This window comes from Salvia splendens, chromosome 5, assembly GCF_004379255.2.
Source record: "Salvia splendens isolate huo1 chromosome 5, SspV2, whole genome shotgun sequence".
In the NCBI taxonomy this organism is placed as follows: domain Eukaryota; kingdom Viridiplantae; phylum Streptophyta; class Magnoliopsida; order Lamiales; family Lamiaceae; genus Salvia; species Salvia splendens.
The window spans coordinates 39,642,461-39,786,639 of record NC_056036.1 but is presented as its reverse complement, the minus strand read 5'-3'; the positions used below and the strand labels follow the sequence as shown (position 1 = coordinate 39,786,639).

General features: G+C 37.4%; 10 protein-coding genes and 4 pseudogenes across 20 annotated transcripts; 7 read left to right on the top strand and 7 right to left on the bottom strand.

Annotated features, from left to right (window-relative positions):
* The window catches only part of LOC121805945, a 13,272-nt pseudogene extending 9,921 nt beyond the window's left edge, over positions 1-3,351 (top strand).
* Positions 3,352-10,296: 6,945 nt separating this feature from the next.
* On the bottom strand, positions 10,297-12,863 carry LOC121804674 (DEAD-box ATP-dependent RNA helicase 35-like). Its single transcript, XM_042204304.1, has 3 exons — positions 12,722-12,863; positions 11,461-12,380; positions 10,297-11,285 (listed from the first exon to the last, which is right to left on the bottom strand). The coding sequence occupies exons 1-3, from the start codon at positions 12,722-12,724 to the stop codon at positions 10,421-10,423; spliced, it is 1,788 nt and encodes a 595-aa protein (XP_042060238.1). The 5' UTR covers positions 12,725-12,863; the 3' UTR covers positions 10,297-10,420.
* A 440-nt stretch (positions 12,864-13,303) lies between these two features.
* Positions 13,304-20,704, bottom strand: LOC121803445 (COBW domain-containing protein 1-like). The gene is made up of 10 exons (XM_042203110.1): positions 20,292-20,704; positions 17,106-17,171; positions 15,937-16,117; positions 15,611-15,807; positions 15,335-15,385; positions 15,156-15,247; positions 14,409-14,542; positions 14,011-14,099; positions 13,826-13,930; positions 13,304-13,641 (listed from the first exon to the last, which is right to left on the bottom strand). Exons 1-10 carry the CDS (start codon positions 20,625-20,627, stop codon positions 13,504-13,506), a joined length of 1,389 nt encoding a protein of 462 aa, XP_042059044.1. The 5' UTR covers positions 20,628-20,704; the 3' UTR covers positions 13,304-13,503.
* A 1,865-nt stretch (positions 20,705-22,569) lies between these two features.
* On the bottom strand, positions 22,570-31,105 carry LOC121805941 (annotated as a pseudogene).
* An 11,114-nt stretch (positions 31,106-42,219) lies between these two features.
* Positions 42,220-43,437, top strand: LOC121802916. Its single transcript, XM_042202607.1, has one exon. It carries the CDS (start codon positions 42,504-42,506, stop codon positions 43,122-43,124), a length of 621 nt encoding a protein of 206 aa, XP_042058541.1. The 5' UTR covers positions 42,220-42,503; the 3' UTR covers positions 43,125-43,437.
* A 6,743-nt stretch (positions 43,438-50,180) lies between these two features.
* LOC121803231 lies at positions 50,181-51,017 on the bottom strand. Its single transcript, XM_042202920.1, has one exon. The coding sequence runs from the start codon at positions 50,790-50,792 to the stop codon at positions 50,181-50,183; it is 612 nt and encodes a 203-aa protein (XP_042058854.1). The 5' UTR covers positions 50,793-51,017.
* Positions 51,018-53,561: 2,544 nt separating this feature from the next.
* On the top strand, positions 53,562-53,696 carry LOC121806041 (annotated as a pseudogene).
* A 9,968-nt stretch (positions 53,697-63,664) lies between these two features.
* Positions 63,665-64,729, top strand: LOC121804275 (cyclin-dependent kinase G1-like). The gene has a single exon (XM_042203779.1). The coding sequence runs from the start codon at positions 63,665-63,667 to the stop codon at positions 64,727-64,729; it is 1,065 nt and encodes a 354-aa protein (XP_042059713.1).
* Positions 64,730-66,271: 1,542 nt separating this feature from the next.
* LOC121802173 lies at positions 66,272-69,424 on the bottom strand. Its single transcript, XM_042201761.1, has 9 exons — positions 69,138-69,424; positions 68,900-69,060; positions 68,102-68,283; positions 67,726-68,010; positions 67,576-67,634; positions 67,437-67,473; positions 67,272-67,343; positions 66,846-67,173; positions 66,272-66,773 (listed from the first exon to the last, which is right to left on the bottom strand). The coding sequence occupies exons 1-9, from the start codon at positions 69,220-69,222 to the stop codon at positions 66,411-66,413; spliced, it is 1,572 nt and encodes a 523-aa protein (XP_042057695.1). The 5' UTR covers positions 69,223-69,424; the 3' UTR covers positions 66,272-66,410.
* Positions 69,425-76,718: 7,294 nt separating this feature from the next.
* Positions 76,719-80,147, bottom strand: LOC121804274 (annotated as a pseudogene).
* An 8,780-nt stretch (positions 80,148-88,927) lies between these two features.
* On the top strand, positions 88,928-91,176 carry LOC121805932 (F-box/LRR-repeat protein 14-like). 5 transcript variants are annotated; one of them, XM_042205984.1, is made up of 4 exons: positions 88,928-89,094; positions 89,204-89,261; positions 89,372-89,442; positions 89,553-91,176. In XM_042205984.1, the coding sequence occupies exon 4, from the start codon at positions 89,590-89,592 to the stop codon at positions 90,994-90,996; it is 1,407 nt and encodes a 468-aa protein (XP_042061918.1). In that variant the 5' UTR covers positions 88,928-89,094; positions 89,204-89,261; positions 89,372-89,442; positions 89,553-89,589; the 3' UTR covers positions 90,997-91,176. The 5 variants fall into 5 exon arrangements, with proteins under 5 accessions (XP_042061918.1, XP_042061917.1, XP_042061919.1 ...); XM_042205983.1 differs by having other exon boundaries at positions 89,372-89,471; XM_042205985.1 differs by lacking the exon at positions 89,204-89,261.
* A 1,607-nt stretch (positions 91,177-92,783) lies between these two features.
* On the top strand, positions 92,784-106,656 carry LOC121805929 (phospholipid-transporting ATPase 2-like). Of its 7 annotated transcripts, none has more exons than XM_042205977.1 (26): positions 92,784-92,961; positions 93,153-93,166; positions 93,516-93,753; positions 94,112-94,325; positions 94,952-95,068; positions 95,892-95,984; positions 96,059-96,233; positions 97,089-97,255; positions 97,589-97,693; positions 97,923-98,020; positions 98,110-98,252; positions 98,787-98,883; positions 98,980-99,089; positions 99,596-99,760; positions 100,237-100,391; positions 100,519-100,599; positions 100,742-100,862; positions 101,844-101,950; positions 102,731-102,862; positions 103,915-104,068; positions 104,199-104,316; positions 104,412-104,585; positions 104,731-104,782; positions 105,314-105,441; positions 105,730-105,880; positions 106,162-106,656. In XM_042205977.1, the coding sequence occupies exons 3-26, from the start codon at positions 93,629-93,631 to the stop codon at positions 106,492-106,494; spliced, it is 3,315 nt and encodes a 1,104-aa protein (XP_042061911.1). In that variant the 5' UTR covers positions 92,784-92,961; positions 93,153-93,166; positions 93,516-93,628; the 3' UTR covers positions 106,495-106,656. The 7 variants fall into 7 exon arrangements, 6 of the variants coding, with proteins under 6 accessions (XP_042061911.1, XP_042061907.1, XP_042061908.1 ...); XM_042205973.1 differs by having other exon boundaries at positions 93,153-93,248; XM_042205974.1 differs by having other exon boundaries at positions 93,153-93,248; positions 93,505-93,753.
* Positions 106,657-108,569: 1,913 nt separating this feature from the next.
* LOC121802453 lies at positions 108,570-111,220 on the bottom strand. Its single transcript, XM_042202130.1, has 5 exons — positions 110,864-111,220; positions 109,683-109,733; positions 109,370-109,432; positions 109,222-109,290; positions 108,570-109,138 (listed from the first exon to the last, which is right to left on the bottom strand). The coding sequence occupies exons 1-5, from the start codon at positions 111,116-111,118 to the stop codon at positions 108,896-108,898; spliced, it is 681 nt and encodes a 226-aa protein (XP_042058064.1). The 5' UTR covers positions 111,119-111,220; the 3' UTR covers positions 108,570-108,895.
* Positions 111,221-136,931: 25,711 nt separating this feature from the next.
* LOC121805841 (probable receptor-like protein kinase At1g80640) lies at positions 136,932-140,514 on the top strand. Its single transcript, XM_042205856.1, has 10 exons — positions 136,932-137,411; positions 137,774-137,938; positions 138,026-138,276; positions 138,374-138,506; positions 138,591-138,651; positions 138,740-138,836; positions 138,911-139,013; positions 139,655-139,773; positions 139,853-139,942; positions 140,041-140,514. The coding sequence occupies exons 1-10, from the start codon at positions 137,243-137,245 to the stop codon at positions 140,185-140,187; spliced, it is 1,335 nt and encodes a 444-aa protein (XP_042061790.1). The 5' UTR covers positions 136,932-137,242; the 3' UTR covers positions 140,188-140,514.
* Positions 140,515-144,179: the final 3,665 nt, after the last annotated feature.

Genomic DNA, 144,179 nt, shown 5'->3' with positions numbered 1-144,179 from the left:
TAGCTATGATGGAAGAAGGCATGGGAAACGTTCATGTTGCTCTCAGATATCTACATGAAGCCCTTAAATGCAACCAAAGACTATTAGGAGCGGACCACATACAGGTCTATTACGCCCTTTTTATTCTTGGTCGCAATATGCATATTACTACACTTGCACAACATTAATAGACAGGTTCTTTACATGCATGTGATATTACAACCATGTTCCTGAAAACTCATGGACCTTCAAATTAAAAACTTACTTGCTAAATCTTGCAGACTGCTGCTAGTTATCATGCCATAGCCATAGCACTTTCATTGATGGAAGCATATACACTCAGTGTGCAGCACGAGCAAACTACTTTACAAATTCTTAAGGCCAAACTGGGAGCAGAGGATCTTCGTACTCAGGTTTCTAAAATCTCTTCATGTTTTCTTATTCCGTAGATTGCTACTGCTGTGAGAATACACATTTAGTGGATGTATGTTGCTTAATAACTGAAAGACGGTACATTTGTTAAGTTCTTTTGGGTGTATTCACTCTATTGTAGTACTCCCTGTTGTCTGTCAGTTGAATAAGCAGTTTAAAAAACTTTTCCATCATAATCTTCATTACAATAATTAGGTATTCCAAATTACATGTACGGTTAAAGACTCTTCCAGTGATGTTTATTATCATAACAAATTCGTACTAGTCACTTTTATGTTAAACACAAGTAAAACAATGATGACGTTTACTGCAGCTTATTTATAGATGCCTATGATGTGGCAATTTATCATATTTTTTTTGCAAAATATGTATTGAATTTCTGGGTACCCTGCAGGATGCTGCTGCATGGCTCGAGTATTTTGAGTCAAAAGCATTGGAACAGCAAGAAGCAGCACGCAACGGAACCCCAAAACCAGATGCATCTATTGCCAGCAAAGGTCATTTGAGGTATTGATCCGATATTTCCATAAACTTGGCTGCACCTTCTTTTGACAGACTGGAGAACCAAATCCTTTAAACATTGTTCTACAGTGTGTCAGATCTCCTTGATTATATAAGTCCTGATCAGGAGTCGAAAGCCATGGATGCTCAGAGGAAACGACGCTCAAAGGTATCAATGTGCTGCAATATTTTGAAACAGGAATTTTCTGATTTTTATTTCATTTTGAGATCTTCTACAAAGACTATATATTAGTTGTATCTTGGTTCCTCTAGTTTGTCCTTGTTTCGCATTTGTTTGTTTAGAATAACTCTATACCAATTCAAAACTTTAGATTCAAATTGTTCTTTCCTAGTTAGATAGGAGAGATTAACTTATGCATCTGTAGCTAATTACTTCCTTCTCATGATTTAATTTCGTAGGTTACTCAAGTCGGTGATAAATCTCCTAGAGAGCAGCGAGAGGAAAAGAATGAAGACCCAATTATCAGTGGAAATGTCAAAATAAGTGTTGTAGAAGAGGAAAGTAGCGTTAAACCGAACAAGGTAGATAAAAAATCCTCTGAAGAACCTGTCAAGGTTGTTGAAACGAGATATGATCATCCACCTTCAGACCAACTCATCCTAGAAGGAACGTCGGAAGAAGGGTGGCAGGAAGCTACTTCGAAAGGACGGCTAGGAAATGGTGTTACAAGAAAGTTCAACAGAAAGAATCCAAATCTTGCCAAGTTAAAGATTAATTCGGCACACTCCCACTATAAGGACGCCGGTTACAGAAAAGAGGCTGTTTCTCAGGGTCATAAGGTCACACTTAAGACTGTTTTGGCTGAAGGTTCTCTAACAAAACAACCTGGCACTGTAAGCGTAAATAATATTGATGGTTCAAGTAAAGTGACTTCAAAGATTTTGGGAACCAAAAGTTCTCCCAGTTCAGCATCCAAACTATCTCCGCTTGCTGCAACTCTCACACCATTAGCTTCAAAGTCGTTGTCGTACAAAGAAGTAGCAGTGGCTGCGCCAGGTACGGTTCTAAAGCCCTTATTGGAGAAAGTTGAAGAATTAAGTGAGGAAAAAACTGACCACCAGATATGCATTAGTCCAAAAGAGACAACCCAGCATGACGGGAGAGAAGGAGTTCCTCTAGATGACTCCTTACCAGATTGTGAAGATGCAAAAGGAGACAATGAAGGTGATACTCAAGAAACTGGATCTGAGTTGACGCATTCCCCTGCAGGTATCCAAGATCAGGAGAAAACTGTAGAAACAAATGGCAGCAAGCTCTCAGCTGCTGCTCAGCCATTCAGTCCAAGTGCCTTTGCTTTGCCTCATACACTAAATTCAACTGCTGCCACTAGTGTTTATGACATCCTAGCCAGCCAAGGCACTCTTAGCGAACCAGTGGGTTTCCCTTCACTTGCTGGGCCAGTTCCTTGTGGTCCCAGATCACTGATGTATTATAGAGCGAGCCAGAGTTTCCCGAATCTTAGACCTGGGATTTTGAATTACCAAATCCCTGTTATTGAAAGAAATGGTGTTGTCTCTCCAAACACAATGAACCCACATGCACCTGAATATGTTCCCAGAAGAGCATGGCAAACTAATGCTGCTTCAGAAGATTCAAATCCTACTATTGATACTGAAAATCCTGTGGTGGGTGCTGGTTCCGGGAGTGAGAAGCACGATGAAAATGTTACAACCAGTGCTAGAGGGGAGAGACCGAGGAGAAACAGTTCTGACGCAGAAAAAGCAGAGCTGGCAAGGCAGATACTATTGAGTTTCATTGTGAAATCTGTGCAGAATGCTTCAGATCCTCCAGCTGCAGCTGTAGCTACTGACAAGAAGCATGAATACTTGAGTAATTCTGCTGAAGCAGTTGAAAATGACAATGCAATCATAAAGATAATTCATGGAAGTGATGAAAAGACAAACAGTGAGAGCCAGAAGATGGCAGATGTAAATAAAAATAAGACAAGAGATGGGGAGGACTTTGTGCTTGTCACGAAGCGTAGGAGGAACCGGCAACACTTCACAAATGGTGTGAATGGCCTGTACAGTCAACAATCAATCTGTGCTTCAGTTCGTTGAAGAGAGGATACTGGGAAGACGGATCTCAGTCATGAGTATATTCTGCTGGAAGGGGTGATAAGTTGAAGATATGTCCAAAAATTACAACCTCAAAAGGTACCTCGTACTTAGATGATATCAGATAGCACTCCAGTGTGTTTAATGGAGAGAGAGAGAGAGGGAGAGATGAGGTGAGAGAGAATTGAGGTCTCTCATCTCGAAGTTTTGGTTGAATTATGTAAAAGTTATTTCTTTTATTTTCTTCATCAATCATGCCTTTTAAGTTTAACTTTAGTTCTCTTTGGAGGAGCTACCAGTGTTACCCTGACTTGAACAAATACATTCTTCCACTGTGAAATAAAGTTTCTCATTTATGTCCGATTTTGTGAATTAAGAATAAAGGCCAAAACTCGATTACATTGAATGCATATTACACTCTTCTTTCATCCGTTTTCACTCATTTTTTATCTTTTCACGTATTCTCCATATTAGAAAGCATGATGGTGATGATAATTTTATTTTACTAAAATCTATATATAGTGTTAAACATATAGTTATTTTATAATTTTGATCTTGAACATTGCGTTTGATAGCGCGATGTACTATCATTGTGAAGCCAATAATAGTTGTAAATTGGTCCATTTTTGTCCTTATAATAGTTGTAAATTGGTCCATTTTTGTCCTAAAAGTGACGTCGTTAAATTTAACAGTACGACACGATTTTGACACAATTAGTAACTTGCAAACTTTTAATTGAACATTTAGAACTAAAAAATGACTTTTAGTCTAGTTTTTTTCTATCTTTTTCTTATTCTTCACTTTCTTACGATAAAGTTGCATGAAAGTAGAAAATATTCATAATTTAAATTGGCGAGTTCAATGCTTGTGAATCGTGAATGAACATACTTTTTATGTTAATACTCGAATTATTAATTGACTCTTTCGGTTTATGTTGATCTGATTAATTTGCTTAGACACTAGTATTAGTTTCAATCGTTACTAGCAGTAGGCATTGTAATGATTGTAGATGCATTTTTTTCATAAAAATAATAATCAAACTGCAGTTAAAGCTTATGGATAGTAGTAATTAAAAGCGCCGGTGAGTTTATTAGATTTATACTCTTAAATCTGACCATCAAACAGCGTTGCGAACTTATCGAAATGAAAGAAAACAAATTTTAAGCCCACACCTAAATTCTCCAAAATTCAATTATGTAAATAATACTAGTAGTAGTAGTAGAAGGAGTAATAAAACTTTATCACTCCGGAAACACAAAAGGATAAAGAGGTTGGCTGTTGAGATGCCATGCAGTATGCACACAAAAATTCACCATTAGGGATGGAATTTCATAAATAAAATTTTTATTCATGAAATTCCATTCCTAGATGAGTTAGTTAACCACCCTATCAAACATGCACTTAAAGAGTTGTATAGACTGATGAAACATTATGTGATCTTCATAAAGTTTAATGCCATTAAGAAACAATAATTTTTGATGGAACACTAAAAGCCTGATTAATCACTATATAAGCTAAATTAAGAGCTCATCATTGGGGCGAAATTAACATTTCATCAAGGACATCCACAAATCAACCAGTAATATAACACATACACACATTTATAATTATAATACACTAAACCAATAGTTAAAAAATAATAGTACCACATTTATAATACATTTTCTTCTTTCAATTTCTTGTTTAACAAAATACGAATTTTCTTAAAATCATTTTTTTTAAAAATATATAGAAAATAATTGAGCTCATAAATATTTAATGCAGCACCTTTTGTATATTGTACATAAAGGATGTACTGGAAATAGTACTTTTGATGACAAAATTCAGGAGAATAAATATGGCACATATGAAGATGCAATTGTTAAAGAAAATAAGAACATAAAGTTCTAATTAAATATGTTAATAAATAAAATAATAGTAAAATTATGATATTGAAAACTAATTTAATACAAATGTTAGAATGTTGAGGACCAATTTAATATACTAATTGTGTAAAAATTGAGTGGACTGATAGTATAATAAATAACGTTTTCATTATTTTCCAGAGTTAAATGGATCAATTTATATAACACAGTATGAACTAAAATAATGACCATATTATTTTAAAAATTAACTTTATTGAATATATATCTATAAGTAGATTGATTTTGAGATGTTGGATTGGAGTAGGAAAGGAAAAATGGCAGAGATTATTATCTTTTGGAGTTACAAAATCTATCCTTTTCCAGTTTTGCTTTTGTATTTCTGAAATTCACGGGAGCTTTCATTTTTACTTTCCTGCAAATTTCTCTGATCTCTTCAGCAATAATTTATGCGCCACCTTTTTTCCATACTATCCATTGAAATAATTGAACTCAAGTGAGTATTACTTTCACATGTTATTATAATCTAGATATAAAATTTTATACAATGTTATCTAGTTTATTAAATTAAATGAAAAACATAAGATATTATAATATTTCAAAATTTAGAAATGTGTCATTTTAAATAAATTTATTAAATGAAATGAAAAAACATAAGATATAATATTTCTACATTTAGAAATGTGTCACTTTCAATATTAGTAGTAACATCTAAAAAATGTACTGCATCAATTTAAATTGAGTAAATTGATATTCTTAATTTATGTTGAGAAATAAATTACTCCTGTCTCATTGCGGAAGATATTTGATCGAAGAATCAAGTACTAATAATTTAATTTAGTTAAAAGTAACTAGTTGAAAATAAAATAAAATAATTTAATTTAATATCATGACGTTATTAAGAGGTGGAGATTGTAGTACTATATGATTTGACAATAAACTAAAAGAAGAAGCCATATTTATCTAAACGTGTTTCATATATGGATGACAACTTCTCATACTTCAAAGCGTCCACCATAGGGCAGCCGCGGCCTATAGTGAGAGCCACCAAATTCGGGGGGAGGGGGTTGCCCAGGAGGGAGCCACGCCGGCTGTGCTTGGGCAGGCGCCGCGGCTCCCCTATTGCAGCGGCCGAGAGCCGCGGCTCCTCTCTTTTTCATTTATTTATTTATTTTTTATTTATTTTTATTTTCTTAATTCTATAAATCTATACATTTTCCCCCATTTTTTTACCTCATTCCACTCTCCACTCTTTTCAATTTATCTCAATTCTACTTTGGAAAAATGAGTTCCGACGATGAGTTTCAACAATTGGTCGATAGGGAGTTCGATGAACTGGTTGAAGAGGTGCAACGTGAAGCTGACGAGGAGGAGGAGACGGCGGAGACGGCGGTGGTCCTTCGGCCGTTCCATCATCGGCGGACAATCTGCCGTGACCATGTCGGGGCCGACCAGCGGTTGATGGAAGAAGACTACTTTGGCGATAACCCCCGTTATCCGCTAGAGATTTTCCATCGCCTATTCAGAATGTCGCAACGGCTCTTCATCCATATAGCGACGACATTGGCGCAGCGGTAGAGGTGCTTCACACTGCGATGTGATGCTAGCGGTCGACCCGGATTGTCGACATATCAGAAGTGTACCGCTGCAATTAGGCAGCTTGCCTATGTCGGTCCCACTGACATGTTCGACGAATACCTACAGATGGGTGAAACAACTTCCCTAACGACGCTGAAACAGTTTTGTAATGGCATCCAGGATATCTTCGGTCGGGAGTATCTACGGAAGCCAAATGCCGATGAATGCCAGAGATGATAGATATGCACGGGACGGTGCACCATATTCCGGGGATGTTGGGTAGTATCGATTGCATGCACTGGGAGTGGAGGAACTACCCGGTGGCTTGGAAGGGGCAGTTCATATCTGGATTCAAAGGGAGACACCTCACGATGATACTGGAAGCCGTTGCTGACTACCGTTTGCGAATCTGGCATGCGTATTTTGGTGTCGCAGGGTCGAACAATGACATCAACGTTCTACAGTCATATCATCTCTTCAATGACAAGTGCCAGGGTGAGGGTCCGACGGTCAGATTCGTGGCCAACAGCACGCACTACAATATGTCATACTATTTGGCCGATGGGATATACCCTCGTTGGCCAGCGTTTGTCAAGACAATCCGACAACCGGTTGGGCCGAAGCAATCCTATTTCGCGGCAAAACAAGAGGATGCTAGGAAGGATGTTGAGCGAGCTTTTGGTGTCCTCCAATCGCGATGGGTCATTCTACGGTGCCCAGTACAAGTTTGGCACGAAAATGATGTCGCCTCCATCATGTATGCATGTATCATATTGCACAATATGATAATAGATGAAGAAGGATTTGTTGTAGAGCGTTGGGCACCGGAAGAGTTGTTAGTACCAGTCACTGTATCGCCACCGCTCCACTGCAGATGGGTGTACCGCGTAGTGATGCATACTTGATCCAACGGTTCACCGATATGCAGAGGGAAACATCACATACGACACTGCAGCCTGATTTGGTTGAAGAGGTCTGGAATCGTAGGAGATGGGGCAGAGCGTGATATGCGTTCGCGGTGTAGTTTGTGTGACGTCGACAATTTTCGTTGTATAATTTTACCCCTTTCTATAATACAACGAAGATTTGGTTTTAATTTTTGTTTTTATTAAATTATGTATTTTTTAATAATTATTATAGTCCGATAATTTTTATTGTAGTTAAATTAAAATATCTCAAAAAATGAAAAAAATTAATATTTGGTGGCTAGGGCTTGTCCACTATAGTGTGAACAAGTATTTTTGGTGGCCCGGCCAAGTTTTGTGGCTTGGCCCAGGGCCACGAGCTTAACTATTGTGGACACTCTTATAACTGATATATTGCAGCCGCAAGTGGCGCTCTTCCCAATAAAATACTAATACTAAGGTCATCCACATCCATGTCTCAATACTGTCTCATCACTTCACTATTCATGGGCCCCACTGCACTTTTTACCCCATCTCGTAACTAAGAGACAACACCTGCATCCCTCAATCTCTTAACCATCTCATCCCTTAACTATTCATTCAATTTCCTTTTTTTTATTTCCAACAAATTCGATTAATAAAAACACACTTAATTAAATAAAAGAAAATTACAATTTAAAATCCTAAAAAAAAAAAAAAAAACACATAATTAAAATCTTTAAAAAAAGACATAATTTAAAATACTAGAGATTAAAAATTGCACACTTAAATTATAAAAACTACTCCGCCTGCGAATCATCCCCCGAAGGTGGTGGCAGTGCACCCAAGCTAGATGGAGGCGGAATACCAAGTTGACTTGCCAGATACTCAATGCCGGTAAGATGGGCTTGATATTGGGCAGGTGTCATGCGAGAAGTGTCAGCCATCGTGGCGGTGAAGTATATGGACATTAGAGAGGACGGCGGCCCTTGGGAGCCCGCCTGGCTTGATTCGCCTCGGCCCCTCCCCCTCCCTCTAGCCGCCTTCGCCGCCTTGTTCCCTTGAGGCCGACGTCGTGTACCGGAGGAGCCCCCTGCATCGGATGTCGGAAACTCAATCTCTTGTGAGGCGTTGCCTTCCTGCCATCACTAGACGAGTATTGGCCACCCGCCTGTGCTTCGTGCATTTCGAGCTCGAGCCCGTGCTGGAATCGACACTGCCAACCCCCCTATCAAGATGTTTGACCGCCTCCCAAACATCGGGAAATTTGAAATCTTTTTTTTGGTGTCGGATTTAATGACTTGCAAAGCCGCTCTCAGAATGTCGGCTCCACTGGCTCCGCTTTGAGATTGCTCCGCTTCCCTCTTGTAGATCCCACAAAATCTTTTGACATCTCTGTCGGCTCGCTCAAAATGAGCGTGAAGCATCTTCAGGTTGCGGCTGAAGGCCCTATTCAGCTTTTTGCGTTGTATACTTGGGTGACCTTATCCCAAAAACACTTGCGGGTTTGTTGATTCCCGAGGATGAGATCGTTCAACGTGCTGATCCAAGCGTCGAAGAGAACCATAGTCTCCGCTAGTGTGTATGGATGACGGTCGTCGTCCTCACGGTCCTCCACCGCCTCCGGAGTGTGTTCCTCCGGAATATCTTTCCTAATTTGGGATAATCCCTGTGTTTGCGTGCTCCTCGAACTTGGGGGACGATAGTATGCATCAACTGGAAAAGATGGTGTTTGGTACGCCGGCCTCGACGAGCCTTGGGTGGACGGCGACGAACCGGAAGCACCAAAACATTGTACATGCCCCCCAGTCGACAAACACGTTCAAGTCGTAGCCACCACCCTCGCCGCCGGAGTTTCTATCACCGGACATTTTTTGCAGAAATTGGAGAAGAAAGAGAGATGATATGATAGTGTTTGTGAGAGTGTGGTGTTTGTGTGTGGAAAAAATGATGGGGGAATTGAGTTATTAATAAATGAATGTGGGAAAAAAGGAAAAAAAAAATCTGCAAAAAAAAAGGGTAAAATAAAACGGCCGAAAAAAACGGTCAAAATTTTTTTAAAAATTTTTTTAGATTTTTTTAAAAAATAATAATTAAAAATAGCCTAAAATCGACGCCCACTCGCAAAGCTGGTGAGTAGGCGTCACGCCCCAACCGCTGCTCGCCACGTGGCCAACGTGCGTGGCGAGACAGCCAGCCAACCACCCCTCCCCCGGGCTACGAGACGCGACGGAACACCCGCATCGGTGTCTCGATGCGGTCTCGTCTCGCCGGGACGAGACCGAGCTCGCATCGAGACACCGATGCGGGTTCTCTAATACGAAGTATTTTACTATTTTTTTTATTTTTTTTATTTGAGCCAATAAAATACGAAATACATAGCTTATACAGTTATACGTAAACTAAGTGCATATTTAATTTATTTATCTCTGGTCATAGACTTTTAAACATAGAAGAGTTATCTTTCGTGCTAAACATATTTTGTTAAATTATCTACTCCATCTATCAGATTAAAAATGAAACGTTTTTCTTTTTAATTTGTTCTATTAAAATTGAAATATTTCCTAAAATATAAATAATATAATCTCTACCTTTTCATCTCTCTTAGTACTTTATTCTCTCCTCATTAACCCACAAGACAACATTATATAAAATCTTGTGACGATAAACAATTACTACTTCATTTCTAATGGGACGAAGGAAGTAGTTGCTAGAGACCATTTTATGTTTTAGTTTTATATATTTCTTTGTGTTTTCTCTTTTTTCTTAGCCATGCTCCTCACTTGTGTAGTAAATAGAGTAAATAGGAGACTGTATAAGCAAAATTTTCATTTGCATTCTATACTATTTCATGACAGTTTAATGATATGATGATGGTTATAGTAGCATCTTGTTTCTGCATATGATTAACAACTATAGTATAAGAGAAATGTTAACTATGTTATCTTCCACATTTGCTCGACCACTCGGTAGATATGATATCAGGACAACAGTTTGCAAATTGCTCGACCACAATCGACCATTCGATTCATCATCAAAATACAACACAAAACGTTTCGACACTATATATCTACTTGGAGTGAAGAGAAGAGCATAACTTGGTAATCACATTTCCCCACGATAGCCCCCAGAACCAAAATAATCTCTTCTTGAACTTGCAATTTGCTGGCTCTTTTGATGTTCTAACTTGGGACAATCTCGAATACGATGACCAAGCCCACCACAATAGGCGCAACCTTTCACTCCACTCGCATTAGCAATTGCCTCCGCATCTTCCATCGGGTCATCCAGCTCTGCCAGAACCGGAGGTATCCTCTGCTTCGCCTCTTGCAGCAGGTGTTTCAGATCAAGCAGAGTCGTCTCGCTCTGGTTCTTGTTGATAAAGGTCGTTGCAATTCCTGTTTTCCCACATCGCCCTGTCCTTCCGATCCGATGGACATAGTTTTCTATTTCTGCTGGCATATCATAGTTGATGACATGTTGGATATCAGGAAAATCGAGACCTTTTGAAGCCACGTCAGTAGCCACTAAAACATCCTTCTTCCCTGCCTTGAACGAAGATATGGCGTATTCTCTGTCTTCTTGGTCTTTTCCTCCATGTATTGCAACAGCTTCGACTCCCTTTAACAGAAGATACTCATGAATGTCGTCCACATCTGCTTTGTTCTCACAAAATACCAGAACAGGGGGTGACGTCTTCTGCAAACATTCGAGAAGGTAAACGATCTTCGCCTCCTGTTTCACATATTCGACTTCTTGAATCACATCCAAATTTGCTGCTCCAGCCCTTCCCACGTTTACCGTGACAGGCTTTACAAGGGCACTTCTTGCAAAATTCTGAATCTTCGTGGGCATGGTGGCAGAAAACAGAAGAGTCTGTCTTTGGCCCTTGAAGTGATCAAAAACTTCCCTAATATCATCTTCGAATCCTAGATCCACCAAACGATCCGCCTCATCTAATGTCAGATATCTGCATAAAAGCTCACTTCAGACTTTGAATTGAATACTGTAATACACATTAACTAACAAGATGCATAATTCTAATCTTACATGGAAGTATCACATAAATATCGGCTATCGAATGCAGCAATCAACAACTAACAGCCTAAGTAAATAGAAGTTGCAAAGGGGGGAAGAAGCATTACCTGCAGTTGTTTAAATTCATTTTCTTCTTTGCTAGCATATCCTTCAGTCGCCCCGGAGTAGCAACCACAATGTGAACTCCTTTTTTCACTATATCAAGTTGCAACTTCATATCAATTCCTCCAATGCAAAGCAAAGGCCGGAGCTCTGGATAGCCAGCCTCTTTCAAAGATTCAAGAAATAGCTCTACAACTTCAAAAGTTTGCCTAGCCAGCTCCCTGGAAGGACAAACAACCAATCCAAAAGGTCCTTCCCCTGGATTAATTGGCATCATCATCTCCTCCTGCAATGCAATCATAACGAGTGGCAACACAAAAACAAGGGTCTTTCCAGACCCCGTGAAAGCAATCCCAATCATATCTCTCCCAGACAAAATAACCGGGAGGCCCTGCACTTGGATGGGTGTTGGCTGCACAATCCCTTTAGCTTTTAAACTCTTCAAAATGGGCTGTGGAAACCTCATGTCCTTAAAGTTCTTGATTGGTGGCAGGACATCATCTCCATCAACGATGATGTGCCACTGCCTTCTTATGGCATCACAAGCCTTGTTCGACATTCTTCTTATTGGCAAGGGCGGCTTCCACCCAGTGGGTAAAGGATCAGTGTAAGTGATGCCCTTAGCCAGCTCCCGAACGGACATCAAAGTTTTCTTATCTGAAAGGTGCTCGATCATCTCCTTCTCCTGTAGTATCATCTGCTCGGTTTGGGTGATCTCTGGCTGATCTTTCTTCAGTTGAGAAGCTTTCACCAGTAGACTTGGTTTGGCCTCAACGAGATTCTGTTTCTCCATCTCTTCGTCGACTGCAGAAGACGTTCCCCTGCGCTGCAAAATCTTCTGCGCCTCAAGCGCGCGCCTCTTCGCCACAGGAACATACTCAACGTAATCATCTTCCTCTTCCATCATATCCTCCCCATGTGAGCCCTGAAATTGTTCAGATAAATGCATAAATCCAACACCTCCCCGATATTTCAAATCAAGTGCAAAACAAGTATGTAGCTCAGAAACCCTAGCCTAGCCTATATCTCTCGGATAATCCCAAAATCAAAACACTAATCCCAATTAAATCGCATAAATTAGGGCTACATCACGAAGATAACAGCTAATTCATGTAAAATTTTAGATTTGTGTAACTATGTTAATGAGCATAAGCGAACTGAACCATTCTTGCCAAAGAAATTTGAAAAAAAAAAACGGAAATCACGAAAAAAATTCGAACTTTTAAGAACCCAAATCGAAGAAACATTAAAATCAAAAGTACATACCATGCTTAAGAAGCTTGAGAGAGGTGGAACGGAGTAGAGGTCGGCAAGTAAGGGGGAAGGTTCTTGCTTAAATAGCTGACAGTGTTTCCGTGAGGAGAAGGCGGTTTTTCAAGCTTCTTTTTTTTTGTTATGCTTTTCTTTATTCTTGAGAGGTTTGATATTTTTATTGAGTTTGTCATTTATATACTTATAGGAGTCGTATTAACAATTGCACTCAATTTAGTAATGTAATTAATCTTTTTTGGGGGATATTTAATTGCTCATATTTAGTAATGTAATTAATCTTTTTTTGGGGATATTTAATTGCTCATACTATTTGAATTTAGTAAATGTATAATATACTTGTAAATAAACTCTTTTGAAAATGACGACTCATCTTTAAAAACCTTGTATACCTGTTCGAATTCGAAAAACAAACAAACAAGTATACAACCCCATTACTAAGCTCTAATTAAATTAATTGTAAATTGATTAAAATTTTATTGATGAATAAATTAATTAGGATAATTAAAGTGGCCGAGCCACGGTGATGTGTGGACGGATGGTTGTACAAGTTGAATAAAAGTTAAAAAGAAGAAAAAATGTCTCCATAAGAAAAAAACTTTAAATAATAATTCTCCCTGAGAAAATCTAAAAATATTAAACACAAATAAATAGCCATGAAAAGTTGAGGTATGTTAACGTTACTACTTTATTAATAGTCGATGACAAAAACAACTGCTTAATATTGAAATAGATTCCTCAAAATTATGGGTTGTATTGTATGTATCCTTAGTTCCTTACTACAATAGACAGGTCTTAAAGCCTTGCTCCAGTTCCTCCCTGTCCAGGTTCTTCCCTATAAATACGAGCTTATTTACCCTCGCTTCGTCTGCGCCCCATAACCTATCCGGTGAGCCTTGGAATATATCGTGAACACCCTACAACGACACACAATTAGTCAAATTAAACAATAGTAGTAGCAACTTTCAAGCAAAACATGATACATCTCATAACCAGCAGCAGAAAAGAACCCAAGAACTGAGTATTTCAAAGATTGAACAAGCATATGGATGTTCAAATAGTTACGAACTGAGGCAAAGGAGAGGTGTTTAGATAGTGTACCTGAAACACAAATCGCTCGTCCATGCCATCCACAGACAGAAGACCCTTCATTCGATATATGTCCTCGCTTCTGTCTAACAATAGGTTACCTAGCCACATGTTGGCCTGTAATATGGTCAACAGACCAAATCAGCATTGCGTATAGACATTAGAAGAAAGGAAGAAAGACTTTTTTTGCCACCCACCTTTTCAAGATCCAACGTCCCTTCACAAACTATGCTAACAGAACAAACACCAGGGTCGTGGGTATGATCATGGTGATGGTTATGATGTTCTGCAATGGAATTCAATAAATTAACATGGCAAACTCAACTGGTGTGATTGTTTTATCATCAGCAGCATCATTTATGCAGAGCATACAAAGCAAAAAATGTCACTTTGTTTTTGGATAGGGAATAAATGAACTGCATAACTTGATTATTCCAATAGACCCAACTCCCAAGGAAAAGGGAAAGCTGGAGTTAAAGAGAAAAAACCAGGCATCTGATAACCATATTTCCAGTTAGCAGTTCTAATTCGTATAGCACAACTCGTGCCAATTATTCAAGGTACTTCTCAAGACGATAATGAAACAAAAAGTTACCATGGTCATGATTATGGCCATGTTCGTGACCATGATGATGGTGATCATGATCGTGATCATGCTCGTGCCCATCCTCATGGCTCTGACCATCATCAGCTTCCTTTGAGTGGTCCACATCAACAGCACTATCGATTCTGCACGTATTACTTGGGTTGAGCAAAGCTATATATCGAATCATACTTCATGCAAAAAAAGAATAAATTTATTTTCGAGCCAAAGCATCATGCAATTTCCATACAGAACAAAAAAAAATGGAAAACCAAACTTATTATATTGAAAACCAGAGTATACGATCATAGAAAGAGACTAAAGGAAAAAAGAAAGGGCACATTGCAGCTAAAGAAGGAAATTAGTTCCACATATTCATATAGGAAATCAGAAAAATAAAATACTGTGATGAATACATGATGCAGCTACCCAAGACGATTGCCACAAATATAGACCCCCCTACCAAAAAAGAAGCATAAGCACTTTTTCTCAGGTAACTTTCCTAAAAGCTGATTCATCAATCATTTTTCAGTTAAAGCCCATAAGTGTTCCAAGAGTTGATTCATCACTCTTTGTTTCTGCATGTTCAAGGTTCAAGAGTTCCCATAACCACTATAACTTCAGAAAAATCAGTTCTCGTAATCAGCAAGCAAATTAAGGTCAGGGAGCACTCTCAGTGTGGACACTGAAGTAGACCTTTCCAAATGTCAGTGTATAAAACAAACTATAAGAATGGTCAAGATTTAAATTGACGTAGACCTTTCCAAATCGAAACCTCCGATTCCAAGAACATAATCCAAATCAACTTGTCCATATTGTGTTTTCTTGAGTTGAGCCATACGATTTATGCCCTGGATTACAAGAAAAAACTAATCAGAGAGAATCCAGGACAAAAAAATTAGGGGAAAGTAGTCAAACAGAATTTGCGAGAAACCCACCCTTATCCTTTCAAACAGAGAAGCAACTGCAGCTTTGCCAACAAGGTCAGTCTGTAATCAAAACATCATGAATCAGTCTTATAGCAAAATGTCAAACCCAAAGCTTAACTAGCGAACAACAAACTCTAGAGTAGACATTCTAAGAACCGCAGGTTGAGTTAGGAAAATAAGAATCTGAAAAGAAGGCATAGATTCGTTAATGCTTACAAAAAAACTTTACCTTTACATATGAGTTTTTCAAGAATAGAACATGTAATAACTATCACCTCATTGTACCTTGTTTACTATGATGCGATCAGCATATGCGATTTGCTCTATTGCCTCATTGACAACACCTTCCGGCTTAACTTCATCAAGATGAACACCAGCATGCTTAGCATCAACAAGTGTGACCACTCCATCAAGTTTAACATCATTAAATAGTTGATCCTCAGCATAAAACGTCTGAATAATTGGTGCTGGATTTGCTAATCCTGAAAAGATGTGACACAGTGCAGAACATTGATCTATACATCAATTTCCATGCCATGAAAATGGAAAGACAAAAATAAAGAATGTTTAATCCTCAAAGCAAACTAAATCATTTATACAATCAGCCCTACCTGTTGTCTCAATAACAATGTGATCAAATTTTCCTTTCTTCTTACTAACAAGTTCTGAAATCATCCTTACAAGATCCCCCCTCACTGTGCAACATAGACATCCATTATTGAGCATCATAATGTCCTCTGCTCCAGCAGCTTTGGCAGCAACTAGGGAGCCATCAATATCAACTTCACCAAACTGATATACCAATAAGTCAACCAGAATTAGACTCGATCCACCTAGCAGTGGCGAAGCCACATGGGAACAAGGGGGTACCACTGTACCCCCAAAACTTATCATCATAATGAATTTAGGTATACCTAATAACAATTCGCATCCTTGGTCCAGCGGTAATCCGCTCTTATTTAGCATAGTAGTCCCGAGTTCGATTCCTAACAAATGCCCCTTGTGTATCTTTTTTCCTACTGCACCTTCATCTCCTAATTTTGTTTATTCAAATCTTTTTATCTTTTTTATATGGACTCTAAAATAGAAACCCATTTAATGCACACATCTTTTGTTTATTAAATCTCATGCATTTCTATATTTTTCATTCTTTTTTTTTATATTCTAATTCATTTGAAATCTACACTATTCACAAATATATTTATATTTTCTATTTTTTCAAATCTTTAAAAGCATTTTTTACACCTGCATCATTTAAGCTTTTTAAAAATATTTTAATGCATTTGAAACCTATACAATTCACACATATATTGATTCTTTCTGTTTTCAAATCTTTAAAAGATATTTTTCATTATCTTGATTATTTTAGCTTTTAAAAAATATTATAATGTATTTTAGTTGCATATCGTTTAGTCACAACATATAGTAATAATTTTTTTATCTTTCCAATCTCTTCTTATGCACATATCTATAATGTTTTTAATAACTAAAATAAAATAATCAATTATGATTGAGAAAACAAATTAAAGAAAATAAAAGGTATCGATTAGATTTTGAAGCTTCGAAGTGTCATAATTATTTATCGTACCCCCAAACCCCCAAACAGAACATTCAAATCTTGTGTAGAGCATTTTACCATGCTCTTGAGGGAAAAGAAAGCACCACAATTCCAATTCAAAATGAAGTTCTCTAATATAGAACTGATTATGCAGATAATCTCGGATCCCATTTAAGCATTAGTATTATCCACTTCATCACTAATACTAACAACATTGCATACCTCATTTTCGATGACTGCAATGCGTTTTCCATGCTCAGCAGTCAATATGTGGTTTAACAAGGTTGTCTGCCAAACAATTGAGAATCAATTAGAAGGATAAATCAGCTAAAATCAAGGTAAACATCATTCACTTAGCAATGTACTGATGTACGTATAAGAATCTACAAGCCCTGTGTCAAGAATGCAAAGATAGGGGTAGACTTAATCTAATTCTAAGCATGAGATACTGAGAAGAAATACTGAGAATAGCATCTTCCCAGTCCAATGGTTTAGTGGCCAATCAAACATTCTAGTGTTGCCTACTGACTCCATATAAAAAAAATTCAAAATACCATGCAACAAGATTAAAACTTTATCACCAAAGTAGCATGATTATGCAATATATCATTCAGATAAGGAGAAGTCCAACTGTCATTGACATAGCAGAATTCAACTTCACCAAGATGGAGAAAAAACAATCAAAAGATGAAATCTTTGACTGTTTGAAACTCTTTAATCACACTGTTAGGAGTTTTGTGATGATAACAAGCACCAAGCTCGGCAAGTTTGTCAAGTTCGGCAAGTTCATCAAGCTCGGCAAGTTTGTCAAGTTCGGCAAGTTCATCAAGCTCGGCAAGTTCATCAAGCTCGGCAAGTTCGTCAAGTTCGGCAAGTTCGGCAGCTCGGCAGCTCGGCAGCTCGGCTGTTATGACAACTCGTTTCCGGCAGCCGTTAGATCTGTTTTGTTAGTCAAGTTTTAATCCTAGCCGTAGGATTGAGGGTGCATCGGAACCGAGCGTGGAGTGTGCGACACGTGATCAAGAAGTTTGAGTTCAAAATTCTGTTATGCAACGGCCATTAGAGAAGAGCAGTTTGAGTTCACTTGCACGGCAGTTTCAACTGCATAGTTGATTCCTATAAGAGCAGTTGCAGCTCCATATCAGAGATTTGAGAAGAACCGAGAGAGAAAACTCAGCTGAGAGATCATAACAACAATCAATAGCTAGAGTGAGAGATACACACTATCTTTGTGAGGAACTAGCTTGTATAGTCTTCGGTGTGATATGAGTTCATATGCGAAGAGGGAGTAGCTTGTTCTTGAGTGTGTGATCTTGTTGTATGATTGTAGTTCTTGATCGTGATTGAAGTAAATCGATTCGTTATTCTCCCGTGGACGTAGGCTTACGCCGAACCACGTATATCCTCGTGTTCTTGTTGTTCCATTTCGTTTTTGCTCCGATCTCGATTTCCAACAAGTGGCGCCGTCTGTGGGAACGAGGAGAATCGTTGGAAGAAGTCGGAGATCAGTTCGAAAAGGGATGCGCAGCGGTCTTGGAGAAGCCCGATCCCGAGAGCAAAGGGAAGGCACCTGTTCTGAATGAGAAGGCACAGGCGAAGCTGGCTGAGATGCAGCTCAAGGCCTATCGTGCGGTGATCTTGAACCTTGGTGATAAGGTTTTGAGACAAATTCAGGAACAGAAGACTGCTGCTGAGATTCTTGAAAGGATCATCGCGGTGGAGGCAAAGGCGGAGGATCCCGTGAACCTCGCTGCGATGGAGGCGGTGGTTACGGACGTTGTGAAAGCACTGATGGATGAGATGTCGGAGATTGTGAAGATGATGCGGCAGAGAGTGCCAATCCAGGATCGCATAAAGAAGATAAAATTCGTCAAGAATTGCTTCTCCGACGCGGAGCTCGTGGAGGAGCTCATCCACCGATTGGATTGCGGCCGGAAGTATCATTCTTGCTTTTACAAACTATCATTCTTGGTTCTACAAACTATCATTCTTGGAGCTACGTGCTGAGCTGGGTTCAAAGGTTGAAATGCATGTTCAACATGCAGAGGCGGAGAAAAAGCGTTTGAGTTTACTAGAAGCCGAGAAGGGAGTTCGGTCTTGAGCCGAGAAGGAAGAAGCAACACACCCATTTGGGAGGTGAGGATTTCTATCAGAGGTTTCGTGACGAAAGCCGTAGGAGCTGTGTGTAACCAGGAGATATTTGAGGGATGCGAAGAAGCATGAGAGCAGTGTCGACGACGCGTGCTCGTTAGCGGTCCAGGCATCGATCCTAAGCGATGAAAATGGCATAATCTTGACAGAAATTCGGTTATCACTTATGAGAGATGTGTGATATCTCTAGGGATCAGCAACTCCAATTCTGAACAGGGAAGATTCAGATTAGGTGGAGGTTTTATCATCCGGTGGAGGCGATCGTCCAGTGGGGGCGTTGTGGCTGATCAAGGAAGTGATAAAGGAGGATCTGGGGATGATTCTCGGAGTCAGGATACTGACAAGAAAAGTCAAGATTGGCGCTACTCGGACATGAGATTGACAAAGAACAAGGTGATCGAAAGAAGTGTTGTATCATCTCAAAAGGTGGAGGATTGTTAGGAGTTTTGTGATGATAACAAGCACCAAGCTCGGCAAGTTTGTCACGTTCGGCAAGTTCATCAAGCTCGGCAAGTTCGTCAAGTTCGGCAAGTTCGGCAGCTCGGCAGCTCGGCAGCTCGGCTGTTATGACAACTCGTTTCCGGCAGCCGTTAGATCTGTTTTGTTAGTCAAGTTTTAATCCTAGCCGTAGGATTGAGGGTGCATCGGAACCGAGCGTGGAGTGTGCGACACGTGATCAAGAAGTTTGAGTTCAAAATTCTGTTATGCAACGGCCATTAGAGAAGAGCAGTTTGAGTTCACTTGCACGGCAGTTTCAACTGCATAGTTGATTCCTATAAGAGCAGTTGCAGCTCCATATCAGAGATTTGAGAAGAACCGAGAGAGAAAACTCAGCTGAGAGATCATAACAACAATCAATAGCTAGAGTGAGAGATACACACTATCTTTGTGAGGAACTAGCTTGTATAGTCTTCGGTGTGATATGAGTTCATATGCGAAGAGGGAGTAGCTTGTTCTTGAGTGTGTGATCTTGTTGTATGATTGTAGTTCTTGATCGTGATTGAAGTAAATCGATTCGTTATTCTCCCGTGGACGTAGGCTTACGCCGAACCACGTATATCCTCGTGTTCTTGTTGTTCCATTTCGTTTTTGCTCCGATCTCGATTTCCAACACACACGTATACTTACATACACGAGCTCTCATCAAAACTCAATTCACATAAGAAAGAGAAAGATAAAGTCGAACACTTAACATACAAAACTAGACAAATAACATCCAAAACTGTGAAAATCAAAACCCAATAACTAAAATAACACCTTCCCAGAACCCAAGAAGCCAGTAATAATGGTAGCAGGGATTCTATTATCAGGAGGGATTTTGCTCACAACACCAGATTCATCAGTTTCTGCGGCTGAGGTGGCGGCGTAGAGTCTGCGGCAAAAGCGCCTATTCAGCTGCTTCGGTGAACATACGATTCTTGATTTGTCAGAACTGGTGCAAGCCAAGAACTTGTGGTTCAAACCAATGAAACACTGCTTGTTTCTGCTGAAAAAATGCGTGGTTTTCACAGATGAAATTGGATACGAGCGGCTTTTGGCTAATCCCACAAAAGTCGAGGCGATTTCCATGGAAACTGATGCTACTGATGCCATAATGGTTGCAAGAAGCGGCTTTGTGGAGAAACAGAAGGTTTTAAATCGTTTAAGAAGGTTTGCAGATTTTTTATTGAGATTTGGTAAGGGTTATCGTATTTTTCATTTTTTGGTTAAATACTTATATTTACTTTTTGATTTATAATAAAAAATAAATTTTTAAAAAAGTATTTTCATTTCATGTAGACTATTTCTTGATTTATGTGTGTCACGCTAATCTTCTCACTATAGTTTCAATAGCATCTCTGTATCGATGTAGAAACAATTAAAACAATGCATTCACCCGTTCATTTAATATGGATACAATCGACCACGATTACATGTCACAAAAAGTACTTAAAAACATGCATATTTTGTGCCAGAGCAAGAAAGTCATACTTGAACTCGCCATTACCAGTCGTCTCGATATCATACAACATCATCAGGTTTCATTCTATTAACATAAGAGCAAGAAATCATACTTGAAAGCGCCAATATGAGTCGTCTCGATTTCATACACCATCATCCAGTTTCACTCTCTTAATAAATACTACTACTACAAATATGACATGAACATCTAATATAACAAGTCGAAATCGATGTAGTATGTCATATTTTTCATGAATTTTCTTCCTTTGATAGCCAATGTGTGCGTATCTCAGCATATATCTTATGTTGCTTTAGTATTACCCTGATTAATCTATGTGAAAAATATTTTCCAAGTCCTAATCTATAACCAATCTTCCAATAATATGATTAATTGCAAATGGCAAGTATGGAAACTGAACTTATGGTTACTTTCTTGATCGTTTGCAGCATAAACGAGCAATCATCTTCATGTTTGTAGACGAAGCCCTCAAACGTCCCGCCTCGATGGAATGTGTTAGCAACCCAACTTTGTAGATGCTCTAATACATGGACGGAGCCAGCATATAAGTAGAAGGGAAATGATTATTGAGGTGGAGATGTATGATTTATGATCATGTGTGCGTAAGAGTTAATTTGTGATTTTGTTTTATGGAAAATCCCTCCTTTTGTGTGTGTTCCTTTTTTCATCTCTTTGGAGGATTAGTTACCACAGATTGACAGTCTTAGCTACGATGGTTTTATGCAGAGAAAAATTGATCACTTGTCACAGTAAATATTTTCTCCCTCGTGTATTTTTTCTTTGTACTGAGGAACTAAGGCTTCCGTGACAAGACTTACTCCATTACTCAATTGGTTTCCTTGAACATGTCGAACTCTCGAGTGCAAAGTGTTGGTTTAAGTCACTCAAATACTTGAAGTCCCTTACGTTGGAGTCATGCAAGGTAACAACGAACGACATTAAGAAGCTTCGGTTGACTGATCTCCCTCAACTAGTGCAGTTACTAAAAATAGAACGTGTTATTTTCATGGTACAGTCCAAAATGGAAAAAAGTCCACATTTTTATGGGGTCAAAGAAAGTACTATATGCATAAATATAGTTTATGTTCTTAAATAGGTGTAATTTGTAACCAAATTATAGTAAAAAAATCATATCCCTTCTAAAATTTAGTAGTCTAATTCTTCTCTTTAATTATTTCCTATATAAATTTATAGTCTTACCCTTCCCTTAATTATTTCCTATAGAAGAGAAGTCTCTCATTATTCCTTAGATGTTATTCCCAAGTTTTGTGAGATTAACCTTAAATTTTAAAAATATAATGCTCTTTTAATTGTGAATAGAGAAAAATTTTCACTTTAAATATATTGTTATAAAATGATTGTGCATGGTATTGTAACAATTTGCCGTAGAATAATGTCCTAAAAAGGGAAACAAAATCATGTTTTTATGAAACAGACATGAAAACACAAGTGTTTCTTCGATTCACTGCACAAATTAGCTAAAAAATTTACTGTTCACATATGCTTACAATAAAAATCATACATATGACTACATATGAATAAACAGACGAATGTATTTCATCACTGGGTGAAGCATAAAGAAAAGCTAAACCAAGCAGAAATTTATCTTGAACAAGAGAGATGGCTAACAACAAAATGAATTTGTCTACTAGTCTAGAATACCAATAATACATCAAAAAACCTTTCATCTTACATCATACTTATGTTTTACCCAAAATGTGGCAAATTAGATTGGCATGTATGAGCCAAAGGTGTGAGTTACTTACATAACCAGCTCCCAAGAAGAAGAAGAAGAAGAATGTGTTATGGAGTGCCAGAATACTAATGTACAGTTATGTTAACCGCAATCGGTTAATTATCATGGGAAACACTTGCCTGACACTTGAGGGAAGATAAGAGGAAGGATTAATGCGGCATCTCAAATGAAGGTGCGCAGCAGTGAATATGCACACCGTTCCATCAAGAAAACTTGCATATACCAGCTGGCTATCACAGGAAAATGTCGCATGTGATATCGAGGCAGCAGATTCTCGTGGAGTCCACTGACCACGGAAAAGACGCAAAGTGTTAGAGATCAACACTAAGAAACTCTTGATTTTTAACAAGACAAATTGTGCAGTTAACTACCAGTTTCATGCATGTTAATTTCGTTGTTTCATATATGGCGAGCTGTGTCTCATGTACAACCAGAAAATGAATCTGGTCCTGATGAAACTGTACACGTGTTTCTGACTGTGCTGCCAGTGACCTCTCAGGAGGTAGTTGCAAAAATCTTGATTTCTGCTTTTCCCATCCATCAGAACTCCACACACATATCTAGAGAGGAACAGCCAAATATATATGACAATCAGAAATGGCTCATCATAAAGTAAGCAAATCAACATTAGTACAACACACATTCTCAGGTTTAAGAACTTCACAATAGTAAGCTACCAAAAGATTCTTCAATTCACTTCGTCTCAATAGAAGAAAAGAGAAAATGAGATATAGGAGTATAAGAAAGATACTTATCAACTTCAATTTTCAAACTGTTACAAAAATACTTAATAGGATTAAAGTGCTGTTTCAGCAGTTGGAGAAACTTTCCATCATCGTATGCAGCAATATTCTTGGACACTCAGCAGCAAACAAACAGAAAAGTTCTTTACCTGAGCATCGGCTCCTGATGAAACTAGGACATTTAAAACATTTGAGAAGGCAAGTCCTGTAATTCTTTTAGAGTGACCTTTAAGCTTGCTTTTGACCTGCACAAGAAATCAAATCAATAACATACATACATTCCTAGCCTCTGGCGAAATAATTGTTTTTAATAAAGAAACCCCAACTTCTTAAATACCTCATCTACTCGGACATTATATATCTGAATCGTAGAATCATCCATCCCGATCGCAATTATATTGTTATCCTGAGGATGAAATGCTAAAAATGTTGCTGCGGGTGGTGGAGGCATGAAGGTTGTCATTGTCTGCAATATTCATGATTTAGAGAAATGAATATAAGCTCATAAAAAACACAAGGATACAAATTCATTATGTCATTACATCATTACCTTGAAAGTCATCATATTGAACAAAGATATCTTTCCTCCAGATGCTGACATTACATAAGAATCATTCTTTGATAAAGCAAGGCAAGAAACGGCTTCATCAGGGTTTGTGTCAGCCGCATCATTGGTCATCAAAATGCCACTTGATGGTTGCCATAATTGTGGTGAAATAGTGGCAGTTGCCTACATCATTAACATTTTAATCTCAGGTGACAGATACTTGAAATTTTAGGGTGAAGAAGATAATAGTCCTTTTTTACTTTTCCACTCGAATTCAGTGATGTTAGGGTCGCGGGGCGCACCGGGTCGATGAGGTGAAAATTCGGGTCGCGGGTCGATGAGTCGACGCGGTCGAGAGACCCACGAATCTAGGCTTATTTTTTTGCCTTTTAATATTAAATCAAATAATATATTGCTCTAATGTTTATAATATATCAAATAATATAAATGTAGATGTAATTCATGTGAATAGAGATAAAGTGGAAAATAGAAATTATCAAAAATATCAAAACAATTCATAAGTCATAACACAAAATAAATAATTGAAACCATTGTTTGAAAATATCAAAAGAAAGGAATATATGAAGGGTGGCAGCAAAAGATCTTTGAACCGAATTCTAAAGTGTAGAAAGTAGGTTTGAAAAGTTTGATGTGGTGCATGCATATATATAGAGAATTGAGATTGAGAAAGTCAAAAGACGTGTGATATATTTGAGAAAATAAGAGAGAGCAGATTTTTAGGTAAGTTTTACTTTTATATTATGTTTATTTTAGTAAAAACAAATCAGCATCGAAGGGAACGATTTACATAAAAAGATTTAGGGATTTATCTTAAAACATGACTGCGCAGCATGTGTTTGGGCGACCCAGCCGACACACTCGACCCGGGCGACCCAGGCGACCCAACGGCGACCCTGTATCTCGATCAACCCACCCATGTTGGGGCGGTGATGGTCTCGACCCAGGCGACCCGGGCGACCCGAGCGACCCGAACGACATTTTGACAACACTGCTCGAATTACGGTCACTCCGCTGCCATTTCCAGAGTAAATGGATTGCATTTGAAGCCAATGCCAGTATGGCACCACCAGAACTTGTATATATTAACCTAGATATCTGTTAGAGCAATACAAAGAAGAACCTTGTTAGTCACCAAGTGCCAACATGTCTGCGCAATCAACATGAAAATGATATGATTTTAGTAGTCATAAATAGATGGGATAAGTTCTAAACAAGAGGAGATCGTTCTGGTTAACAGTTTGGCACTGGTAGAATAAATCAGACAGGCTAAAGCTAAACAATACTCAAACAACTTGAGAATGCAAGAACAATCGTTATATCTTCATACATCAATATAACTAATAATCAGTGATAAAGACTACTGGTTGACCAAGTATACCAAGATACAAGGAAAATAAAATTAAATGGTAAGGACTGTATTAGAAAAGAAAGTTCATGGATTGCAAGTGTGCTGTGGGAAAGGAATTATGGGGGAAAATAAATGATTGTGTTATACCATGCTTTTTATACAGCCAGGAACTTCTATATGAAGATATTCTTATGCTTAATGCAAAACACTGTTTTACATTCGAAAGAAACATAAAATCTCCTGGCAACTTCTGATCATAAAAATGATATCTAACAAGTATATGCCCGGTAAGATGTAGAACAAAAAGAGGATACACCTTTGTTGCTCTTAAGTTCTCTGGGAGCTTCAGGGCTCGGCACTGAGATGGTTCATTAATTTCACTGAGCTTCCAAATCTTTGATTTGTCATTCGTCTCTTCTGTTATTCTAGGCTTCACATCTCCAAGGTTTCTTGTATCCCCATTCTACAATATCAAACAGTGTTGTAAGCATAGAAAGACTAAAAAATGTACTAAATTTAGTACTCCATCTGTCCCATTAAAAATGAAACATTTTCCTTTTTAGTTTGTACCATCAAAAATGAAATGTTTCTATAAATAGAAACAATACTCTTTCTACACTCTCTTCTCTCTTACTTTACTCTCTCTTTATTAACTCACAAAATAACACTACATAAAATCTCGTGCCGAAAAGCAAATGTTGCATATTTAATGGGACTGAGGGAGTACATAACAGAAAACAGGTAAAACTGTGGGTTCATGTGACGTTTCCAGTAAAACAAAGATTTATTGTTCAAAGCAGTAGAGAGTAAGTAGCAGCAGAAATTTAGAAAAGGATACCAACCATAGTGGAGAGGCCAGCAACTGAGCCCACCCTGTCCGTTAGTCTAGTAGCCGCCGCAGAAGATATTGGATTGATAGTGGGCTATTAACAACATGAAACCATTAATATAATATGGATTCAGAAAGATATTGCAAGCAAATGTTATTACCTTTCCAGCTTCAGAAGCCCTTGAGGCATCAAAAGCAAGGCTTTCATAATTACGTAGTAATCGAAGACCATCTAGATTTGCTAAAATTTTGATTCCATTTTTGTTGGCAGAAACAGCCAACAAGGTCCCATCTGTATTGAACCGGATGCGTGGACTTGCCTTTTAATTTGTTGAAAGCAAAATAATATCTCAGTGAACAGTCATACTTCTAAGCTGTCGACTCAAAAAACAAAATTACTTATAAGCTATCCATAATGTTAATAAGATACTCACAAGAAGACCTCCATCAGCATCACTACTAGTCAAAAGTTGAGTATTGTCCATATCCCAGAATTTGACAGAAAAGTCATCACCAGCTGCCAAAAATATATTTTTAGTAGTATAAAACTGCACGACCCCCAATGATCGTTTTCGGAAACCTTGATATGTTCTTTTTACAGCTCCTTCACTTTCATCCCATTCAACAATGTGCGACTCTCCATCTTTACTGGTCCCACAAGAGAAAAGCCTGAACAAGAAAATTTCCAACTTAATATACCTGGTAATGAGCAGCCAATACATAAATCGGTATTGCACTTTGAACCAGAATACTTTACCTTGATCCATCAGCACTGTAGGCCATGGTTGTACACCAACGACCAGGAGCATCGTAGTCAACTCGAGATCCCAAATTGTCATATAACCACGCCTTAATCTTTCCATCTAATGCTGTAGAAAAGATAAACTGCAAAATAATGGCAGTTATATTATAAGCAACTTTATAAAAAGAAACATATACATTGAATTATTTTAACATCTTATTGTCCATAGCTGTTGATTACATGATTAGATTACAAAAGAGAGAAAGTATTCTGAATTCTGAATAATCATGAACTCAGGTTATTAACAAATGATGTAATTGCTATGATAGCTTATTCACCTGAATATTCTCCTTGTGGTGAGGACATACTGAATATACAGGGGCCTAGTGACCTTCAAAAGTGTATTGTTTGGCACAGTTTTGGCATCCCAAACCTAATAATCACGATCCAGAAAAACAATTTACCACATGAATATACAAGCTTAGCAGCAAAACTAAAGGTTACCATGTTTAATTACCTTGATTAGCTTGTCATCTCCACAGGTTATCACGGAAAGCTGCTTATTGGGATGTGAGAATGCGAGATTATTTACTCCGCCAACATGAGCATCAATCTAAAATACCAGTAGTCAGAGTAATTCAAAATAATCTTAGCACTGATCAATGAGGTGTGATGACTAAGTCACCTCCAACTGCTGGCGCACATCATCATTCCCATGATATGAATAAATCTGTACCAAGTGTCTTGAATATGCAACTCCTGTTGGAAGAAAGATGAAGAGAGATAAATATCAAATCACACAATCAATGATATCGCATTAAACTATTTGAGGCTTAAGCAACATTACCAAACAAAGACCCATCTGCGCTCCAAATCACGCGATTCACTGAGACGGCAGGATCTTTCACCAGACCAGCCTGGATTCAGTAGAAACTTATGTTCCGGGCTAATGATACTCAAGATGATTGATAGTTAACTAACTTCATTAAAGAAAAAAGTGGTACCTGTAAAGGCATTGTACAAGCAGTCAGATCCCACACTTTGAAGTTTCTTTGAACTAGCCTCTCTCTCGAACCAACCTCCCACAGCCCAATATCTCCCACATTGGTTCCAACTGAGTTTCCAGATAAAATAACAATGTAGCACATCAAATTGGCAAAATCTTTACATGAAGATTACATAGAGAAAACAAAGAAAATATCAAGTTGCAAAACCAACCTAGAAGTAGAGTCTTTTGAATAGGATGAAAATCCATGCTCATAGGAGATGATCCTTGGTTCAAAGTCCGTGCAACTGTCTTGGGAAGGTCATCTGGTGCATTGAAAGTCTGGCTATGTGCATGCCCGGGGAATGACACAGGACGATTCACCTGCATACCATAAAACACAGATCTGATGATGAACACAATAACCCAAAAGTAGGCGTCTCAATATCAAGATTGTTATCCTTTACATATCCAACCACCTCATCATTTCCCAGAGGTCTGGTTCTTTTACTAGGATGTTCAGAATCACCAGCGAGAAAATCAACAGAGGAATTTGTTGGCGGAGTCCTAGGATGTTTAAGGGAAGCTGCACAAGGCAACAAAAAAAACAGAACCACTTTAGAAATAAACTCAACCTGGTTGAGTATTAAAGCGAAACAGTAATGTTTAGAATACAATTCAAGTAAGAGAATTAATGCTTTCAGAACTAGGACATTCCAACGTGCATGTGCATGTGCATATACATCAAGTAACACTGAAGTGATGAATAGACTATGGCATTCACATATAAGGGAAAAGTATCAACATTCAAACTGCACAAACATAAACTATACAGCATTTGTGGATAACTCAACAGAAACAATCCAATTTCATCGCAAGCTTGTTTCATCATTGTAGAAGAAATCAAATTGCTAATAGAAGTTCTTTTCCATAAGGAATGAGCTAACTACTGCAGAAGAATGGTCCAATGTCATAAATATCAAGGAAAAATTAGAGTACCAAATGAAAATCCAATGAGGGGAGAGTAAACAATCTCTCATTCAGTTTTAGAACTTACATGATGCTACAGTGTGATTTTGAAAATGCTCGTGTATAAAGAAATTAAAACCTGGAATAGGTGGGCCACCAAGACCTATAGGTCCACCAGAGACAGCCGGATGAGCTGCAGTAGGTGGATTAGACATCCAACCTGTGAGGGGCGTTGGAACTGGGGCTGGAGTAGTTTGGAAGGGCTGGCCAGACCAATAACAGGATAGTAAGCGAAAAAAGACGATGCCAGGAAAATGCCAAAACTAGATATCAACATTTATAAACCAACCACATGTGAACCCAATGGAGGAAAGCCACCCGGTTTTGGAACTGCTCCTCCGAGGAGTGGATTGTTTACTGGAGAGGGTGCGCGTGCACCATTTGGTTGTCCACATGAGTGATCAACAAAAAGTGTTTTAATATCTGGATTCGGCCTTGAAGTTTTACAAAGTTGGTGCTGCCAATTTAAGCTGCAGAAACATATGCCATTAATTTTTGTCTCTGCAATTGCTGTAATGAGCTGGTATGAGAATAGAATAGAATGGGGAAAAAAGCATTGGTATCTTATTTATACCTAATAACTAGTACATTTCACAAGGAATATTAATACCTAATAAACCCCTGTGAGCTGATCACTATAGAAGTCTTGCTGTAATCATTTTAAACACAATAGTTCTCTTGAACTTCAGCCAATACTATCCTCAAAGTGGAGTATACCTTTGATTGATTAATGTTCGCAGTCTTGAGTTCTTAAGGTTCGGAAACTGTAATTTATCACGAAACAAGGGATTTGCCTCAATAAGCTTCTTCAGCTCAACAAGCATAATGGCTCGTGCAGATTTTGTATCTCCATACTTTGATAGCTGTTCTTTCTCCCTAAGCAACAATAAGCTCAGTGGGATAAGGTATCAATATCCAACCTAAGAAGGTGATCAATAAATAACAATTGCTTGAATACCCGAAATTCTCTAATGTCAACAGCTGAGTTATCTCTTTGAAAAGCTCTTCGTTAAATGATGCAAATACTTTTAGATCTTTTACGAGGATCTCAACAGCCTTGGACCGATTATGCCTATATATATAACAATAAAACCCAATTTAAATTAGTAAAAATCAAACTATTCTTCAACAAGCAAAAATAGAGTCTTACGTATCCAATGCTTCAAGGTACTTCTGCTTCCTAATCTCAAAAAAGATCTTCATTGAATAGCGATTGTCGTCAACTTTAGTGAAACCAGAGAGGTATTTTTCAACGTCCTCCCAGTTCCTATTGTGAACTTCATCTTCAAAATATTTCATGTTAAAGAACCACATTAACAATTAGAAAGGCCACATTAACAAAAACAGATAATTATAACCCAATCACAAGAAAAGCACCAAAATATCAATTCACACACACAGAGAGCACTTGCAATAGTAATGAATTAACCTACTTGTGAACGGTCTCTTTGAACTTTTCTTCATCTAGGAACTGTAAGATCAAGAACACCAGTTCTCTACTGAGAGAAGACATTCAACCAACTCCCCTTCAAATCCAGGGGGATAATTCGAGAGTAAACTATAGTAGCAGATCTGTAAAACCCACAATAAATGATTAATCTTTAAAAAAAACAAGAGAAAAACAATAAATTGAAGGGACTACCACTAGCCATGTTTAATTGTCAAACCATGTTTCCATTTAATACTCCACTAAGATAACACTGCTGTTAAAGTAAAGTGCTTAAACACAAGGAAAAAACGTGGAGAAATGAAATTCAACACATACCCAATCCTTAAACTGATCTCAACAAAACAGAGATGGAGAATTTTATGAGAAGGGGCAAAGCGAGCACCGACAATTGAAGGGTTTTGATAAAACTTGAGGCGAAAAAATTAGGAATTCGAAACTAATTTAAGATATCAGAGAAATGAAAGCAGCTTGAAATGGAAGAAAGGGGGAAGCAGAAGAGAAAAGTCATGCGTTAATACTTGGTGAGCAAAAGCAGAGCTTAGGAAAAAACATCAAAAAGCGGGAGAAAAATAAGAGTTCTATTCAAAGCGATATTCCAGAATAAATATGCATACGATGCCCGCGTGTGCGTGTATTTGACTAGTAATTATATGCTGAGAGAGAGAGAGGGGAAGGATTTACTTCTGAGATCGATCGATGGAGAGAGAGACGAGGAGCTTGACGACAAAATGAGGCTTGATTTTAGATATGGAGGTGAGAGATTGTGTATAAAGCTATATATACACGCAGAGACACATGGGGGGTTCCATTCTCTCTCTGCTTTCTCTCTCTAGAGCAAAAAAGATAAACCACTACTTGAAGAAAATAAGTCATTTTATAGGAAGAATGGGGGACTCAGTGGAGATGATAAGCTCTGTTGATTATCATTTCGGAAACAGCGATAGGTGTGATAGATTATCATCACGGGAATATATTGTTTATCATATATGTACAGGCAAGATGGGCCCCAGTGAGCCGGCTACGTTCTTGTCCTTGTTAAACGGCTTGGAATCTTTTAGCCGACAGCTAGTCCTCGGCTCCTGTTCTGCTTTAGTTACCCCTATAAAATTATTCATACAGCTGCATTATTAAAAGACAAAATACGTACACCCTAATTTTACTACTTGCATAGATTTAAAGTTTTTTCATTTTGTAATAAAATTATCAATCAAGTGCAATTATCACCGATACTTAAATTGGAACATATTTAAGGGATTTGTTAAGTTTCAATAAAACACAACCGATTTTAAGTGATTCAAAGTATTCTGTTTGATATTGTTTGGAATAGTAATTTGATTTGGTATAAAATTGTAAATTTGAACAAGTTTCAGCCTTTTTAATTCCTTTGTTCTATGGCTTTGCTGAAATAATACTTTTCCTGTCTGTTGCCAATAATATTTGAAGGTGAGGTTTGATTTACTAGATAAAATAGTACTCACTTCGTCTCATAATAAATGTCATACTTTTCTTTTTAAATTGTCTCATAAAAAATGTCATATTTCTTTTTTTTAAGAAAAAGTTCTCTTTGACACTAATATAAATATACTATTTTCTCTCTACACCTAACACCAAAATCAATATTTACTAAAATCTCGTGTCATTCCTCAAGTATGTCATCTGTTATGGGACAGGGGGAGTATCAAAATATAATCTAGGATTAAGTTGTGAGATTATTTAGTAGGAGAGGGTTGGCTATGATTAATTATCTCATGAACTATTTACTATGAGGGGGTTTGGCTATGACTATTTAGTAGGAGGGGGTTGGTTATGACTTAATCCTAGAAGAAGGAGGTTGGTTATGACTTAATCCAAGATGGATTAAGTCATGGATTTCAATCCCATGAACCAAACATAAGTACAAATTTAATAATGAGATATAATCCTGCAAACTGAATAATCCTGAAATATACTATAAAGTATAATACGAAATTGGTAAAGTGAGATAAATGTTGAGAAAATACAATATTGTTAATAAAAATTGGATTATTTTATTATAGAAAGAAATTACCAAAATTAGAATGTAGCTAATATTTATGGATGACTTAAATCAAAATATAATGACTTAAAATAAACAAAAAATTGTAAAAGGATCTAATGAAATAAAATGTACTAATACTTTAAAGATTTAATTAATTAAAATTTTGTAAAAATACTTTATGAAATAACATGCATTAGTATAAGAACCTTTAGATGTGTGTTGCTTAAAACTATCCATTATGAATTTACAAAATAAATCTTATGATACCACTTGAATTTCTATTATTTTCATGAGTTTTGAATAAATTTTTTGATATACTATAAAGCTTTGAGCTACGAATGGATGAGATACATGAAAAATAAATCTCAATTATTATGAAATGTTGTCCCAAAACTTTATATGTAAACTCATGGGAAACAAACCTCATTTATTGCAACAAAAAATACACTCTCTGTCACAATTAAAGTTATTTTTTTTTGGAATGTCATAATAAAATTGAGTTATTTTTTTAAAAAAATATTTAATTACTCTTTTTTTTCTTAGTCTATTTTCTTTTTTTATTTTAATTTAATCTAATTTATTAATTTCTATATCTAAAAAGTAGTACACCCTCCTTGCCAATTAAGTTGAGTCAAAACTTTTATACACGAAGATTAAGAAATTGTAATGAAAAGTATGAATGATAAATAGAGAGTAAAATAATAAATGATAGAATAAAAGAAGAGTGATTGAATGTTTTATTTTTTTAATAAAAAAAATTGATTAAAATATTTTTAAAAAATACTACTCCCTCCGTCCCACATAATTTGGGACACTTGGATTGGGCACGGGTTTTAAGAAATGTAATGAAAAGTGAGTTGAAAAAGTTAGTGGAATGTAGGTCTCACTTTTATATATTAGTTTTATAATTAAATGTGAGTAAGAATGAGTTAATGGAATGTGGGGTCCACTACCAAAAATGGTAAAAGTGAAATGGATCAAATTATATGGGACGACCTAAAATGGAAAACTGAGTCAAATTATGTGGGACGGAGGGAGTACTATTTAGTTGACTTAATCGGAACCGAGGAAGTAATGCCTCAACTTTAGTTAGCCAGCACAAATATTTCATAATTCTGTCTCGACTAAATGAGTTGGTGATTCGCTCTTATCAGCAATCATATAATCTAATTCTGACATTAGAGTGTTGTCAGCCGTCGGATTTATTAGGGTTTGGCAGTGGGGTCCGCATGGGATTGAGCTAATAATCGGACGGCTTAATTATCCTTTGAAAGAGAGTTTAAACGTGTTCGACGTGAGAAAATGAGATCCCTTAAGATTAGGGCCAGATTTTCGCAAAAAATACCATGCACTGCCACTGCCAATTTATCGGGTAAACGATAAATGAGAAATTGAGTTAAATAGAGAATTAATTGGTGTTGAGTTGGATACACTTTTGCCAAACCTGATTCAAAGGCTATTATCAATTGATTTTATTATTCTAACTAAGTGGGAGAGGTCGTTGGTGTTTTGGGTTATGGCAGTCACTTTCTTTTCTTTAATAATTTATGTCTCCAATTATAAACAATATTTATTTATATTGTTTTTGGATCCTGTCTTTAAAAAATCACATTCTTCGTCCCTCTTTCAAGTAATTTGATTTGTATTATTGTGTAAGTTAGGAGAGATGTATGAGGCAGGGGCGGATCCAGGAGGTAAGAGGAGGAGATTTGCTACCATGGATCCAGACGTGAATTTTCCATTGCCACCCTCTTCGATAGCTTTCGGCGTCTCCCCTCCCCCCTCATTTAGATTCTGATAAATTTTATTCAGTTCCCTCCGTTTAGGATCTTGGATCCGATAAGGCAAGGAATATGACTATATGTGGTATATAAGCGTATGGAACCGTTATCTATACTAAAGATCCGTTTTATAGAGAAGAGAGGAGTTTGATATTGAAGAATTATCTAGGTTACATAGTTACTCCTATTTGGTAGCATATTTAAATTTGTTAATTTAACAAAGTACACAAGTTGGTGAAGATGGAGTTGTTAATTTCAAACCCTAATTATGCCTCTCATCCTTTAATTCTACGAATCCTAACAAAGTACCCTTGAATAACACATTTGACTTAGACAATTCTCTTTCTTCTTTCTGTAGGGGAACACTACCTATCCTATATTAAAGTCTAGCTTATAAAGCAGTTAATAAAAAGCAAGAGAATTTGCTTCTACTTTAATTCAAACTTTTAAAATTTGTGTACATATTGTATAATGTATAGTACTAAACTTGAACAATGGTTTTATGAATTCAATATAAGCTTATAGTGTGACACATGGAGGCCAAGCTTTTCCATGTAGGTGGGCATCTGATTCCTAAATGTTACAAGCTACGTATGGACACGAACATAATATATTTAATACATATATCATCAAAAAATAATTTGTATTTGATACATTCAACTTTTATTAAGTGAAAGAGGTGAAACCTTTTTCAACATGAAGCTCAATATACTAATATATTCGTAACGCAATTGACGATGATGTTTGACCTATATATCTTTCCAGCCCAATAAAGAGGGGCTGGACAAAGTAATTATGTTAAATCACGTTGACTTTTACAAACTGCCAAAATTTCACCTGCTACCACATATGATGAAGTTTAATGGGAAAATAGCCACTCTAGTAAAAGTATATCGTCCATCAAAATTTTCAATCCCACTATTTAATTTTTCTCTCTTGAAAAACTAGACAGGGTATCACATCAGTCTCTAACTCCTATTACTTATTGGGTCATTGGTTTGATCAATTGTCCCAATTTTTAGGTAATTGAGATTATAAGTACTATATAGGGTCTATTTCCATTATTTATAAATATTTTTTGATTTGTCAAGATTTTAAAAAATTATTGAACTTTAGTAAAAAATTATCAAAACTTTTTGTGCATCGTTCATAAAAATATGTACTCCATAATTTTCTTTTGTTGGATAATACCCCACATTTTAGCCCTGACGTAACGACTCATACATGCAAGATTGAAGGGGGAATATACACCATTTAAAAAAACTCATTGTTTTTTGCCTAAAGATAAACTTGGTCAGCTAAGTTTACATGAACTGAGTAGAAATGACTGCTATCAAGTCTATCAACAAACTAAGAGTTACTATGCATTATTTCTTTTCTAGTTCGTACCATAAAAATATGCACTTTTTAATTTTGGAAAGTCTTCTCTCTCTGATGAGGTGTGACTCGTTCTCCACTAACAATACTTTAATTACTTTATCTCTCTACATCTCTTACTTTATCAATTTTACATTAAAATACGTGTCAAACTCAAAGTGCATATTCTTTGGGAACGGGGGAAGTACTATTTACTGCTAAGTGCTAACTAATCCTACTGGAGTAGCTAGGGATAACAAAATATTGTTATGATGTGATAATATGTCAAATTTTTAATTACGGAGTACAATCCACCAGTTTGAATACAAAATTTAATTGATAAGAAAATAGGGAAAAATATAATATGCGAAATTTATGACCAGAAAAATACATATGTCCTTCTTATTACTCCCTCCGTCCCACGATACTTGAGGTATTTCTTTTCGGCACGAGATTTAAGAAAATTATGTTTAATGAGTTAAATAAAGTAGATAAGAGAATAAAGTAAAAGAAAGAAGATATGGTAAAGTAAAAGAAAGAATAAAATATGTGAGATTATATGTTTTGTTTTTAATCAAAAAAAGAAATGACTCAAGTAACTTGAGACAACACAAAAAGAAATATGACTCAAGTAAGTTGGGACGGAGGGAGTATTAAGATATCTTTAAGATTTCAAGCTTAAAGAGATGGAGTGAATCTCAATCATCGTATGAATAACAGAAATAATATTAAAGGAAAAAGTTCGTATTAGTAAATTCAAAGGCTTAGAGCCTTAGCTGCTATTAGTATATATATTTTTCTTATTTTATAGTTATCATATTATTATGTTACCAAAACCATAATATTATAAAAAAAGATAATAAAAAAGAAACAAATACCAGTAGTTATAAATGGCAGTCGTGACATGATTATTAATTATTTAGTGGACATAATAAGTCGGAATCAAATTATATGATTGTTATAAAATTTTGGTCAATTTTGCCTGCTTAACAGATGCAGTTGCGCCCGCACATTTTTCTCAACACATATGGATGCGAGAGAGAAAGATGAGATCGTGGGGCGAGTTATCGTTTAAAAGATGAGATAGTGGAACGAGTTATCGTTTAAAGAGAGATTGCGTGTGAGGATTTAATGAGTAAAAGTTGTCAGTGTCAGAGTTAGCGCTTTCAATTATTAAAACTAAAGAAATGAAAAGAGAGGGATTTGGTTAAAATGGTCATTTTTACCATAAATGATAAATAAGTCTTATATTTCACTAACTTATTCCACTTCCATTTTGTTATAATACTAATATATATGATTGGGACAACCTCTATTCCAGTAACTTATTCAACTCACTTTATTTTACATTTCTTAAAACCTGTGCCATAACTAAATAGTACTCCTATTTTGGGACGGAGATAATATTATTTTGGGTTATTTATCATTAAAAATACTTTTTTATTTTTAATAAATAGATATCACACACTCTAATCTCATCATTAACTCATTACACTCATATTCAACTATTAAATTAGTATATGAACACGAGAGTTGCATTCCAATTAACTTTTTCTTTCATTTCTTTTGTAAAATCAAACAATTTCGTAAAACTCCTAGCAAGTTAAAATGAGTCTTTAAAAGGCGGACAGAAGAAATATTCTTTAATTAAACTAATTAGTCAAATTGCCAACTAATAGATTCCTTCTTAAATACTTGCGTAAACATACCACCTTAATAAGTACTCTATTCATTCCGAGATGGATGTACACTTTGGATAATGACACAAGTTTTAAGATTTGTTGTTTTGTGTTTAGAATTAAGTAGTAAGATAATACTTCCTCATTTCTAAAGAAGATGATCACTTCATTGGACAACACAAGATTTTATGCAACTCTATTTTGTGTGTTAAGTGAAGGGAATAAAGTAGCGATAAAGATGTTTTTATTTTTAGTAATGAGTCATATTAGTTGGGACAAATAAAAAAAGAAAATGAGTCATCTTTGGTAGAACGGATGGAGTATATATTATTGTGTTGTTTTGTGTGTTAATCGGACCAAAGAACGGATCAGCCACTATTTATTTTTGAGGAAACGAAGTATATTGCTGATTTGATATTTTAGGGCCCAAAAGCCCAATACAACAACGTTACATGGAAGTGGTAATCGAGAAGGACAAAATCAAGAAAGGAAATAAATTTGAATATAGTGACGTGAGAATATCCCATTTTAACTAAAACTTTAAAGTTTACATTTTCTTTATACACGTTCACTAAATAGAGACCAACAAATTTGACTTGGACATGTAAATTTTAATTTTGCTAGTGTCACAAATTAAGTATTTTGTTGAATTTATATCAATATTTTAAAAATCAGACAGATAAGTAAAATCGACAAAGATAATGAGTCATGGTTCAATAAGTCAGAGGCCAAACAAAATATTAGATTTATCATTGGTTTTGAAGATCTAATAATATATAGACACTTTAAAAGCAAAAGGATAACAATGTAATATTCCATGTTAAGCTAAAATTTCTTACAGCTTTATATGGTTACCATAACTTTCCATAATAAATATGATTCTTTCTTTATCGTATTTTCTTTTTGTAATTCAAACAATTTGTTTATAATCAACTTATCTTTATTTAACTTGTGTTTGTCGTTCCCATTGAGCATCTAAGGATTGCTTCTTTAATTTTTTTGCTCTTTATATTCATCAATTATCATTATATTGAAGATTGAAGAGAAACAGTAGTCCCACCATGTTAGACGTTTGATGAGAAATAAGCGCGGGGCTTTGGACTGCTTAAAGCAACTACCATCCACTGCGAGGGGATTCGGTTTGCAAGATTGTATCTCGGGATTAAATATGTAGTGTGTTTGGTTCATGAAATTCAATCCCACAACTCAATCCTAAATGGATTATCATGGAATAATTAGTCATAGTTAACTCCCTCCTATTAAAATAATCTCACAACTCAATCCTACATTATATCTTGATATTATTTTATCTAAGAAACCGAACACCACCTATGTGCATACTACCATGTTTTATCTGACGTGTTCGCTTTTCACTAATTGAATTGGAAAGAAATAAATCTAGATAGAAATAAATGCTGTGGGGTCCACCAATTCTTAATTGTATCTGAACGTTCAGTGAGCCTTATTTGACCAACTTGTTTCTCTAAATTTATATGTTTAGACCAAAAGACCCTTCCAAGTTTTTCAATTTTTCTAATTCTTTTTGGAAGGGTGGGGCAAATGAGTCATTCAAACTCCAATTCTCGGAGGAGTCATTCCAATTCTTACCTACATCGGAAGAATTGAAATCTGCCCCAATTCTTGGCTACAGTGCGGGCCGACCTCCATTTGGCAGACCCCCCATATGTTAATTCTTGTACTCTAAACACTAGGAATACCACTAATTGGACCAAGAATTGAGCAATTCTATTATAGTGAACACGTCCTTAAAGTAAAAAAAGCTAATCTTGGATTAGACACAATTAACTACCAAAACCGCTTAAAAAGTACTCTTAGTAATGTTTTATTTATAAAGAAAGTACTATGAGTAGATGTAATACAGTGAAATGTTAAATGATAAACTAACTATTGATGAAGTCTCTATCTCATCTTGTGATTCACAAATCAGAATTAATTTTTTATTTTGTAGTATCATTTGTCACAGACAACTTTATTAAACTAATTTCAGGTTAGTTGTACAAGTTTACACACAACTATATCGTACGTGATTATATATCTGCATCTGCATGCGCATAAGCATGCAATAAACTAATATAATTATCAGATAATAGATTGGATTGCATAAGTTCCTTTTAATTACCAACTATATCGTACGTGATTATATATCTGCATCTGCATGCGCATAAGCATGCAATAAACTAATATAATTATCAGCTAATAGATTGGATTGCATAAGTTCCTTTTAATTACCATTATATTCTTTAGTACTCCCTCCGTCCCGAAAATTGGCCAGATTCCATTTTTTGCACTTGTTTTGAAAAAATGATAATAAATAGTTAAAGTGGAGAGAAAGTAAAGTAAGAGAAAGAATAATACAGAGAAAACTCTTATCTACATTATTCTCTCTCTTATTTTACCCTCTCCTCACTTTAACTATTTATTATCATTTTTCCAAAATGAGTGCAGAAAATGAAATGGGACAAATTTTCAAGGACGAAGGGAGTACTATTTTTCACGATTTCTTAACAGAACATATAATTAATTACCCATATTATTTGTTTGTTAGATATTGTTTTACTCATATTCAAATATATTGGAGTAATAAAATAAATATTTTAAGCTTTTTTACTTATTATGATTTATAATTTTATACTATAACAATTAATAAATTTACATATATTACCATTCGGAATATCGAAGAGAAAAATATATATTTCAAGAGAGGGTTATCATTTCAAAGGTTGTTACAATGTCTCAATCTTTCGATTTCTTACAAATTCGATCATCATTTTATTTGCATGAGTTTGAAATTGAGATTTAGACATATATGAACGTCAAAACCAAATTAATTGAGGATTTCTTATGTCTTCTAGTTTTGAGTGGGTTGTACTTGTCTATCTTAATTCTCTATAATTCCGTATATAATTGAGATTGCGAATCAATATGAACCATGGTTCAATAACTTCAATCTTTGTATGATTTACTATTGTCATTAAAAATTAATATCATTGCATGGTATAAAAAGCAATCTCGAATATATAAAAAAAAAAGTCTCATAAAAATAGAACTAAAAATGATACTCCTTACTATCTCAATCATATACGTATAGTTTTGAACAAATTGCAGAAGGGAATGGGCACACATGCATATTTGTGAAGAATTTGTATGACAAGTCAAGCTAGAAAACAAACCATTTTTTTTGTTTATGAACAAGATATCCATCAACGGTCACCAATGACTAGTTTCTTTGATACTAGTTTTTAGGCTTGCAGAAGTGGGACAATTGACCCATAGATTTAATATTGCTCTATACTCTAAAGTAAAATATCGACCCCCTAATCTTTGATTAAGAATGTATGAGTTGGATTAGAAAGCACATCATTTTGTTTGTTGGATAAACTCCAAATTATACGGCTATTCATAAGAATTACTATAACCGTGGCCTTTCACATGGGAGACAATACGACTCTATTCGTTGTCGTTTTGGAGCTCGTGAACTCAGCCTCCTTATTTCAATGATGGCTTTTGCTAGTTTGGCATGCCACATAAAAATTGTGTTAGTTGAGGATTTGAAATCATGATTTTTGGAAATAAATCAACAATGATGTTTGGAGAGAATATTAGAGACATCCTATAATAACATTATCTATGATCCAACCAGGGGCGGACGCAGAAAAAAATATGATTAAGAGCTGTGATTTCTAAAATTTGTTCTAAAGTTATATTTTTGGTTATTTTGATAATTTATAAGGGCTTTTATATAATAATTTACATCAAATTTGAATAAATTTTAAAATTTTATAAAAGAAAATAATTTAAAAAATATTTTTATTAAGGGCTTTAGCCCTACCCTATTTGTACATGGGTCCGCCCATGGATCCAACCAATTAACAACATATGTAAGATACTGATAAGCATGAACTAATCTTTAAACACACAAACACCATTGCATAACATACTTATTATTACGACTAACATCAATTCATTGTTAATTCCAATCTCGTTCTACATAATTTTACTGAAATTGAAATGTGTAGTTGCTTTCTTATCGTGATACATGCATATTAATCTTATCTGATGCTGATTGTTACACATAATGAACTAATTAATAGGGTATTAGTTACGGATGATATCAGGAAAAAACCTACTTCAAATTAAAATAGAAAGTCAAGGCATGATTTATAAATAATACTATGAACTTATAATAGTAAAATTAAAAATTTGTATTGCTTCCCCACTTTGTATTGCTCATAGAAAAGCCGATTCTTGGTCAATAGTTAGGATTTGCTTTTCCAGTCAAATCCCTAATTGTGTTGTGTAAAGCAACTATATAAATATTTACTTTGAAAGTTGACAACAAATAAATGCTTTTATTTAGTGCTTCTTCCTTTTTCACAATAGCAATAATTCAACATTAACCACTTATTATACATTTTGGTACACACAGACATGTCACATGAACAAATTACTTTTTTTATTCATTACTTTTTGTCTTGTTATTTAATTTACTTACTTTACTTACCTAATTACTTCACTACGTGACATTAATGACAATAATTCGTTTGCTATCAGTTGAAGTAAATGCCGTTAATTTGTTGAGATTTGTGAGCGAATTCAATGAATTAAACTATAGTTCCTTTCATATATCAGATCCAAAGGGTTTAATTATCTTGTAATTTATCACAGACTCAATTAGAATATAAATTGAAAAAGCAAAAAAGGAAGCACTGCCGCTTAAGACCGCCTTTACTCAGGCCGTGATTGATGGCAAATACATTTCTCATACATTAACTGTATTTTCTGGAAATAATATCCCATATTAATAAAAGTATTGATTAACATTTTTATTTATTTATTTTTCGGGAGAGGGAACAATAAATAGCATTGAAGCCCACACTTTTCGTCCCATACTCCTACCTCAAGCAAGCCTCACAAGATATCTCTTTCTTTATTATTTACATTTTTTTATTATATTACTAGTATCCTATTATATAGGTAAAGTAAAAATAATTGTATACAAATTTCCAATTCGACTCACTCAACACGCCCAACCCCAACTTCACTTTTCTTTAACATTCATCTACCAACCCAAAAAAACAAACATTATTTCAAGAATCAACTTGAGCAAAGTTCACTATAGTCTTTTCATAAATAGGCTGCCTTTAACCATTTCCACACTACCAAAGTTTGAAACACACTCATTTTTCTCCACACACACTTACTCCAATGGATTGGTTCTCATGGCTCTCAAAAACAGGGCTCGAGCCCACCCTCGTCTACGAGTACGGCCTCTCGTTCGCTCGAAACGAGCTCGAGGAAGGCGACATCTCCTATCTCAACCACGAGTTCCTCCAGAGCATGGGGATCTCGATAGCCAAACACCGCCTCGAGATCCTCAAGCTCGCAAGGAAGGAAAGCAGGAGGCCGGTATCCCGGATCCTCATCGCCATCAAGAGGACCAAGAGGTGCTTCTCCAAGTACCTCCGTCCACCGTGGGCCCAGGCCCGCGATGACTCTGCCCTGGCACTTGTTCCCCTGCGCAGCAGCTACAGCGCCCGATGGAAGGGCGGTGCGCTGCTGAGGAGGAACAAGAGGATGGCACTGGCCAGCTGGAGCGGGAACCTGGTTGGTGGCAGGGCGCCGCTCCTGCTGACCAATGGGAGCCCCATGTTGTTCCACAGCTCGAGAATCGATAGCTTCTTGAGCCCGTGGACGAGCGATCGCCCCCTCGAGGCCGAGGAGGGTGATCGGAAGGAGGAGGAGGGAGAGGATTGTGATGAGTATTGGTCCCCTGCAGTTGAAGATATCAAGTGGGATGCCATGTTTCAGAACTTGAAACCTACTTGAAATTAACGGTTGGTAGCAATTTCGTAATATATGTTAATCTCTTGTTAATTTTGAGTTCAATTGAGTGGTGAGAAATTGGTTTTTGGGGCTCTTTCCACCATTAGAGCTTGATTGGTTTAGGTATCTTGGTTATTTTCCCATCCACTAACTGAAATTCGGTAAAGTGGTTATGGGTCTACTTAGTATCTTTACTAATTTCAATTGTCTCTTTAATTTACTCGAACATGACATGTTCTCATAAAGATGTTTTGCATATGATGTGTTTGTTTTACTTTATTGTGTCATGTTTACTAAATTGAGAGTTATTTTGTTATCGATTTTACATGTATTATTACGAGTGCGATGTGTAGTATAACTTTGTTACCGAGTTTCCTTCAATTTAACAAATTTTAGATTAAAGAATATCATGACACGTCGTCTATTTTATAGATGGTCCTAGAACATGGATAAAAAAACATTGCATGTTCACTTTCTATTATACAGGCAAAACAAAGTACTACCTATTTGAAAACATTTACTATAACTCTAGAGTAGCATATAATACATTTTGATTTTTGAAATCTCATAGGCAATATCAAATATTGCTCTCAATTAATAATTCAAAAGCAATTGTTGTTAGGTTGTTATGAATAAAAGCCACAACATGTAATAATAAAAACTGATAGTACTTGATATTCCATTACCAAAAAAAAGTGATGCGTGTAATAAAAAGTTACTGAAAAAATGATAATTATTCGTAATAAAAATTAGTACTAGTAGTGTTTAAAAAAACATAAACCGGCTTTAACAAAGTTCCGCATGTACATTGTGGATAGAGTGTGTTACTAACTATAGCAACAAAAGAGTTACAAACTTTAACACTGCATATTTTGCCGAATGCTGCATCAAATTCGTTAGAAATTAGGCCAACTATGTTTATGCCCAAAAAAGTCAAAGGTAACACTTGTATGATTGAATCCACATATAGAAATGGGAGTGGGTGGAAATTATGAATGACCCACACTACAACTTATTTACAAGCCAAGAGTGTGCAAAGAATTCATCAACACAATTCCTTTGGTTTCACTCCTATGGAAAAAGTTCGAATATGTTGGCCAATTTTTATAGGAACATCACCTAAAACAAGCCAAGAGTATGCCCACTTTTTCCCTTTAGTGTCTCTCTCCACCACCAATTTTCAATCACTCTTTGGTCATTCCTTCTCTTCTACTTTTGTGCCCACAATTTGAAAGTATAAAAGTTTGAAACGTCTAGACTTCCCACATTTTTCAAATCAAAATTTCGAAAAAGAACCATAAGAGGAAATTAAGAATAAACCATTTTGCAAATTAAAAAAAAAAGAAAAAAAAAGACAACAATCCATGGACACTAAAACTAAAAAAAATAGTTAGAGAGAAATCCAGATTTGTTCATACTGAATTCGAAGGATTCTTTTAACCTAAGAAGAATTTATCGATTAGGTCAGCCGATACATTTGGTCCACCACATAATTCAGTGATGTTCCAAATCAACAACTTAAAAAAATAATGATTCATTCGGAGACTCAATTAATAGTAATAGCAGATAATCTTTCTTGAAATTATTCCCAAAGCTAAATACTTAATTATGTCTCCCAATTGTTTACTTCAACTTTGGAAACAAGTGTCACCTTTTTCCTCTCATATGTGTTATGGAATTTAGTTGTGTTCTCGAACCATCCTCACCGGCAACCAAGCGATCCATCCACATATTGTGCCCCTCCCAAATTCAACAGAGATGAGAATGACTCCAGATTTTGTGGCCTGACGTTGTCAACACCGGCTCTTAGCAACGTGGACCAAATTCTCCCGCTCATAAGGCACGATGTTCGTGGTCGTGGGGCTTACCACCAGCAAAGATATGTGGAGTCAAGTGGGTGTGTAAAGTTAAGAAGAATGATGCATTGAGATAGAATTGTTGGCCTAAGAGATCGATCAAAGCCCTAGAGAATAATGATATGGAAGCTCGTGATACTACTGAAAGGGAACAAGTGGTGTCTACACTTAAGAAGAATTTGAACGATGAGGTTGAAAGATATAAAGTACTGGCTCGCTATGAAACGATATTAAAAGAGTCGAAATCAACTATGATGCGGTATTTGCACAACCATTGTCTATTAGACTAATACTCCCTCTTGTAACCTATAATTGGTGGAAGATATATTAGATGGATGTGAAGTTAACCTTCTTGAATGAATTTTTTGATAAAGAAGTTTACACCAAGTAGTCTGGCAGCTACGTGTTGAACGCGCAAGAAGATAAAGTTTTAAAGTTGAAGAAAGCTTTATACAGGCTAAAGTAAGCATCAAGGGATTGTCAAATACGTAGAAGATAATTGCTTCAACAAATGCCCACGTGAACATGCGCCATAAGTTAAAAGTAAAAGAGAAGATATTTTGATAGCGTAGACAATCTCATATTCACGGGAAACAATTCAAGTATCTTCAGAAATTCAAGAAAGTCATGACATAAGAATTCGAGAGGACAAGCATCGCACGGATGGCATAGTATCTCAGTGTGGTAGTAAAAGAAGAACTTGAAGATAAAAAATTTATCACACATGAAAACTATGCAAAAAAGATTACAAAGTAGTTTAAAATTTGCATTATACTATTTTATAGAGTCAACTGAATAGTATTTTAAAGGTTGCATCATAATGTATTCGAATCCGAAACCTTTAGCCTTTAATACTAACCATTCCACTACTAATCTTGTAGATGAACAAATTGGTATTCTTGAGCAAATATAACTATGTAAAATAAATTCAGCATTTGTCAGAATCAGTGGCGGACACAGGATAGGGTGTGATGTGTTTTAAAGAACAGCAGAGGATTTGTTCCCGACAGAATATTAGTCTCTGAAGGCGACTCGCTCTATTACTCGAATTGACAAACATGAATTTCACTTTTAAGATGCATCTGATATCGACTTTAGTCGACAAATGCATGTTTGAAACCAGAACCGCTGGTTCAACCGAAATTTTAAAAAAATATATTTTTTTTATTTATAAAAATTGATTTTTATATTTAAAAACAATTTTTACAAATAAATGAATACAAAAAATTCATAATAGCCCATATATATTTGATGGGCTTGCAAATATATGAAACCATTCTAGGTTGTTTCTTTTTTATAGAGACATCCTTAAATATTTTTTGTTTCACTTTCAATGTGGGACAAAATATGTTGAAGTTTTTTTATAACTATATGTTTAGATCATTCATTCATCTTTTTCCAATGTGGGATACAAAACTTTATTTTGTTTTCTACTTTTCTTTATTTTTTACTACATTTTATTATTCACTAACTTTATCTTTATTTTTGTTATGATTCTTTTTCTAAGACAAATTTATAGATAATAATAGCATCAACTAGAATAGTTTAATTAAATTTGAATGTTGCATGTTGCTAATAATTTGTATATTTATAGAATGTGGACGTGTTCAAATAATTAGATTTAAATGTAAGTATGTTGCTAATTTTTCTCAATATATTGATTAAAATGTGAAAAAAGCAACAATTAAATATAATTGGTATAATAATGATAAAAATAGATAACTAAAGAATGATTTGTTTAGTGGTATAATATAGTTTATATATTTATATATTAGTAGTAGACTAATAGTATGATTTTGTATAATAGTTGTTATTCTAATAGATGTAGTATAATTTATATAAATAAAATTATTATTTGTGAATATATTCTTGATAGTTAAGAATAAACACTCATTGAGTAATATGATTTGTATATAGATAAATAATTATTCATATTATAGTTATCGCTAGATTAATACAATTTATATAATAATTATTCTCTTAATGTGTATAATTGTATTTATTAACATACACATAAACTTATACACAAACAAATCGATAATGATAAAGAATTAAAGAATAATACTTTATGTAATTATATATGTTGTTAAGTTATAATAATAGAAGATAGTCAAGATATAAACTAATATAAACAAAGATGATGGAGATGTATCATGAAGATAAATAAGGAGTTTTATTCCACATTGAATGAAAGAGCAATACATCCAAGAACATGTAGCTATAAAAGGGAATCATCTAATAAACTCTCTTTTCAACTCAAAGGCTCAAGTCCAACATTAAGTGTAAATTGTAACTTATAAGTTGTGACTTGTGACTTGTAGTCTCGTTGAAATAAACACTAAAACGAGAAGAAGAAAAAAAAAATTTACGAACCATTGAACCGGTGGTTTTGAACCGCCGCCGGAACTGGAACCGCTGGGAACCTTGGCGGGCCGGTTCAGGTTCAAGGAAATCTTAAACGGTGGGAATCGGCGGTTTTCGAACCGTGTGCATGCCTAGTACCACCTAATGGTGGAGTCATCAGGCCTCGAATTCAAAGTTATCATAATGCGAGCTTTAAAAGTCTATTAATTTATATATAAAAAAAGAACTGATTGTTTTAATTAACACTTAATTACCTCAACTAAAATTTCAATATCTTGATTAATATCCTAATTCACGAGGTATAAAATTACTATTTCGAGTACATGACACAAGAATAAATCTAACATTTGACTTGAAATTTTGAAAATTTTGAGTGCGCACTCGTTCACATATGAATGATACTACTATTATTCATCCAAGAAAAGTCACATACCTATATATAGTTGATTAATGATTTAATTCATTTAATCAACAATAACAACATCTCGTGTTTCTCTACTTTGTCAACAAAAGCAATAAGGAAAAAAAATGTTCGAACCAACCTTTCAACAAATTTAGAATTTTAACAAACAAAAAAAAGTATAGTGAAGCTGCAATCAATTTTAAAATTTGTTAGAATAATACTAGTATATGTCAATTCAATTTGTTTTATGTACTCGATTAAATTAGTTTGTCATTTATCGCAGTCACAACCATGTACCGTCGATTCGCGACGCAAAATATTGATTCGGGGGCGTTTGCTTTCAAATATTGAATAAGGAGCAAAATTCCAATTTTTCAAAATAAATAAGGAATTAGTCATTAATCATTAATGCTCAAAAGTAAAACTAAATGCATAATTTCAAAAAAGCTGTAGTTTGACCTTAACTTAGATCGCAAAATTAATTTTTCCATTAAAATAAATCTAATTTATACCTTTAGAGCATCCACTACGCGTCCTGCGCGCGGCTCGCGTTCCGAGAATACCTCCACATCGCGAATACTTTGGCGGCCCGGGAAGAGTTCTTCCGAGAAGGGTTCGACGCGGTCGGGCGTCCCAGCCACACGACGCTGCAGAAATGTACTGCAGCAATCCGTCAGCTTGCGACTGGACAAACGGCCGACATGTTCGATGAATACCTCCACATCGGAGACACCACTGGGCGCATGTGCTTGCTCAAATTCTGCAAAGGCGTCCGAGCAGCCTTTACCGACGAATTTCTCCGGAGGGCAAGCACGACCGATTGTCAGTTCCTCCTCGACCTGCAAGAACAAGTGCACAGATTCCCCGGGATGCTTGGCAGTGTCGATTGCATGCACTGGCAATGGAAGAATTGTCCGGTGGCTTGGAGGGGGTCCTACACGAGCGGCCACAAAGGCACCCACCCAACTGTTGTACAATCTAGCCGACGGCATCTACCCGAATTGGCCGACCTTCGTGAAGATGTGCAACAGGCCTGCGAACCCAAAGCAGACTCTTTTTGCGCAGAAGCAGGATGCTGCTCGCAAGGATGTGGAGAGGGCGTTCGGGGTTCTCCAAGCGCGCTTCAACATCATCAAAGCCCCGACTCGTTCGTGGTTCATGGAGAGCATGGTCGACATCATGTATACGTGCATAATCTTGCACAACATGATTGTCCAAGACGAAGGACCCGAGGCGGGAAATTGGTTCGACCCCGAATCCCCCGGAAGCTCAACCGCAAGTAGCTCGCCGCGAAGTGGAGCGCATCCGTCAATACAAGAACGGTTGTCTATTCGGGCAAGGACACGCGACTCTAGCGCCCACGCCCAACTCCAAGAGGATCTAATTGAGCACATTTGAGAAAACTTTGGCGGAGAAAATTAAATTATGTCATTTTTATTTTTTTAGGATTTTAATTATGTCCATTTTCTATTTTTTTGAATTTTAATCTTGTTTTAATTTTAATAAAGTGTGTTTGTTTTAATTGAATTGGGTTGGAAAAAAAAATAAAAATGAAATTTAATTAATACTCCCTCCGTCCCCTAATAGGAGTCGTTGTTTGACCGGGTACGAGTTTTAAGAAATGTAAAGAAAAGTTGGTTGAAAAAGTTAGTGGAATGTGGGACCCACTTTTTTATATTGATTTTATAATAAAATGTGAGTAGAGTGAGTTAGTGGAATGTGGGACCTACTACCATTTATGGTAAAAATCAAGAGTGACTCTTAATGGGGGACGGCCCAAAAAGGAAATTAGCGACTCTTATTCGGGGATGGAGGGAGTAGTAATTTAAGGGACGAAGCGTTGCAGGTTTCGTCCCTTAATTAAGGGATGGAGGAATGCTGTTGGGTTTGAATATAGTTTTTCCTTTCATATAATTGTTTTATTCAATTTTTCGTTAGTAAATCTGGATCACATATTTCTGCCAATTCTAAATCTCAATTCATTACTCCACCCTTCAGAATTCAGCGTATACTACTTGACTACTGAAGAAAAATCAAAACTTCCTAATTTACGAAAAATAAAAAACCATAAATTCACAAAACCATTACCATAATAAAAATAATCCTTTTTAAGCGGAACATGAAAAAGTAACTTAAAATTCAATATATTTCTCTATTAATAAGTTTTCCAAAAATCGCTGCAAATCTTCTCCAACTACGTGATTGCTACTTCAATAAAGTTTTAAATTTTTTTAAAAAAATCGAAAACCGCTCCGAGTTCTTTTCAAATTCAAAATTTTCACAGCCACGAAAAACCGGCTAAACCGACCGAGTTCACCCAGCGCGTCGCTCACCCAGTCTGTCCTGTACACAAAAAAACCGCCATATATATATATATATATATATATATATATATATATATATATATATATATATATATATATATATTTTCCCCTATTATAAGCCATCGGCTTTCGACATGACGGAGAGCCGGCTCGGCCGCGGCTGGAAGTCGTGCCGGCAGCGCAAGCTGTGCGACGACGGCCGAATCAGCGCCGCCAATGCTCTCCTCACCAAATCCCCCTCCACCGTGCCAATTCGAACCAGCGAATTCGTCATCGCGGATCGGCGCATATTCAATTGATGGCTGGACCGATAGGACGAGGACGGCGACACCTGGTTCCCGCCGTAGCCGGGGACAATGCTATTTTTGTGCAGGCTGCACCGGAAGGAGCCAGGGTGCGCCGTAGGGGAGCACATACACGTCTTCTTCGGCAGAGAGCGTTGGCTCTGCTTCTGGTGATGAGAAGCGATCGGATGCCTCTGAGATGCGGAGAATCGGACCGATGATGACGGCGAAACGGATCTGCCGAGGCTGACGCGGGTAGGGCTGGTGGATCGGGCAATGACCGTATCGGATCGTAGCCGGGGATCAGAGCGGGCGGAGAATGTCGCGGCCGACGATGAGATGGAGGAGGCGCAGAAGCGGCCGGACGGCGAGAGCGAGCGCGGGAAGTGGCTGTGGAAGGTTGTACCGTGCGAGGATCTGTTTCTCGAAGACGCTTCCATTGGTTGTACTTTGGTGTGCAAATAGTGTTTTTTTAAATTCTGGAAAAAAGTAGAAAAGATGGGGAAAGGGCGTCTAGAATGGCCGATTTGCTATCTAATTCGGCAAACCTAATGACATGTGATGCTATGTTTATATAGGAAATCAACTGGTGGCAGTTCAGTAATTAAATCAAAGTGCAGGGATACTTTGGGAAATTTAGAACCGACTGTTGGTTACGATTTGGATGTCGAATATGATTTTCTGTGTGCACGATACATGATTTATGGTTAGTATTTGTAATATTTTTGGAAATTTATTGGAGATTTATATTGGTTTTATGGTATTATAATTATAACTATAATAAATACAATTATGAATATTCTATTTATGTTTATGTAGACATGGAAGGAAACCGATTGGAGTTATACATATGTTTCCTTGGTATTATAAGTATTCTATTACTCTCTAAATTATAATTTATGTCAATTATTAGTTGTATAAAACAGTTGATCAAAGTCAATGAAATCATGATCATATGCACCTACAAAAAACGCTGTCTTGTATACTAGTAATGAATAAATAAACAAAGAATATACCTAAAAGTCTTATTGTTATACTGCAGTTATAAAGTTGGTTTGGGTTTGTGGATTTAAACGCAATGAAGTTTTCTTTTCATGAGATTCAGTAAAAGTTAATTTTAAGGATGATCAAATTAACGATAGATATGGTCAAGATAATCACAAATAAGAAATATGTATAATCATGTTGTATCACGATTAGAGTGATTATAAATGATTGCTAGGCATTATCCCAAAAACTAAAAATAAAACTCGAAGCGTTCAATACATTAATAATCGAAGTGCTTAAAAGATTTTGAATATTGGGTTGGAAGTTTAACAATAATGCCTAATAATTTATTGCATTTGTTGATTATGATTTATTCCACGGAATACATTAGGAGATACGGTAATATCTTGACAATTGATTCTCAAATTTATCCTATCTATAGGACTTAATCAGTGGACTACAGAATTTGATAATTAAAATATTATTGATTTGAGCAAAACCAACTTTGACATACACTCAATGTTGGATCTCATAAAAGAAGCCATAAAATAATTTTTGAATTATGAGATTGGTCCACAACTCTAAAAATTAAATGCAAGGTATAGCAATTATTATGAATTAAAAGAGTAAGAAGATTAGGCGTGAGTGTTACGCAGATGAATGAAGTCGCCAGTATTCAAATCAACAATTACTACTACTACTACAGTAATTAGTAATCTCTCATCTATTTAAATTATGATGTTTAGTTAAATTCTGGTTTATCTCATGAACTTTAAAATTGAAATATTGAATTATGAAGTTTTATTTTTTTTTCAATTGCCTCATTCATGCACAAATCGACGTTTTTTTGATGTTAAAAACAATAATATTTCAATAAAATAAGAGAGAAATAAGAAAATAAAAGAATATAACAAAAATACTTATATTAATGAATCACGTATTTGAATATTCGTTAAACAATAATATTTTGTGCATGAATAAGATAATTAAAAAAATTGCAACTTCATAATTTAATATTCTAATTTTAAAAGTTTATAAGACAAACCAATATTTCACCAAACTTCAATAAATAGCTATTAACCTTAACTAATATCATGCTTCCATAACCGCACTCTTGATTCGCGGTAAAAGACACTTTTGTGGTGACAAAACACAACCAAATTTATACTCCCACATGTTAACATGGTGATCCAAACTGAAGTTGCTAAAGAGAAGCCAGCTAAGGGAAGTTGTGATGCTACATATCCAATGCCAAAGATAATATCTAGTTGTGCCACGTTGGAGCCGAGGCTAGCTGCTCCTACATGTAAGGAAGTGCTGTTTGGTGGCATCGGCTGATTGGTCCAGGTACAAGCTTTATCGCAGCACCTGGAAAAGGATGGACCACACCTTATTCTCTTAATGAACATTGTCATGTAGTTCAGATTTTACAGCTTGTTTTGTCAGGGACTTAGGGTTTGAACCAATGTTCTAGGTTGTTCTCTAGCATAGTATATATAGAGACAAAAGTGTAACAGCCGTTTTTTTTTAATGAAAGCTTAATGCAAAAACTCTCTTCTTCCTCAAGTTACAATGTCTTCTTTTACATCTTGCTGCACATTATGTTCTTTGGCCATTCTTATCATGGTATCAGAGCCTAGGCTCTGATCCTAGGCCACCCCTTTCCTATCTTTTCTTTTGCTTCTTCATATCAATGGCAGAATCCCATAGCTCAAGTGAGCATGATAATGAATACTCTGCCTCACCAAACTATAGCCTATTTGCAAATCAAACTTTCCCACAAAATACATCAGTCTCTATCAAGCTCACTGAGGATAACTATCTCATATGGAAACAACATGTATTATCAGCTGTGAGAGGGTATGGCCTTGAAGGGTTTCTGACCGGAGAGCAGATCCCTCCACCACGAGTCATTACCTCAACAAACTCCACTCAAGAAAGAGTGAATCCAGATTATTTAAACTGGAATATGCAGGACCAGAGGATAGCTTACTGGATCCAATCTTCACTTTCAGAAAGCATCATGATTTTGGTTGTGGGACTAAGCACCAGCCAGGAGATATGGGAGGCCATAGAAACGAGTTTTGCCCATCAATCAAAGGCAAAAGTGATGCAGTATCGGCTGCAGCTTCAATCCATAAGAAAGGAATCACTCTCAATGAGAGCATACTTGAACAAAGTAAAAAGTTGTTGTGATTTGTTGGGAGCAGCAGGCTGCAAAGTTTCTGAAGGAGATCAAATCTTGCACATTCTTGCTGGATTGGGAGCTGATTACAACCCAGCTGTAGTCACAATCACTTCAAAGTCAGAAGAAATGACTGTGCGAGAAGTTTCTGCACTTTTGACGAGCTTTGAGACAAGGCTAGATTCAACTGTGAAGAATAGCTCAATTAACACAGAAGGCTCCATCCCAACTGCAAATTTTGTACAAGCTGAAAATCAAAGGATCAACTCAAACAGCAACTTCAGAAATGACAGCAGCAACAACTATAGAGGAGATGGAGGCAGATCCTTCAACTTCAGGGGAAGAGGTGGCAGATCAGGTGGCAGAGGAGGAAGATCTGGTGGCAAAATCATCTGCCAACTTTGCCAAAAGCCAGGCCATGGTGCTGATAAATGTTGGCATCGTTTTGAGCAAAACTTTGTGCCAACTCCTCCTCAAGTGAGAAATCCAAATTTGCAAGGCCAAGGAGGGTTCAATCGGATGAATCATATTGCTAATGTTGTCCAAGCCAGGAACCATAATGTTATTCAACACACTGCTTCACCTCAGTATACTCCATCAGAATATAATGTTGATGCCTCCTCATCCACATCTTGGTACCCGGATTCTGGGGCAACTAATCATATCTCTAATGATTTTGGAAATCTCAACTCAGCCTCTGAGTACAATGGAGGTAAACTTCTTCATCTTGGTGATGGTAAAGGCATTAAGATTAAACATGTTGGTAATTCTGTTTTCAAGCCAAACTCTAACCCTTTATCCAAATCTCTTTTTATTAATAATCTGCTTCATGTTCCCCAAATATCTAGAAATCTTCTTAGTGTCTCCCAATTTGCTAAAGACAATGGAGTGTTTTTTGAATTTCATCCTACATTTTGTTTTGTGAGGGAGCAGGGCACCAAGGAAATCATTCTCAAGGGAACTCTTGACCATGGACTTTACCATTTCTTCCTGCATAAATCTACTTCCAGCACCAAGACATCCAGACCAGATGATCTTTTCTCCTTTCATAAGAGCAAGTGCAGTGTCCCTGCTACCAGCTCAAAGTCTTTAGATGTTTCTGTTTGTTCAGCTTCTACTTTACCTTCCTCTAATTCAGTCGTAGTTAGCCTAGATTTGTGGCACAAGCGCCTAGGCCATTGTGCATTTGAAACTGTCAAGAAGGCTTTACTGCACTGTAATATTCCCTATAATTCAATAAAATCAAATTCTCTATGCATATCTTGTTGTGTTGCTAAGTCTCACAGATTACCTTATGAAGCTTCTGTTACAGTTTGCAATAATCCATTAGAACTAGTGCATAGTGATTTGTGGGGTCCATCACCTGTACTTTCAAGAAATGGTTTCAAGTACTATGTAACCTTTATTGATCACTATAGCCGTTTTACTTGGCTTTTTCTCCTAAAATCCAAAAGTGATGTCTACTCTGCCTTCAAGCAATTCAAATCTCTTGCTGAAAATCAGCTCAATGTTAAAATCAAAACCTTGCAAAGTGATTGGGGAGGTGAGTTTCAAGGTCTCTCCACTCTCTTGCAAGAATTTGGTATTGCACATAGAGTCTCATGTCCCCATACCCCTCAACAAAATGGATTGGCCGAGAGAAAGCATAGACACATTATAGAAATGGCTTTAGCTATGCTTTCTCAATCTGGTTTAACCTACAAATTTTGGGATGATGCTGTAGTCACTGCATCCTACATCATCAATAGAATTCCTACCTCACTTCTGCAGAATATCTCTCCTCTTGAAAAGCTGTTGAAAACAAAACCAAATTATCTAGAGTTCAAGCCTTTTGGCTGCCTATGTTACCCACTTTTGAGGCCTTATAATAAACATAAGCTTGAACCTAGATCCTTTCCATCCACCTTTCTTGGATACAGTAACACTCATAAAGGATACAAAGCCTTGCTGCCATCTGGAAAGCTCATCATAACTCGAGATATTGTTTTTGATGAACTATCATTCTCTCATCTTCCTAAGTCAGTGACTACTAATGCTCAAGCTACTTCATCTCATGCATTCTCCCCTCCTCTTTCCCCAGTCCCACCTCAAGTTTTCCCTTCACATCCCTCTCAACCTGCTTCTCCATGCTCTCGACATGCTCATGTCAATTCTCCTACTTCTCAGTCACCTTCACCAGCTGAATTTATTGATGCTGATTTTTCTTCTCCTCAAAATTCTCCTACTGCTCCAGTCCTTCCTGCTGATGGTAACTCATCTTCTCCCCATAATTCTCCTCCAGCAATATCTGCTCCATCTGGTCATCATCACTCTCACAACTCATCTTCTTCCACTCAACCAATCAATACATCTACTCATTCATCTTCTCAGTTACCAGCTGTTGATGTTTCTGCCAAACCATCTCACCAAATGACAACTCGGGGTAAAGCTGGCATTTTTAAGCCTAAAGTGTTCACTATTTCTCTTGATTGTATACCTAGATCCGCTCTTGAGGCCTTGTTGATTCCTATTTGGAAAGCAGCCATGTTAGAGGAATTTTTGGCTCTGTTGCGAAACAATACTTGGATTCTGACCAAGCTGCCTCCAGGCAAGAATTTAATTGGTAACACTTGGGTTTTTAGACTGAAGAAACATGCTGATGGCAGTATTGCTAGACACAAAGCGAGATTAGTGGCACAAGGCTTCTCACAGGAACCTGGTTTTGACTTTGGTGAAACATTTAGTCCGGTGGTCAAGCCTACTACTATCAGGTTAATTCTTTCTATTGCTATCTCTCTTGGCTGGAGCATTTCACATCTTGATGTGAATAATGCTTTTCTACATGGTGATTTGGAAGAGGACATTTACATGAGACAACCTATAGGTTTTGAGCAAGGTGACCCCTCTCTTGTCTGCAAACTTAACAAGGCATTATATGGCTTAAAACAGGCTTCCAGATCTTGGTTCCTAACTATTCAGTCTGTACTTTTATCTCTTGGTTTCTCCCAATCCAAAGCAGATACTTCCCTATTTTTCATGATTTCTGGCAAGGAGACGGTCTATCTACTTATCTATGTTGATGACATGCTCATCACTGGTTCCTCCAATATTGTTGTCAAAGATGTCATTTCAAAGCTCAGCCATCATTTTTCTTTAAAGGATCTAGGGGAAGTGAGGCATTTCCTTGGAGTTGAAGTCACTCACACAGCACAAGGCATTCATCTTTGCCAAGCAGCCTACATCAAGGAGCTCTTGAACAAGGTACAAATGCAAGACTGCAAGCCCTATCCTACTCCTATGTTGAGTAATCTCAAGTTGTCCAAAGATGATGGAGATCCTTTTATGGATGGCAAGCTTTACAGAAGCACTGTTGGAGCACTTCAATATGCTACAATTACCAGACCAGAAATCAGTTTTTGTGTTAATAAGGTGAGTCAGTTTATGGCTGCACCTCTTGATTCACATTGGAAAGCAGTAAAAAGGATTTTGAGATATTTAGCAGGTTCTGTGGATTATGGCCTACATATGCAAAAGTCAGATTTCACTCTAACTGCCTTTTCAGACTCCGATTGGGCAGCTGATCTTGATGATAGAAGGTCAGTCACTGGCTACTGTGTATACTTTGGGAAGAATTTAATATCTTGGTCTTCTAAAAAGCAGGCTATTGTTTCGAGATCAAGCACAGAGGCTGAATATAGGAGTCTTGCTCAAGCTGTTTGTGAAGTTGGTTGGGTAACATCTTTACTTAATGAGTTGAAAGTGGATTGTGGAAAGACTCCGGTTGTTTGGGTTGATAACATGAGCACAATCGCCTTAGCAAGCAATCCTGTGCTGCACGCACGCACCAAACATATAGAGATTGATGCACACTTCATAAGAGACAAGGTAAAAGAAAAGAAAATTGAGTTGAGGTATGTCCCTTCTACTGATCAGATTGCAGACCTCTTGACCAAGCCTTTAGGCTACCAATTCTTCTCCCGACTTCGAAACAAGCTTGGCATTTGTTCTATGTCTGGGATCGAATTGAGGGGAAGTGTTAACATGGTGATCCAAACTGAAGTTGCTAAAGAGAAGCCAGCTAAGGGAAGTTGTGATGCTACATATCCAATGCCAAAGATAATATCTAGTTGTGCCACGTTGGAGCCGAGGCTAGCTGCTCCTACATGTAAGGAAGTGCTGTTTGGTGGCATCGGCTGATTGGTCCAGGTACAAGCTTTATCGCAGCACCTGGAAAAGGATGGACCACACCTTATTCTCTTAATGAACATTGTCATGTAGTTCAGATTTTACAGCTTGTTTTGTCAGGGACTTAGGGTTTGAACCAATGTTCTAGGTTGTTCTCTAGCATAGTATATATAGAGACAAAAGTGTAACAGCCGTTTTTTTTTAATGAAAGCTTAATGCAAAAACTCTCTTCTTCCTCAAGTTACAATGTCTTCTTTTACATCTTGCTGCACATTATGTTCTTTGGCCATTCTTATCACCACAGTCTCATATTACTTACATTGACTCATCACAAACTACTTACAATGTTTATAGTTTAAGTTAGAATTAATGTATTTAATTAATATGTTAGATTAAGTTAGAAGCTCATTTATTAAATGATATCTCATTACACTTAAAATTTTAATTTAATTACACTAAAAAATCAATCTCAAATTTACGGTCTAAAATGAAAAGTGCTAACAAGGGATGGGGGAGTACTGTTTAGCTATTATTTTCTCAAAATTTTATTATGAGTGTGTTTCTCAATAATTTTCTAGTAAAATTTTTGTTATGAGTGGGTTTCTCAAAATCTACGTAGAGAGTGGAGAAGTAGAAGAAGATCAACGGACAAATAATTCATAACTTTAGTTAGTACACCAAATCTTTAAGAAGACCAATCGAATATGATTAAAGCCAATATAGTAACATGCAAAGAATATTAGGGCATCCGCAACCCGTCTTGTTGCGGACTCTATCTCATCTCGGAGAGATGAGACCGCATCAAGATAGCGTTGCGGGATCCGTCTCGTCCCCAGTCCGTCCCCATTCCGTCCCTTATCTCGCCGCGGAGGGAAGTCTCGCGAGACAGCTCGCCACGCGCATTGGCGACGTGGCGAGCTCCGGTTCGTCCGTGACGCCCACTCGCTGGCCCGCGAGTGGGCGTCGTTTTTATCCGAAAAAATGTTTTTTAAAAAAAATCAGGAAAAATTTAAAAATTAAAAAAAATCCCAAACAATCTACTAGCCGTTTATAGCCGTTTTTTTGCAAAATTTTAATTTTTTTTTTATTTTTTTAAGCCCCCAATCACTTCTATAAATATCAAATCATTCTCACAAATTAATCCACCATAAAAAAACTCTCTATTCTCACTCAAACACTCTACCTTCTTCATCTCAAAACATTATTCTTCTCCCAAATTTAATCCACTCATGGATCCATTTGAGCAAATGCGTCAAATAATGAAAGAATCGCTAGAAGAAGATCGACGTAGGGAGGAGGAGGAAGCCGCGCCACCTCAAAGGCGATCCCGGAGTTACATCCATCGTAACCAGGAGGAAGTCGCCGCAAGGTTGGTACGCAATTACTTCTGTGAGAACCCGGTATGAGGAGAGACCTACTTCCGTCGCCGTTTCCTCATGTGGAAACGGCTATTTCTGCATATCGCAAATACATTGGCAGCCCGGGAAGAGTACTTCCAAGAAGGGTTCGACGCCGTTGGCCGTCCCAGTCACACAACGCTCTAGAAATGTACTGCAGCAATCTGTCAGCTTGCTATTGGACAAACGGCGGATGTGTTCGACAAATACCTGCACATTGGGGAAAGCACTGGGAGACTGTGTTTGATGAACTTCTGCAAAGGAGTCCGGGCAGCCTTCACCGACGAATATCTCCGGAAGCCAAGCACCACATATTGTCAGTTTCTGCTCCGACTTCACGAAGAAGTGCACGGATTCCCCGGGATGCTCGGCAGCGTCGATTGCATGCATTGGCAATGGAAGAATTGCCCTGTGGCGTGGAGGGGGTCATACACGAGCGGCCACAAAGGCACCCACCCCACCGTTATACTCGAGGCCGTTGCCGACTACCGGCTATGGATTTGACATGCGTATTTCGAGGTCCCCGGATCGAACAACGACGTCAACGTGCTCAACCAATCCGACCTCTTCAGCGAAGTTTTGAATGGTAAAGCGCCGGCCATCAACTTCATCGCTAACAACCGCCAGTATAAAATGGGGTACTATCTTGCCGACGACATCTATCCGAAGTGGCAAACCTTCGTGAAGACGTTCAACAGGCCGATGAACGAAAAACAGACTCTTTTTGCGCAGAAGCAAGAGGTTGCTCGCAAGGATGTGGTAGAGCGTTTGGGGTTCTCCAAGCTCAATTCAACATTATCAAAGCCTCGGCTCGTACGTGGTTTATGGAGAATATGGTCGACATCATGTATACGTGCATAATCTTGCACAACATGATTGTCACCGACGAAGGACCTGAGGCGGGAAATTGGTTCGACCCTGAAACCCCGGGAAGCTCTACTACAAGTAGTCTGTCTCGTAGTGGAGTGCATCCGTCTTTGCAAGAGCGGTTGTCTGTTCGGGCAAGGACACGTGATTCTACCGCCCACGCCCAACTCCAGGAGGATCTAATGGAGCACATTTGAGCAAAATTTGGCAACCAGTAGACGCACATGATCGTCATTAGACAACTCTTTATTCTGCTTCTTTGAGTTTTAAATTATGTATTTTTAAAATTATGTATTTTTTATTTTTAGGATTTTATTAATGTGATTTTTTATTTTTTTAGAATTTGAAGTTGTAATTTTATTTTATTTAATGAAGTGTGATTTATTAATTGAATTTGTTGGAAATGAAAATAAAAAATGAAATTGAATGAATAGTTAAGGGATGAGATGGTTAAGAGACGGTTAAGAGATGGAGGGATGCGGGTGCTGTCTCTTAGTTAAGAAATGGGGTGAAAAGTATAGTGGGGCACATGAATAGTGAAGAGATGAGACGATTAAGAGACAGATAAGAGACATGGATGCGGATGGCCTTAGCAATACTAAGCTATAACCATACAATTTTTTTATTAGTGTATTCTTAATTAAATAAGCAGGATTTTATTATTTTAAGCTTCAGGGTATCATTGTTAATGTAATCATATTCTTAGTAAAGATAGTTGTTAGATTGGACCACCGACGAGAAATATTAATTAATGACAAAAAAATTCAAGAGGTCAAAGAATCAAAGAAATGGAATGGAGAAGGACTATATAAGTTGTTTTAAGAAATACTTACACTACTTTTGTTCCGTTTTAAAACCTTTATCTTTTTATTCTTCACTTAACTCCATTCTAAAGTATTGTTTCTATTTCAACAAATATATATAACTTCATTCAGTTTCTAGAAACCCATTGCTAATTGACCTCCAAAAACAATATTTTCTAACTGTGCTTATTAAAAAAATCACTATGTAATGCTCAATACTCAATAGTATAAAATTAAGCAAATAAAAAAATATATATGAATTGAAATTAATTTAGGATCTCTAAAATCTATTGATAGTTTTAATTGAACTATCTTGTTTGGTTCATATCACAGTGAACTGGCTACATATTGGAGACATCTTAGTATTAATGATAAAAAAATATTTTCCATGATTGAATATTTTTGTATCTTCGTTATTAGAATTTCTCCAATCCTACTACTTTCAATAGAATATAAACTAAAACTATTAGCTCAAATTATAGAATTCATCGATATCTACATCGATATTTCTGAGGACGTTGTAATCACCAACACCAAGAAGTTCTAGTTGTTCTGGGACGGGTTGCCTAGAAGTACAACGTGCAATGGCCGAAGGGCATGAGTATGAAATGCTCACTTGGCGTGAGTGTAGAAGAATGTCTTGAAGTGGAGCAGCATCTTTGCCAACACCCAGAAGATGTGGCTGATCAAGCTTAAGACAATTGAAGTCTTCTTCATGGATGATGAGAAGAAGCGGTTTAAATTCTTCCACTTCTGAGAACTTCTCCAAAGTAACCCCAAATTCAGTGGTGGGTCCAAGGCTGTAAGTGTTGCTCCCAAGAGAGCAAAAGTCTTGGATTGGAGCTATGTCCATCGACATTAACATGATGGAGTAGGATCCCGACAACTTCATATCATCTCCCAATACTCAACACTCAGGGTCTGATGGGGAATGAAAAGGCTACTGCGATTGTGAGGGATGTGCCGCCCCTACACAACCCGTCTCTAGATAGAGTTGCTGAGGCTATTGGCGGCATCAACATTAATGTGAGTCATGTGACCGTCCAACAGTACGCTGACAAGCTAGCTAAGGATAAGTAAGTACTCTTCACATCGGTTTCACACGAAAGTATGGAATAACATATAAGAGGGAGTCAATCCTTTTACCTTGGACCATGGTTTTGGGTTAAGTTGGAGTTTCCTATCTTATATGCTTATCAATTTGGACTCGAAAGGAAAAAGGAAAACAAAAGGGATGGTGGGCCGGCCCATGGCTTTGGGTTGCCACTCGAAGTGTGTCGTCCACGAACGTCCGATTCAAAAGGATGGATTGAAACAATCCCACATCGCTTTCACACGAAAGTGTGGAATAACATATAAAAGGGAATCAATCATTTACCTTTGACTATGGTTTTGGGTTAAGTTAGGACTTCTATCTAATATGCTTATGTATGTTGAACAAAAATGTTCTATTCATTTGACCAATTTCTTGAGGGGACGGGGCCACACTAATTCAACTGATGCCTCGTCGCTAGCATTTATCCTTTGTTGCCTTCACTCCAATGGGGTGGCGACGCAGATCTCTGTCTCATCACCCCTCCACTCGCAGGAAAGGATTAGTCATCACTATTTGTTGAATATTAGCATACTTGGGTGTGCTTTGTGTGTTTTGAAATGCGACTTTTGATTGGCTAGCCGAGGGGTAGAGGGACAGCCCCCCACCGTCGCTTGCCTTCGTGACCCTCGGGGGATGGGACAATAGCAACGTGTAATGTCGTCATCTCGTCCCCCTGAAATGGGACAACCTAAAGTCCCATCTCAAAAGGAATACGAAGGGTTATCGCTGACAATATGCTATCTACTAGAGAGATACACATTCATCATCATCAACTAAATTACATTACATCTACCTGCGTTAGGTATATACTCTCTCCGTCCTATAAGAATATGCACTCTTTACTTTTTTGTCTGTACACAAGAATATGCACTTTCTAAATTTAGAAACTATTCTCTCTATTGGGGTGTGACCCATTTTCCACTAATAATACTTTAATTACTTTTTTCTTTCTACTTATCTCTTATTTTACTAATTGTGCATTAAAACCTGTGCCCACTAAAAATGCATATTCTTACATAACAGAGGGAGTAATATGTCAGGTCCATAAAAATATTTTAGTTTAAACACGGGTTTTGATCAATTATTTTACTAGTATATTGTGAGTATGAGTGATAATAGAATATATATCCCATCCTTTTATTAGTTAATTTTTGTTAATGGAGTGTGTTTTTCATCTTTTACCTAAAAATAGAATTGATAGATGTAGAAAAAAAATGGCCGAAATGTGATGAAAACATTAGTTGCATTACATTATTTAATCTCATTTCATATTAAGTAGTTCAATTGATTTTATGAAGAACTCAAGACTTTATAATTAATATTGATTTATAGAGAGTAGTAATTTTTTCGTACACGAGTTCAATTTGGGCTCAAGCATAAGTAATGGAAGGAGACAGATGGCATAGTACTCAAGACTTCTATAAAAAAAATTTACGAATCTTTTAACAAGAGTGGTGATTTTCTAAAGGAATCGGTTCAAATCGAAAAACAATCGAAGACAGATGGCATAGTACTAAATCTAATTCAATTAATACTGAGGTAAGTAAAAAATTATCAAAATCTTGATAGTTTGTAATTTGGAAACTCTTTCCAAAAATAGAAATACAATCTTAGTTTACGTTGTAAAGTTCAAAAATATAACCCTGACTTTCCTTTATATTTCATCCAAGATTCAGACTTGAAACTCAAGCAACTTTAAAATCTCCCTCCCTCCCTCTCAATTCTCATCCTTCAATCTCACCGACCGCGAGATCAAGATTTCTGATTTCTCCTTCTCGTATTTGTTTATCGAACAGAGCTTCTTGAAAAATCAATGGCTGCTCATGTCCGAAACAACACCAACACCGATGATGGGTTCGCCCTTTTCCGCGGAAGAAAGACTGCTTGCAAATCCAAGGCCCCAAAAGGCATTGTTATCAAGAAAACAATTAGCGTTTGGCCTGAAACCATGTGCTCGCACAATGGGAAGAAGCGGAAGTTGCAATGCAGTTCAGAGGAAGAATTCAGCAACAAAAGGGGACGGCTTCCTGATTATCCAATTGTTAATGGCTATGAATGTTTGGGGAAGATCAGTTCGGGCTCGTTTGGTGTAGTCTACAAAGTTCAACACAAGCATACCTCCCAAATATGGGCTATGAAGAAGCAGTTTAGTGGTAGTGGTAGTTTTCTGTCTGAGATCAACATCCTTCAATCTCTCGGCGGCAAACATCCCTCCATCATTGGATTCAAGGAAGTCTCAGTGGATGCTTGCAGCGGCCTTTACTTGGTGATGGAGCATATGGACTTTGATCTGAGAGGATACATGGTGAAAGAGGTCCTCCCAATTCCTCAAGTCAAGATGTTGATGAAGCAATTGATCCAAGGCGTCAACTTTCTCCACCAAAACCGAGTTCTGCATAGGGATCTCAAGCCCTCCAACATCCTTGTCAACAAAGGAGGAGAGTTAAAGATATGTGACTTCGGGCTGTCGATGAGGTTTGGGGAGGAATCTGAGTCTACTGTGGGGACATTGTGGTACATGGCGCCTGAGCTGCTTCTTGGAGAGAAGAGCTATTCGTTTGCGGTGGATATGTGGGCGGTGGGATGTGTAATGGCGGAGATGTTGTTGAGGAAAGTGCTCTTTAGAGGGAAATCCAAGGAAGATCAGTTGCACGAGATATATTGTATTCTTGGTCATCCAGATAACAACAATGTTGATGCTACAATTTCATCTGCAAAGTACATGCTTTCTGATGATGGATTTGATCTCCTAAAGGGGCTGTTGACTTGTGATCCAACCAAGAGAATCACATCACAATCTGCTTTGAATCATGCTTGGTTGGCTGATGGATTGACTCCTACTCAATACATGGAGAAACCGAGATTTTATATCTCTTAGTTGGGGAGTATATAAATAGTGGTGGTAGTGTAGTTGCTGCTTAGCTAGCTACTGACATTCCATGTATTTAGTATTCTTTTGGTGAATATAGCCATAATTTGTAAATTTGTTTAAATATGAATTCAAGAATCCCATTTGTTTCTATTATAATATTTGTGTTTCTTCCTTTATTCCTCACTGAGCAGAATCATGGTCCACCTTATCTTTATCATCGCTCTCTGAACTTTCCTCCTCTGTTCAGTTCATAAAAATTGAATCTTGACAATTTGTCTATGCCTAAAAGCTGTGAGGAAATCAAAAGTGGAAAGTAATTGAGGCACAGATTCAATCCCAGAAAAGGGGCTTCTGTGTTTGCTACGAAACCCCAAAACAAGAGGTTTCATCTCACAACCCTCATGTGATTTGAGGCACAGATTCAATCCCAAAAAAGGGGCTTCTGTGTTTATAATTGATAAAGCTGTTAGATTTGTTTAAAAAATGTTTGGTTCTTATTTACTTAATGATCAGTGTTATGTGGATTCTGACACTGCCTAGTGTAGTTGAGGCCCAAAGAGGAAACTGAGGAGGATGAGTTCTATATGATGCCAGATTGGCTTAGGGATGGTGATAGAGCTGGTGAATTGGTGTTACCTTGTCTCCCAATGACCCAACGTCAGTTGATGAACTAAGTGATCAAATGGGGTTGACTGGTAGTGGAGGATGTGAGGATGATTTGCTCCCAATCAAAAGGGCTTCTTGCTTTGCCATCAAACCCAAAACCAGAGCTTTCATCTCACAACCCTCATGTGATTTGAGGCACAGATTCAATCCCAAAAAGGGCTCCTGAGTTGATAAAGCTGTTAGTTTTGATAAAGAAAGGCTATGGAGTTGCTGTTTGTTCTATGTTATGGCTGCTGAGCATTATGGAAGTGTGGTTGTCTCAGTTCTGTTTTGAGGGTTTGCTAATCAGGTAATTGTGTTGGTTTAGTACTGCATATATTACTGTTAGAAAATCTGTGCTTGTATAGTGGTGCTGCTTATTAATGTGATGCTCTTAAAGATTTTGCTTGTAGTATCTTCCACGAGTTGTTGAATATTGTTCTTTTCATATGATACAGTTTAATTGATTAGCAAATATTTCATTGATCAGAGAGTGAAAAGGGATTGCATAAATGATAGTAATTGATTTGAGGTACAGATTCAATCCCAAATACAGTCTTACTATTTCAATTGTGTTAAAATAAGAATAAAAAGGTGATAATTGATTAAACAGTGAGTAGTTTATGAGAAATTCAGGCAACTCTTCTGTCAACATTCTTCTCCACAGAAAAAAGGTGAATGTGTGTAACTGTATGTGTGGAAACGTGTTCTTCTGTGTTTGTAGTTGATAAAGCTGTTACTTTAAAAAAAAAAGAATTTCAGAATAGGAAATTGAGATTTGCAAACATAGGTGTCGTTCTTGTAACTCAATTGAGTTTTTATTGATTATTCACCATATATAATCACTGCAAATATTTTTAACAAAACCTCATTAAAATAAAAAATAATCACAAGTATTCATTCTTAACCAATAGTAAATCTTCTCTTTTAATTAATTAAAACAATAAAACTCACTAAAAAATTTATACTTAAATACAGGCCAAAAACAATGTACATTGACAAATGTAAATCTGCTATCATGCCAATCTTGATCATCTCAGGGCTATTTGGTAGCTTGAGCTGATGCAGCAGCGTCTGCGAGCCTCATATACTTGCGATGACGCCTCTCTCGTGCATAGACCATCCAAAATACGAGAGATAACATGACTGCAGCAGAGACCTTCACCAAACCAATGTACACCAACTTGCTGTAGAGTCTCAAATCTGGGCAGTGATCCTTGTGTATTGTGGCAAAGGTGTCTCGTACAAACGTGCAGTCCACTAGGTCGGTCAGGAACGGCCCATAATGGTACAGCCCATAGCTCACATTCACAGCTCCACTCATCTGATCATACATACTTGGCATTAGCCGCCCCACTGTCGTGCATTTGTTGTTTGCAACTTGACATTCGAAATTCTTCCAAACCTGTATCATACCCAATTCGTAAACCTGACTCAACCTTACTAGTTGATCTTAGGAAAAGGATGAGCAGTTTACCTGTGTTGCATTTGTGAAGCCAACTTCACCCGGAATGCATGCTTTGCGGTCTGTCTTGTCAGGATTATACGGATTGCACAGAAGAGGCACCAACGGACCAGATTGGTTGTACGACAAACGTCCAGCGATAGGAGGTAGGTTGACATTGGATACATTAGCGATGAACCCATTCACAAGGTGAACCACTTGGAAGGTCACTTCTTTGCTTTGGGAGCGTGCTTCTTCAGCGGTAGCTGTGTCCACACATGGGATAATTTTGTCCAATGCAGTGTGAGCCGTTGGGTTAACGACCCATTCGTTCATGGCCACACACGTATCACCCATCACACTAAAATATAAGGAATATGCCTAGTTAGCATTTCAAACAGGAAAGAAGGAAAAATTCTTTTCTATTGAAGATAAAAAGATCGAGAAGATGGCACTTACTTGTGAAGAACAAGGAATACGCCACACAAGATGAAAGTGAGTGCAACGAGGATCCAACCGATGATGACCAATCTACAAAAAATAGCATAGGGCTTTAAAATTGTACTGTATAACTGAAGTTAACAACAGGTTTATGTATGTGACATATGCTTGAGTTTCACTCACATGTAGACGAGAAACTGTAGGCCTGAAACGGATAACACTGCACCAGATAACACAAATCAGCTAATATCAGCAAACTTCATTTGTTTGGAAAAGCACCATTAATTTCAAGAATCACAAATTGAAGGAATCAGATACTTACAGAAACCAAGAAAAGCAAGGGTAAGCATTACAGCAGCTACTATAATGAGTATCAACCCCCTGCAAGTCGTAAAACAGACCCAAGGTAAAAGATATATACGACATTGAGAAAAATATGAACGAACAAAGCAATTAGGTGCAAGATACTCACACAGTATCCAAATAGTTGAATATGTCATCCTTATTATTCTTTGTTGCACTTTCAAGAGTGTCGGCAGCAGAGGTAACCAACGCGTTGACATTGTCAATGTTGCTCTGCACATCTTTAGGAAGAAAAACTTGACCTACTCCAACCGTCTTAGCATTAGTGAGATAATTCGAAAAACTTTTCAGATTTCCGACAGTGGAATCTGCTTGTCCCAGCACATATTCTAATGTATCTTTTGTACTATTGTGAAACTTCGCTTGGCCAGTGTATAGAACAATAGCACCAATTCTGATGCACGGGTAAAAAAGCAATAGGAATGAGATTCAACATGAAGAGTTCGAGCATAGATGGCGTAAAATTTTAAAAGGAGAAGGCTTACATTGCAGCAATTGTGAACAGTGTCAAAAGAATGAGTGAGAGAGCATAGGCAGCGCGTGAATAGCCATAACTGCGACGTCTGCAGCAGCAGACATACATACAAGCCAGCAGCAAGAAGACCCCGAATAGCACAAACCAGAAAGCAGCAACAAGAAACAGAGGAGTGCCAGTATAAAGCACAGACTGCATCAACAGAGAGAAGAGAAAACAAAAAATTCCAAAATAGAGAATTAGGGTCCATTCGAAATGTTCTTATTTATTTTACTAATGTTTATAGACGCAAACTAACAAATTTCAGACCTTGCAGAAGCTAATTAATCTTTAATCAAAGACTGAGAATTGATCTCTTTGAACAAATTTTATCTATTAAAACCTTTTAGATCTCCAATGAAGCAGCAGTAAACATTATTTTCTTAGACATTGAGTCCCAATTTGAGTACATAAGTCCAGAAAACAGAAGGACCACTATCTCCAGCCCCAAAAAAATCACAAAAATGAGGGTAAAGAAATCAAAATCCATGGTAGCTAGTCAACTCTAGTAATGCTATGCATGAATAACATGACTACATGATGTTGCTGGTCAGCAAGGGACCACTCCTCCACCATTTGACATAAACTTAATTCCAACAACAAAACCTAATGAAACAGTCATATACAAGAAAATAATATTATATCCAAAGCTCTGTTTCAAACACAGCACAAAAAAAAAGCGTTTGCTTATAACTAGATTGCCTCAAAATTCGGAAAAAAAAAACAAATTTAAGCAACATAAAACACCAAAAAAAATAGAATTTCTTACAGCAAAGTAATGTTTATTGGTGATATTCCAGCCTCCTGTATAGTATCTACGGTCATCAAGCGGATCCTTTCTACGCGTTCTCTCCTTAGCCAGCACTAAAACCGTTTCATTTTCCAAAACAGAGCGCCGCGCAACGACGCCGCCGCCGATTGCCGCATCCGCTGCAAGTCATATCAAAAGGGTTGTCAGATTAATAAAAAAAATGAATTTTGACAAAATCCCAGTTGATGAAAAGTACCAGGCGATGAGAAGAATGTGAGGAAGAAGAGGATTAACGCTGCTAGAGCGAGAAAAGAAGAAGCTTTGGTGTTGAAACTGAGCATCTTGGCGTTGGGGCGGAATGTGGGTGTAAAATTGTGCGTAAATAAAAATGGGTTGTGTGTGTATATTGATTCGGAGTGTTGGAAGGAAGCTCTCTGTCTGGTTGGTGAAGGACGCGGTGGACTGGTTTGGTTGATTATTTTCCAGAATGTTTTACTACTAACGTATGTTTGAAGAGAAAGGAAATAAGAAAATCTGTGTAAATGGAATGTAGCGAGTGAGTGGCCAAAACGTGTATATTACTAAGAAACTTTTCCTTTGTTTATTCACATATCAAAACTTAGGATAACTAATATTTTAATGAATTTTACTACACATACGAAACAAAGGTCAACTATGTCTGATGGAATAAAATAGTTTGAAAAACATCTAAGAAAATGGAAAAAAACATTCAAATAATGTCAATATCTGCTGAAATTTTATTTGAACTACCAGTATTACTTAGGAGTAAAACTGATTTAATTTTTATACTCCCTCCGTCCCGGGCTACTCGCCCCTTTCCTTTTCGGCACGAAGATTAAGGAATGAGTATATAGGAAAGTAAAAAATGACGGCTGTAGGTGAAAATTTTTACTAAAAATGGAAAGAGTGCAAGTAACTTGGGACGCCCAAAAAGGAAATAAGTGCGAGTAGTGCGGGACGGAGGGAGTATGATTTTAATTTACTTTGTTGTACATTTTGCATTCTTAATAATGAAAAGAAGGTATTGTTTGTTAAGAGAGAGTGTAGTAGGGAAATAAACATTTTCTCTTGTTATCATTACTTGAAACTCGGCATGTAGTTAGAGCATCTCCAAGGGAAATGGTAAATAAAAAAGTAAAGGAAAATAATTACCATATTTACTTTTTCTTCATAAAAATTCATGCTCTAATGGAAAGGGTATATGAGGAGGTATTATACCTTCTTTCATTTTGAGAAGATATCTTTACCTCTTTTTGGTATAAATAATAAAATGTTAGTTATTTATATTTGCCTTTTTAATTTACCTTATTTCCTTGGAGTACATTACTTTTTAAGATGGTATAATTATCTTTTTGAGAAGGTAAATGAGAAATATATCTTCTCAATTTACCTTTCTCCCTTGGAGTCTGGAGATGCTCTTACATTGATTGTTTTTTTTCACTAGGTATGTAGTTAAATATTCCGAATTTATCATTTTAAAATATTTATCACTGTTAAATTTTTTTTTAAGTGGATTTCCATTTTACTATTTTCATTCTATCTTGTACTATAGGAGTATTTTATTATGAATCTAAACAATTATTTTTTTTCTATCCACTTTTATACATTTATTAAAACTTATGTTAATCAAAATATGACAATTCAAAACGAACGGTTACAATATTATTTTAGTAAAATAACAATTTCACTGTAACCAAATAACGAAATTTAGTATGATTCGGAAAAGAATAAAGGATTAATTTTATAGGACAAAAAGAGTGCCCAAAAAACGTGGGTAAATATTTATAAAATTAAGAAAAATAATAATCTCCCAAAAGATGCTCCACAGATGTATTAAACTCAATATTAAATATCTCACGAGTTTAGTAAGATTTCAATTCACGAAAGTTTTCCATCTATCTAGTGTGTAATACTAGTATTAAATATCCCATTAGTTTAGTACAATGTGAGGTAGATATTTTATTAATAAAAAAAGGTGTCACATTAATAACAAAACAATTAGTTGATACGATAGATTACGTGGAACAAATAAGGAATACTATGAAGATAAATATTTAATAATTAAAGTTAATTTCCAGGTGTTTCTTTCATTAATTACTAACGCGTTTTTACTTAATTCATCATTGCAAACAATTCCGCTACCTGTCTTCTACCATCTGTAGTCTTTCTATTTCAATGTACCACGCATTCGTGCCATCATAATTTTTGTTGAACTTCTTCACCTTATATAACATTTCTGTATCTATTTAATTGTGTGTTGACGATTATGTTGTTCCTATGTGTATACGCCCCTGCTAATAATCGTCTTTCCATTTCAAAATAACACAATTTAATCATATATTCTTGAAAGTAATTAATTAATTTTAATATTTTAATTATAATATACTATTCATTAAATTTGAATTAGTTTCAATCTATTTTTAATTGTATTTGATTATGCTTATGACCCACTTATATTTTAACATCGGCTAAGTTTTATATATAATTAATTAATATTGCGATATATTATTATTAATTATATTTTTACCATTCCCTAAGTTATTAGTAGTATTAATTAGCAACAAGAAAAATAAATGGGCCAACTACACCAACCGCAATACTAGACAATTAAACGTCATTTCATCAAATAATATACTCCATATAAACGTAAGGTATATCGTAAAAGTAAGCAAATTAATAACGTAAATCTTGCATAATGTTTCGAGAAGTCATCTTAATTAAGATGGTATAGGGAGCTAATTAAGCAAGCTATTAAAAGAGGGATAAAACGACGTTGCTTCAATAATGTGATGTACTCCTATTGGGTCATTTGCATTCATTTTATTATTTCGATTACTTTATTTATAAATATACAAAATTATTTGTCCATACTTTCAATCTTGATTCTTGTTGAAATTAGTTGCAGTTTGATTTAAACAAATTTGAATTAAAACATTAATTTGACGTTGTAGGTAACGAGTAATTGTCATTGTACTCTAAATAATTCGTAACAACTAAATGGCTGGTGTAGTTAATAATGGCAAATGGCTCTTAATCATGTTTATTTAATTATTTATATCTCCCATTCCTTAGCCTTTTCCGGTTATAATATTGATGGTAGATAATGATCAATAAAAACAAGTGCAGAAAGAAATATTTATTCTTTTGTCTAACCATTTTATACCTTTTATCGAACTAATTTTTATAGCACCACCAAGTTCTATCAACTCGACCACTCAAAGTCCAAAGGATAGAAGTTCGTAGTACTATTTTATTGAATTCTGAAACTCAAGTTGCATTATACGATTAGCATAGCTTTAGAAATTTATATTTTCCCCCAATTTAAGATAAAATATAGTACTCCAGCATATATATATATATATAGGGTTGCGTTAAAGATAGAACCATTCTTAAGTGTAGAACCTAGAACTCTACATATTTTATTCATTGGATGAGGAAAAAATGACGGTCAAGATTAAAAATCATACATATTAGACTATGTTTTCACGACATTCCGGACTGAACATGTGAAAAAACTCACATGTTGATGGAAGAATGAATGAAACGAAGAAGAGTCCATGCATGCTTTATTTTTTCACTTCTCTGCATTCACCCATTAATAATAGTTTTGGTTGTAATGGGAAGTTGTTGTGCAAATCAACACCATTGGATTAAAAGATCTAACGACCTCCGTTTGGCATTTGTTCTACGTTTAAGAATGGTTCTACGTTTAAGAATGGTTCTATCTTGATCACAATCCTATATATATATATATATATATATATATATGGGAATTAGAGTTGTAAATGAATCGTAGAATTCCGCTTAATTCAAAATTTTGATACTCGTATTTGGAAATTCTGGATTCAAAATCGATTACAAAGTAATCAAATATGCAAATAAAATTGTGATATTCAATTTTATATTTTTAAAGAATGGGAGAATAAAAAGGTATTCATGTAAAAGTGAAATACGTGAGTGACCCAAACGAGATTTGGATTCAACCAATGGACAGTTAAAAAGAGCCTTAAAGATTTGTTTTCCATATTATTCATTCATGTTCTCTATTCATTAAATGAATGCAAGCTTCTTTAGCCCAATCAATAAATTATGTGCTAAGCCCATTGAGTTAATATTTTTTGAAGCCCAAATGTTAAAAATCAATATCCAATCAATGTACTCGAGAGTTCTTTTTTTTCAAGGGATGTGTACCTCAGAGTTGATTTGGCATTCTTACTGCTACTCCCTCAATCTGTTAATATATATCTCATTTTAATTAGGCATAAATTTTTAAAAATATATAAAAAAAATTGGATTGAAAAAATTAATGTTATACTCCCTCCGTATTCAAAAAATAGAAACATTTGAAATGTCATGAGTTTTAATGCACAATTGGTAAAGTAAGTGAGGAGAATTGGTAAAGTAAGAGAGATGAAAAGAAAAATGAGTAAAGTAAGAGAGAGGAAGAGAAAAAGTAGTGGAAGTAGAGTTAGTGGATTGATAGGTCCATGTCTTAAAATAGAAAGAATCTAAAGTTTATATTCTTAAGGAACGATCCAAAATGGAAATAATTGTTATTTTTAAAAAATGGGGAGTATAAATCATACTTTATATTAGTATTATAATAACAGGCGAATAAAATGATTAAATGGAATGAGAATTCTACTAAAAAAATAGAACAATTAACAACGTACATATTAAATTAAAATAGAAAACTGAGACACGTAATAGAGGATGGATATAATATTATTTTTGTGTAGTCATATTATTAATCATTTAAAATAAACATCACTTCCGATTTTAAAGTTCAGCTACATCAAATTTTGTGAGATATATGTAGCACCTAAGAGCATCCACAACCGTGCTCTTGCCAGCGGCACGGTTGTGAGCCCGACCCCACTTTTTCTGCCTGCTCTCTGGCAAGAGCACAACACCCACAACTGTGCTCTTCCGTAAGGACGAGCACAATTAATTTAAAATTCAATTACACAAAAACATTTTCATAATACTAAAATTCATTAAAAAACCACAATAAATATTACAAATTACAAATAAAATAAAAAGGACATAATTAAAATCCTAAAAATTAAAAATTACATAATTAAAATCCTAAAAATTAAAAATTACATAATTAAAATACTAAAAATTAAAAATTACATAATTAAAATCCTAAAAATTAAAAATTACACAATTATTAGCTAATATTACCCGAGGAAGACTACGCATCCGGCGGCACCAACCCCAATTGTTTTTGGAGACCCAATATCATGGTCTCGTGCGTTTGAAGTTGTGTGGGGGTCATAGATGACCTATCGGCCATATTGAGTTGGGCCAAAAGGGCCCACAACGAGTTGTTCGGGGGTGAAGGTGGAACATAGGGTGCGGGTTCGGGAGCGGGGGCAGATGGAGTCGGGGCGCGACGGCGTTCGGCCGCCGCCTTCTTCCTTCCTTGCGGTCGGCGTCGGGAACCGCTTGGTCCGGCGTCGGGGCTACCCAAGTTAGCTTCGGCGAGTTGGCTAGCCACTTCTTCGTCGGCGTCGGATAGGGATGCCGACCGTGACCGTTTGGAGGAGCCGCTAGAGGAGGATGTTACGCCTCCCAGATACTTCGGGTGCGTCCTCGTTTCCTGCCAAACATTTAGGTACTTGAACGACTTACCGTTCATGGATTGGTAGGTGCTCAGCGCCGCAGTGATGATGTCGACCTCGCTCCGGCCGCTCCCGGCATTCTGCGACTCCTGGAGGAAATAGCCATTGAACTTGCCAATTTCGTCGTTGGCTCGGCCGATGCAGTTGCGCACCATACTCTCGTTGCGCTCGATCGTTCCCGGCGGCCGGTTTGCATTGTACCGCCGAGAGACGCGCCACCAAAAGTGATCGCCGGATTGGTTCGTGCCAACCACCGCATCTTCAGATATTTCCAAGTACGCCTTGAACAATCTATCCATCTCCGCCGGTGAGTACAGTGTGCGGACACCGGCGTGAGATGGAGGAGTCGGAGTTTGGGAAGGGACGGGAGGCCTAGGCTCCGGTGTCCACCCGTATCGCCCATCGGAGCCACCTTGGTCGTCGACCGGGTATGGCCGGTAGCCACCCGGAACGCCCGAATCTTGGGTGAGAGGAGGGGCCGAAACGGACTAGGAAACGGTTGTGAACCGAACCATTCGGGGTTTCAACCGTGGGAGCCGCTTGGGTTATCGTCGTGACCGGACATAGTGGTGTTGTAGGGTGTGAGAGAATGAAGATGAAAATGGATATGATAGATTGAAGATGAGAATGGAGATGAGAGAATGATGATGAGAATTGTGTAGTTTGATGTGAATTTTTGGGAGTGAAATTAGGGGTATTTATAGATGAAAGTGTGTATTTTTGGGGTAAAAAAAATTAAAAAGTGGGAAAAAACGGTTATAAACGGATATAATTTTTTTGGGAAGTGATTTTTTTTTATCGGTTTTTTTAATTTAAAACCGATTTAAAAAAAATTTAAACACAACGGCTATGCCGTTGAAGAATGAGGGCGCGCCACGTCAGCTGCTCGCTGGCACGGCGCTGCTCGATGAATCGAGCAGCCCCTTGCCAGCGGCGCGAGCGCAGCGGCGGCGGTTGGCGTCCGTGCCAGCGGCGCGGACCGCCGTGGCGACGGACGCCACCGTTGTGGATGCTCTAATACATATTGGATAGCGCGGACCGCCGTGGCGACGGACGCCACCGTTGTGGATGCTCTAATACATATTGGATATTGTAAAGAATCAATTGGACATATATAATTAATGATCCAAGATCTTTGCTATAAGAGTTGCAAATTGTCTCCCTAGATTGAAAATCCAATCTAATCATCCAAAAGCATAGGAACCTTGAATCACTGGCTACATATTTAGGCAAAGAATCTCTATGTTCAATCAAGAACCTCAATATATTTAAACAATTTAAAACCTTTTTCAACTGTCTTGATAACTAAAACAAGTAAAAACTCAACATAGAAAATTCAACCTACAAAGTACAAAGGCAATGTATATTTTGATTTTACTATGTGTTGTGTCAAATATACATGATTACCAGATTTTTGTAAGTGGTGTTGTGTAGCTGTGCCAACAATTAGCTCTCTCCTCTTATTCAGCAGTTTATACTTAAATGCAACAATGTCCTAGTCTCCTACCTAGTAGTAGTAGTATTATATTTTTAAATTCAGAATCATAGGTTGGGCAACTATATGGACAAACTGGTAAATGATCAATTAAATGGAATTTTTCAATTTCAATCAGTTTTAGCAACACCATATAATGATGATTTCATAAAATTGACACTCCTATCACAGTATCAATCTATACAGAAAATTTAAAAATTTAGATACCCCACACTACTCAACATAAATAATAGTACTCCTACTCCTATACTACATGATAGGATGGATTACTATACAGCGAATTCAGAGAACCTCTCTTTAGTTATCTTTAAATTTATTTTCTCATAGTTTATTATGGCAACATGGAATTAAGTTAGATTACTTTGCAACAAATAAGAAGATTCCTTAATTAATTAGTCCCACCAAAGTTAATTCAGTCCGAAACCTGACATGCTTTTGTGGTGATTAAATAATAGACGTGCAAATAATACTTAACTAAGTTGTATTATTGCGCATTATCTATCTCCAATTTTCCATGCCTAGTCAAATATAATAGTAACTCTTGCTCTCACTTTTAAACGACAACCTTAAATAAGACGAGGTTTTCACACACACCAACTCAAACAACAACCTCACACAAACACCCCAATTCCAAACACAAAAGTCTACCTACATATCTATAATGAAAAAATATATAAAAACCCTACCAATTTTCCTAGGTATTACCATTTGGCTGGAGGGGCTCAACCGCTTCAATGGGAAGAATCCGACTGCATGAATAAACCTGGCAAAACGCCTGCAAAATCATGAGAATGAGCATCGCTGTCGCCGTCACAAACGTCAGAATCTTCCACGACCCAAACACATACTCCCTCATCAACTTCCCCATCCTAACCTTCCACCTCTTGCTGTAAACCCTATTCGCATCCGCTATCATCGCATCCAGCGAGGCCACTTTGGTCAATCTCACCGACTTGCTCATCCCATTCCACAGATCCGCCACCTCCTTTTCGCTCTTCAGATGGTTCACGATGATCCCCCTCTCGCAGAGGAACTTCGCGTCCGCCTCCGTGTTGATGATCCCGTTCATCAGCTCCACGTACCGCGCCAGGACCAATCCTGATGCGCTACACGCCTCGTACGCCACCAGATTCCTCAGCACCACCTCCGAGTTCACGTCCAGGCTGATCACCGGGACGTGGAACGTTAGGGTTTTGCTGTCGAATCTGACGCCCGAGATCCCCTCGTTCGTCGCTGCGAACTGGACCCCGGCCTCTGCCAGCTGCGTGACAGAGGGGATCGCGATTTCTTCCTGCAACGGAGGCTTATCCTCTCCCATTGATGATTCTTCGTCTTTCCTTTTCTCGATTTTCGCGGCCTGGAGTACTTTTTCCACGGGTTCTTTGATTGTTTTGAGAATCGGTATTTTGGTGAGAATCGTCCATGGAAGCTTCACCACCAATTTCAAGAGTTTGGTGAATTTAAACGTCGACAGCATCGCCCATCCCATGTCAACCAGCCTACGGAGGTGAGTCGGCTTCGCGAACGCCTCCGCCGGGGAGAAATTCAATCTCGTGACACGTCGGAAGCGATATAACGGCTCTTGGCACGATAAAGTGGTACAGAAAATCAAGCAAGTGCTCGTGCTCGCTCACCGCCACCGTCTCCGTCTTCTCCGCCGCCTTGAACGGCGACAGATCGTTGCTCACCGACGTCAAAACCGCCAGCAGCTTCTGATCGGCAATTTCAATTTCCTCGGAAGAGAAATGGAGCTCAAACAGCATGCTCATGACGAACAACGGAATCTGATTCTCGAGCATTAGAAGATCTCTGAGAATGGAGTTATGCGAGGTCCATTGGTTTTAGATTAACTATGATACAAAGATACACTAACCATGCGTAATACAACCCAATGAAGAATGGAGAAATTAAACGAAAATAAACTAAATTGAAATTACAAAGAAGAATTCAAAACTATAAACCGTAAAGATGTAAGCCGAGTCGAGGAGTCCTCTTTCCGCAAGACGAGATACGCCCTGGTAGTGCTTACGGTTTGGCGTGTCGTCCCCAAAGATAAAACGGCTTCGTCTCTAAAGTAGCAGCTTCGCTACCAGCAGAGCTCCGGCGAACGGGAGTAAGGCGGGGACAGAGCTTCGACGGGAAGATTATGCAGAGAGGGAGAGAGCTATGCAAATGATATGAGTTTGTTGTGTATTCAATCGTTTGCAATGCATGGAGCGACTGCCTATTTATAGGTCAAGTCCACCTATTGGGCATTGATGGAGTCAACAGTCATTATGTGTGTCATGATGGCTTGACTATAACCGTCGGAGGTTACTGACTGGTGCACTAGCCATTGGGAGTTGAAGAGACACGACGCATCTGGACACACTACACGACGGGATACACCATGGACCGTCGGGGTCCATCGGGGTTGTCTCCCGTTATGCGTCGTGGTCCAGCGGGTAACTTTTGTCTCCCGTTATGCGTCGGGGTCCAGCAGGGACATGACGTGGACCAGGACCACCATGAGTCGGAGTCCGTCGGGGATAGTCCAGCGGGGACCTTTTGTCTCCCGTTATGCGTTGGGGTCCAGCGGGGACATGACGTGGACCAGGACCACCATGAGTCGGAGTCCGTCGGGGATAGTCCAACGGGGACCTTTTGTCTCCCGTTATGCGTTGGGGTCTAGCGGGGACATGACGTGGACTAGGACCACCATGAGTCGGAGTCCGTCGGGGATAGCGTGGAGTTTGAGGTAGTCTAAAAAGAACAAGCAGGACCGTCGGGGTCCATCGGGGACCTTTTGTCTCCCGTTATGCTTCGGGGTCCAGCGGGGACATGACGTGGACCAGGACCACCATGAGTCGGAGTCTGTCGGGGATAGTCCAGCAGGGATCTTTTGTCTACCGTTATGCGTCGGGGTCCAGCGGGGACATGACGTGGACCAGGACCACCATGAGTTGGAGTCCGTCGGGGATAGTGTGGAGTTTGAGGTGGTCTAAAAAGAACAAGCGGGACTTGAACCACGCTCAACGAGCGGCTCTAAAGAGCAGCCCAAAGACCAATTGCCAAGATCTAAGATCACCAGGACCACCATGAGTCGGAGTCCGTCGGGGATAGCGTGGAGTTTGAGGTGGTCTAAAAAGAACAAGCGGGGCTTGAACCACCCTCAACGAGCGCGGGGCTTGAACCACCCTCAACGAGCGGCTCTAAAGAGCAGCCCAAAGACCAATTGCCAAGATCCAAGATCAAAGGCACACGGCGCCTGGTGCACAGGTCATAGTGCGCAGCTCGCGGGCGGGCGGCGCGCGCGCGTATGGGCTCTGTCACCCATCTTATTCCATGATAATTATTACACATAATAATTCATCTTATTAAATACTTCATCAACGAAATTTATCATCCCCGATTTGGGATAATTAACACTCAGTTAATTAATCCCTTAGTTTTTCTCATAGCTCATTTCTAGCTTTATTTCGACTAACTTTAATATATTATTTCTCACTCACCGGGAATCGGATTTGAGAAAATGAATATACTACGGTCATCTAATCGGAACGTAGATCGACGCTATTGCATTTAATTTCACAAAATTAAATATCTTGTAATATTTATTATTAGTTAAAGTCGTTTAACCAAGCACGATTCCAACAAGGTCTTCTTCCCCGACGAGTCGATGAGGTGGCAGAGGCCGGAGGGGATCTTGGAGAGGATCTTCTTCTGGTTCTTACAGCGGAGGAACTCGGAGATGAAGCAGATGTCGAGGGCCTCGGGACCGAATGGAATGGGGCGGTGGTAGGAGGCGCGGATGCGGAGGTCGTGGTTGATGAGGAGGTCGACGAGGGATTGGTGCTTGACGCTGTGGAGCTCTCGCTGGATGCGCTTGGTGGCGGCGACCTTGTAGCGCTCCATGTAGTAGAGCTCGAGGCGGAGGTGGTGGTACGGCCCGATGGCCACAAGGTGAGGAGTGTAGGAATCGGGATCGGAAGCCATGAGGGCTTTTGGAACTCCGAAGATTGTAACTGGGATTTCGTTTTCTTCGTCTTCGTCTAGGGTTTTTTGGATTTTGGCGACCCACCCATTGCCTTTCGTCGAATTTGGACCCTGGGCTTGTTAGTATGCTCTGTTGGAAGAAGGACATGCTTGATGCTTGCCTTTTTTTTTGGTTTCAAGTGGAGTTTGGAGTATAATGTATATGTTATATATATAGGATAATAAAGTTACAATTTGTTGTGACCTATAATTGCTAAAATGAGGGGATTATATGGTGAGTGAGTGAGATTTCCTGTTCAGTTTTTAAAAATATTTTGGTAAACTAAAACCCATAATTAATAGTGTTAATCATTAATATTGACATATGCAATTTTGTAAACATATAGCATACCACATTCATATTTTTTTATTGAGAGCAAACTATACATTATAATAATTGTTACTTGTAATCACCAAAAATGTTTTTTTTATATTAAACATTGTAGGGATCAGACAATTCCGGGTTCACTAATTACCGAGACCTCTTTGGTCTTGTTACAAGATGGCTCAGTCAAACCATCAACCACGCGACTGATTTTAATACAAGAAACCAGCTATTACAGATAAAATCACAATAGCTATTACAGAAGTAAGTCTTGGACTAAGTAACACCAAGATTAGCTTTAATATACCTGCACACTTGATAAACTCGTTAGAACCACAAGTAAACTGATCCAAACGGATCAAGTGCAAAACACAGAGGGAAAAAAGAGAGACAGAAAGTAAGAAACAATAGATCGAAGAAATTGGCTCAGACACCCGCCAATAACAGAGATCTATTCACAGGAACACAGATCCAAGGGAGCACCGAAGGTTTCAACCGTGAACAACCTCACGAACCAGAAACCAGCCTCTGATCTCTCCCACGCACCAGATCTGCCCTTCCAACCGAAGAAATCTCACAGAAACTCTCACACAAAGAAACCCTAGATTTCAGAACTCAGGAAACCGAACTGGTTACCTTCCACACTTTTCTCACCAAAGATCAAACACTACTACAACATGAAAGATCTTAGAGAAGAACACTGAAAAAATCACAAGGATGAAGGGATCACTCAGAGAAGCTAAAATCGCCAGAGAGTGTAGAGAGAGAGAGTAGTTAGAATGAAATGGCGCAAGGGAGAGAGGGAGAGAAAAAGGGTTTCACAGTAATTGGGCTAAGGCAAGCATAAGCCCAAAAAATATCACCTGGGCCTAATTAACTAAAGCCAAAATGATGTCCACCAAATAACAGCCCATAATAACCAACATGCTCCACCTTGGACATCATTCAAGGAAACCAATCTCACTATTGGCTAAGGCTTAAATTCATCACAGCCTACAAGGTGGTTCCCACAGCACCAAAGAACAAAGTTCACAAGCATAGGGAAAACCACCAGGTCTGCCTAATAGACTCCAGAGGGGCTGACACCCATTAGCCTATAGGACGTAGTGCCTACAATCACTAGTCACCCTTACCACATAGACTAAGTGATTGGGGTCTTTTTACCCCGGGACATGCACTTAACCAACATCAAAATGCAAAAACTTAATGCAGAAAATTAGTTTTTCAAGAGGTAAGCATTTAGTACCCATGTCAGCTGGGTTCTTATCTGTGTGAACTTTAGAAAGAAAAACTTCACCTTTTTCTACAATATCCCTAATGTAATGAAATCTTACATCAATATGTTTAGTTCTATCATGGAAAACAGGATTCTTGCACAGTTGAATAGCAGATTGGGAGTCAGAGAATACCACAGGAGGAGTTTTCACAAAGTTAAGTTCAGAAAGTACTCCCTTTAACCACACAGCTTCTTTCATAGCTTCAGTGATAGCAATGTACTCAGACTCAGTGGTAGACAAGGCAACAATGTGTTGCAATTGTGACTTCCAACTAATGCAGGACCTACACACAGTAAAAAATAGGAAGTGGTGGACTTCCTCTTATCCCTGTCATTAGCATAGTTAGAATCAACATATCCAGTAAGTTTAACACCTTCTTCACACTTAGAATAGCATAAACCATACTTTGCAGTATGCTTCAGGTATCTCAACAACCATTTCAAAGCTTCCCAATGCACATGACCAGGATTAGACATATATCTACTCAAGCATGAAATATCATAAGCAATATCAGGTCTAGTACTGACCATTAAGTACATAACAGATCCAATAGCATTAGCATAGGGAACTTTCTTCATGGAATTGATTTCAAGATCAGTTCGAGGACAAAGGTCTTTACTTAACACAAAATGAGCAGCTAAGGGCACTGAAGCAGGCTTAGCATCATACATGTTAAATTTTTTCAGAATTTTGTACACATAGGATTCTTGATGCAAAACAAGAGTATAATTCTTTCTATCCCTGAAAATATTAATTCCCAGAATTTTCTGAGCATCCCCTAAGTCTTTCATGTCAAAATTCTTGCTCAAAGCAGCTTGCACAACACTTATGATTTTCAAACAAGGACCCATTATTAGCATGTCATCTACATACAACAACAGAAAAACAGGAACAGTACTAAGGTTCTTCACATACAAGCAAGCATCAAAAGTACTCCTCACAAAGCCCAAATTATGCATACAAGTATTAAACTTAATGTTCCACTGTCTAGGAGACTGTTTTAAACCATATAGGGCCTTTTTCAGCAAACAAACATGATTAGGAAACTTTGGATCTACAAAACCTTCAGGCTGTCTCATGAATATGGGTTTGTCAAGATCATCATGCAAGAAGGCAGTTTTAACATCCATTTGCTTTAATTCCCAATCAAAGTGAGCACACAATGAAAGCATTAACCTCACAGTGGTAAATTTAACAACAGGAGCAAATATTTCAGTGTAATCTACCCCCTCTTGTTGAGTAAAACCTTTAGCCACCAATCTGGCCTTATACCTCAGCCCCTCCACCTCATTTTTTAGCTTATACAACCATCTACAGTCAACAACAGAGGCACCAAGAGGCAGAGGTACAAGGATCCAGGTCATATTAAATTTCAGAGAATTCATTTCTTCAATCATTGCATGATGCCACTTATCCCAAAACTTAGACTTTGTAGCCTGCTTATAAGTTTGAGGCTCATCCCCATCAGATTCATGTACATTGAAAGCCAAGTTTATTAGAGCAATCAATCCTATATACCTAACAGGTTTATTCACATTCTGGATCTATCCCTAGCTAGCACATAATTGTTCAAAGTAGAGGCATCAATAGCATTTTGGACTCCAGAATGACTGTTCAACAAGTTCTGAGCAGGCACAGCAGCATCCCCCCTATTAGGACTAGCATGCATATCATCATGAGGTAAAGCCACATTATTAACATCATTATCAGGTAAATTTCCCTCAAGGGGTGTATCACTAGGAGTAGAAACTGGTATAGAGTTCCAAAATGGTAGCTCCACCTCACTTGAAGCATCCATTAGATGCTCCACAACAGTGGGTATAGTTGTGGACTTCACCTCACTAGGAGGGTCACTGTCCACTTTCTCTAGAGCTGAGCTATCAGTCATTCTCAGACATGGGAATTCATTTTCATTAAAGATTACATCCCTGCTGATTATGACTTTAAAACCAGGCTCATCTCTAAGCCAGATCCTATATCCTTTAACACCCTCAGGATAACCCAAGAAAACACACTTCTTAGACCTAGGTTCAAGCTTGTCAGTTTTAGTATGCACAAAAGCAGAGCAGCCAAACACCCTTAGGTGAGAAAGATTCAAGGATTTTCCAGTAAAAACACATTCAGGGCACTGCCCCAATAAAGGAACAGAGGGAGATCTATTTATCAGATAAGTAGCAGTCAATAAAGCTTCACCCCAAAACTTCTTTGATAAACCAGATTTTGAAAGCATGCATCTAACTTTTTCAAGTAAAGTCCTATTCATTCTCTCAGCAACTTCATTTTGTTGAGGAGAATATGGGACAGTTTTATGCCTTTTAATACCATGCTCAGCACATAAGTAATCCATTTGTTGATTGCAAAATTCAAGACCATTGTCAGTTTTGATTCCTTTAATTTTCTTTCCAGTTTGGTTTTCAATCAAGGTTTTCCAAGTACTAAACTTTTGAAACACATCATACTTATGTTTTATCAGAAAACACTACACTTTTCTTGAGAAATCATCAATAACAGAAAGGAAATAGACAGAACCAGAGTGAGATGACACAGGAGCAGGTCCCCAAACATCCATATGCAGATATTCAAGCACATTCTTACTCACATTAGTAGGAACAGGTGTAGGAAAGGTCACTCTATGTTGTTTACCAAGCACACAAGTATCACAGAAAGGTAATTCACCACATGCATCAGAATCAGATAGAATGTCATGTTTTTTCAGAATATTCATACCCTTCTCACTCATGTGTCCTAGCCTATTATGCCAAAGCAAAATTTTGTCAGACTTTACAACATTAGCAGATGCTTTATCACAAGTAAGAGGCACAGCATTGCAGACATACAAACCACACCTTTTTTGAGCTTTAAATAAACACATAGAACCTTTACAGATTTTCATACAGCCTTCCCCCCACTTCCCACTCAGACCAGAACTTTCAAGAGCATTACATGACATCAAGTTATAACACAGATCTGGAACATATCTAACACCCTTCAAATTAAGCACATAGCCATTACTAAATTTTAAACACACTGTGCCAATACCAAGAATTTCACATTTCTTGTCATTAGCCATTGACACATAAGTGCTAGAGACAGGCTTCATGTCAGAAAACACCTCCTTGAAGGGACTTACATGAAAAGTACAACCAGAATCACATAACCAGTCATTTGAAGTGTAAGGACACATAGGGGAAACATTGATATTCAACAAATCATGCACCATAAACACAGATTCATTGTCAGTTGTTTCATACTTAACCATACTGGCAATGTTTTCAATCTGAGAACTGTTATTATTATGGTGAGGAGGCTTATTCTTCTTAGGCTTGGTACATTCCTTTTTATAATGTCCAGTTTCTCCACAATTATAACATTTCCTGAAAGATTTAGGGTCCCTACTGTTAGACCTAGACCTGTTATACTTCTTTTTAGAATTAGATCTAGTATTTGAACCCCCATTAGACTCAGAACCCCCTCTAGAATTAGGTCTGCCCCTGACAGTGAAAACTTTGTTAGGAGCAGTTTTTTCCCCAGCCCTTTCCCTTAACTCAAGTTCCTTAGATTTAAGAGAGCTTATAATCAAATCTAGAGGAGCTGTGTCTCTACCATACTTAATAGCAGCCTTTACATCACTATAAGTATCAGGAATGGCATTCATTAGAGCAATACTAGTGTATTCATCAATGGTCTTATCCCCAGACCTTTTAATATCTTGAACTAGCTTATGAAACCTATCCACATTATCATCTATATCCTTAGTCAAATCCAGCTTAAATTTAAATAACTTTTCAAGCAAGTACATTCTGGAAGACATAGAAGTTTCTGTGTAAAGAGTGTCAAGTAATTTCCACATTTCAGAGGCAGATTCAACTTGGTCAACTTTTCTTATCACAGAATCAGACAGATTGAGAATAATAGTAGCTCTAGCCAACTCATTCATTTCAGATTGTTTTTCAGGAGAAACCTCAGTAGGTAAAGTACCATCAACAGCTTTGAAAACCTTTTGTTGAATCAAAATACACTTCAATTTTTGTTTCCAAATCATAAAATCATTTTTCCCATTAAAGGGAACCAATCCAACAGGTTGTGACATTTTTGAGACAAGTTCAGCAAGAACACAGTGAGCAAGGTAAGAACACACAACTTTGCACACAATAAAGGACAGAGACATGCAGGCAAGGACCTAACACAAATTTTCACAAAAAAGAGCACAGAAGAACACAGACAAGTACCCAAAGGGCAGTAACAGCTATCTGAACAGAAAATTTTCTCAAGAACACAAAGAAACACACTAAACACACAGGTCAAGCCCCAATCCCTGACTGTCACGAGCAGCACTGGCTGAGGCTATCCCAGATCGCAAGCACTCACTCTTGGAGGGCGCAGGGGGTCACTTAGGCAGTATATGTGCTTGGTGGCCAGGTGATAAGGGGTCAGAGAGACAGAAAAAACAACAAACAAACACGGAAGCAGGTAAACACAGAGAAAGCAACACAGATAAGCCTAAAACCTTGCCAAGGTTTACTACCAGCAGCAAAAGCCCAATCCTAGGGTGGCTCTAAAAAAAAGTAAATCAACAAACAAAGAGAGTTACAACCAATTTACCAGAGCAAACCCCCACTCGAGGGAGGGTTCAACTTGCCCACCTCCTTATAGCGACTCGGCGTGCCGGAATCGTCCCCCCGTGGCTCTGATACCACTGTAGGGATCAGACAATTCCGGGTTCACTAATTACCGAGACCTCTTTGGTCTTGTTACAAGATGGCTCAGTCAAACCATCAACCACGCGACTGATTTTAATACAAGAAACCAGCTATTACAGATAAAATCACAATAGCTATTACAGAAGTAAGTCTTGGACTAAGTAACACCAAGATTAGCTTCAATATACCTGCACACTTGATAAACTCGTTAGAACCACAAGTAAACTGATCCAAACGGATCAAGTGCAAAACACAGAGGGAAAAAAGAGAGACAGAAAGTAATGAACAATAGATCGAAGAAATTGGCTCAGACACCCGCCAATAACAGAGATCTATTCACAGGAACACAGATCCAAGGGAGCACCAAAGGTTTCAACCGTGAACAACCTCACGAACCAGAAACCGGCCTCTGATCTCTCCCACGCACCAGATCTGCCCTTCCAACCGAAGAAATCTCACAGAAACTCTCACACAAAGAAACCCTAGATTTCAGAACTCAGGAAACCGAACTGGTTACCTTCCACACTTTTCTCACCAAAGATCAAACACTACTACAACATGAAAGATCTTAGAGAAGAACACTGAAAAACATCACAAGGATGAAGGGATCACTCAGAGAAGCTAAAATCGCCAGAGAGTGTAGAGAGAGAGAGAGTAGTTAGAATGAAACGGCGCAAGGGAGAGAGGGAGAGATAAAAGGGTTTCACAGTAATTGGGCTAGGGCAAGCATAAGCCCCAAAAATATCACCTGGGCCTAATTAACTAAAGCCCAAATAATGTCCACCAAATAACAGCCCATAATAACCAACAAACATCATAACATAATTAGTTTTATTCGAAACAACAGTTATTTTTAAAATAAATATTTTCATTATAAGAACAATTATTTTTAACACAATATGTTTAATGTTAAAATCCGACACGAAGAACTCAGTAAATTTTTTTTCTTAGGTATTGTTTAACTTTAATATATTCTACAGGTCAAAAGGATATCTTAATTAACTCACGATCGGTTTCAATCGATTCGTCGAAACCAAAAGCACCAAACTAATGTAATCTCCACATTGTCTTTTTGTTTGTATTTATTATATAAAATTATGTGATTTCCATCTTTATTTATTTTAATTATCTGAAAGACTGAAAGCATATCATTTGCAATTTAGTGATTTGTATAATGAGTCAATGATCCTGGTTAAGGGACAAATTACTTTTTTTTAACAGAACGGATAAAGTAACACTAGAATTATGGGGCCGCTTTCCTTTCGTATTCTACACACATAATTACCAGTATATTTAATAAACAAAAGATTTAATTTAATTTAATTTAATATAAGTGTGCTTTAATTATGAGCAAACTTTACTTGCAATTGTGGTAATATCAATACGAATCCAATAATTGCATTAATTTATTGATTGTATATAACTACACTTGTAAAGAACAAATTAAGCTATATTTACTTTGGAGTAGGGTGAGACTACACTTTCAATATACTAAATAGAACACAAATCCCATCTATTGAATTTAAAAATGGATGACTGATATTTTTATTATGGCTTCATCAGAATATAGATAGAACTATAGAAGGCAAAACTTGCATGCGGGTGCACTCACTATCAGTGCGACCTATTGTGGCGCATACAAATGTAAATGTCACAATAGATGAGGCATGCTGAGACAAGAATGTGATCAAATGCAAACTCTAGATATAGTACAAAGTCCAAAGCGAGACAAGAATGTGATCAAATGCAAACTCTAGATATAGTACAAATTCCAAACTTTGATCTGGACCGTTAGAAAATATCAACAGATGATAAAATAATAGCAACAAAAAATGTGTTGTGTTGAAATTGTGTTGACATCAAAATTTTGAAATTTTACACTGTGTTGATACTGTGTTAAAAAGTTTGGAGTTTGTACAATATATGAGTTTGCATTTTATCACTACCTTGTTGTGACATTTATATCCTAATAACTAGTCATTCCGTTCCCTCATAGTTGAGGCGAAACTTTTCGGCACTGAGTTTAAGAAAGGAATGTTGAGTGTGTTAAATAAATAGATAAAAAATTAAGAAAGAGAAAAATGTAGAGAGAATAAAGTAAAAAAGTGAATAAAGTAGAGATAATAAAGTAAGAGAGAGTAAAGTAAGAAAGAGAAAAAAGTTACTCCCTCCGTCCCAGATAATTTGTCCCATTTCACTTTTACCATTTTTGGTAGTAGACCTCATATTCCACTAACTCATTTTTACTCACATTTTATTACAAAACTAATATATAAAAGTAGGACTCATATTCTACTAACCTTTTAAATTCACTTTTTATTACATTTTAAAAAATTCGTGACCGGTCAAAGTGAGATAAATTATTCGATACAAGGAAGTACTATATATGGAAATGATTCAAAGGGAACTTTCAAAAATAAAAAAATGACTCAATTATGAAATCGAGGGAACAGAGGGGTGCACTATTCCGTCCTTTTTCCGGGCACCAAAATATCTAGCACCATTTTCACCCAAACAGATACTGTACAACACTCCATAATCTATTTATTGAGTGGACCCACTTAAATTTATCCAATTTAGTTAATTTTGCGTTGCCTCTGTTTCTCGCCCTATTCTCTCTTTCTTTTGCGATCCTTATCTGGCGCTAAATTCTACTCTGCATTTACTCCTGTCATTTCTTCTTTCTTCTTCTCGTTTTTGATTTATTGCGGCGGAGCATTTTGATTTCCAATTGATTGTTATCGCTACTATTTGGTAGGTCGGCAACCCTGATTTATTCGTTTAATTTGATCTGTTGATGATAGTCATTTACACAGATGAATGCTTGATTTCATCCTTATTGTTTCTAATATGTGTTTCGAAGGAGATGTTGCAATCCGTTTCAGTTCCAGTTTCCCAGAATCTTCCTCTCTCATATATTGGTCATCGCCATCATCTTCCATATGCATTTTCACAGGATGCGAGTTTTCTGTCTGATTCATGAATTTCTATTTGCTTTAGCTTTCTAATTTGAGGAATCTTCTGTTTGCAGCATGTGATTTATGCACAAAGGAAGAATTCTGCTTGATCTATTATTCTAGTTCTATCAACAAATTTATAAAGGTCGATTTAGTGAATGGTTGCTTAAAATCGTAAGAATCAATATCAGTTTTGTGTTTCTCCTCCGAGAATTTATTCCTTTTTATTTATTTATTTTCGCTATGTATTGTTAGCTTGCTGGTGTGATGATACCCTAGAAATCCAGTATCCATGGATGATTTGCCAGACCTAGTAGCTTGGGACATATTGGAGAGGCTAAACACAACGGTGGATAAAAGTGCTATATCTCTAACATGTAAGCGCCTCCACAAATTAGACAATGTGCAACGGAAGTCTATACGCGTTGGCTGTGGCCTGCGTCCTGCCAATGAGGCATTGGTTTCTCTCTGCAACCGGTTTCAGAATTTGGAAAAGGTCGAAATCTCTTACTCAGGTTGGATGTCCAAGTTGGGGAAACAGTTGGATGATCGAGGTCTTTATAATCTCTCCATTAGCTGTCCTCGTCTCACTGATCTTACCTTAAGTTATTGCACTTTTATCACTGATGCTGGTTTGACTCACTTGGCTGCCTGCTCTAATCTCTCTGCCTTGAAGTTGATCTTCACTCCGAGAATCAGTGGATGTGGGATATTATCAGTGGTAGTGGGATGTAAGAAGCTCGCATTGCTGCACCTCATTCGTTGTCTCAATATCACCAGAATGGAATGGCTGGAGTATCTTGGCAAGCTTGAGACGCTTGAAGATCTTTGCATCAAGAATTGCAGGGCAATTGGAGAAGGCGATCTCATTAGATTAGGGCAAACTTGGCAAAGATTGAAACGGTTGCAATTTGAGGTGGATGCGAATTATCGTTACATGAAAGTTTATGACAGGCTAGCAGTGGATCAGTGGCAGAAGCAGTCGGTTCCATGTGATAAGATGACCGAACTTACATTGGTGAACGGCATCATCAGCCCTGGGAGAGGTCTTGCCTGCGTCTTGGGGAAATGCCGGAACTTGGAAAAGATTCACTTAGACATGTGTGTCGGGGTAAGAGATTCCGACATTATAGGTTTGGCTCGCAACTCAGGGAGCAGCCTCCGGTCCATCTCACTCCGAGTGCCATCGGATTTCTCACTCCCTCTCCTGATGACCAATTCCATAAGGCTAACAGACAAATGCCTGGAAGCATTGGCTCAGAACTGCTCGCGCCTTGAGTCCGTGAGACTATCTTTCTCCGATGGCGACTTCCCCTCCATTTCCTCGTTCTCTCTGCAGGGGATCCTCACGGTGGTGCTCACGTGTCCCATGAGGGAGCTTGCTCTGGATCACGTGTACTCGTTTGATGATGTGGGGATGCAAGCTCTTTGTAGTGCAGAGCATCTTGAAATGGTGGAGTTGACAAGGTGCCAAGAGATTACAGATGAGGGGCTGGAGCTTGCAGCACAGTTTCCTCAGCTGCGAGTCTTGAAGCTCAGCAAATGCCTCGGGGTAAGCGACGACGGGTTGAAGCCGCTCGTGGGGTCGGGTAAGTTGAAGGTTTTGGCAGTGGATGATTGTCCCCAGATATCTCATAGGGGCGTTGAAGGAGCTGCTGATTCGGTTTCTTTTAAGCGGGATCTCTCGTGGATGTATTAGTTCTAGTTTAGAACGTAATTTTCTCTTTTCATCTTCTTCAATTCTGCTTTAGATATGTTGTACTACTATCTATTAATTTTTCCCATCTGCATAGATATGTTTTTTCGTGCAAGCTGTTGAAAATGTATGGGAGAACTCCAAATTTGGATGATTGTTAAAGTGGAAAATTCCAGTGTGGAATCGAACATGTGTCCTTTTTTACAACTCTCACACCAAATTCTCCTTTTTAAATATTTTCATCGATCTATTTTGAGTTTTGAAGCATGCAGTACTAGTTATTAAAACTGAAACTTAACCCAATAAATTTCATACTTTTTGAGTTCTTTTAGTTGGACAACTCCATTTATTAGTGATTCAAATTATTTTCTGGAACTAACAGGTCTAATAATTAAATCCTTTTAAATTGTTTGGCAATCTCGAAATAGCGATTTTGAGTGAAAGATAAAGTCACAATTTATCATAATAAAATAAGTATGCCGGTGATTAATACAGTAAGATAAATAAAATGCAAGACCAACTCCAATCATACACCAAAACCCATTTTTGGTGTAAAAATCATGGCCAATCATACACTAAATTCAAACTCATTTTTGATGTTTTCTATGAATTTACATCAAATATGGTGTTACTGCATAAATTTATGATATATTGCAAATCAGTCCATTATTACTTAATTATGTGAATTAAAACACGGAAAAAAAAATACAATAACAAATGAAGATGCTCGATTTCAAAAGTATTTGACTTGATATGACGCAAAAAGAAATAAAATGCTCCTCTGGACTTGCACTAGTTGATCAGTTGTGGGAACAAACACAAATTTTGAGTCTTGAATTTTTTCAATTTTATATCCGTATATTGGTATGGTTTTTTTGTAATTATGATGTTTTTAAATATGTTTTGATTTATATTGTTTATATTTTATGAAGTGTATATTCATTTTTAAATTAATGTATTTTTTTAATATAAAGTATATTTAATATATAATAAAAAAATTATTTTATTATTCAATTTAATTTTATTTTTTGATATAATGTTGTGGATAAATGTGTAATTCAAATAAGTACGTGGGTGCAACTGAAAAGATATAAAAAGTAGATGGGTATGAAATATTCTTTTGGGTTTGAGTTTGGTGTAAATGATTGGAGTAAAATTACGTTTGGTGTTAGCATATACCAAAAAATGAATTTGAGTTTGGCGTAAATGGTTAGAGATCCTAATAATAATATAATAGGAGTAATACTTAATACTTTTGACATGCTTATAAAATAAAATAAAGATTGTCAAAAAAAATAAATAAGATTGCTATGAAAAGGTCAAATCCATTGGAAAATCCATGGAAGTTGATCAGATTCTTGTCAACTCCGTAACTTTTAAATATGGTTATTTTGTGCATATTTATACATACCTAAAAAAACTACTATGAATTTTAGTTTAAAAAGTAGTAGTACTTAATAAATATAAAATTAACACAATACTAGATAGGATAAATATATTTTGAATTTCGCATCATACGTAACTTTTTATTAAATCTAATATAATGAAATAATTGAAAAAAATACTATTCAAATTATAATATAACTAGATATAATTAAAAAGTTTGAGATTAACAAAACTTAACCAAACTTCATAATTTTTGGTTTCAATTGGCATAACATCAAGAGATTCAAGACTTATTTTTTTTTTCACGTAGTTAATCTTTTTTTTTGGAACCGAACTTACTTGACTCTTTTGTTCACATATATTATTCCACTATTTTCAATTTTCATACATTTTCCTAATGAAGACCATATTTTCGTAATTTAAAATATTCAACATCTGGGTCATCATCGTCTTCTTCCTCTTCTTTGAGACGAATGAACCTCTTCTTCATTTGCTGCAATTGATTTCTCCAACAGCAGAATAGAGGAGAGCAATTAGAGCTTGAGATAGCTTTTTGCTTTTCTTAATACAGTTGCCGAAAAGGTAAGAACCCTATATCAGTCAATTGCTTGATCTTACATGTATATGGCCACCGATGATCCCCTTTCATCGGTACACCCTCTTCCCCGCCGCTTTTAATGAGTAGAAACAACGAATGCTGCCTAATTTTCCTACTCACTATTCCTGTTGCTAATCCCCTTTCATTCACTCCCCTCAAATCTTCATAATTGCAGGGCACCAGCACCCGGTGATCTCAGATTTCATCCTCCTGATTTTATCGAGTATCTTTTTTTGTATTGGTTAAACGATCGGGTCCTGCTCAAGCATTTGTATATTTAGTCTTTCATTTCTTCTTTTATTTTAGTGAATGCGATTGTTTGAATTCGTTTAATTTGAGTCTAGCTCAGCAAATTGCAAGTATTAAGAATTTTCCAAGTTGCGTGCATGTAACTGCTCTAGCTCTGACTTGGCTCGATTATAGCTCTATAATGATGATTTAATGAGCTTTAGGAAGACTTATCTGCATCCTTTCAACTTTTTATTTAGCACTATTCCGCTGTTCTTTTAACACTAATAAGAGTTTAGGCATATTGCAGGGTGTACAAGTTTCTGAAATTCATAGGGAAATTGCTGCACACTGAGTGTCCTTGCGATTCATGTTTGCATTGATGTGAGCTGGTGGTACTTTAACACATACAATTGAGTTACCATGAAGCGATATGTATACATAAATGATGAAAATCTAGCAAAAGATATCTACTGCGACAATCGTATATCAAATAGAAAGTATACCATCTGGAATTTTCTCCCCAAAAATCTATGGGAACAATTCAGGTTAGCATTTACATCGCCTCTATAAAATCATGTGTACCACTTAGTTAAGTTTGATCTGATATTGCTCTTTAGTGTGGAGAAGTCAAACCCTCCTCTTTATACATGAACACATATAATTCTTAGCTAGTTTTGTAGCATTTCTGTCACTGCTGCAAACTATACTTCTTTTTTTTTCACTGCATCATTTGTTTCACTGGATCATGGGGATATAATTTAACATTGTTCACCTGCGATTTATGGTTTTGACTAACGAATCACTTTCAATTTTCAATCAACTCTATCGACAGCATGTGCATTAAATGTTATATCCTTCCATCCCCCTTCTTTATTAAATGTGAGCTCTATCTTTTATTTGCAGCCGTTTTATGAATCAATACTTTTTGTTGATTGCCTGCCTTCAACTTTGGTCCCTCATCACTCCTGTCAATCCTGCAAGTACTTGGGGTCCCCTTATATTCATATTTGCAGTCTCAGCAAGTAAAGAAGCATGGGATGATTACAATAGATATCTCTTAGATAAGAAAGCAAATGAAAAAGAAGTTTGGATTGTGAGGCAGGGTATCAGAAAGCTTGTACGTAAACTACATCTGATTTGCTTTTGTGTTCTTCTATTTTATTTTACAGTTGCATCCAGCATCTGTTATGAGTTAAGCAGATCACCGAAATATGGTTTCAGCTGTAAAAGTCTTTTTCACTCCATAATTATCAAAAAAGGGAAATTAATGGGCCGGACTTTTTTTGGTGGTGGGGGTTCACACTCTCAATATTGCAGTGTTTTTTGTTGGCTATCGTGTACTTATCTCTCACTAGAAGTGTCAGTAATGTATTTCCGTATAGGGATATTACCAGTTCAACATTATGCATATACATAAAAGGGCGCTAATGAACATTTTGGGGGGTGGGGGGGGGGGGGGTGGTGGTGGTGGTGGTGGTGGTCTTGCATTATACTCCATTTACTAGTCACTTGGACATGTTGGCATAAAAATGTTATTATGTAATTACTTATAGAAACTGCTTGCAACCAATTCATGTCATGTGTCCAAGAGGTCTTCACGAACATAAATTACATGTTTTTTTAGAAGTCACTGCTGCAGTAAATTGTCTTTTTATAGAAATGCTTCTTGATTTCTCAACCTATATGATTGTCTTATCCCTTCGGCCTTCTCATATTTGGGCCAATTTTATTTTTGTTCCTTAGATTCAAGCCCAAGATATTTGTATCGGGAACATAGTATGGCTCCGTGAAAATGATGAAGTTCCTTGTGATCTTGTGTTACTTGGCACAGCTGATCCACAAGGGTTTTGCTATGTGGAGGTAAATTTTCTACCCCCCTCTCTATTTAGGTTCATTTGTTTAGAGACGTTTGGCTTTATTGTCCTATTTATAATAAATGCTGATGTTCATCACTCCGGGGACAGAAAAACACACACTCTAAGGCTCATACTAACTATTTGGTTAGCTCTGTATATTTTAGTATTCCAATACAAACATTTCACTGAACATATGATCTTTTCCAGAATTTAATCTGTCCCATAGGGTTGTTGTTGAACTCGCACAAAACGCAATCATATCTATCTGATGCAGTTATACTGGAACCATATGGTTCTGGGTATTGCAACACTATGGTATACTGGAACCATCTGATGCAGTGACTACTAACAGCGATGATTAACTTTATAAAGAAATTAAACTATTCACTGTGGTAGGTATTTATATGAGCAAAAGTGTGGAAGTGGGGTCTGCGACTAATCTATATAAGTAATGTTAAGTCGAGTGGTCTTTTGCCTCGGATTTTCAATATCACAAATATACAAGTCAAAAATAGATGCCATATTGTTAGCCATGTTCGAATGAGATCTATTTGAAAGAATCTCTATATTGATTAGTTTATCAAATGGTTTTTCTGCAGCTAAAAACTGAATCTAAAAGGATAGATGCCTTGGGGTGTTTTAGCTCTGAATCTAAAAACTGAATCTATCTTGGTTTTCCCCCAAAATTACATGTGTGTGTGGCGTCCTTGTTAATTGACCATGGCAATCAAATTAGCACTATCTGCTTCTATGCTTTGGGGGGAGAATCTACCCGAAAGTGTATGTTCACCTGACGTGTTGATAATAATGATGTGTTTGTCTTCTAGACAGCAGCACTAGATGGAGAAACTGACCTAAAGACACGGTCAATACCTTCTGCTTGCATGGGAATAGATGTTGATTTGTTGCACAAAATCAAGGCAAGATGTTTGTATATTTTGAATTATTAATTTACTGTATTATACACATCGTTTAATTCTTGTTCACGTTCCAGGGTGTGATTGAGTGTCCCAGTCCAGATAAGGATATTAGGAGGTTTGATGCCAACATGCGACTGTTTCCTCCATTTCTTGATAATGATGTTTTCCCCTTGACAATTAAAAACACACTTCTTCAATCATGCTACTTAAGGAACACAGAATGGGCATGTGGAGTTGCTGTATACACGGGTAAGTTTATATACCTTCAGGCATCTAAACCTAAACCCAAGATTGTTATACTTGTTTCATTTTCTTGAATGACATACCCTCTCTCTATTGATGACAAATAGTAGAAAAGGTCTTCTTTCTGGTGGCATCATTGGAACTGATAAAGCATAGTTAAAGTAGCTACTGGTTAGTGCTTTAATGAAAGTAGAGGATTTCTACCATGTATGTGTGGAGATGATCAGGGGCATATGCGGTATAGGTAAAGATTCGTTAGTGTAGCCATTGCGAGGTTTTCATCCATCTTTTAGAGTCTTCCTCTTTATTATGAGACAAACATGTTTATAAGGACATACTGCAAAATTGTTTTATGATTCGGGAAGCAATTTTATGCAATTTTTTGTTACTTGAGTTATATTTTGGGTCTAACTTGTCTTTCTTTGTTTTTAAATCTTATCAAGTATATCAAATGTTAAAGATAAACAATTATAAATCTAGAATATACATGCAAATATAGTTGGTTCCTTGGGTTTAGTGGCATTGGCTGGCCCCATAGTTTAAAAGGCGACTGTGACATGCTATTGGTCCACTGTACATAAGATTTCGACATCTCTGTCAATGGGAAGAAAGCGGCTTCTGCATACTTCTAAGTTCTAACTAAAGAAACATTTGTTAGATGTACAATTCACCTCTGCTTGGTTTTCATTGTTCTTATCTGGTCACATACCTAAACTTTCTCTAGTATTATATGTTCCAATGTCAAAGTTCTTAAGTTTTTGGCTGTACATTTTATTTCTTCAAGCTGTATTACTTACCTTCTTTGTTAGTCAGAGATCAAAGTAATTTCTGGCGTAAGTCTCCATCTATTTCTAATTTCAGGCAATCAAACCAAGCTGGGCATGTGTAGGGGTATACCTGAACCAAAGCTTACAGCTGTAGATGCCATGATTGACAAATTGACTGGAGCAATATTCGTTTTCCAGATAGTTGTCGTCATTGTTCTAGGCATAGCTGGGAATGTTTGGAAGGACACAGAAGGGAGGAAGGTATATCTCTTTAAATAGCTTGTTAAATTTCGCTCTTGCTCCTGCTCTTAAGTTATTAGATCAACACGCAAGAGAATGTGAACTTTAATGGGAATCCTAGAAGAATGTCTTTGTAGAAAGCTGGAAGCAAATAATTATAGAACTTATATTTGTAGGTGACTTTTTGTTCAAGGACTTGTTTAGATGAAAGATAATGATCATATTTGTTAATCTATGTAACTAATATGTTTAGGGTGCTTAAATCTGTTATATACATTGCTAACATGCCGCACCTTTGATATGCCTTGGTTCTTTTTAGCATCTGATGTAAACATCTTGATGCATCTTTTGTAGCTATGGTATGTTCGATATCCAAAAGAAGGTCCTTGGTATGAGCTTCTGGTCATCCCCCTTCGATTTGAACTACTTTGCTCCATCATGATTCCTATATCCATAAAGGTAAGCTTTTGAGTTTTTTAGTTATCTTATTTTCATGTCTTTCGATTGGGGTTCTGATGTCGTGCAGTTGCACTTCTTCGTTATTGATGCTTATGTGTAAAGCTATGCTTGTATATTTATGCTTAAAAGAAACTTGAAAGAATAAATGTATTTTATTATGCGAATTCCAACATGTGTTGTTGCATGTCTATATAACAATATGAGGACTGTCAAATGGTCTTTGTTGCAGGTGTCCTTAGATCTAGTTAAAAGCTTGTATGCCAAATTTATAGATTGGGATGACCAGATGGTTGATCCAGAAACAGGGATTCGGTCGAATGCAACTAAGTAAGAAACTGAGAATGCACTTGTAATTACTGTTGCCTAAATATATGTGCAATTAGGATGTACTTACTGTTTTTTTTAATTGTTGACAGCACAGCAATCAGTGAGGACTTGGGACAAGTTGAATATATATTGACAGATAAGACAGGAACTCTTACTGAAAATAAAATGATCTTTAAAAGATGCTGCATAAGTGGGAGATTCTATGGGAATGAGAGTGGGGATGCCTTGACAGGTAAGTCTTTTAATTCTCCTCATGCATTAATCATAGCTCTGACTGAGAGTGTGGTGATCTATGAGGTTATACTTGCATGCTTTGGAGTACATTGACTTAAAAAACCAGTTTGCTTAAGAAAGGACTTCCTATTGCATTGAAGTTTAGATTCTTCATCTAGTCTTGCAACTGAAACCTTGTCACCCACATTTATAGCTGCGGCAGACAGAATATTTTTTAGTTTGAGGCTTTTCTTGATTAGTTAGTGGACCTAGGTTTCTGTCTGCTACTGCTTCATCTGGAAAACAGTATCTTGGATTAGGAAATGCGAATACGATACTAAAATAGATGGATGAGTCTTGAGATGTCATCATAAAGTGCATTCAGATTTAGTACCTGACAATAGGATTAGTTTCCATAACAAAAAAGTGTAGGAAAGATTCGTGATGGCATAGTGTCAGCTAAAGCAAAAATATTAATTGGCTGATGCCTGGTGTATATCTAGTATTATTCATAATGTAGCTTACATTTATACCTAGATTCTGGCATATACAGATGCCCAGCTGCTTAATGATGTATCCACTGGGTCTGCTGATGTCATTAAATTTCTCAAAGTTATGGCCATATGCAATACTGTAATTCCTGTACGAAGGTAACCATATCAACTTATATGTTAAATCTGGCCGTGAATAATTATTTTCTCCTCTAGTGATCTCTGACCGAATTTTGTTTCTGTGACTCTGTACAGCAAAAGTGGAACAATTTCATACAAGGCACTATCCCAAGATGAAGAAGCCCTTGTATGTGCTGCTTCCCGTTTGCGCATGATTTTTGAGAATAAAAATGGGAATATTCTTGGTAAGTGTAGATGTTATCAGGGTATGGATGGGTGATGGGCTTGGAGCCCTCCTGCCTAGCCTCCAAGATTATCTGCAGCAAACATGTAGACACACATGTGCACATATATATTAAGTTTATGTATCATGTACTCCCTCCGTCCCCAAAGAGTATGGACATTTGGTTCGGCTCGAGTTTTAATGCACAATTGGTAAAGTAAGAGAGAGATAGAAAGAAAAAGTTTTAAAAGTATTGTTAGTAGAGAATGGGTCCCACCTCATTAAAGAGAAAGGAGTTTCCAAAATTAGAAAGTTCATACTTATCAGGGACGGACTAAAAATGAAAGAGTTCATACTCTTTGGGGACGGAGGGAGTATTAGTTTAGTCGTTGTGAACTAGATAAGTTTGAGGTCAGGAAAGAGGCCTCATTTCCCTTCCAATGTACAATTTGTAAAGGATTATTGGGACAGTTAAAGATTGATAACTTAATTTGTGCATGAGATTCTTATAAACTTTCCTGACTGCAGATATCAAATTCAATGCATCTCCATTGCGATATGAAGTGCTAGACACTCTGGAGTTCACATCTGACAGGAAAAGAATGTCAGTGGTGGTTAGGGACTGCCAAAGTGGAGAAATCTTTCTCTTGTCAAAAGGAGCGGATGAAACTATTCTTCCTCTTACCTATACTGGTAATCTCATTTTTATTTCCATGGGTACTATTGTTGTTCGATTGGCTATAGTAATTTTGTAGGAAACTTTGTGTCAATTGATCTATAAATTTCAGCCCTTTCTAGTTCTGAAATTATGGTTAGAATATAGTTCAGCTAGGAAAGCCAGTTTGGCTTGTGAAATAGGTTGCGTGCGTCATATAATTTTGTTCCTTGCTCTCTATGATTGATTCACGCTAAATTAAAAAGCAAAATGCATAAATTATCTCTTCTAAACTGTTATCCTTCATGTGAGTCTCAAAGTCATTTGATTTGATTTTTGTTTCTCTCTTATATTGGTCTATAAGCTTCTTGGCATGTATGCATTTGATCTGTATCCTCCAGCTTCTTGTTTTTATCCTGAGAAAATATTAGCTGTGGGTGTTGTCCATATTTAAATTATCTTTGTTTCAGTAGGATGGAATTTTTTGTAATATCTAACAGATAGATTGTGTCAGGGCAACAGGTTAGAACTTTTGCTGAAGCTGTAGAACAGTATGCTCAAATGGGTCTGAGAACATTGTGCCTTGCTTGGCGCAAATTAGATGAGGGAGAATATCAGGAATGGGCCTCTATGTTTAAAGAGGCTAATAGTACTCTAGTTGATAGAGAGGTAAATCTAGATACTGCTTTAGTTTTCTTACTTCTATTTGCTCTTGATTTCCAACAATCTGCATTGGGTCAATTTTCTGTTTGAATTCCATAGAATTTATATTTACACTACTTACTCTATTTTTCAGTGGAGAGTAGCTGAAGTCTGCCAAAGATTAGAGCATGATCTTGAGATCCTTGGTGTAGCTGCCATAGAGGATCGTCTACAGGTGACAATGTCTGCTCATGAAACACCTTGCAGTTTGATGATAATATAATATATTCATATACATATATTTCCATTGGTCACAAACATATGTAATCTGTTGAACAAAATGTTTTACCTGTACTTCTACTTTGGTAACAATGCAGGAGGGTGTTCCAGAGACAATTGAAACTCTTAGGAAAGCTGGAATAAATTTTTGGATGTTGACTGGGGACAAGATGAACACAGCTATACAAATTGCTCTTTCCTGCAATTTTGTGTCCCCAGGTTATCCTTTTTCATATCTTCACATATTTCTGCTGTGGTAATGGTTTATCACGAAACATTCAACAGATATATTTTGCACTTATGCAAAGACAATTCAATGAAGTTCGGATAAAATAGAAGGGGTATTCTTAAAGATTATTGCGGAAATTGTTAAAATTGGGTTCTATAAGCATTAATGTTACTTGAGATCTATCAGCTATCTAAAATTTCTATTTCTCCAATTTGCCATTGTTTCATTCTAGCTATTGTTCATATATGCAATGATAACTCAAGCAAACTCATAAATATTATCTTGATTTTCAAACTGACACAAAATTCATTTTGCATAAATAGTACTATCAGTAACTCTTTTTTTTAGTATTTACAGAGTGGCCATAACAAACACATTTCTTTCTTCACTATTTTTACCACATACTTATTTACTCTAGATTTCGAGACAAAAGATTTCAGCTAGGTTATAAAAAATTAGTTTTTCTCCTGAAATGCACACCATGTTTTTGTGATGGTGTGAATTTAGCAAATCATGCTGGGAATCTTTCTTCTTTTTCATACTATTATTTTTTTCTTTTGGGTAGTGTGCATAAAAAACACTTTGTGATTGTATTAAGAAAAATTAACCTTGCCTGATAGGTCATATATGTTTGCTATTAGACTTGAAGGAATCAGTTATATGACAGGAAGATAAGAAAAAACAACTCTGCAGTGGACTAAACTGCATTTGCTTGTTATTAACTAGCACCAAATGGCTCTTCAACTTTAGTCTCTTAACTAGCATCTGTTGTTCCACAGACCTTCTGACTCTTATACTTCATATCCAAGCTTGTGTATAAGTAGTACTATCTTGACTCTTAATGATTCTTTTTTTTTGTCTCAGCATGAGGCTGGACCTTCTCCACCTGACATTTCTCTAACTATATAGCTTTTTTTTTGTTTCTGCTACTAAATTTTCATATTTCAAATTACTGTGTGCATCATTAACAGAGCCTAAAGGCCAGCTTCTGATTATTGATGGGAAAACTGAGGATGAAGTATGTAGGAGCTTGGAGCGAGTTTTGCTAACTACGAGAATCACAGAGTCTGAACCCAAGGTATGATTTTTCCATTTTTTCTGAAACTAGATTAACTGTAACTATTGCCAACTTAGTTTTGTGCTTCTAATTTTGAGTGAGTTAATCATATTGCATGTACAAATATTTTTTTATGTGCAAATTGTATTGCATTTGTCTTTTCTAGAACATGTACCAGTAGGTTTTTTAGCTTAACATTATTTAATGCCTTATATTAGTTTATATGATTGTGTTCTTTCTTCTCTCATCTATCATATGTTTTTGTTAAGAGCCTGCGACTGTTTTAGTGCTAGCAAATCTGATCCTGGAATCCTGGCATGATAAAAAGGACTGGTGGCAACTGTTATTATAAGCTTTTCTATGGCCCTGGCTGAAAATCTTATAATTTCTGGAAAAGCATCCTAAAGATTTCCTTCTTATTTGCACTTCTGGTCCCTTTTTGAGTTTATTTTCTATGAGCCATAAGGAGGGAATTTGAGAGATGTCGCACCTTAGAAACTTAGTTTGTCCTGGTACCAAATGAAATATAATTGGTTTATTCCACTATATCATCAAAGTGGTAAAATTAAAACTTAGAGTACGCCTAATTCTATCATCTCCAGTAAGTACTGATAGCTGTGATTCTGTAAAAGATATGTGTGACTGATTACTGGGTACAATTGTTACCAAAATTGTACCCAGTAATGATTCCTTGGAGTTCTCTTAACAAAAGACATGTGGGGAGCAAAGGGCCCCTATCTGCACTTTTGTTACATTTGTGTCTGGAATAGAGATGTTATGAGAGATATTTTGTTGAAGCAGGATGTAGCTTTTGTTGTTGATGGCTGGGCTCTTGAAATTGCCCTCAAGCATTACCGCAAAGCATTCACAGAACTTGCGATTTTGTCACGAACAGCTATTTGCTGTCGTGTTACTCCATCCCAGAAGGCTCAGGTATGTGACTTCTCTTCTAGCTACTTTCTGGTGGATAATATTACAATCAACTATATGCATACACCAAGTATATTTAGTGATATTTAAAAAAGATTGTCACATTTTTCAAGCTTTAATGATTTTGTAGATTTTTTATGACATGGAATTTTTTAATTACCATGGAAAAGTATATATCTCCAATCCAAGCTGCAACTAATATTCTGGAATTGCCATACTTACCCAAATTTATGTTTAGGGCATGAAAAATCTGTCCAACAATGTAGTTTGAAAAATTTATAGAAAGGACTATATGCTTTTGCTACATATTGCAAACATTGACGTCTGTCATCTCGTCATGCCACTTATCCTTCGTGACTATACAAAAAATGTGATGTTTTTGCGTCCATTTGTGAACCCCAAAAGAGAAAATAGAATATTATGTCTACAGGGGGTGGTAATAATAACACTTTCCCCAATAGAACTTATTAACCATGCTTCTTTGTGTATACATTTACATATATTAATGAATTTCTTTTTTATTAGTGCTTTTTATATATTATTACTATACTTATTTCATGTAAATGGTTTTTATATACTACATTACTACTCCCTCCGTTCCGCGGTAGTGGAGGCGTTTCTTTTCGGCACGCGATTTAAGAAAAATTGTATTAAGTGAGTTAAGTAAAGGAAGAATAGTAGAAAATGAAAAAGGTAGAGAGATGAAGAGAGAATAAAGTAAGAGAAAGAGTGAGAAGAAATGTGTTGGTTTTTATTAAAAAAGGAAATGACTCCACTACTATGGAACGTACCAAAATGGCAAAATGACTCCACTACTATGGAACGGAGGGAGTACTTTTTATGACAATTGCAGATCATACAAAAATCAATTTTACAGATTGGTATTCAGTTCACACGGGGAGAAATTTCCCTGTATATGTTCCGAAAAGCTGTACAAACATTTTCTTTGAAATTAGTTTTCTTTCTAACTGGAATAACCCTTTCACCATTATTACTCTTGTTTACTGTCGTTTTTTAGCAAGATATGACTGAAACTTTCATTTTATTTTTTTCAGCTGGTAGAACTTCTGAAGTTATGTGATTACAGAACTCTGGCCATTGGGGATGGTGGAAACGATGTGAGGATGATCCAACAAGCTGACATAGGGGTTGGCATTAGTGGAAGAGAAGGACTGCAGGCAGCCAGGGCAGCTGATTATAGCATCGGAAGTAAGCTATTTGTTAACGTTTTAGGTTTCCATACTTGCGTTCAAGTAATACTTCAGAAATTTGTTTTAGTGGACTCACGGTAATATATTCTTACTAAAATTTGTTACGTCACTATATTCTTCACTTGCAGAATTCAGATTTTTGAAAAGACTGATACTTGTGCATGGACGCTATTCATACAACCGCACAGCATTTCTTTCCCAATATTCCTTCTATAAGTCGTTGTTGATATGTTTTATCCAGATCTTGTATGTTCTTTAACTTGCTAACTTGCTCACATACATTCACTTGAGGAGCAATGGAGTATATGATTTCCTTGTGTGCTAACAGTACAATCTTCCAGTTCCTCTTTCATTTCAGGTGTCTCTGGAACCAGTCTATTCAACTCGGTCAGCTTGATGGCTTATAATGTGTTTTACACGAGTGTTCCGGTTCTGGTCAGTGTTCTCGACAAAGATCTTAGTGAAAGAACTGTAATGCAACATCCCCAGATACTATTTTATTGCCAAGCAGGAAGGTTCAATTCCGTACTCTCTTAAAACTTAAAAGCTATTTCACTTGTTTCCAAGAGATTGCACTTGCAGTAAATAACCATTCATGAATTTCTGTTCTTTTGTTACTTGTTTCTTCTACTTTGACTGACTTAACTAAAATTGAATCAGACTTCTTAACCCAAGCACATTTGCTGGATGGTTCGGGCGGTCTCTTTTCCATGTGAGTGTCTTTGAATTTGATGCCTTTTTCCTCTTCTCTTTCTCGTATACAACATACTTTGACAAGTTTGCAAGTGAATGGAGGACTTATCTTCTGATATACAGAGTGTTTATTTCAAACAAAAAGAACACATTCGTACACACATATACATAGAGGAGATAAAAAAAGTGGATAAAATGGTTACTCAATCATGCTCTGCAAAATAAATTAATTTGTGTATACAATTTGGGGATTAAATACTCCAAGACAGAGTTCCCTAGGGGACGTTCAAGCGGTGATGACTATAATGTTTCAAAAAGAACTAGGGCTTTTTTTGCATGAAGCTTAGATAGAAATGTGAGACCTATAGTTTTGGCTGTACCATGCATAACACTTGCAACTATAAGTGACACCTTATTCTAGCTATATGCCTCAGAGCAAATGTTGAGTATTTTTAGTCCACAACCCATATCTGTTTTCTGACCTATATATTAGTATGTGGAAGTTTCATTTTTCCTTAATAAGGTACTTGATACTACTCTGATTCTCTAGGCAATTGTTGTTTTCGTCATCACCATTCATTCCTATGCTTTTGAGAAAAGTGAGATGGAGGAGGTAGCAATGGTTGCACTGTCTGGATGCATTTGGTTGCAGGCATTTGTCGTTGCATTGGAGACCAAGTGAGTAGCTTAATACCAAAACTTTGCTGATAGTAAGCATGTGAAAAAAAAATCTACATTCTTGGCTGACCTCACTATTACCCCCACCCCTTACCCCCTCTTTAAAGGTTTTGGAAAATGCACTTCAAGTTTGTTGAATTTATTATTTCCAACGTTAAGTTGGTTAAGCAAATAGTAGTTGAATCGGCCGTTGATTACTATAGGTGTATAGTTTGTATACTACCATCATGCTTACTGACACTGCTTTATTTGAGTTTGATTGACACAACTTTCCTTTGGTGTTTACAGTTCTTTTACGATTTTGCAACACCTGGCAATATGGGGCAATCTTCTTGGTTTTTATGTCATCAACTGGATTGTTAGCGCCATCCCAGCATCAGGAATGTACACAATAATGTTTCGTTTGTGCAAGCAGCCGTCTTACTGGGTTACAATGATTGTGAGTCATTTTTTCCTTTTTTTTGTCCCTTTAAAGTTCTTTACTATATATATATATATAGACCACAATGACATACTTGTCTGAACACTATTTCACATACGAAACATTATGGCATGCTTATATGATAATCAATTATATCATTTTGTCCGATTGCCCCAACATTCTGTCTCTCGCTCAACGCTACTTTCAGTATGCATGCAACCTCAGAAGATGAACTTGATTTGCACTACTATTAGTTTACTTGGCGTATGTGCTAACCAAAAGCCGAATTGCTATGTCAGCTTATTGTAGCAACAGGAATGGGGCCTGTTCTGGCACTGAAGTACTTGAGATACACATATAGGTCGAGCAAAATCAACATACTCCAGCAGGCAGAGCGTTTGGGAGGGCCGATCCTTTCGTTGGGAATCATAGAGCCTCAGTCAAGATCCCCCTTGGACAAAGATCTTGCTCCTCTCTCTATAACACAACCAAAGAACCGCACTTCTGTATATGAACCTCTCTTGTCAGAATCTCCTAGCGCCACAAGACGCTCTATCGGACCCGCACAGAGATTCGATTATTTCCAGTCACAGTCCCCACTCGCCTCTACTTATACAAGAAAGGATAACTGAGGCTGAGACATATACCATGTTAGTTAGACTTAGGAGGCGCATTACTCAATTATTTTAGTCCATATTTTTTTGAAATTTCATGGCTCACCTTTTTGGATACAGCTTAGAGATCATTATGAATTGTATATTTAGTTATTTAAATATATTTCTCTAAATTTAAAACTAGAGCATATATGGATGTAATATGGTAGATGAGATTCCACTAATGTCTACTATAGAGGACATTATTCTCGATAATGTCTATCTACATTTTTTCTTGGAAAACCTCTATCTTTAAACTAACAACAAAGTTTCAAATTCATTGCCAAATTTCTTGTTTAAAACTTAAAATTGTTATTTTTAAAGTCTATTGCTAGACCCAAGATATAGTTCGTTGGTAAGTTCATTGTACTCCAACTAATAGATTGAAAATATGAGCGTAGGTATAAAAAGAAGTAATTGTCGTTTTCCATGTTTGGGATTTTCTGTTTTTCTCGAAGCCCGAAAATTTGGCAACCCGTCTTAAAAAAACAAACATAAATCTGGCAATCCAATCACTGTTTCTATTGGGGAAAGCAAGTTTCAAATTTTCGTCATCAAATCATTTTGTTTTTTGCGATTTCTAAAATAGTAAATATATGTGACAAAATATTGTACAACCAAAATCTGATTTACTTGAGAAAAAATCAGTTTATTTATGTATTTAATTAAAGCATATGAGGGCATATATAGTACATGGAATCCATGTGCATAATATTATGGTCATATATTAATGATTTGTATATAATTTTTTTTTATTTTTTTAACTATAAAATGTAATTAATGTATACTTTAATTCAAATTTGAAAATTAATAGAGAGACAATTCAAATATAAATTTTTTTTGTAAATGATGCTGAAGGCTAATAATCTTTTTAACTTGTTCACTAGCTATATTTATTATTTTAATATATAATTAATACATCAAATAACTATTAGTATAACTTTATTTGATTATACGAAATTTGGTTGTTCATCACTCTTTCTAAAACCGTAGTAATAATGAATAATAGTAATAATTTCATTTACGAAGACATTCCTTTGTCTTTGTGAGTTTGTCGGTGGTACATTCAAAATATGGATCAATCCATTTTCGTTGCTTCATAGGGAATGTGCCAAAAAAAACAAAAAAATATATTTGCATTTCCATTGGAAAGATTGCGATTTTGTGTTTGTAATTTTGCAACGAGTAACTTGTAGTTGATGATGACACACATCTTAATCGGTAAAACGTTTCTTCTTCATTGATTTCATAATTTTTATGATTCGAATCAATGGCAGATTTACGATACAATTTTGGAAGAGGCATATTGAATAGAAGTGAAAAAATTATTGCAGATTGGGTTGGCGACCGTAGCGTTTCCTGCAGAGACGGCCCCAAATTAAAGTTTACTCAATAACATAAACGCATGATTTACGTGTCATCATAATAAATACTGAATCTAACAAGTCCTAGATGATTATTGCTATAATGTATTGTCACGAATATAATTAGTACATTATGCAGTAAATAGACTATGGTCATTACTATTTTGATTGAGTACTAGTATAATAATATAATTTCAGTCCTATATATTATCATTCCAATATCTCATTAAATCAATTTATTAAGGTATCATTAAAATATATATACATTTATTATCACACAAATATATTTATTAATATAAAAATTAAAGTATTTCAGAATAAATAAAATATCAAAAAATGAATTTATTTAAAAATAAAAATGCAAAAGCAATAGAAGTAGTAATGTACCAGTAAAAGTTTAGATCCCATCAAATATTTTAAGAGTTATTCTGGTATATATGAAATAAAAAAATAAAGCAAATGAAAATGACTTCACTGAGACTAAGCCCTTAAAGACTAGTCATCCTCTATAGAGTGTCATTCATATACTTGAACAGCAATATACTTGTACAAACATAAGAGCAACTACAGTATTTTCCGGCTCAATAAGGGACGATTAAACCATCCGAAGAAGGGACAATTAAACTCTCCGGGCGTTCTGAGGGGTCGGCTGCCCCTCCCACCTAAAAATATAGCTTCATACATACCAAATTAGTTGATCCTACAAATATTTCCTTTAAAAGACATAACACATACTATATCTCGTACACAAACAGTTATACATTTAACCTATAAAAATCTCCAGAAAAATACAAGAGAGAAAGAATTTGACATAATCTATCACCGTAGTATTTCCCATTGGTAATAACTAACAAAAAGAATAGATCTTAACCACTGGCAGTTGGTCGGTAACTGCTTCTACCGTATAACTACAGTACTCTGTCCTAAAAGAGGTTAGTCTTTATCAAGTATAGATATCATTCGTTGCACTTCTTGTTCGGTCTTAGTCGAGAACAGGTGCACCGTTGATGGTCTAGCTAGCTGGGCTCATCAAACGGAATGTTTAGATCAGGGAGGATAAACTTAGAACCAGAGGCTGCATCAGCATTCCCATTGCAACGAGCATTTGAAACAGACGATTGTAGAGGGACATCACTCCCTGAGACAATAGGCGTTGTGAGAGTAGTAGGATCACAAGCCGTTGATTCCATTTGAAGTTGTTGGCCAGAGACTGATTCCTCAGCTACGGATGTTGATTCTTGAGATGGCTGCAGATCAATCTGAACAGAAGAGAATATCATTGTGTAACATAATTGAAAGAAACATCAAAATTTTCAAAGTAAGAAAAGAAGAGTGTAATTACCTTCCTCCGCTTTAGTCTCTCGTGTGTAGCCCTTTGTCTCTCCAGATTCATTCGTAAGGCTGCCATTTCCTGACAAGGAAACGACATCGGTTATTGAATCAAAATTCATTAGTAGTGTACTACATTGTAGATGAAGCACGGAATATACCCTTTTTAGCTCTCTTCTTTCCTTGAGCAGTGAGCTCTCTTCGTCTTTGAGCTCTGCCAAAGTCTGTATGTACACAAGAGTGGAAGGAACACATTAGTATGGCTCATGCTCATGCTCATGCTCATGCTCATCTTCAAGGCTACATGTTGATTAACATGAATGATTTTTACAAATAAATAAAACTTCATACATTTGATGAAAAAAGTATCCAATGTGCATTTGAAACATCAAAATGCTCATAACTATATTATTTAGACAAGTTATTTGCATCTTCTTCCAAATCCAAGTTATTAGTAGTACTATATAAACTCACCTTCTTTTTTCTTGACCTCTTGGAGTTGGTCTTTTCACCATCTACATTACTCTGCAACAAAATTTAGAACATCTCAGATTCAGGCATATCTACATTGAATCGAATTTAAAGTATTATATCTGTTGTGTACTAACATAGCTTAGAAAGAGGGAAAATGAGTATGAAAAAGCATAATCAGTTGAAGGAGAAGATGATTTGGCGATAAATTATGGGCCGGCCGAAAACAACAGTTTGATGACAAGAAAAGAAAAAGGGGCACCCTTTACCTTCAACCACTCAATCCATTTCCTACAAATGGTATTCGCCTATTTCACGCCACCGAAAATTACACACATGTTACTACTATTTTCAAACCCAATCAATCATCATCCCCATCCAACTTTATCCCTCTGAAAAAATTCAACCTTTCTTGAAGTAACAAATCGGATGATTATTTAATTAATTACAATTGCAGCAACACCCCCACGTTAACCCACTGCCATTCAATAAATCAAACCCTTTTACAAAATCCAATTTGTCACATTCTTTATTTCATCTTAACTAATTTTGTCCTAAACGCAACCTATATGCAAACCCCACCCGAGCAGGAGCAGCGTGTCCGTGTTTGCATGTCGGTTTAATTAGATATGACGCTTAACAGGTGGCATTCAATTCTCTCGGTCCGAGAAATTCGGTAAAAAATCAGATAATTGGTCACGTCTATGACTGAACGGACGAACGTGCCCCTATAATCGAGGGATATTTCAGTCTTATCAGATGTGGCCGATGACAGATTAGAAAAGTGGTGAGGAAAAAAACGTGATAAGACTCGTTCAATGCTCCTTCTGACGTTGAAACAAAGTCAAGACTATTTTATTTTTATTATTTTCACAAAATCTAGAAACAAAATTTGTCAATTCAAAATTAGGAAGATGGAAGCGTGGCACCGGCGCCGGTCTCAGATTCCGGCCATGCAGGAGGGGAGGGTATTTTTGTCAGTTTCAAACCGGTTTGAAAAATAAAATAGAAAAATAAAGTGAAGAGAAGAAGAAGCAGAGGGGACGGCCTCCAATGGCTGAATCTGATTCTTCGAATTCGCAAAGGATATTCTCGTAAATTCATCAGGACTGGCAACTGCCACGTCACCTAACGGAAAACTTCCGACTCGCCGCAGCCGGCATCCTCAATATTAGTAGTCATACCTTAGATCTGGTTGAGGTGGAGAGTTTGAAGGGAAGCGGGCGGGTAGAGTACTGGGAGGCGGAGGTGGCGTCGCTCCACGACAGGGGAGTGGTGGGGCTGCTGCGACCAGGTTTCCTAACCGTCGCCGGCTTTGACCTCCGCTGACGCACGCTCCACTCCAGCGGGGCGCGGTGTAGACGCACCAGGAGGTCGACCACCATAGCGTCGTCGGTCATGGCGGCGTTGACCCATTCCTCGACGGCGCCACCACCCATGGCTGTTGAGAGAGAGAGAGAGAGAGAGGGTTTTTGTAATTGTATGAAAAGGGAAACTGGAATGATGGTGTGTTGGCGAACAAGTTTTGATATTTATTTATAGTAATAATAATAAATGGGAGCGGTATTCACATCTTGTATGTATACTCTATGTGTGTGTGGCGTGAAGCTAAAATGCTTTCACAGACAAGTCCTTGTGTTGTGCGCGCGTGTGTTAAATGCAAGAATGCTTCATCATTTTCTTTTTCCTTTTTTTCTTTTTCTTTTAAATTGTTAAGTTATCATTATCTGTAGTATTTTATTTATTTGAATTAGAAATTCACATACATTAATTTGAATCCATAATCCAATTAACATCCATATCTCTCATTTTAATTTTTTTAAAAAAATTAAAGGCTGAAAGAGTGAAAAACTGAATCTATTTTCCATACCCATCACTACCAAACCTCATACTACCTCACATTGTCACATTATAATTTCCTCCAATTTATGTACCAACCCACAATTCTTACAATCACATCCTTCTGCTAATACATGTGAGTATAAATTTTAAATTATTTTATTTTTGGTCATCATCCAATTTAAAAGTGAAATGGCTCCAACGGATTTGATTAGCGTAGCTGTATTTGAATGGCGAGTGTTGGGTGGTTTTGATTTGGGGTGATTAGAGTTAATGTTAAGAATCATTACTCTCATTTGATAGTACTCCACCATGTCCGTTTAAATAATGTTGCACAATTTTTTGTCTTTAATTTCGTGTTTATTTTATGAGTATTTGTTTTTGTTTGTTCAATGTCCTTGAGATTTTAAGTGTTACCGAGTTTTAAAAAAGTAAATATGTTACTAATAAAAATTAACCTATTTCCAAGTGTGCATGCTTAATGCAGTTGATTTAAGTTATTATATGGATTAGGAATGTTCAAAATTACAAACATTTTAATATATGTTCATTGACTATATATATAGGTAGTAGTATTTGTTTAGTTTTGACTACACAATATTTTGTGTGGTATAATCTCAAAGGTCAACCTCGTGGGGTCAGATTATTACATCTTCCTTGAAATTATAGTATTATTTCTCTGCGAAAATTTAATTAGCCTTTTTTTCTTACAAAATTACTACTCTTTTTTCCTACTTTTACTTAAGTATCTAACTTTTTACTTGGACGAAATGTAATATTTTATTTTAGAAAAGTAAATATATATATCTCGGAAGCATTCAGTGAGTTATTAGCTTTTCATTATTATTACAAATATTTCCTTTTTTACGAGCCCACGTAATACGGATTGGAGATATAAAAGAGTACATAAAACAATTAATTTAGAATCATTCTTTTATTAGGAACACCCAATTTTAGGGTGGAGAAGAAATGAGTCCACAAATCACAAGCTATAAATTCAAATACGTTAATTAATTTAGAATCATTCTTTTATTAGGAACACCCAATTTTTTAATTGCGATTTCATAGCTTTCTCTTGTGTAAGAATTGTATCTGAAATTGTTCATGTATCACACTAACATACACGTGGATATCGAAAGTAGTGGATTCATGACCAACATAATTTGATCTTGTGCTGGAAACATGTATAGTACGAGTAAAATTTTTTTTGCTATGTTGAGGCATGACCATAGGATTATGGTCAGTTTATATTTGTTTATTATAAATATTATTGAATGTAAACTCCTATTGTAAATAGGTCATAAATACAACTCTCTCTAAACATAAATAGTGCAGTAGTAGTAGTACCATATCTAGTTGTGTCCTAGTAATATTAATAATTTTGTGATCATGGATTGATTCTAAAATATTGATGACATCTCATGATAAGTGTAACTGAGAATTAACTAAAGTATTATATTTGAATTATAGAACCTCCAATGCTTACTTTTTAGATATTGTAAGGTGAATAACATAGTTGGTCTGTTAATAACTTAATCCTATGCGAATAAACATTAGACAAAATTATCATGCAGTTGTTATTGTTTCTGCGAAAAAAACTGACTTCTTTGTGTTGTTGACCACACTATAATTATATTCAATTGGTAGCTATTGGTCAATGTTAGGTTCTATCAAATCCTATTTACGGTTTATTAATTCCCAACTAGAATTTAGTAGTCACAACTCACAATTAAGATAAACGTGTGATTTTGATAAATCGACCTTTAACGTGATCTAAACCTTGTTCCTAGTAATAAAAATGGAACTTTGAAGCATCATATTAGGGCCTAGTTTTAGTCTACCAAAAGAAATTGAATTTATTATTTTGGGCCAAATCAAGAAAAATAAAATTTAGACTGTTAAAATTTGGGCTAGTAAATTTCGGCCTTAGGAAAATGGAGTGCGCTGAGAGAACTTTTTTCTAAAGATGCATTAATTAGTTTACTAATGCCATGTTACTGTTTTTTTGGTTATTAATGATATCTACCTCGAGTTCAGTGACTATTTCCCGTGCTGATTTGTAGGCATCTTAAAAAACGAGATAATTGGCCCAATGATTTAAAGTTGATGCATACCCAAAGATAGGGATTATCCCCTTATTATTTGGTCAAAGATGGACGAATCTATGACAAACTAAATTATACTAGTAGTATTTAACTAAGTTGAAATCTATTTTTACAACTGTGAAGAGTTTTCTCTACTACTTCTAAAGCACAGTGGTTATGCCATAAATCTACAGTACTAGAATTGGAAATAGAACTAGAAGAAGGGAAAATTTGAACTAAAAGAAACTCTCATTTGTTGAAGAGAGAACTTAACCTAAATGGGGTGATTATTTTTGGCAAATGAATCCAAGATAACTATAACAATATCTCATATCAGAACTTAAAACCACGATATAAATTTCGTAGACCACTCTTATTATTACCAAAACCTTATGAATTTCTATCAATTATGAGGCAACATAGGAATATAAGTGAAGATTGAGTGACAGATGTAACTTGGGATGTGGAATTTTAATCCCTTAAATGCACAGCAGATAAAAGGATGTACTATCTTATAAACAAGAAAAGCTCATTGTTGTATTCATTTTCATTGCCTTAGTATGTAGAAATAGAATGATATACATACAAGCTTTTGCCTTAGTCAACTACAAGATAAATTGGTTGTTGGCAAATGAAACATAACAAATACCATCTCACATCGATAAAAAAAAAGGAAAATTTAAATTAGTACATAAGTTTATAGATTACTTCTATCACTAATTGGTTCTAACTTCTAAGATGAAATCTCGTATATTTCTATCACTAGTTACATTACAAAACTAATTCAACACTCAATTCAAGTTTAGAACTCAAGTCTAGTCATAAATTCAACACAAGAAAACTAGTTCAAGTCATCTTTTTATCGCAATGACTATTATTTTTTTATTTTCACTATACGAGAATCGTTTAGTTAATTATATAGTTGCCCCAAAACAAATTATGCCGACACTTATAAACGAATATAAAACTTATTGAATTTATTACTTACTTTGTTCTAAAACACACATTGTTCATTGTTGAGTAATTTAAAATAATAAAGTCCTCAAACAATTCAATTGGGCTCTGAGCCCTGATGAACTGAGGGGATTGACGTTGGGCCCATGTGATGTCTTCATGTATTGGGTTGCATCACATTTGGGCTCTCTGCTTGTTGGGTAATTTAGGACTCACTTTCCTATAATCAGTTTTGAGTTTTCATTCTTTGCTTCGTACTCCCTCCGTCCCTAAAGAGTATGCACTATTTTCTTTTTCGTCCGTTCCTAAAGAGTATGAACATTCCAATTTTGAAAACTCTCTTATCTTTAATGAGTTGAAATCCATTTTCCACTAACAATACTTTAAAAACTTTCTCTATCATCTCTCTCACTTTACCAATAATGCATTAAAATACGTGTCCAACCCAAAGTTCATACACTTTGAGGACAGATGGAGTATTAAACTTTGAAAAGTATTAATATAAGTTTATACATAATATAATAATATATGTAAAATTAACAACAAAAAGGTTTTAGTTATTCATGAACTCCAATGAACTACTATCACCAGTTGAAATATAGTAATATAGCATCCTTATCCTCATCAATGACATCATTCCAATTTTGAAAACTCTCTTCTCTTTAATGAGTTGGAATCCATTTTCCACTAACAATACTTTAAAAACTTTCTCTATCATCTCTCTCTTACTTTACCAATAATGCATTAAAATACGTGTCCAACCCAAAGTTCATACATTTTGAGGACAGATGGAGTATTAAACTTTGAAAAGTATTAATATAAGTTTATACATAATATAATAATATATGTAAAATTAACAACAAAAAGGTTTTAGTTATTCATGAACTCCAATGAACTGCTATCACCAGTTGAAATATAGTAATATAGCATCCTTATCCTCATCAATGACATCATTGCAATATAAATCTCGTGATGTTACAAAAGGATGTGTGTATAGCCAACTACTTGAAATTACTGAAAGCTTAATGTAAGCTAATTAAATGCGTAGTGATAATTGATAAAATTGTTTAAATGAATAAGAGCAATTATTTGCCTGTTCCCATTAGAATTTGAGATCTACCCGTTATTAATAATTACATATATAAAATATTAATTATTTTATATTACATCCCTATATTATTTATATTTAAAATAAACAATTTGTCCATTAAACGTCAAGATGGTGCCGTTGTCTTATTCTGACAGTGGGATAGAACAATCTTGTTTCCTCTCATTTCACTAGAGATGAAGACCTTCTCTGCCTGCCTGTTTTCATTTTAATATTCATCAAATTATTTCATCTTTTACTAGCAAATTTGGCCTTTTAATGAAAAGAAATGCTCCATAATTTGGTTGTGTGTATTATTTCAAGGTTTCTCAGTCACGAAAATAATCACTCCTATATGGAGTATGCATTAGCCATTATTAGCTGTCTTTTTATTAGAAAAATGGTACATAAAAACCTATCATGGCGTAATACAATTCAAAAGAAGAACTAGAAATTAATACATTAGAATTGAAACTGAACTATAAAAGAATTGAAAGATAAAATATAGATAATCAAGCCAGGTCGAGAAATTCTCTTTTCGTAAAACGAGATACGCTCAAATAGTGCTCTCGAATTTGGCGTGTTATCCCCAAATATTAATTACATTTAATAATTTAACCTATTAAACATGTTTAATAAATGTTGTAAAACTAATGCGGGATGATTGATACACATTAATTATTCTCATAGCTCTATTATTGTGACGAACTTTTGTCCATTATTTTTCATTCGCCGAGAATTAATTTAAGAAAAATGAATATACCAAAATCATCTACGCAGACTACGCACACCTTAAATGGATTCTGTATAATTTAATTTCACATGATGAAATGCTCCTTCACCTCAACAGCCTGGTAAAACGGCAAAATTCCAAGAAAGGAGTTCATGACAAAATGTATCCGCCATATGGACCCTGAAAATAAAACTTTCCAGCCATGGTATAGACGCGATAAGCTCTCGCGTGTTTTAAAGTGAAACACGCATATTCCTCTCGCGTGTATTAAAGGAAAAACGCGTCTTCTTCTCGCGTGTTTAAAGAAAACACGCGACACGCTCTCGCGTGTTTAAAGCAAACACGCAACACGCTCTCGCGTGTCTCCCTTGGTTCAAAATACGTCCAGAAGGCAGAACAGACCCCAAACACGCGAAGAGCAGCAGCGAAACCAGCGAAAATCGGTGAAAGCAGCGGGCTAATCCCATATTTAGCTCTCCCATTCCAATTTGAAGTGTTGTTAGGTAAGTTTGAACCCTTATTTTCGAATTTTATTGGTATTTTTTAGGTGGGTATAATAGTTAGGGTTTATGGGTTAGAAAGTATTTTGGTTCAATTTAGTTGAATTTGGTGTTGAATTATTCAATATGTTTATTTTATGTTGAATTTGGTGTTATTTTGTTGCATTTGATCTTAATTTGGTGAATGTGATTGATATTTTGTTGAATAGACTTTGGTTTTGAATTATTGATTTGGTTATGAATTATTGAATTTGGTTGAATTATTGTTGAAATATTGAATATGGTTGAATATGGTGTTAATTTGTTGAATTTGGTGTTGATTTGTTGAATGTGGTTGATATTTAGGTTTTCAATTATTGAATTTGGTTTTGAATTATTGAACATGGTTAAATTTTGATTATATTAGGATGTCCCGATATGGACCAGAAGATCCTTCTGTTTTGCATTATCAGCACAGTCATATATCGCGCAAGGCGTGGGCAGGCCAGGAAACAGCCTCTTTCAATATTCGGCGCTTTGAAGGACATTTCTGGGAAATCGATAATCATCACAGACGCGTGATTGATTATGTCTGTAGATTTGGTTTAGGTGGAGTACTTTTCTGTGGTAAGGCTCTGGATGTAGATCATGCGTTGATCACAGCTTTGGTTGAGCGCTGGAGGCCAGAGACACATACATTCCATCTTCCCGTAGGGGAAACTACCATTACATTACAAGACGTACAAGTATTATGGGCATTACGTGTTGATGGAGTACCCTTCACCGGAAATGGGTTTTGTGAATCTGGGTGGAGGGGTTTATGTGAAGAGCTCTTGGGCTTCTATCCCCTACAAAGCGAGATGAAGGAAAACGGTATCTTGGCATCTCACCCCATCGATGAAATTCATCGTGTGCCATAGTCCATTGCGATCTATCTATGGTGGTTTCGAGATACCTCAGAGCTTCTGAACTCACTTTTTCTAATTCACGCCTTGCAGTCCAATATCTCCGCTCCTCACTCACTTCACCCATTATCCATACCCATTTCTTCACTCCGGGGACTTTGTGTCTTTGTAACACATTCGATCTAACGTGAATTAAACAGAATCGATGATAACCAACTGGTGTCTCTTTCCACACATCAGCCTTCATGGCATTTATAATGCCTTGATGTCTGTCACTTATTATGCACACTTCCTGGTCATGCTTTATAATATGCACTCTCACAAGATTCAAAAACCAACTCCAACTCTCGTTTGTTTCTTCATCGACAATAGCAAAAGCAACAGGCAAACAATTCTTATTTGCATCGTAACCTACTGCAGCAAGTAGTTTACCTTTCAATCTTCCACGCAGGTGAGTCCCATCAACTGATAAGACCGGCTTTGCTACTTGGAACGCCTCTATTGCTGGCCCAAATGCCCAAAATACGTAGCGGAACACCTTTGTATTACCTTGACTCAATACAGGGTCATGCAACCACTCAACGATTGTCCCCGGATTTTGAGTTTGCAACTCAGTCAGGTAGCTGGGGAGTTGTCTGAAGGACCCCTCCCACCCACCATATACAAGCTCAATAGCTTTTCTGCGAGAGTACCATGCTTTCTTGTAGCTGATTTTCACGTGAAATTTATCTTTGATATATGTACGTACTGCAGAAGGCTTGAATGCTGCATCGTTTTCAATTTGACTTCGAATGCAGAGAGCAATCATGGATGATGTAAGATTAACATGTTCACTTGGATCGTGATCTCCCATACAGCAATGACGATCAACCCATGAGTTGATAGACCAGCTACCATCACGTTTCTTAAACGTTGCTTTAACCTCCCAATTACATGGGTAGCGTTGCCCAAGGTCCCTGCCTCTTCTTTTCGGACCAAAGGGGTCCCTACAAACTGCATGCCATCTTCTTGAATGACTATCCATAACCTCATACATCCGACCTGTTCCCACATGCCATAATGTGATAGCAGTTTTCAACTGCAATTTGCTATCAAATTTTGTTCCAACATCTATATGTCTCGGATTATCATCATCCCAATACCACATATTTTCATCAGCCAATCCATGGTCTTCTGAAAAGTAACCTCGGCTGCCTTCGCATGGCAATGATCGAAAAAATGGTAGCCCTTCAGGCACATAGTTGGGAACAGATTGCTCCCCACGAACAGATGGTTGTACATCATACTTCTCAACCATCATATCAAGTGCCTCATCGTCTGTAGAATCTTCACATGATTCTGCACTATAATCAAAATCACTTGGTTGAGAACCATCGGAACCATCACAATCAGAGTCATCTGCACCACCAACATTATCTGCACCATCACAATTATCAGAACCATCTGCACCATCACCATTATCAGAACCATAATAACCATCACATGTCAAATTTGGTACATCTAGTGGTTCATCAACCTCTCTCCCAGATGTGTTGAATTCAAAGCTATGATATTCATCATCCCTCCTAGATGTCCCGACATCAAAACTAGGATAACCATCTCTCCTAGACGTTCCAACATTCCTAGACGTTCCAACATCATGATGAGTGATAGGTGGTTCAAATTGCAACGCAGTGGTAACAGGAGTATATTCAATAAAAGTTCAATTTGACGTGGATTTTCGCCAAACATATACTCCAACAAATTAGCATCCACTGGTGTAGCTATATAATTCACCACCCCACTAAAAACCACAGGATGCCTCCATGTTAAATCAATCGTATGTGCATCCAACTCAATTCCAATTTTTTCACATATCATTGATACAAGCTGATAATATGATATCTTTTCATTCAATATAATAAATGAATTTGCACGAGGGGGATCATAAGCAACACCCAAACCTGGGAGCTGAATAATTTTCCCATCCCAATATAAACTCACAAACACCATTAAACCTGCAAAATAAGTGCGACATAACATCATATACTACAAATTCAACATACTTAGATAAATATTGAACAACATTAAAATCGAAAATTCAATACCAAGTTCAATGCCATAAACCCTAAATCTATACCTAACTAACATATAGCAATGATAATTGAAATTAATAGTCAATAATTACCTAACACCACTTAAAATAGGAATTAGAGCAACAAAATCACGGATTCACTTCGATTTTCGCCGGCTAGAAACGTTGGCTGTCGCTGAGAGTGAGAGATTGAGCGAGCTGGAAGTGAATTCGCGAGTGGAAAGTGAGGTCTCTGCCGTTTGGACCAGAAGTTGTGTCTAGCTGAAACACGCGAGAGCGTGTCGCGTGTGTGTCTAGCTGAAACACGCGAGAGCGTGTCGCGTGTCAACCCAAACACGCGAGAGCGTCTCGCGTGTTTAGTTAAAACACGCAAGAGCTTCATGCGTGTTTCACTTTAAAACGCGCGAGAGCTTCTCGCGTCTATACCATGTCTGGAAACTTTGTTTTTCATGGTCCAAATGGCGGATACATTTTTGCATGGCGTCCTTTCTTCGAATTTTCCCCTGGTAAAACTACACCTTGATAAGATTTTAACACTTTTCCTATATTCTAATTTCTAATGGATCAGCCCATGTTTCCAAAACTTTTAAAAAGTTTTCTTTAACGACTTTTGAAGTATGATTGTTACAATCTCTTTAACTTTTCCCTTTTCACTTTACTAATAGCTTCAGCATAAAATAGCATACTACAATTTTCGTTAAAATCATGCAGGATAACTTTAAAAAGAGAAAATCCATTTGGCCATACGCCATACATTAGGGATATATTTAAATTTGAAGAGTTATATAAATTAATATAATAACTAAATAAGATCAACTTCATTATCAATAAAACCTAAGCTCTTTGTTTTTTAAAGTAATAACTACTACTATTTGGTATGTTATGATAATTTTCGACTCGACCTAAGAGATAATTAGATTCTCCAAACTATTTGGAGGGTAGCCTAATAAATAAATGTACATATTAAAATCGATACAATCGAGAGTGCCGTTCAATTTCAGGGTGGCCTAATAAATAAATGTACATATTAAATGTACATTTTTCAATATATCTTTTTGATAAAGAAGTAGAAAGATCCGAGTCTTTCCACTAATACTAATTTGGTGAAGCATCTTTGTCCTCTTCTGACAATCATATAATGTATGCATAATATATATATAGAGAGAGATACTATATATTTAATCCAGCACTAGATTTATGGTCAAATTCAATATTTACACTATTTTGTCGCCCACATTATTGACCTAAATGTGTGGATCCTATAAATGGTGTAGTATTTGGGTGTTGGACATAAATATTAGACTATTAGCTACTATTATTTTATTTGATGATCTTTTGTTGGTTTGTGAACAAGTTTTCTTCACATGCATGCATTTTGGGTAATTTCGTCTCCAACGAGGGCAAGTAATGTGGTGGTTGGTTACGTTGATATGTGTATGCAATCATTTAGTGTTTCTTTATTATTGAGACACTAATTGTAAGTGTATTGTCTATTGATTAAATAATAGAGCTACCGTTTGTATAAACCCGATTACTAATAAACTTCCGAATTAGGCACCTATTTATTTATCTCTTGAATATATATATGGAGTACTTTATTATTTCGGCTATATCGGCCTATATAATTATTAGTAATAAATATTAATGCATTTAATTTATGTTATATAACGGCAGAAATATATTGAGACAAACTGTTAAATGATACTGTACGTAGTATAATAAAGGAATAAGTTAGTTATATGTATGTGTGGCATAATTCGTATTTAGAGTAATATAATTTTATATTTTTGTAGTATAATTTTGTAATCTACTTATCATTTTTGGTGAAATTGACACAGATATTACAAACCATATGAATTAATAGGTTTAGATAAATAATTAACCATGCATGTCGTATGCCAGAATATATTAATGTTGTAACCATAAAAAAAATTATATATACATAGATATATATATAAATGTTGTAGATCCGAATAGTGCTTATATAAATGAATAAATTACGTGACATTAGGAGAGATGTAGTATAAATTATTTGCACTCGGGAAGCGTGAGAGAATTAATTAATCATGCATCACTATCAACATATCTTAGTTGATGCATAAATTATAACCAGATATTGATAACACTTTTTTGGCATTGCAATCTTGAATCATTAGGATATTTAAGCTCTCCAATAGAATTGTTTTTAAAAAATTGACTGAAAGATCATCAAGTTTTCCTAAATTTCAGTTTATTATATAAATTTAAAAATTATTTGAAAAATCCTAAATTTTGGATTTATTTAAAATTATCTAAGAGCAGATTTTTTAGTAAAATTGTACTCGTATATGATATTTCAGTCGAAAATCATATACACACGACGTCACAACTGAAGAATAAACAATGTATCTTACTACGTAGGGTCGAATTTATTCATTCAAATTATAGATCCCAACACTTATAGAGAACTTTTTGTTAATAGTTACAATATTTCAATTTAATCATATATATACACGACGTTATCGCTGAAGAGTAAACGATGTATCTTACTACAGTCGAATTATGGTCGAATTTATTCATTGAATTTTTTATCCAATTACAACAAATAAATTTTTTTGTAAGAGTCACAAAATTTGAATTTTATTTATTATGCTGTTAATTATGTAGGGTCTAATTAATAAAACCTGTTGCTATAGATAGTAGTACTATCTTGAAATGATTTTTTACGTCACAGTCTGCTATATTAAAAAAAATTCGTTGCCACTTTAAATGGTGTCGGTGCAATGAATATCGATGATGTGATCCATGCAAATTTATTACTCCACTATACAATTCAAGTTTTTCTTTGTAACACATCACAATAAATTAAGGGCTAGTTTCTTCAACTAATTCTGTTGGATAATCTGTCTTATCTTATTCCCAGTGATGGAGTACGTACTAAACAAGCTCAATAGCAGTGACGGCCCATCAGCCCAAAGACCAAGGAAGAGTATCAGTTCGGCATTACCAAAGAGTTCGGCCCTAGCCTACAGCTCGGTAAAAGCCGACCAATCAGTTCGGCATTACCAAAGAGTTCGGCCCAGCCTACAGCTCGGTAAAAGCCGACCAATCAAGCTCTACTCTCAGATCGGCAAAAGCTGCTCGGCAATAGTTCAGCAGTTCGGTCTCAGTATTCGACCGAACTGGGAGATAGTGGACTCATGCAGAACCTCCACGACCTCCACTACACGATCTATTTAGTAGTGGACCCATGCAGGATCTCATGACCTCCACGACATCCACGATCTAATTAGTGATGATGTAAGCCACGACCTAATTAGAGATGATGTAAGCCACGATCTTAGTTCAATGTATAAATAGAACTTAGATCAGATAGGAGAGGTTAAGTTCTCTAGAGATCAAATATCAAATAGCAAGTCTGTATTGTAAGCTGTAGAAAACAGATCAAGCAATACAACTCTGCCCTCTTTTCTTCCCGTGGACGTAGATTTACCTCAGTAAATCGAACCACGTAAATCTCTGTATCGTGATCTGTATTTTCCTGCATTCATCACCATCAAAAATTCGCCAAACCATCACTGGCGCCGTCTGTGGGAAACAGAGAACCAAATTTGTGATAAAGCGAATTTTTGACCCTTTTTTCACCCCAAAAAAATGCATACCAGATCACATACTACCCGTAATACCGTTCGTGAAAACCATGAGGAAGCTAGTCCAGCCCGCAGGTCCGGAAAACAGCCTCGGGAGACATCTACTTCCAGTTTTCACGATGAAGGAACAAGCCGCTCAAAAGGTCCACACACCGAGTCTTCCCAGCAGCCTGATTTGAATGAGGCTGTCAAGCTGTTCTTGGCTGAGAAGCAAGATGAGTTCTTAGCCTTCCTGCAAAAGAGCCAAGAGCCGAAGACGAAAACGGTGGATTCTCCTTCCTCATCCAGACATGAAAGTCACTACCGCAGTAGTGCCGTGTCTTCCAGGAAGAAGAATCCTCAACCCCGACATGTTCCTGTTCCTCCTCGGTACCGGAATCACAGGAGATCTCCATCTCCTCCATACCGAAGAGATGTCGGGTTCGCCATGTACGGAGCATTGAAAACTCCGTTCTCGGACGATATCACCCGAACTCCCCTTCCACAGAACTACCGAACTCCGTCGATGACTTATGACGGGTTGGTGAATCCTCATGACTTCCTGGGACGCTATCAGTATAACATGGCGAACCAGGGTCTCAATGAGGTCCACATGTGCAAGCTGTTTCCCGAGCTGCTTATCGGGAACGCAAGAAGGTGGTTCGATAGCCTCCCCCAAGGCAGCATTAGATCTTACCGAGATCTAATGGATGCTTTCCACAGGAGGTTCTTTCAGAAAGCGGAAGCCCGAATCACTTCGGCTCAGCTGCTTTCTATACGTCAAGGTCGCGACGAAAAGATCAGCGACTTTATGACGAGATTCCACAAGGAATGCCTACAAGTAGATGATCTCAATGATCTACTTGTCATTTCGGCATTCCAAAATGGAATCCTGCCCGGAGCTCTCTACAGAAAGCTCGTGGAATGCAGTCCGCAAACAGCTCAACAGATGTGGGACATTGCGGACCAGTTCTCCCGTGCCGATGAGGCAGACCGTCGCAAACGGTCTTTAGACAGCTCATCCCGAGGAGACAGGAGGAAGCCCGATCACAGCGATCAGGGACAAACTCGCCGAACTCCTTTTGGCGATCAGGGACATCCTCGCCGAACTCCTTTTGAAAGGATTCAAAGGACTCCGGTGCAAGACCGATTGGGGCCACGTCTCAATCCTGAGAAGCCGCCCGCTCAGTTCGTACCATTGAACAAGTCAAGAGCGGAAATTTTCGAACTGCATTCCGATATGTTCGAAAAACCAAAGCGGATGACGAAATCGGCCGCGCGTCGACCTCAGGATCAATATTGCTCCTTCCATCAAGACCACGGTCACGATACCGAGGAGTGCCGACATTTGGCTGCAGGTATTGATGCTCTTGTGAAAGCAGGGACATTAAAAAAATACCAAAGCAAGCAGCCGAAAAAGAACAAAAAGCAGAGAGGTGCGAACTGCGCTCCTCAGGATCCGAAAAGGCAACAGGATCCCGAAGACGATGACGAGCAGCAATATGATGGAGTAATCCTGACTATTGATGCTCTCCCTGCCGGGAAGACTAAATCGTCCCTGAAGTCAGAGCGCAGAGGCTTCAATCGAGAGGAGCCAACGCATAAAAGGCTGAAGCAGGACGAAGTGATTACATTTTCAGATGCAGATCCCGTCCCGGCCATCTCTCCTCATCAAGACGCTATTGTCATCCAAGCCGGAGTGGCAAACAAACTGATCCACAGAGTGTTTGTGGATACAGGAGCGTCAGTCAGCATTCTTTTTAAAGAATGTTTCGATAAACTAGAAGTGGATCCAGCTCGGCTTAGTCCGGCACCACTTCCTCTGAAAAGTTTCGCCCAGGAGGACACCCGCCCTGAAGGTATTATCAGCCTTCCGATCACGGTGGGAAAAGCGCCTACAAGCTCCAGTACGATGATCGAGTTCTTTGTGGTAAAAGCTCGGTCTCCGTACAACATCATCCTGGGAAGAGACTGGCTCAACGCAGTTCGGGCCGTTTGCTCTACTTATCATCTCACCATCAAGCTCCCCACTAAAGGGGGGATAGCGGTCATCCGAGGTGATCAAAAGAGAGCAAAAGAGTGTCTGCAGATTGCGCTTAAAAGTGCCGAGCAATCAGATCGGCATCATCAAGCATAGCAATCACAGCAGCCGGAGTCAGAGGCAAGCGAAATGACCGAAGTCACACCAGAGCCGAACTCAATGACCGTTCAGTTATACGAAGATGATCCATCCAGAACGGTCAAGATCGGTTTCGCGGGAACGCCTCTACTCCGGGAAAAGACCATCCAGCTCCTCAAGGAGTACAAAGATGTCTTTGCATGGTCTCCGTTGGACATGACCGGAGTGCCCTCTGAGGTAATCACTCATCGGTTAAATATTGATCCATCAGTCCGGCCTATAAAACAGAAGCAAAGACTCTTTGCGGCAGAAAGAAATCAAGTCATCCATGACGAAGTCCGCCAATTACTGAAAGCGGATGTATTATTCGAGGTGAAATATCCCTCTTGGGTGGCCAATCCTGTGATGATCAAGAAAAAAGAAGGAGGATGGCGGATGTGCATAGATTTTACCGATCTAAACAAGCACTGTCCTAAAGATTGCTATCCCCTTCCGAACATAGACAAAAAAGTAGAAGCTTTGATCGGCTTCGAAATTTTCTATTTTCTTGATTTATACAAAGGCTACCACCAAGTCTTAATGGATGAGAATGATGCTCCAAAAACGGCTTTCATTACTGACTTCGGCATCTTTGCTTATAAAAAGATGCCGTTCGGTTTAAAGAATGCCGGAGCCACATATCAAAGGATGGTAGATAAGCTTTTTCGGCATTTGATCGGAAAGGAGGTTGAAGTGTATGTTGACGACATAGTCGTTAAAAGCAGAAGCACTTCGGAGTACGAAGACAATCTCAAGTCCACTCTCGACGTGCTCCGAAAAGCCAACCTCAAACTCAATCCCCAAAAATGTACCTTTTTGGTAGATTCGGGAAAGTTTCTAGGTTGTTGGGTTTCAAAGGAAGGACTCAAGGCAAATCCGCTAAAAGTTCAAGTTGTTCAGAACATGGCAATGCCGAAGTCCATACATGATGTGCAAAGGCTAACTGGATGTCTAGCCGCACTGAATAGATTCCTTTCCCAAGCAGCCGAAAAGCAAATGCCATTCTTCAAAGTGTTAAAGAAGGCACCAAAGTTTGAGTGGGGAGTCGAGCAGAAAAAGGCTTTTGACGAGCTCAAAAGTTATTTAGCCGAGCTTCCTATTCTCTCTGCTCCAACAGATGCTGAAGTGATATTCTTATACTTAGCGGCATCGGATCAGACCATTAGCGCGGTGCTTGTACGAGAAGAAGGCCTAAAGCAGCTTCCCATCTACTTTACAAGCCGAGCATTAAGAGGTCCAGAAACAAGGTATCAACCTCTGGAAAAAATTGCTCTGGCATTAGTAAATGCAGCAAGGAGACTGCGGCCATATTTCTATGCTCACAAGGTATGCGTCTTAACCGATCTTCCACTTCGGCAAGTTTTGACCAAGCCAGAAGCATCAGGCAGAATCGCCAAATGGGCCATAGAGTTGGGAGAACACTCAATCGAATACCTACCTCGGAAAGCCATCAAGGGACAAGCCTTGGCAGATTTTCTTGCAGAAGCAAAGTTCGATCAAGCAATCCCTGTCATTGCCGAACAGAAAAATCCTGCCAATGACGAACTAACACAGCCCCAGGAATCCGAAGTAGAACCGCCAGACTGCTGGAGTGGATTCGTAGATGGAGCTTCGAATAAGACGGGAAGTGGAGCTGGTATTCTACTTATCGCTCCTGACGGACACGAGGTAACTTACTCACTTCGGTTCTTATTCCCAACTACTAATAATGAAGCCGAATACTAAGCTCTCCTTGCCGGACTCAAGCTAGCGCAAAGTCTATTTATCAAGTCTCTCAAAATCCATTGTGATTCACAAGTCGTAGTGAATCACATGTTGGGTACAAGTGAAGCCCGTGATGAGAGGATGAGGAAATATTGGGACAAAGCGCAAAGCATTAGCCGAAGTTTCTCTTATTTTCGGATAATCCGCATTCCCAGAGCGGAAAACAGCCGAGCAGATATTTTAAGTAAGTTAGCCTCATATCCAAGTTCAAAGGTGGAGGAATTGATGCACAGAAGCATTGATGAAGCTGAGGTACTTTCAGTAGCCAGCTCGCCGAACTGGATGACGCCGATCTTACAGTATCTAGATCAAGGACAACTGCCCGAGGATAAGAGAGAAGCTCGGAAAATCACATGCCGAGCCCTTCGGTACGAACTTCATGGAGGAGTCCTATACAGAAAGTCCTACCTTCAGCCGTTATTGCGATGTGTAGGGCCAGAAGAGACGGACTACATCCTTAGAGAAGTTCATGAAGGATCTTGCGGTAGCCACATCGGAGCTAGAGCTTTAGCTAAAAAAGTTCTGAGATGGGGGTATTATTGGCCAACTTTGGTACAAGACGCAGTGCAGCTCGTCAAGACATGCACGAAGTGCCAAATCCATGCAAATATCCCGAAGATGCCGCAGACCGATCTATATGCTATGCAAAGCCCTTGGCCTTTTATGCAATGGGGCATAGACATAGTGGGACCACTACCACAAGCTCCTCGGCAAATGAAATTCCTTATCGTTGCCGTGGATTACTTTACAAAGTGGGTAGAAGCTGAACCATTAGCTACGATAACGAGCTCGAAGGCATTGGATTTCGTCTGGAAGAACATAGTGTGCCGATTTGGCTTACCCCACATCCTCATTTCGGATAACGGGACTCAGTTCACCGACAAGACATTCAAGAATTGGTGCCAAGAGCTGAATATTCAACAGCGGTTCACTTCGGTCTCCCACCCACAAGCAAACGGACAAACGGAGGTAACAAACCGTATCTTGGTGAAAGGGTTGAAAGCTCGGTTAGAACAAGCCAAAGGACAATGGGTAGAAAATCTCCCTCAAGTCCTATGGTCCTACCGAACTACACCCAAAGCTTCCAACGGTGAAACTCCGTACAGTCTGGTGTACGGCGCTGAAGCCGTGATTCCGGTTGAGATCGGCGTACCCAGTCCCCGAACTCTAAATTTCTCCTCAGAAATGAATGATGACGGACTGAGAGCCGAACTAGATCTGGCCGAAGAAAGAAGAGAATTGGCCTGCATAAAAGCAGCCAAGTACAAGGAGCAAGTAGCCCGGTATTATAACCAAAGGGTGAAAAAGCTGCAATTTCAAGTGGGAGATCTTGTCTTGAGAAACAACGAAGTAAGCCGAGCAGAAAAGCTGGGCAAGCTCGAACCCACATGGGAAGGTCCATATCGGGTGTCAGAAGTCCTCGGCAAAGGGTCTTACAAATTGACTCACATGTCAGGAGAACAAGTACCCCGAACATGGCACATTTCCAACCTCAAGAAGTACCATTTGTAAGAGACAGTCCGGTCAGTCCGTCTTGTGTCTAGTTCGGTCCTAGAGGTATGTGTTTTCTTTGTTTTTTTACTTTGTCTATGTGCTTTTTGTTTGTCTATGTGCGTCTCGTTCGTTTATGTGCGTCTTGCTTGTCTAGGTGTGTTTTGTCTGTCTATGTGCTTGTCGTCTCTTACAAATGTTACTGAGGTATCTTGTTCTTCAAAGGCTGATCCCCTTTTTAGAACATATATAAGCCAACGATTGTGAGTCCAAGCTTCTAAGGAGGATACAAGACCACAATTCAGCTTAAAAAACAAGCAGTTCGTCTGAAACGAACTGCAACAATAAGCCAACGATTGTGAGTCCAAGCTTCTAAGAAGGATACAAGACCACAATTCGGCTTAAGAAACAAGCAGTTCGTCTGAAACGAACTGCAACAAAGGGAAAGTCCGATCCACGCGATAAAACTCGCCGAATTAGGACAAGGGAAAGTCCGATCCACGCGATAAAACTCGCCGAATTAGGACAAGGGAAAGTCCGATCCACGCGATAAAACTCGCCGAATTAGGACAAGGGAAAGTCCGATCCACGCGATAAAACTCGCCAAATTAGGACAAGGGAAAGTCCGATCCGAGCGATAAAACTCGCCAAATTAGGACACAAGCTTAGTCCGGTCAAAGAAATTTACTTCATAAGACCAAAGACGAGTCCGGTCAAAGAAGTTTACTTCATAAGACCAAAGACGAGTCCGGTCAAAGAAGTTTATTTCATAAGACCGAGGACTAAGTCCGGTCAAAGAAGTTTACTTCATAAGACCAAAGACGAGTCCGGTCAAAGAAGCTTACTTCATAAGACCGACGACGAGTCCGGTCGAAGAAGTTTACTTCATAAGACCGAGGACGAGCACGATGAAATTTTTTCGCTGAGCTGTAAATACGCAGTGATAGAAGCGAAATGAAGATTTCATTTATTAAAACTTGTTCGGCATACAATTCTGCTGCCCTACGAGAAGGCGTTACGCCATTACAAAGGACTATTCTACTGTCCCTGGTTGCTAAAGTTGAGCCATCTATTCACAAAATCCTCGTGAAGCCGAGTTCGGGCGTTCTCGGCAGCTGAAGAATAAGCAGGTCGACGAGATGCTCTAATCGACCTACCGCCTCTTCCCTGAGCCCGGGAAGCTCTAGCACCTCGGCGGCGAAGAGTCTCTTCACGAAGCATTTGTTGATCTTGCTCACTCATAATCATAGCTCCTCTACGAACTTCAGTCCGTCCTTGTCTTGACGTTTCCGGTTGCTCCTGAGTCCGTTCTCGTCTTGACGTTTCCGGCTGTTCCTGAGTTCGTTGCTGACTTGGAGTAAGGTTTTGAGCAAGTGAATCAGGGGTTTGAGCTGGAGTGTGACCATCTGTTGACGGGAAATGCCTAAGGAATCTCTCGATTGAGGGACGCCGGGAAAGAATGATGTCGTACCGAGAAGCCCAGCGCCGCAATGATTTCACGACTTGTTGGCAAGCGGAGCTCTCCAGCGCATTGTTCCTCCGGAGTACATGATATTCCTCCCACAGTTCGTCAACTCGTTCCTGAACTTCAGAGATGGTCATTCCCCCGCGCCTGCAGATGAAATCCTCATACGCAGTCCTCTCAGCGACGGCGGTATTCAGCTCGGCCTCCAGATCTTTCTTTTCGGACTCTAAGTCCTTATTGTCGGCCTCCAGCTTCACTGAACGAGCCAAGAGTTCGTCATTCTTCACCTGGTCAGCTATGGCTCTTTTCTCAGCTTCGTCTAAAGCCGAAGAGTACAGCCGCTTCCAGTGAAGTACCTCTAGCTCCTTAAGAGTTCAGAATATAGAGCAGCTATGTCAGTTCGGCATTTCAGATTACGGAGCAGGTAGTAAACCACAACAGGAGTAAAAGAGAGTACGAAAGGCTATACGAAGACACAAGAGCAGAAAGAAGAATTTTTTCATTCATAAGAAAAAATTTTTTTCTACACAAGGGCTTCAAGGCCGTTTTACAAGAAGGAAGAAACTAAACTAAGAGAAGGGAGACGAAATCATACTCCGCCAGCTTCGTCTCCGCCTTCTCGGTGAGGTTCAGCTTCCTTCTCCTTGTCTGCTTCAGCTTCAGCCTCGGCCTCCCTGCTCTCCCCAGCCTGCTCGGCGCCACCGTAGCCGATCTGCTGCGCCTCCTGCTCGGCCTGCTCATCGCCGGTCTGCCGCTCATGCTGCTCGGTCTCACCCTCTCCATGGAAAATTGGAGCGGGTGAAACTGACCCTATGGAGGCAAAGATAGCCTCCATGTTCTCATCGCGGTCAGCTCGGCAACTACGAACTTGGTCTGCAGAAAGCAGGACCGAGGACGAAGCAAGCTCCTCAAGCACCGGCAGACTCTGAAGCCGAGCTGCTATCTCTCGGCCGTACAGCGGCAGGATGACTTCGGGACCCTGCTCGGCTTTATCGGTCATCAGTTTCAGCAGATCACCGACAAAGGCTGAAAATTGGTTGCTCAGAAAGAGTTTCTCCGCGAAAGCACGGAGAACCTCCCCTTGGGCAACCACGGCGGCAGCATCCCTCCGTTTCGTCTGCTCTCGCTGGATGACGAGCTGGTTTTTGGCAAACTGAGCTTCATCCTGGGCCGAAATCCTAGCAGCTCTGGCTTTCTCAAAGTTTGCCTCAGCCTGCTCGGCCCGGTGACAAGCAGCCGCCAACTTCCTCTGCATCTCAGCATAGTCGTTGGACGCTTTGGAGAGTTCGACGGCGACGAGCTTGGAGAGCATATCGTTCCTCTGAAAATGGAAAAAGCAAAAAGTCAACAGAGGGGCCACAAAAAATACAGGAAAAAAGCAAGGCCAGAAAATCAAGAAGAAAGTTCACCTCGGCGAAGTCCGTGGGCCATAAAAATGGCTCACAGATATGCTCCGAAGGAGGCGCCAAGACCACGTCTTTCTCTGGCGCTCTTGGGGGCTTCTGGGTCTTCCCCTTCCTACTTGCCGAAGTCGACTCCGGCTTCTTTGGATCCGAAGAGGTCTTTTGCCTCTTCGGATTCTTCTCGGCATCAGGCGCCGAGCTGGTAGCCTTCTCTTTCTCCGGCTCCTTAAGCTCGGAGGATTTGCGGCTAATCTTATTCAGCATGTACACTGCCAAAAAGCAAGAAAACAAGGTTAGTTTTCGTCGTCAAAGCAGTAATGCATAAAAAAGAAATCCTCACCCTCAGCCTCTTCGTCCGAAGACGAGGAGTCGAACAAGAAGTCGCCCTTGACGAGCTCAGACTCCGAGTACTGCTTCCTAATCATGGGAATCTTATTGAGCTCGGCCTCGAGCTCGTCCAACGGTTCTACCCGAGGGTGAGGAATAACGGACTTCGGCCCTCTCCAGGAAAAGTCCGAAGCCGAAGTCCTATTATAAAAAAAGAAGCGATTTTGCCATTTCGGCCATTTGGTTTTACAAAAGGCTCTAAAGGGCTGTAAAGGGATCAAGTAAAACCAAGATCCCTTCCTCTTAAACTGGAAGAAATTAAGGATTGCCCTCAGAGACAGATCCTTGTCTAGCCGACGCAGTTCGGCAGCAAAGGCCGATAAGTGCCTCCAAGAGTTCGGAGTCACCTGACCTAAAGGGAGTTGAAAAAAATCTAGCAGCTCTACAAAGGCAGGGGGAAGAGGGAAACGAAGCCCGCATTCTAAGCCGGCTTCATAAACGGTGGCGTAACCCTCCGGCGGCGAGTCAGCCCTATGAAGGTCGTCGGGAATCGCAACCTTTCCCCCAGGAAAAAAATATTTTTCGTGTAAGGATATCACAGTATCCTTACTCAAGATGCTGTGAAAATACTCTACGGTCTTCTCCCCGGATTCTTTCCGGCTAGAAGACCCCTTACCCCCTTTCCTACCGCTACCTGACTCAGAAGACGAAGAAGAAGACATAGTTCTTACTCTTTGAAAGTCTGAAGAAATTCTGAAGAAATTCTTGAAAGCGGAAGAAAATTTTTTCGCAAAAGAGAGAGAATGCAGAAGAAGCAATAGCAAAAGTGTTCAACTGATGAAGAAAGGACGTATTTATCAGATTCGGAGAAGATTTCAAAATCATCGCACCGTTTCGAATCCCACCTTTTCAGGATTCAACGGCCGGATTTTACTGTCGCATTTAATGCAGTCACGCGCAAGGCACGTCCCCTAACGTCAGCCTCCCCCGCACCTTTATCCAGAATGCCGAAGTGACTCGCTTCGCCGAAGTGATTCACTTCGCTTTTCGGGGGGGGGTAGTGATGGAGTACGTACTAAACAAGCCCAATAGCAGTGACGGCCCATCAGCCCAAAGACCAAGGAAGAGTATCAGTTCGGCATTACCAAAGAGTTCGGCCCTAGCCTACAGCTCGGTAAAAGCCGACCAATCAGTTCGGCATTACCAAAGAGTTCGGCCCAGCCTACAGCTAGGTAAAAGCCGACCAATCAAGCTCTACTCTCAGATCGGCAAAAGCTGCTCGGCAATAGTTCAGCAGTTCGGTCTCAGTATTCGACCGAACTGGGAGATAGTGGACTCATGCAGAACCTCCACGACCTCCACTACACGATCTATTTAGTAGTGGACCCATGCAGGATCTCATGACCTCCACGACATCCACGATCTAATTAGTGATGATGTAAGCCACGACCTAATTAGAGATGATGTAAGCCACGATCTTAGTTCAATGTATAAATAGAACTTAGATCAGATAGGAGAGGTTAAGTTCTCTAGAGATCAAATATCAAATAGCAAGTCTGTATTGTAAGCTGTAGAAAACAGATCAAGCAATACAACTCTGCCCTCTTTTCTTCCCGTGGACGTAGATTTACCTCAGTAAATCGAACCACGTAAATCTCTGTATCGTGATCTGTATTTTCCTGCATTCATCACCATCAAAAATTCGCCAAACCATCACCCAGCTTATGCAATTTTGTCTTTACTTTATGTGATGTGATTATTATTAATTTTAGTAAAATATTGAAAATCAAATTACTTTCAGCATCTAATTTTCTCAATTGTTTAAATTTTAAATAATGTATTAAATTTAAATTAGATTTTTCTGTCTAATCTTAATTATAAATATAAGCGCACTAAAACAACTCCATGAGCTGATATTTTTATTATTAAAATCAATACCACGCGCATAATTTAGCTCGGTGCATTTCGTTGATAAAATGAAGATATTTTTGTAATGATTCTTCTAATGAGAAGATTAGGTAATTAAGCACAAATAAACTAGATTCATAATAGTACTGACACCTGATGCGCTAGCTCAAGTAATAGTGAATAAAAATCACATCTAATCGTATCTCTAGTTTGATTTACTTTTTCCTTAAAAGTGAATAATTAGCCTATCTCTATATCAAAATTATATTATCTCATAATAACTTATCTAACACCTACTCTTATAACAAAGTCAAATTAAAATAAATCTTATTTCAATTTATCACATATTATATGTTACTGATCGAACAATCAAATTAGAATAAACAGTATTTCAATTTTGCATATTATATCTCACTGATCCAACAAACCGATCGATATACTTTATGAAGCGCTGAATATTATTGAAAATGGGATCAAAACATGGAAGTTTTAAATTGTCATAATTGGTTCGTCACAAGTAGTATTATTCAATGTACTTTTACGATATTTTTATTTGTCACCTTCCCATTTATAGTTTTTAATATTTTAAATGCCCTTTATTATTTGAATCGTGTTGTATATTATCATTTATGGTATGATCTCAATAAAGATTAGAAATAAACAAATTATATATTTCAGGTAAATTTCATAAAGTAGTAGAGAGTAAGTGAAAGTAATTAAAATAATAAAAATCACATAGTAGTGTAATATAAAGATCGATAAAAGTTCAAAAATAGACCTAGACTAATTTGATGGACGAATTGATTATTATAGCATATACAGAGAGTATTATATTTATTCCATCTCCTAAAAATATTAATTTTTTTAATCCGTCCCCTACGAATAGAAACATTTTATTTTAGAAAAAAATTCTTCTAATAAATTGAGACTCATTTTTCACTAACATACTTTCTTTCTGTCTCTCTTATTTTCTCAATTTGGTATTAAAACTCGTACCGTTTAAAAAGTTTCTATTTTTAGGAAACAAATGGAGTATAAAAATATTAAATTTTAATAATTAATAAAAAATATTTTAATTAAGATGAATGATTGAACATTTTTATCTTTAATTTCTTCAATCCTAGTATTTTAGTGAGATATGAATAAAGCAAAACTATCTCAATTATTAAAAATTAAATACTCTTGACCTTGAGTATCCTAAGATTATGATTCAATCCATGGTAATAAATAACGGATCAGCCTACTATTTAATGCTCATATTGGATAGCATCTTATCCGATCCAACAATTGTAAGGTACACTAGTTACATTTGACTCCATGTATCCCACAATAATAGTACTATTTTACCATTACCAGGATCTCATAAAAAGAGTCATATTTCTATTTTAGTATAAATAGTAAATATGTCTCACATTTCATCAATTTATTTCACTAACATTTTATTAGTATTAAACTAATACATAAGTGGGTTCACATTCTAATAACTTATTCAACCCACTTTTTTTTACATATCTTAAAATCGAGTCCAAACCAAATAGGACTCCTATTGTGGGACGAAGAGCGTAACATTTGAGATGATTTTAAAATACTAGGATTGAAGAAATTAAAGATAAAAATGTTCAATCATTTACTAAATTTTACTAATATTTTCATATATTATTAAATCATGAAATGATTATAACTTGGTTTATCGGTCCAATTTTCAAAATATTGGTATTAACCATGTCTCACTATATCTAATCAAGAATATCAAAATAAGCCCCTATAAACATTTTTCCACTATATCAATCCACATAAAATTTGATACCTAGCATAACGTAAAAATCACCGCTTTTAGAAATTAAAAAAATCGTTTGAAAAACCACGCTGATATCATTTGATGGATAACTAGAAAATAGCCACTTTACTACTGTGAGTTAAAAAAAAATTCTCACCTAATTTAAAATAAATAACGATATAATTATGCATATAAATATGAATCTATTTTCCTTCCAAAAACAGTGCAATTATTTGATTATATTAAATTTAGTACTCTCCCCGTCCCACTTTAGTAGTTCTGCTGACTTTTCTGCACTCGTTTTATAAAAATGATAGTAATAAATACTCCATCCGTCCCACTAAAAATGACTCATTTTTCTTTTTGGGTTGTCCCATCCAAGATGACTCATTTCTATAAATGAAAACACTTTTATCTCTACTTTATTCATTTTCCTCTTACTTTACTCTCTTCAGTGAATACATAAAATAAAACTCCATAAAACTCCGTGCCGTTCAAGGAAGAGGTTATCTTCCTTGGGACGAGAGAGAATAGTTAAAGTGGAGAAAGCATAATGGAAGCTAAAGTGGGATTGAGGGAGTAATACCGTGGTCAAGAGTTTTTTTTTTTGCCTTTAAATTGTTACATAGTACTATTGAAATGATTCAAAATGCAAAACCTTTCACTAATTTTGTCGCAGTAAAAATCCAATATAAATAGAAAAAACTACTGCTCCACACAACTTCCACCGAACTCTCATTTCAAGAAAATGGCTTTTCACCCATTTTGGAATGTTCACCCATTTTGGAATGAATTCATCTCTATTAGATAAAGCTAGTTTAAATCAGTAAACATGAGGGAATAGGGTAGGACGCGGCTATAGCCGCGTCTGGGGGCGGTGGGCGGGCGGCTATAGTGGGGAAGGTAAGCGGACAACTTTTGGGGGCTATTGGGGCGGCGGACGCGGGATAGCCGCGTTCGGGGCGAGGACGCGGCTATGAAAATGTAGAATTTTGTATTTGGAATTCGGAGACTATTGGAGGTGTCCACTATAGTGACGGGAATAGAATTTTGGGACTGTGAATAATAAAATTGGGGCTATGGACAAAAATTGGGGCGGAGCTATTGGGCGTGTCCGCGTTATAATGGATAGCCTAAATTTGGACACCTTGCCTCCAATTTCTTTCTTTTTCTCTCCAACAACCATCGCATAACAACGTGACCTTCGGTTAACTATGAGAGAGAGTGAGAGAGGAGGCGTTCACACTTTAATAACTGCCACATGATTTGTAGTGTAATTGGCAGCTGTGTTTCCTTTTCTGGGCAGCAAAAAGGAACCTCATTGCTTTTACTTGACAAATCTTGTTTCAATTCTTTGTCCACTTTCTCACATTTATAACAGACCACCACCTTTAAAGCATTTCAAATTTGAATTCCGCTCAGTATCAGACAAAACCCAGATAACTTCGAAATTAATCCCATTTTTGAGAAATAAGAACAAGGTGGAGAAATAAGAATAACTCAAAGAATGAATCTTTTGCTTCTGCTGCTGCTGCTATCAATTTGGGTTTTGAGTTTTCCTGCACTTTCTGTTCCACCTGATGTGAAGCCCGACCCTCCTGCTTCTGACCCGGTTATTCCCACTGAAAAAGATCCCTTTTTTAAGAACACTTCTGATCTGGGAGCACATTCTCCAGGTAATTTCCCCCACATTTTTGTTGCTGTTTCTTGTGTTTGAGAAATTGGTCTACTGTTTTTCTGAAGAATTGTTTGGTTCTTCTTGGGAGTTTGGATAGCTAGATTAGATAATCATGTTTGCATCTGAAGTCATTACTTTGTAGCATTGTGCAGCTTTTCAAGAAAGGTGTTCTAAAGCATGATGGTGGACTAATTGGGAAGTTATTTTAATTTTATCTTTAAAAAAATTCTCCTTCCTCCAATTTTTTTGGATTAATTTTTGGGCATATTTGGAGCTAGGAGGTGGTGGTGATGATTTTATATGTGCTATTTCCTTTTTTGTTTTTATTAATATGTATAATTCCTTTCTTTATGGAATCAGAAGTTGCAGAAGTGAACCTAGTTCACCACCAGGATTTAAACAAGAAAATCCTTGTCGCCCTCGTTGTCTCTTCATCTCTTCTTGCTGTGATATTGCTGCTGTTATCTTGTTTCTGGATCTTCAGGCTCAGGAAGAAATCCAATGAAAAAAGCCACCAAAAATCAGGTTTCTTTTCACTTGAATTGATGAAGTTTCATTAAGTTTTTGCAAAGCTTTTGTAGTATAAGTTTTTATAACTATATGCATTGACAGATGGTGCAAAAGGCATCTCATTTGGTCCGATTCTGGACAAGTTCCCTTCAATGAGAATTGGGGGCAAGAAGGGCTCCATTGCTGCAATCGAGTACGAGTTGTTAGTGAATGCTACTAACAACTTCGATGAAGCCAATATTCTAGGCGAAGGTGGGTTAGGCCGTGTGTACAAAGCTCAATTCAGTGGCGACTTCCGTGCAGCTGTCAAGAAAATATATGCTGGTGGGCTCGAAGCTGAAAGAGAATTCGAGGTATATAACATAAATGCCGTGCTGATTAGTCTTTCACGGACTTTGTATATGATTAGCTGATGTTCATTACTGCTTATATTTCGTCTTTACATTGAAGAATGAGGTTGAGTCACTGCGTAAAATTCAGCATCAGAATATAGTCCCGCTTTTAGGATATTGTATGCACGGTGAAGCGCGTTTTTTGGTTTATGAAATGATGGAGAATGGATCTCTGGAACTCCACTTGCATGGTAATCTTTATTTTTCCAAAGTATGGTTTGCAATATGAAGCATTCGGTTTATACCCCGATTCACTTTACTGAATACTGCCTCAGGACCTAATAAATCAAGATTGACTTGGCATCTGAGAATGAAAATTGCTCTGGATGTTGCTAGGTATAGATGTTGATTCTTGATTTTGCAAAATATTTGCATTTCCTCGTCTGTTTCCTGATGCTAGCGAGCTTCGTTGATTATTATCCAGAGGATTAGAGTACCTCCATGAGCGATGCAACCCTCCCCTGATCCATAGAGACCTCAAATCCTCGAATATTCTTCTGGATTCCAACTTTCAAGCCAAGGTAAGTTGGTTTGATTATAAACTCATACAGTGGAAACGTTATGGATTCATTAACTGATTCCCATTTCGGTTCAGCTTTCTGATTTTGGCCTTGCTGTTACGGAAGGGCACTCGAACAAGGCCAACATCAAGCTTTCCGGAACTTTGGGTTATGTAGCTCCTGAATACCTGCTGGATGGTAAGGATCATTCCCAATTCTCTCAATCTGTACGGATTAAAAATTAATAAGATGGTGTGCACCATCCATTTTGATTCCTTTGCTGTTTTAGTGCTGCTCTGATATCCCCTGCAAGACCATTTCCTTTTAGAGGGAAACATATTGTTGTTGGAAAGTTACTCCAACAACTGTCTCATTTTAAAAATCAATGAAAATTCACCATAGTAACAATATCACATTCTAAGAATTGCTGCAATCTTAATGTTCCTATAGAGGAACTGAGGAAGGCTAATTATGAGAGATGAAGTTTGATAAACCCTGAATAACATCTTCTTTATGAACCATTGCAACCAGGGTAGAAGTTACTTTTCCACGTCGAAATAGATTGTGCAAAGTTTGAATTCGTTGTAGTAAAATTTAAATGCATGAACATTCGTACCTAAAACTGACCTCAACTTTGTTTCGAGCTTCATATTGCAATGCTTAAAAGGGAGACTCATAAATATCTTGCATCTGTTTGGACTTTATCAAGGAATTGTTTTATTTCTTACATGCTACAATGATTAAAAAAAAATCATATTTTGGATACTTTTGTGAAGCTACTTTTTCATGAATAAAGTTTGAAATTTTGATGCTAGAAAGTTCTTGCAACAATCTTGCAGGCAAGCTAACTGACAAGAGTGATGTATATGCATTCGGAGTGGTTCTTTTGGAGCTTTTGATGGGAAGAAGGCCGGTCGAGAGAGTAGCTGAAGCTCAATGCCAATCTATAGTCACCTGGGTAAAAGCTTGTTCGTAATTGCTACAAATATGTTTACAAGTCACTGTTCTTATAAACTTTTACCATCTTCAACGAGCAGGCGATGCCTCAGCTTACTGACAGAATGAAGCTCCCAAATATCGTTGATCCGGCCATAGTAAACACTATGGATTTGAAGCATTTATATCAAGTAAAATTTTTACACAATCAGTGAACTCCTGAAAACTTTTTTTAGCATATCTCCGAATTTTTGCTATATGCATGTTGTTTTATCATTTGCACGCGCAGGTGGCTGCCATAGCTGTGCTATGTGTGCAACCGGAGCCGAGTTATAGACCGCTGATAACAGATGTCCTGCATTCCTTCATACCGCTAGTGCCTGTAGATCTCGGTGGATCACTGAGACTGATGGATCCTGCTGTTTCGATACGATAACTAAGTAAAAAAAGCTTGCTACTCGATACACACGATTCAGGATTAGTATCAGCAGGAAGGAAGTTTTGGTTCGGTTTGTACAGCGTGTAAAGTGAACAAAGACAAGAATTTATTGCTCTATCGCGTCTCAAACGAGCAGATCCGCAAACCTGAGCCGCGTAGTTGGGACCTCTCTATTATCAGTAACTGCACATTTGCTGTGTGTCATTTTGAAAATGGAGTTACAAAGGTTGTATATTGCCAACATCAGGGCATTGATAATGTCAAAAAGCATATTCTCCAAATAATGTTCATTACTTATTTACTGGTGACACGAGATTTAATTTCTTCAACTTTGTTAATTTGAAGATTTCGTGTTTTGTCATATTCTTATCAATGTTTAAAATCCCAACATAAGGCAGTATTGTAGTAGCAATAAATGAGTTCCAAAATGCCTCAATTAATTTTGAGTTTTGACAACGAATATGATTATATGAGTCTAAGTGTCAGTTCCAAACTTGTGAGACATTTACTACAATAATTGACTATTATTGTTGAATGAGAATGTTTTATTAACTAAAAAATTATTAAAAAAATAGGGTATTTATTTTTTTGAATAATAATAAACAAAAAAAATATGAGTATTGTGTATGAGAAATATATATTGTGTCACGTCAAATACTCAGCATTTTAGTGCCCTATAAACCCGTCCTAAAATATCCGCCCATCCCCATTTTCTCATGCCACATTAGTAATTTATCTTCCAATCCCAACACCTACGATAGCATCCTAAATTATGCCATAAAAATCCACCCCAACTTATTTCACCACTATTTCATTTTTTTGGGGTTATTTAAAAAAATTAAATAGCAAAATAACATAAATTAAAGGCAATAACAAAACATAGTACTTAGTTTTTTTAAAAAAATACAAAGGAAAAAAACATGAAATAAAAAACTTCGTATAATAAGGAAACAAACCATAACAATTGAATCTCAATTGCCTGGTAAGGTTGTTGATGAGTTCCTAGAGGATCGGGTCCGCACCTAGAATTTTTTCACTCTCTGATTGTTCGCTAAGATCGGATCCTCGGAGATGTCGACCTAGCACCTAGCCAAAAGCATCGACTTGTCGGGGGTGTAATTCTTACGAGTGGAGGCGCTTTGCCCTTCCCATTCCCCTTTGTGTGCGCTTGGGGAGCCTGCTCCGGAGGGGAGTTTGGTGACCGCTCCATGTATGAGAGCTCGTACTCGTCGGTGTTGAAGTTTGGGTCAATGCTAGAGTCATGCGTTCCCGAGGTACCCAGATCTTGGGTATCCATGCCTGGTCAATACACTTTGTTGCCCTAGTTGGGGTCAATACCCTGGCATCCAAGTAGGAGGATTTGAAGACAATAATCCCACCCAATTTGCACTAATTTATTAGAATCAATTCCTAATTGATTCCTAATATATTGAAATACCATGAAATCCTAACTTACTTAATTTAAATAAAAAGATAGTGCACAACAATAAGTAGCCTAAAATTCTACAATCACTTGGATCCAATCTTCACCCATTCCAAATCCCTGGTCTGGTTATGGAGCTAGTAGTATTGATTAATTGTAATTCTGCTGCTTAATTTTTCATTTTTTGTTTTATCCCTTCCTTTTTGCAATGTTCCTTGTTAATTTTTAAGAATCATCACAAGAACTTTGTACCGGATTTGAGTTTTTGTATGATTTTCTTATCTATCCGGAGCATTAATATTCCATTATACTTAGCTTGTATCTATAAACATCTAATTTGAGATTACAAGGTAGATATTGTTGCTTCAAAATATGAAATTTTTTATTTTGTTTTTCTTAGCTGTAATGACATTGATGCAACATTTATTGTGGTTGTTATACGACATTTCAGATTGGTCTATGATGAGGCGGCGAATTTTTGATGTTTGTAAATGTAGGAAATAAATGAAGATCAACACAGAGATTTTACGTGGTTCGATTTACTGAGGTAAATCTACGTCCACGGGGAGAAATGGGGGCAGGTTTGTATTGCTTGATCTGCGAATTACAGCTTACAACACTGGCCTGCTTTATGATATTCTCTCTAGAGAGCTTTTTTAGAATTTAACAGAAGAGCCCCTTATCTATCTGACCTAGGTTCTATTTATACAGTGAACCAAGATCGTGGCATGCAGCATTTATTAGGTAGTGGATGTCGTGGTGATCGTGGCGACCTTGCATGGGTCCACTATCCTGCATGAGTTAATGACTGCTTGACACCACTAAATAGATCGTCGGTGTAGTGGAGGTGGAAATCTTGCATGAGTCCACTATCTCCTAGTTCGGTCGAATACTGAGACCGAACTGCTGAATTATTGCCGAGCAGCTTTTGCCGATCTGAGAGTAGAGCTTGATGCCGACCTGAGAGCAGAGCTTGATGAGTTGGCTTTCACCGAGCTGTAGGCTGGGGCCGAACTCTTTGGTTGTGCCGAACTGAACTCTTTAGTCACGCCGGACTGATACTCTTTAGTCATGCCGAACTGATACTCTGTCTTGGGCTTTACTGCTGTTGGGCTTGTTTAGTACGTACTCCATCACTACCCCCCCCGAAAAGCGAAGTGAATCACTTCGGCATTCTGGATAAAAGTATGGGGTAAGTTGATGTTTGTCCACGGTCTCATGAAGTGAACTCTTCTTTGACCGGACTTGGTTTGTGTCCTAATTTGGCGAGTTTTATCGCTCGGATCGAACTTTCCGTTGTCCTAATTTGGGGATCGGACTTTCCCTTGTCCTAATTTGGGGATCGGACTTTCCCTTGTCCTAATTCGGCGAGTTTTATCGCGTGGATCGGACTTTCCCTAGTCGTAATTCAGGCAAGTTTTATCGCGAGAATCAGACTTTTGTTGCAGTTCGTTTCAGACGAAGTGCTTGATTCTTAAGCCGAATTGTGGTCTTGTATCTTCTGTAGAAGCTTTGACTCGCAATCGTTGGCTTGTTGCAGCTCGTTTCAGACGAACTGCTTGTTTAAGCTGAATTGTGGTCTTGTATCTTCTGTAGAAGCTTTGACTCACAATTGTTGGCTTGTTGCAGCTCGTTTCAGACGAACTGCTTGTTTAAGCTGAATTGTGGTCTTGTATCTTCTGTAGAAGCTTTGACTCGCAATCGTTGGCTTGTTGCAGCTCGTTTCAGACGAACTGCTTGTTTAAGCTGAATTGTGGTCTTGTATCTTCTGTAGAAGCTTTGACTCACAATTGTTGGCTTGTTGCAGCTCGTTTCAGACGAACTGCTTGTTTAAGCTGAATTGTGGTCTTGTATCTTCTGTAGAAGCTTTGACTCACAATCGTGTGCTTGTATATGTTCTAAGAAGGGGATCAGCCTTCGAAGAACAAGATACCTCAGTAACATTTGTAAGAGACGACACGCACAGAGACAGACAAAACATACAGACAAAACGCACAGAGACAAATAAAGACTAAGCAAACCAAATAAAGCACATTGAGCAAACAGGACTCAAGACTGACTGACCGGACTGTCTCTTACAAATGGAACTTTTTGAGGTTGGAAATGTGCCATGTTCGGGGTACCTGTTCTCCTGACATGTGAGCCAATTTGTAAGACCCTTTGCCGAGGACTTCTGATACCCGATACGGACCTTCCCATGTGGGTTCGAGCTTGCCCAGCTTTTCTGCTCGGCTTACTTCGTTGTTCCTCAGGACGAGATCTCTCACTTGAAATTGCAGCTTCTTCACCCTTTGGTTGTAATACCGGGCTACTTGCTCCTTGTACTTGGCTGCTTTTATGCATGCCAATTCTCTTCTTTCTTCGGCAAGATCTAGCTCGGCTCTCAGTCCGTCGTCATTCATTTCTGAGGAGAAATTTAGAGTTCGGGGACTGGGTACGCCGATCTCCACCGGAATCACGGCTTCAGTGCCGTATACCAGACTGTACGGAGTTTCACCGTTGGAGGTTGTGGGTGTAGTTCGGTAGGACCATAGGACTTGAGGGAGATTTTCTACCCATTGTCCTT

What these genes read in the sequence shown, in the direction of transcription:
- LOC121804674 (XM_042204304.1), bottom strand. An exon ending in ATGAATTTAAACAACTGCAG is followed by an intron (nt 11,286 to 11,460) that starts GTAATGCTTCTT and finishes GCTTTTATGCAG; the next exon opens with ATATCTGACATTAGATGAGG.
- LOC121803445 (XM_042203110.1), bottom strand. Translation starts at nt 20,627, where the DNA reads ATGGCATCAGTAGCATCAGTTTCCATGGAAATCGCCTCGACTTTTGTG. An exon ending in CATTGTTATTGAGACAACAG is followed by an intron (nt 15,808 to 15,936) that starts GTAGGGCTGATT and finishes ACATCTTTTCAG; the next exon opens with GATTAGCAAATCCAGCACCA. An exon ending in GGAGGTTTCGATTTGGAAAG is followed by an intron (nt 14,543 to 15,155) that starts GTCTACGTCAAT and finishes TAATACGTGCAG; the next exon opens with AATCGATAGTGCTGTTGATG.
- LOC121802916 (XM_042202607.1), top strand. Translation starts at nt 42,504, where the DNA reads ATGGATTGGTTCTCATGGCTCTCAAAAACAGGGCTCGAGCCCACCCTC.
- LOC121803231 (XM_042202920.1), bottom strand. Translation starts at nt 50,792, where the DNA reads ATGGAAGCGTCTTCGAGAAACAGATCCTCGCACGGTACAACCTTCCAC.
- LOC121804275 (XM_042203779.1), top strand. Translation starts at nt 63,665, where the DNA reads ATGGCTGCTCATGTCCGAAACAACACCAACACCGATGATGGGTTCGCC.
- LOC121802173 (XM_042201761.1), bottom strand. Translation starts at nt 69,222, where the DNA reads ATGCTCAGTTTCAACACCAAAGCTTCTTCTTTTCTCGCTCTAGCAGCG. An exon ending in CCTTGCTTTTCTTGGTTTCT is followed by an intron (nt 67,474 to 67,575) that starts GTAAGTATCTGA and finishes TATCTGGTGCAG; the next exon opens with TGTTATCCGTTTCAGGCCTA. An exon ending in GCTTCACAAATGCAACACAG is followed by an intron (nt 66,774 to 66,845) that starts GTAAACTGCTCA and finishes GGTATGATACAG; the next exon opens with GTTTGGAAGAATTTCGAATG.
- LOC121805932 (XM_042205985.1), top strand. Translation starts at nt 89,590, where the DNA reads ATGGATGATTTGCCAGACCTAGTAGCTTGGGACATATTGGAGAGGCTA.
- LOC121805929 (XM_042205975.1), top strand. Translation starts at nt 93,629, where the DNA reads ATGAAGCGATATGTATACATAAATGATGAAAATCTAGCAAAAGATATC. An exon ending in TCACAGAGTCTGAACCCAAG is followed by an intron (nt 101,951 to 102,730) that starts GTATGATTTTTC and finishes TTGTTGAAGCAG; the next exon opens with GATGTAGCTTTTGTTGTTGA. An exon ending in ATATGTTTTATCCAGATCTT is followed by an intron (nt 104,317 to 104,411) that starts GTATGTTCTTTA and finishes ACAATCTTCCAG; the next exon opens with TTCCTCTTTCATTTCAGGTG.
- LOC121802453 (XM_042202130.1), bottom strand. Translation starts at nt 111,118, where the DNA reads ATGGGTGGTGGCGCCGTCGAGGAATGGGTCAACGCCGCCATGACCGAC. An exon ending in CCACCTCAACCAGATCTAAG is followed by an intron (nt 109,734 to 110,863) that starts GTATGACTACTA and finishes ATTTTGTTGCAG; the next exon opens with AGTAATGTAGATGGTGAAAA. An exon ending in AAAGAAGAGAGCTAAAAAGG is followed by an intron (nt 109,291 to 109,369) that starts GTATATTCCGTG and finishes TTTCCTTGTCAG; the next exon opens with GAAATGGCAGCCTTACGAAT.
- LOC121805841 (XM_042205856.1), top strand. Translation starts at nt 137,243, where the DNA reads ATGAATCTTTTGCTTCTGCTGCTGCTGCTATCAATTTGGGTTTTGAGT. An exon ending in TCTGGAACTCCACTTGCATG is followed by an intron (nt 138,507 to 138,590) that starts GTAATCTTTATT and finishes ATACTGCCTCAG; the next exon opens with GACCTAATAAATCAAGATTG. An exon ending in ATTCCAACTTTCAAGCCAAG is followed by an intron (nt 138,837 to 138,910) that starts GTAAGTTGGTTT and finishes ATTTCGGTTCAG; the next exon opens with CTTTCTGATTTTGGCCTTGC.